Source organism: Lemur catta, chromosome 9 (genome assembly GCF_020740605.2).
Source record: "Lemur catta isolate mLemCat1 chromosome 9, mLemCat1.pri, whole genome shotgun sequence".
In the NCBI taxonomy this organism is placed as follows: Eukaryota; Metazoa; Chordata; class Mammalia; order Primates; family Lemuridae; genus Lemur; species Lemur catta.
The window spans coordinates 77,959,182-78,103,360 of NC_059136.1; the positions used below are offsets into that span (position 1 = coordinate 77,959,182).

Below are 144,179 nucleotides of genomic sequence, written 5' to 3' on the forward strand. Positions count from 1 at the left end.
GGCTTGGCTATTAAATTACTGTGCTTGAGTAACAGCAGGTATAGGGCATCAGAGGATTTCTCACAAGCAAAAAGAACAAAATGGTTCTAGATTAAGGACAGGAAAAGATTAGTGGATTTGAAGACAGGTCATTACAAATCATTCAATACAAGGCGCAAAAAGAATAATGAATTAAAAAAACTGAACATAGCCTAAGGGACTTATGGGACACCAGCAAGTGAAATAATATATACATTATTGGTATCCCAGAAGGAGAAAAGAGAGAGAAAGTAACAGAATATATATTCAAAAATATAATGGCAGAAACTTTCAAAATGTGGTGAAGAAAATAGAAATCCAGATCCAGGAAGTTTGACAGACACCTAATAGGATTAATGCAAAGAGAACCACAGTAAGACACATTATAATTAAATTTTCAAAAGATAGAATATTGAAAGCTACAAAGGAAAAGTGACTTGTTACATACAAGGGGACTTCTATGAGACCATCAGCAGATTTTTCAATGGAAACCCTGCAGGCTAAAAGAGAATGGAATGGTATATTTCAAAAGTTGAAAGAAAAAAACTTTCAAGTATGAATACTATACCCAGAAAACCTACCCTCAAAAATGAAGGGAAAATAAAAACTTTCTAAGACAAAAGCTGAGGGAATTTGTAATTGCTAGACATGCCTTACCAGAAATGCTAAAAGGGTCCTTCAAGCTGAAAAAAATTACTAAGTAGCAACATAAAAATATATGAAAATATAAAACTCACAGATAAAAGTTAAGTATATGGTCAAACTCAAAGCATTCTTATGCTGTAATGGTGGTGTAGAAATCAATTATATCTTTAGCATGAAAGTTAAAAGTCAAAACTATTACAAACAACTATAGCTATTATAATTTGTTAAGAAACACAAACTATAAATGATACAAAATGTGTCAATAGAAACAAATTGTAGGTGGGAACGTAGAAATGTACAGTGCACAAGTTATCAAAACCAAGTCATTATTAGCTCAAAATAGCATGTTATTAGTTTAAAATGTTTTACATGAGCCTCATTAAAACCACAAAGTAAAAACATTTAGTAGCTATACAAAAGGTAAAAAGAAAGGACTAAGAGCATACCGTTACAGAAAATCATCATACTGTAAAAGAAGACAATAAAAGAGAAAAAGAGAAGCAAAGTATCTACAAATTAACTAGAAAACAACATGACAATATTAAGCCCTTACCTATCAACAATTGCTTTGAATGTAAGTGAACCAAATTTTTAAATTCTCCAGTCCAAAAACATCTAGTGGCTGAATGGATAAAAATACGACACCAATCCATATGCTACAAAAGTCTCACTTTACCTCTAATGATAAACATAGATGGAAAATGAAGGCATAGAAAAATATTTTTCATGCAAATAAAACCCAGAAGATACCAAGAATAGCTATATTTATATCAGACAAAATAGACTTTAATTCTGAAATTGTAAAAGGAGACAAAGATGGTCATTATGTAATGATAAGGGAGTTAATTAATTCCTCAAGAAGATAAAACAATTGTAAATATATATGTACATATAGATGCACTCAATATTAGAACACCTTAATATATAAGGAAAATATTAATAGATCTATGGGGAGATTTGGACCACCATACAGCAATATTAGTAGATTTCAATACTCCACTTTCAACATTAGATGAATCATCCAGACATAAAATTAATAAAAGAAATATATTAAGCTTGAGCTATACTTTAGACAAAATGGACCTCACAGATATTCACAGGATATTCCATCCAAGAGCAGCAGGATACACATTCTTTTTAATATACTCCACAATAGATCATATGTTAAACTAAAAAACAAGTCTTAAAAAATTTAATAAGTTTGAAATAATGTCAAATATTTTTTTCTGATCACAATGGCATGAAACTGGAAATCAATAACAGGAGAAATCTTGGAAAATCACAAATATGTAAAAACACTTAAACATGTTCCTAAACAACAAATGGGTCAAAGAAGAAATTAAAACGGAAATTTAAAAATATCTTGAGACAAAGGAAAATGGAAATACAACATATCAAAACTTACAGAATGCAGTAAAAAACAGACCTGAGAAGGAAGTTTATAGCAATGAATATCTATATCAAAAAAGAAGAAAGATCTCAAATAAACAATATAACATTACCCCTCAAGGACTAGATAAATAAAAACAAAGTAAGTTCAAATAAATGTACTAGAAAGAAGGAAATAACAAAAATCAAAGCAGAAATAAAATAGAGCCTAGAAAAACAATAGAAAATATCAATGAAATAAAAGTTGTTTTTTTAAAAGACTAAAAAATTGACAAACCTTTAGCTAGACTAAGAAAAAAAGAGAAAGGACTCAAATAAACAAAATCAGAGATGAAAGAGAAGACATTATAACTGAAATATTGAAATACAAAGGATCACAAGAGACTACTATGACCAACTATACACCAAAAAATTGGATAGCCTAGAAAAAAAGTGAATAAATATTTAGAAACATTAAACCTGCCAACACTAAATCAGACAGAAATAGAAAATCTGAACAGAACAGTAACAAGTAATGAGATTGAATGGATAATAACAAGCCTCCCATCAAAGAACCTGGGACCTAAAGATTTCATTGATGAATTATATCAAACAATTAAAGAACTAATAGCAATCCTGCTCAAACTCTTTTGAAAAATTGAAGAAAAGAGACTACTTCCAAACTCATTTTATAATAAAAAAGGCCAATATCATTCTTATGGCAAAGCCAGACAAGGACACTACAAGAAAAGAAAACTATAGGCCAATATTCCTGATGAACACAGATACATAATCCTCAAGAAAATAATAGTAAATCAAATTTAACAGCAAATTAAAAAGATTTTCTACTGTGATCAAGATTTTTCTCAAGGATGCAAGGATAATTTAACATACATAAATCAATAAATGTGTTATACAACATTAACTAAATGAAATACAAAAACCCCATGATCATCTCAATAGATACAAATAAAGTACTTGACAAAATTCAACATCCATTCTTGTAAAAAAAAAAAAAACTCTCAAAAAAATAGATATAAAGGGAATGCACTTTAACAAAATAAAGGCCATATATGACAAGCCCATAGCTAACATCATACTCTATGGTGAAAAGTTTAAAGCTTTTCCTCTAAGATCAGCAATAAGACAAAAATGCCAACTCTTACCACTGCTATCCAACAGAGTACTGGAAGTCCTAGCCAGAGCAAGTAGACAAGAAAATGAAATAAAATGTTGCCATATGGAAAAGAAATATGTATAATTATCTCTATTTGCTGCTGACATTATCTAATATATAGAAAATCCTGAAGAATTAACATATGAATATTAGCAGTATTTCTATACACTAATAATGAACTATCTGAAAAAGAAATTAAGACAAGAGTCTCCTTTACAATAGCATCAAAAAGTAAAATACTGGGAGGCAGAGGCGGGTGGATCGTTCGAGGTCGGGAGTTTGAGACCAGCCTGAGTGAGACTCCGTCTCTACTAAAAATAGAAATAAATTATCTGGACAACTAAAAATATACATATAGAAAAAATTAGCCGGGCATGGTGGCGCATGCCTGTAGTCCCAGCTACTCGGGAGGCTGAGGCAGTAGGATCGCTTCAGCCCTGGAGTTTGAGGTTGCTGTGAGCTAGGCTGACGCCATGGCACTCACTCTAGCCCAGGCAACAAAGTGAGACTCTGTCTAAAAAAAAAAAAAGTAAAATAAAATACTTAGAGGTAAATTTAACCAAGGAGAAAGATCTGTATACTGAAAGGTATAAAACATTGATGAAAGAAATTGAAGAAGACACAAATAAATGGAAAGATGTCCTATGTTCATGTATTAAAAGAATTAATATTGTCAAACTGTTCATTCTACACAAAGTGATCTATAGATCCAATGCAATTCCTATCAAAATTCCAATGTCATTTTTCAAAGAAATTTTTAAAATCTTAAAACTCTTATGGAACCAGAAAAGACCCTAAGTAGCACAAGCAATCTTAAGCAAAAAGACCAAAGCTGTAGGCATCACATTTCCTGATTTCAAAATATATTATAAAACTATTATAATCAAAGTAGCATGGTACTGGCATAAAAGCAGATACATCCACCAATGAAACAAGATAAAAAGCCCAGAAATAACCCCAAGTATTTACGGTTTTGACAAAGGTGTCAAGAACACATAATGGGGAAAAACAGTCTCTTTTATACATAATATTGGGAAAACTGGATATTCATATGCAGAAAAATAAAATCGGACCATTACCTCATATCATATCCAAAAATCAACTCAAAATGGGCAAAAGACTTAAATGTAAGTCCTGAAACTATGAAGCTATTAGAAGAAAAGAGGGAAAACTCCATGACATTGGTCTGGACATGATTTTTTTGATGGGATTCCAAAACCATAGGCAACAAAAGTAAACATGGACAATTGGGATTGCATCCAACTGAAAAATCTATGCAGCAAAAGACACAGTTAAAAGAGTGAAGATACAACCCATAGGTTTCAAGAAAATATTTGCAACCATACATCTGATAAGGGGCTAATATTAAAAATATACAAGAAACTCAAGTCAATGGCAAAAAATCAAATAACCCAATTTAAAAAATGGACAAAGGATCTCAACAGACGTTTCTCAAAAGAAGAGATGTAAATGGAAAATAGGTATGTAAAAAATGCTCAACATCACTAATCCTAAAGAAAATGCAAATCAAAATCACAAGGAGATATCATATTACCCCCAGTTAGAATGGTTATCATCAATAAGATAAAAAATAACAAATAACAAATGCTGGCAAGGATGTAGAGAATAGGGAACTCTTTTATACTGTTGATAGGAATGCAAGTTAGTACAGTCACTATGTAAAAGTATAGAGGTTCCTCAAAAAAGTACAAATAGAACTACCATATGATCCATCATTTCCACTACTCGAATTGAAATCAGTATGTCAAACAGATATCTGTACTCCCATATTCATGTCAGCATTATTTATAATAGCCAAGATATGGAAGCAACCTATGTGTCCATGAACAAATGAATGGCTAAAGAAAAAGTGTAATATATATACACAATGCAATACTACACAGCCTTAAAAAAAGAAGAAAATTCTGTCATTCACAACATGAATGAAAGTGGACCAAATCTAGCTAAGTGAAATAAACCAGTCGTATAATGCCATAGAAATACTGTATGATCTCATGTATATGTGGAATCTAAAAGAGTTTATCTTATAGAAACAGAAAGTAGAAAGGTGGTTACCAGAGGCAGGGGGAGGGCAGGGGAAGGACTGAGAAAAGGGAAGATGTTGATCAAGAGGTACAAAATCTTAGACTGGAGAAATAAGATTTAGGGATCTATTGCATTTTATGGTGATCACAGTAATAATGTATCATATATTTCAAAATTGCTTAAAGAATATATTTTTATTATTCCCATCACAAAAATAAAAGTTGGTGAGCTGATGTATATGTGAATTAGCTTGGTTGAATCTTTGTATAAAGAACACATAAATCAAAACATGACGGTTGTATTCCATAAATATAAATATTTATTATTTGTCAGTTAAAATAAATTTTCAGAAAAAGAAGGATCTTAGAAGCATGATGATAGTGTCAGGAAAACCTTAAGATATTAGCAGAAAACAATTAAATGTATTTTAATTTCTTAAGAGAGCCAAGAATTGCAAAATCCTGAGGAAATGGGGGTAAAAAAAAAAGAATAGCTGCATGCTTACTGTGCTATTTTAGGCACTTTAAACTTATTAACTAGACAATTTCTTCACTAGAATTTGAGGGATGTGTGCAGCAAACCACTTCATTTAAAGAGCATAGTTTTTGGATTTTTGTTTATATAGCAACTATAACATACATTTTAGCTTTTTTCTCATTATCATGCACACAGTTCCAGCTCTTAAAACTCAAACAAGAATTCTTGTCAGTATGCAACATTACAGCTGCAAACCTCTGTTTGCTGAAATGCTCTGCGAGGGGCGGTGGGTAATTGTGCCAGAGAGTTGCCACCAGGGACAGTAGATTCCTCCCAGAAGAGACAAGCAGCTTTGTGAGAGGACTGCTAGCCCTACCCTCCCTCAAAGGGAAAGGAATGAGCCCCACACTCCATGGAAGCCTGATTGTGGTAGGTACTCTGTCAGAGATGGGGCAGCTGCTCCCAAATGCCCTGGCTTAATTGTTCCCTGTGTAGCCCTCACCAGCTCCAAGCAAAAACAGCCATGGCTGCCTTGCCAGTAGTGGGCAGAGGAGTAGAGGAGAAGGAGAAGTCCCCAAATAAGGGGAAGCTAGCCTTCTGGCCCCCTTTGTCCTAATGGATCTTCTGGCATGCTGCCAGTCTCCTCTCAGCTGGAAGTGGCCTGAATTCTCAAGCTTCAGGGGACCTACAGTTCTCCCAAGGACCCACCAGTCCCCCAAGACTGCTGTGGTCCGAGTAGGTGCTGGAGAGCATTGGGTTCGTGTCTAGTGATATAGAGACCTAAGGGCTGAGATTCCCTGGTCGTGACATCTACAAAAAAAGCTGCCTATCCATGAGGGAGGGAAATGACCCAACCCTCTGTGCAAAACATGGGCATGGTGAGCAGAGTACTAGAACTGGCCTAGAAGCCTAGCAAGCCTAGAACTGGCAATTCTGTGGCACACCCACTCTAATGGCTCATGCTATTAGAGGAGAGGCAGCTCTGTCTGCAGCATTGGGTGGTTGGAACAAGGGAATCTCCATGTTCCTACCCGGGCTCCTGTGCTGCTGCTTCTCTGGAGTGGAGACACTTCTACTCTGTGGACTCCACTCTGCACCATGTCTGCACTGGAAAGAGTACAGACATCATCCGGTCAAGAGACAGAGGGGCTCTCAGGTGCAGAAGAGTGTGCTTTCCACTTTCCTTTGTCCTAAAAAGCATTCATGAAACTTCCCAGACCCTTTAGGGGCAGCCTGCCCTATGGGTCAGACTCTGGAAATACTGCTGCTCTTCTGTGTTTCCCTGTTCCTTTGTGGTTGTCACAGTCCAAGTGGGTGCTGGGGAATGTTCATGTGGGATCAAGTGACAAGGAGACCGAGGGACTTTGACTTCCCAGGCAGGATAGAGATACCCAGTGGATGCACAGGCAATATGGCACCCACCACCTCGGCTTGGGTCTATGGTGGGGAAAGCGACCCTGCATAGACCCACAGCCAGGTGCTCTACCCTCAAGAAGCTCTGAGTTCACCCATGGCAGAAACACCTGCATTCCTGAGGGTAAAAAGGCTCTCTGAAGGATTAGGAGCTGGAAGACTACCATAGGTGTGAGCGGAGGAAAAGTAAACACTCCCATCTACCCTTTCTGTTGAACTCCAAATCCCTCAGTAGTCAGTAGGTCTCTGCCAGTATCTTGCTCCTCTTTGTTCTGCTCCACAACTTCTTCCTGTGGGATCACCCATAAGGGTAAGTTCTGGCACCTTTCCCTCAGTATTCCACCTAGGCTATGTTTTTTCACCTGAAACTTTTTCCTCTTTTTGGGACAATCTGGTAACTGATCTCTAGTCAGCCATCTTGCCCCCTGCCTCCGCTTTCTGATCTATTTTTTTTTTCTGCATAAAGAATGTTTTTTAACATCTTTTTTTTTTTTTTAACAATAAAGCTCTGTTGGCAATGAAATGAATTCCTTCAGTTTTGTTTGTCTGAGGATACCTCTATTTCTGCTTCTGAAGAATAATTTCACTGAATATAGAATTCTAGATTGGTGGGGCTTCTGTGGTTTTTGATGAGAATTCTACTGTAATTCTTATCCATTTTCACATAGAGGTAAGATTTTTATTCCACTTTGGGCTTTCTACAAGATTTTCTCTTCATCTTTGGTTTTTTGCTGTTTGAATATGCTATGCCAAGCTATGATTTTGGGGGATATTTATCTGGCTTGGGGTTCTCTGAGCTTTCTGATCTGTGCTTTGATTTTGAAAAGTTCTCAACCATTATTACTTCAAGCATTTCTTCTGATCTGTTCTTTCATTCTGTTATTCTAATTATAAATATGTTTCATATTTTGATATTTTCCCATGGTTCTTAGACATTTTTTTCTTTTTCTTATCTTTCTTTTTGCATTTCAGTTTGGAAAGTTTCTGTTGACCTATCTTAAAGTTCATTGATTCTTTCCCTGTCTGTGTTGAGGCTACTGATGGGCTGTCAAAGACATTCTTCATTTTTGTTACTTTGTTTTTTATTTCTAGCCTTTTATTTGATTATTCACTAGAGTTTCTATCTCTCTGCTGGCATTATCCAGCAGCTCTTGCATGTTTTTTACTTTTTTCATTACAGCCTTTAACATATTAATCAGTTATTTTAAATTCCCAATCTGAGAATTACATTATGTGTGTCTGAGTCTGATTCAGATAATTGCTTTTTCTAGATGTTTTCTTCTTTGTTGTTTTTGGTATTCCTTGTAATTTTTTATTGAAAGCTAGGCACATTGCATTAGATAATAGAAACTGAGGCAAATAAATATTTAGTGTGGGGACTTACATTAATCTTACTAAAGTTGGGCTGTGTTTAATGTTTGTTTTAGCTAAGACTGCCAGAGTCACAAATTATTCTAGAGTTCATATTTTATCTTCTTTCTTGACTTTTGTGGTTCAATAGATATTGCTACCCAGAGAGACTCTAACTTTTCCAGCTCCTTCAGCCATGTATCCACTGTTACTATACTGGAGCTGCCTTGGTGTGGTGGAGGAGTGTGGATGAGGGTGAACATTCTATAATCTTCTGATTAAGTCTCATTCTCTAATTGGGACTGTGTCTCAGACTTGTGGGCCTCACAAGTTTCTGTCCTGTACTGGTATAGCTTTTTCCTCTGCCCCTTATTTCCTTCTCTGGCTGCAGCATTCCCAATCTTTTGTTTTCTGTTTTTGAAGATCTGTCCTCTGTTGAATATGTTTCTTCCTTCGTATTTGAGGCATGAAGATTTTAGAGGGCTGGAGTGGGAAGAACTCCCTTTTCTGAGGTAGAATAAGGTTTCAGAATTATGCCCTGGCAATGTCCTTTCCCAGAAGGTAGGCCTTTGTTATAGAGAAGGTTATGAGCAGGTTTCCCAAAGTTTACTCTTCCCCTCTCCATGCAAGGACTATAAGAATATCATTCTTGGATCCTTGCCATGAGAACCTGGTAGGGTTCTGGAGAGAAAGTCCATGAAAGTATAGGGGACTTCTGCAAAACCATTGTCTCCAGAAATGTTTCTCTATCATGCTAATCTATACTCACATTCCAGCAATGCATCAAAATTACCATTCTAGTATTTCTACCAGTGTATGGCTCCAGCAGTTTCTACTCCATGTAAGTCCATCTGAGTTGCTGTATCTCTCTGGATGAGCTTGTCTCTCTTGGTTTCAACATGTCAGTTTTCTATGTGGCTTCCATTCTCTGATAAATACAAGAAAATTTGTAGTATTTCAGTCTGTAAAGATTTTTCTTGTTGTCAGAATGGGAATAATGACTTCTAAGCTCTTTTTATATATCAGAGATGAAACTGGAAGTCCTCCTGCTTATGTTTTAAATTTTGCTATAAGATAGTATTATTGGATGAAATTAACATGAATGGGGTTTTGTTTTAAACAAGTCTGGATTCAAAGCCTGGCTCTCCACTTAATGAGTGAGTGGCGTTAGACAAATTAGTCTTACTGAAGAGTTTCAATTTTTGGCAATAAATAGTGCACTAGGTATTTTCAAAACAAATCTTGCATTGAGAAAAGCTAAAAAAAAAAAAGAGAGAGAGAGAAAATATTTAAAAATATTTCTTTGAAGCCATTAGGGTAGTGAGGAATTATTTGACTACAAACTAGGAGAAAAAGGAAGCCCAGAGAGCCTACTTTTCCCCTGAAGGTAATTACTAATACCTAAAGTGGTGGCTGAGAAGCTAAGAAGAGTTTTTGTTAGAGTCACAGACTATGGAGGCCAAAAATTGAGTTCAGGGCCCCATAAGCAACAACAGCACAGAGAAATACTCCAGGATTACAGTTGAGACCTTAAAAGCCTTCAATCTAGGAGGAAGAGTAAAGTGGATAGACTAGTCCACTTTTCAATTGGTTTTAATCTATGATTGGATTAAGGTTATTGAGGAATGGTAGGGTCTTGAGCCTAGCTCCTAATAAAAGCAAAAGTAAATTCTCTCTGGAGGAGGAGAACATCATTCAATGCCGCAAATTAACTCTGTAATTTTTATATATAACACCTAGTACCCAATCAAAAATAATCAAGCATATAAAAACACAGTATATAACTGGAAAGAAAGAAAACAAGACAGTAGGAATGAATCACAGGTGACCAAGGTATTAAAGTCGTAAAACATAGAACTCACAGTACTTGGCTTAATATGTTCAAGGAAATGAAGTACAAGATGTAACATTTCAGCAAAAAAGTCAAAATTATTTTTAGAAAACCCAAATGGATATTCTTTATTTGAAAAACAAGGTAAATTAAATTATGAGTTTAAGAGATGGATTTAACTTCAGATTAGTCACATCTGAAGGGAGAAGTAGGGAATCGGATGATAGAGCTGAAGGAATATCCTGAATGAATCATGCAGAACAAAAGGGTGGAAGATAACATTTAAATGCATTATATATACAATGTATTACATTATATTATATATATACAGTAAAAAGTTCTATAAAGATCTATGTAATTGGAACCCTAAAAGTATACAAAAGACAGAATGGAATCAGAAGCAATAATTTATGACATCATGGCAAATATAATGGCAGAGAATTACACAAATGTGATAATCCTCAAAAAAAAAAAAAAAACCAAAAAGCTCAAAAATTCAAGGAGCACTAACCACCCCAAAGAGAACAAATGAAACTATCACAGTAAAACTGGTAGGAGAAAAAGAAAGATAAAAAAGATAATTTTGAAAGCAGCTAAAAAATGTCATATTACCTTCAAATCAGCAACAATAAAAATGACAGCTGAGTTTTCAATGAAAATATCTTCAAAATATGGAAAACAAATACCTGCCAACCTAAAATCTTACTTTTAAAAAAACTGCAAAGTGTAGATAAAATAAAAATATTTCTAGGAAGTGAAATCCAAGAGACTTTATTACCAGCACACCAACATTAGGAAAATACTAAAAGATGATCACTTATAAGAAAAAAATTATATCAGATAAAAGCTCAGAGATACAGTACGGATTAAGGAATAATTAAAATGACATATATGCAAAAATATAACTCAACATGTAATGTATTAAAATGTCTTGTGGGGCTCAACATGTATATGAGTCAAAATACAAAACAACAAGAACAAATAAGAATCAAGTAAGTGAAGCTAAAGTGTTCTAAGTTCTTTGTATCATATGTGGCATGTTAAAAGTATAAATTTATAGTATCTTTTAATAAATCAAGGTAGCCATGAAAATAGTAAAAAGAGAATATATTAGTAAGCTCATAGAGATAAAACTTAAATTATATTTAATGAAATCAAAAGAAAGCAAATTTTAGAGGAAAAGAAATATAAAATAGCTGGGTCAAGTAGAAGGCAGAGACTAAAAAGGTGAATTATGTATCAATATATCAACAATTACATTAAATATGTGGATAAAATATCCCAAATAAAAGCTATTTTTTGTTCAACTGGATAAAATAGCAAAATCAAACTATATGCTGCTAATGATACACAGCATCAAAAGTAAAAATCTTAGGCCCTTTAAATTCAAACAAAATAGACTTCAAAGCAACAAACATTAAGAGAAGTAAAAAGGAATATTCTCTAATGACTTAAAGTTTGCTAACCCAGGAAAGATATAAAAATTATTAGTGTATATGCACCTAATAAATCTGTGTAACAGTATAAAAAGCAAAAATATCAGAACTAAAAGATCTGTCGGAAAGCACATTGAAATTTTGAATAATGCTATCCATGTGGTATTATTTTTACAATAATTTGCTTCAGTGAATAATTTTCTTTTTACAAAATGGGTTGTATATGGGAAGTTTCATTTTTCATAAACTTACAATTTTTAGTTTTTGAATTCATATAACAATATAAAACAGCATTTATTTATCTGTTTGGTTTTAAGTTGATAGGCTGCTTCTGTCTATTCTTGCTGGAAGGATGCAAAATCAAATGATTGTTAAAGTAATTGTTAGGAAGCCAATAATAGAGCAGGTACATTACCACAGTGATGGGCAATCTCACAAAGTTGTAATACAGCCATGATTTTTTTTTTTTTTTTTTTTGAGACAGAGTCTCGCTCTGTTGCCCGGGCTAGAGTTCCATGGCATCAGCCTAGCTCACAGCAACCTCAAACTCCTTGGGCTTAAGCAATCCTTCTGCCTCAGCCTCCCAAGTAGCTCGGACTACAGGTATGTGCCACCATGCCCGGCTAATTTTTTTTTTCTATATATATTTTTAGCTGTCCAAATCATTTGTTTATATTTTTTAGAAGAGATGGGGTCTCACTCTTGCTCAGGCTGGTCTCGAACTCCTGACCTTGAGCGATCCTCCCACCTCCACCTCCCAGAGTGCTAGGATTACAGGTGTGAGCCACCGTGCCCAGCCCATAATTTATTTTTGATACACAAAAATAGAAAAAGTTTCATCACACTGTGATTTTGAAAGTATGAATACTATGCAGCTGGTTTATTTTGTACTCTGCTTTCACTCTTATCCTCCCTTATATAACTCAAAGAAACAGAATTATGCAAAACACTGGTACAAAGCTTAAAGATTAACTATGTCGCAGGATTTTATTAGTGGGATCTAACTGCTTCACAGGGTTTATGGATGAAAATGTTAGAAAGTTGAATTTGATAAATCCTAGTCTCTATTTAGAGATCATTTCTACTCCATATGCTCTCTCCCTTTATTCCACACTATCTAGAACCTGGCTTCAATTCTCATTTTCTTTGCTTTTAATGTATGCACATTACTTCAGAATTTGGAGCACTGCCTGTACAGTTATATAAATAATCATATGGATATGGTTATATAAAATATTTATAAAATTATTAAACAATAATATAAATACATGATTATTTCTATAATGATATGTTCGGATTATAGCTATCACAGATATTTATTGTTGTAAGTATAACCTTACCTTAACTGAACTCTGTGTAAGCCAAAGATTTCATGACTGCATACTCCCAAGCCCAAAGTCCAAGTCAGAGAAATGAGTCACAACTTAACACCAAGTAATATCACTGGAAGGTTGTGTATAAAAAAGTTAGTGCTCCTATGTTTATTCTTAAGTATAATACTAAATTCACTTGCAAAGAAGATTATGTCTATATATTAAATAAACTATGGCAAGTATCTAGCTAACAAAGAAAACAATCTTTTCAATGTATATATGTAAATATTTTCAACAAATTCAATTATGAGATGAATTGCTACATTGATTGTCTTAGCTTTATAATTTAATTAATTAGTTCTCTATTTAGCTATCCAATCTCTACTGCAGGGACTTTCCCACCTGTCTCAGATCATTTTCCTTCCTGTTTGTGGTTCCTACTATACTTATATTTTTACTCCCCAGATTGAAAATCTCCTTTGGGGAATTAGGTTCTGATAGGAATTCTTTCAGCTCTAAGTATTTTAAGAACAAACATTGGCAATTTGTTTGATTACACTATTGTTATGAAAAGTTTAGCCTCGAGGCATATTCATATATATATACATATATATGTGTGTGTGTGTGTATATATATATATATACATATATATATATAACTTGCAATGTTGTAAAGTTTCTCATTTAAGAGCTTGGAAATATCTCTCTTGAGCTACAGAAGATCTAGAGTATATGTTAACAGTCAATATCCCAGTTTATAACTCTGGGATTTTATCCCAGTGTATTTCATTCACTGACGAAATTACAAGATAAATCTGAAAGTGAAAACTAGTCATCAGTAAATGAGAGAGATTTGGACAAACCTAAGAAATAGACATGGAAAAAGAAAAGGATATTAAACAAATTCTTTTTTTTAAATTTCTTTCTAGTACTTTATTTTTTCCTTATTTTTTTAATTTCAGAATATTACAGGGGTACAAATGTTTAGGTTACATATATTGCCCTTGTTCTGCCCTAGTCAGAGCTTCAAGCGTGTCCATCCCCCAGACAATGTGCACCACACCCATTAGGTATGAATATACCCATCCCCTCCCTCTGTCTCCCATCTGCCCGACACCTGATGAATGTTACCACTATATGTGCACATAAGTGTTGATCAGTTAATACCAATTGAATGGTGAGTACATGTGGTGCTTATTTTTCCATTTTTGTGATACTTTACTTAGTACAATGGGTTCCAGCTCAATCAAGGATAATACAAGAGGTGCTAGATCACCATTGTTTTTTATGGTTGAGAGAACTCCATGGTATACATATACCACATTTTATTAATCCACTGATGTATTGATGGCCACTTGGGTTGTTTCCACATCTTTGCAATTGTGAATTGTGCTACTATAAACATTCAAGTGCAGATGTCCTTTTTTATAGAATGTATTTTGTTCTTTTGGGTAGATGCCTAGTAATGGGATTGCTGGATGAAATGGTAGATCTACTTGTATCTCTTTAAGGTATCTCCATATTGCTTTCCACAGAGGTTGCACTAGTTTGCAGTCCCACCAGTGATGCATGAGTGTTGCTATCTCTCTGCATCCACATCAACATTCATTGTTTTGGGACTTTTTGATAAAGGCCATTCTCACTGGAGTTAAGTGATATCTCACTGTGGTTTTGATTTGTATTTCCCTGATGATAAGAGATGTTGAACATTTTTTCATGTGTTTGTTAGCCATTAGTCTGTTTTCTTTTGAAAAGTTTCTGTTCATGTCCTTTGCCCACTTTTTGATAGGGTTGTTTGCTTTTTCTTGCTGATTTTCCTGAGTTCTATATAGATTCTACTTCTCAGCCCTTTGTTGGATGTGTAGCATACGAATATTTTCTCCCATTCTGTAGGCTGTCTATTCACTCTAATGATAGTATCCTTGGCTATGCAGGAGCTTTTTAATTTGATCAGGTCCTATTTATTTATTTATTTTTGTTGCTGTGATTGCCTTTAGGTCTTCTTCATAAATTCTTTCCCTAGGCCAGTGTCTGTAAGAGTTTTTCCAACATTTTCTTTTAGGATTCTTATATTTTCATGCCTTAGGTTTAAGTCTGTTATCCACTGTGAATTGATTTTTGTGAGAGGTGAGATGTCTGGGTTCTGTTTCAGTCTTCTGCATTTGCCTATCCAATTTCAGAAAAGAAAGGACTCTAATAAGCTTAATCAGGAATGAAAAAGGAGATATTACAACTGATACCATGCAAATATAAAATATCATCTATGAATACTGTAAAAATCTCTATGCACATAAACTGGAAAATGTGGAGGAAGTGGACAAATTCTTAGAAACACATGGCCTCCCTAGGCTCAGTCAGGAAGATATAGAATTCCTGAAAAGACCAGTACCAAGTACCAAAATTGAAGCAGCAATAGAAACCTTCTTAAAAAGAAAGTCCTGGACCAGATGGTTTCACATCTGAATTTTACCAGACCTACAAAGAAGAACTGGTGCCTGTCCTGCAGAAATTATTTCACAATGTTGAGGAGTAAGAACCCTCCCCAATACATTTTATGAAGCCAAAATCACCCTGATACCAAACCCAGGAAAGGACACAACAGCAAAAAAGGAAAACGACAGACCAATATCTCTTATAAATATAGATGCCAAAATTCTCAAAAAAAATCCTAACAAACCAAATTCAGGTGCTTATCAAAAAAATAATTCATCACGACCAAGTGGGCTTCATTTCAGAGATGCAGGGATGGTTCAACATACGCAAGTCTACAAATGTAATTCAACACATAAATAGAAGTAAAAATAAAGACCATGTGATTCTCTCAATAGACGCAGAAAAAGCATTCGACAAAATTTAGCACCTTTTTATGATAAGAATGCTTAACAAAATAGGCATAGATGGGACTTTCCTAAAAATGATAAAAGCCATATATAACAAACCCACAGCCAAGGTCATACTGAACAGGGAAAAACTGAAAGCATTCCCACTTAGAACTGAAACCAGACAAGGTTGCTTTCTATTTGGCACTTCTGTTCAACATAGTGCTGGAAGTTCTAGCCAGAGCAATTAGACAAGAGAAGGAAATCAACAGCATCCAAACGGGGGCAGAAGAGGTCACACTATTGCTCTTTGCTGACAATATGATCTTATATATAGAAAACCCCAAAGATTCTGCCATGAGACTACTGGAATTGATAAGCAAATTCAGCAAAGTCTCAGGTTACAAAATCAGTGTACAGAAATCAGTAGCATTCCTAATATGCCAACAATAATCAAACTGAGAACCAAATCAAAGACTCGATACCTTTCACAATAGCAACAAAGAAAATAAAATAACTAGGTATATATTTAACTAAGGAGGTAAAAGACTTCTACAGGTTGAACTACAAAACACTGAGGAAGGAAATAGCAGAGGATATAAACAGGTGGAAAACCATACCATGCTCATGGGTTGGCAAAAGCAACATTGTTAAAATGTCTATACTACCCAAAGTGATCTACAGATTCAATGCAATCTCTATTAAAATACCAACATCATTTTTCACAGATCTAGAAAAAATAATTGTATGCTTTTTATGGAACCAGAGAAGGTGCTGTATAGCAAAAGCAATATTAAGCAAAAAGAACAAATCAGGAGGTATCAATTTACTAGACTTCAAGCTGTCCTACAAGGCTATATTAATTAAAACAGCATGATGCTGGCACAAGAACAGAGATGTAGAACAATGGAACAGAACTGAGAACCCATATACAAAACCATTCTCATATAGCCATCTAATCTTTGACAAAGCAAAGAAACATGTACACTGGGGAAAAGAATCCTTACTCAGTAATTGGTGCTGGGAAAATTGGATAGCAAATTCTTAATTAAAGAACTTCTGCTAGCTAAGAACTTCAGAAATTATATGTTAGAATACACTATTACAATTAATTTTCCTTTCTTCATTGTACATCCCTAATTTTACCATTTAGATATGATTTAAACTACTTTAAAGTTTGGGTTATTTCACACATTGTGGTGTCATTGTTTCCTAATTTCATTTTACATTACTGCCTACCATTCAGTAACACATAGAATTTGGAGGTGCACTTTCAAATTGAAAGACTGCAAATTCAGACTATAGTTTTGTTTGTTTATTTGTTTTCTTTATGCTTAAGAGCCAATTTTATTGTACTTTTTAGATGCTTTCAGGATTTTAATAGTTGGAGTGATTGCCTCCAAGATTCTTGGTGCAACTTCCATGGCTGCCAACATTAAAATAGTGTTATGAGCACATTGGTCATATGGGATGAAACTGCTTAAAATGAAAGGTGATCTGATATGCTATTTTGAGAATTATGCTTCTTTAAGGTATGAAATATATTCATTTGAGAAATATAATTCTATTCCAGAAAAGGACTAAATAATTATTAATGCAATTCTTGGAAAATCAGAGCTACATTTACTAGTATAATACATTCACAGATTCCTTACAGTGCCTTTTCCATGCAATTAATACAAAAGCAAGATTCATGAAATGTTACTCTGATTTCCAATGTCTATCTTCATCAGTTTTATTTAAGAGGTTTCTGAAATTTTTACATTTAAAATAACAAGATTTATTGTTTATGTGTATATAATAAAACAAATGAGTGTATATTTTTAAAATTAAATGCAAATGAATGCCAATAAATTTAGTATTTACATCAAAATAGACATCAGAAGGGTGAAGAGACTCATAATGTCAAAGTTATGTTGTCACATATTTAAAAGCAGAATTTTTTTTGGAAAAATTTGACAAAATGACAGTATTTTAAAATTAATATCAACAAATAAACTTTTAAAACTTCCATTTTTATCATCACACGTTAACATAAATGATGTAGACCACGTAATTGAATATGATTTTATGTCTAGTTAATTTTCTTTAAAACTAGGTTATCAGTAATAACACATAAAATATAGAGAATGCAAATCAAAGTATAATTAGAAATATAATGGAAATGAAGATAGTGACTTACTGTGGTCTTGAGCTGAGTTTTGAAAGTATATTGGCAGAAAAATTAGCCAAACCTTTTTATGTGAATATGTTGTAATGGAAACCACTACTATTAAACATATTTTAAAGATTTTATTTTATTTTAAAGCAGGATTAAAAGAACATTATTTTTTAGAAATGTTTTAGGTTCACAGAAAAATTGAACATAAAGCACAGAGTTCCCATATATCCCTTCCCCGTATAAACTCACTATCTCACTGGCTATACACATCTCCACCACAGTGATAATATTTGTTACAATCAATGAACCTTCCTTGATAGATCATTATCATTCAAAGTGCATAATTTAGATGAAGGTTAACTCTTGGTGTGGTACATCCTAGGTTTTCACAAATGTGTGACATGTATCCACAACTATAGTATTATACAGAATAGTTTCACTGCCCTAAAAATCTACTGTACTCTCCTTGTTCATCATTTTCTCCCACCTAACCTCTGGCAACCACTGATCTTTCTACTGTCTCCACAGTTTTGCCTTTCCCAGAATGCCATATAATTGGAATCATACAGTATTTAGCCTTTTCAGATTGACTTCTTTCACTTAGTAATATGCATTAAAGGTTCTTCCATGTCTTTTCATGGTTTGATTGCTCATTTCTTTTTAGTGCCAATTAATATTCCACTGTCTGAATGTAACACAGTTTATTTATCCCTTCACACACTGAGAGACATCTTGGTTGCTTCCAAGTTTTAGGAATTATGAATAAAGCTTCTATTAACACCAGCATTTTTGTATGGACATAAGTTTTTAATTCATTTTGGGTAAATAGCAAGAAGTGCCATCATTGTATAATAAGGTAGAAATGTATTTAATTTTGTATGGAACTGCCAAATTGTCTTCCAAAGTGGCTGTACCATTTGACATTTCCCACCAGCAATCAATGAGAGTCATTGGTCAACATCCTCACCAGCATGTGGTGTTTTAACTGTGTTCGATTTTGGCCATTCTACTTGGAGTGTAGTGGAATTTCATTGTTTTGTTTTCCCTTTCCCTAATGAAACATGATGTGGAGCATCTTTTCATATGCTTTTCCTATATGAATAATCATGTCATCCATGAACAAAAACAGTTTTGTTCCTTTCTTACCCATTTGTAACTTTTAACTTCCTTTTCTTGTGTTATTGCACTAGCTGGAATTTTCAATATGATATTCTTCTGACCTTAGCAGAGAAGCTTCTAGTTATTTGCCACTAAGTATGAGATTAGTTGCAAGTTTTTGTAAATGTTCTTTATTAAGTGAAAGAAATTTTCTTCTCTCCTAGTTTGATTAGGGTTTTTAATGATGAATAGGTGTTGTATTTTGCCAAATGCTTTTTTGTATCTACTGATATGATCATGTGCTTTTTCTTCTTTAGTCTGTTGAGGTGATGGATTACATAAATTGATTGTCAAAAGTTGAACCAGTACTATATATTTGGGATAAATTCCACTTGGCTGTAATACATAATTTTTTGTATATTATTAGATTTGAGTAGCTAATAATTTCTTGAGAATATTTGCGTCTATGTTTATGAGAGATATTGGTCTGTAGTTTTTTGAGAGCAGACATTACAAAATTTTCATTTATTTTAATTTGTTCAGGTGCATATTTTGTGTTAACTACATGAACAGTATTATGAGTAGAGAAAATAGCATGGTCAAATCCCTAAGTTCACTAACAAAAATAATAATGAGCAAAACGATGATGATCATTATGAGAGTCTAGCACAGTGAGTGAAGGGGGGTCTAATGGAAATGATTAGGTCGGAGAGATAGAATGTATACAACAGTGGTCCCCAACCTTTTTGACACCAGGGACCTGTTTCATGGAAGACAATTTTTCCACAGACTGGCGTAGGAGATGCAGGGGGATGGCTTTAGGATGACTCAAGTGCATTACATATATTGCGCATTTTATTTCTATTATTATTACATTGTCACTTGCCACTCATTGGTAGGGTTTTGATGTGATTCTGCAGGCAATTGATTTATTATGGTCTCTGTGCAGTCAAACCTCTCTGCTAATGATAATGCATATTTGCAGTCTCTCCCCAGAGATAGCATCAGCGCCTGAGCTCCACCTCAGATCATCAGGCATTAGATTCTCATAAGGAACCGGCAACCTAGATCCCTCGCATGCGCAGTTTACAGTAGGGTTTGTGCTCCTATGAGAATTTAAAGCTGCCGCTGATCATGTTAGGTAAATAGCTAGGATCTCCAGCTCTTCTAGGGATAAAGGTGCCCTGCTTTGGTGCTGCCTCAAGCAATTGCCCCACCTGGGAAGAAGGATAAGGGTGGGCACTCCATTTTGGTGTTGCCCCACCCTTAATCCCATCCTGAGCAACTGCTACACCTGGAGAAGGAGGGCCCACTTTACTAATCCGGGAATTCCTCATCCTATGCATAACAGGATTTGGAAAGTGACCTATAGTCACCTAAGGCTAATTATTATGTTATTAGCTTAAATCTACATTGTGGTACCTCCCCTCCCCCAGGTAGGGCTTTTAGAGAAAGAGCTTGAATATGCAGATACAATCTCGAGAACACCTGTTAATCATTTGGCAATAGCCCACACCTCCCGAAAGCCCTTCCCTGATATACGGCACTGAAAGGAAACAACTGGAGAATTCCCAGAGAGAGAGAGAGTCAGTTAATCAATAAGTCAGTGAGTTAGTCTGTCTCTCTCCACTCATGGAGATGGACCCGTTTCGTTTTGTAATAAAAACCTCCTCATGTGAAACTGCTTCCTGCTTGTCACTCCATCACTTGGGATATTTTTCCAAGCAAGGAGCCAAAGAACAAGGATAACAGTCCACTGAACCTGACGCTTTGGTGTGTCTAGTCATTCTTGAGCCAAGAGCACACCAAGAACCGAGAGCAGACTGCCACTCTGACAACCTGACAGGAGGTGGAGCTCAGGCAGTGGTGCCAGGGATGGGGACAACCTGTAAATGCAGATGAAGCTTAGCTCTCTAGCCTGCTGCTTAGCTCCTGCTGTGTGGCCCATTTCCTAACAGGCCACAGACCGGTATCAGTCCGCAGCCCAGGGTGTTGGGGACTGAAGTTATATAGGGCTTTGTGGGGCTTGTTATGGAATTTACATTTTACTCTAAGCATAATGGGAAACCATTAAAGAGCTTTAAAAAGGGGAATGCCATGACCATTTATGTTTAATTGTGACATACAAATCCACATTTCTAATAGAACACCAATTCTAATTCTACCTGAACGTCTTAGTTCAATTTTGTAAGTTTGCCACAGCATCTTGCTGTGCTAAATAAAGAAAAAAGCAATTACCTCTTTGAAAATACACTGCAAACAAACCAAATATTTTCACTTTTATGAATTGTAAGTAAAAATGTAAGTTTAAGCAAATATTTCCCTTTTATATTTATTGCTACTAAAATTTCATGACCTTTTAGCTGTTGAAATACACACATTAAGGAAATCATTTTGCTGTTTTTCAAGTAGTTTCCTAGGAAGGCCATTCTCTGTATCTGATCTTATCTGAATCTACCAGAGTCAGGAGACAGTTCTGGCCCCAGAGTGAATTGCTGTGAATACTTGGCCAGATCTCAAAATCCATGTGAGACGAGCACTTTGAGCTTTCTGTATGTAACAACAGAAAATTCTCAGCCTATAGGAATTAGAGTGATTCTCATTTACGGCACTCTTGGAATTGCACCTGTGTAATTATTTACAGCACATAGAGCAGCAACAGTACAAATTGTGTCACTCAGGCTGTCTGGATCTTAAGTGTTGCCATATTAAACTTGAACCCCTGGATTGTGACCTCGAGGTCATTCAAGCTACCCATTTTAGATACACCACCAGTTCCTGGAGAAGGATTAACCGACTACTTTATTGCATCTCTACCATTCCCTTTCCAGCCAGGCATTTCTTATGTTATTAAAAAATACACAGAAATAGATATTGCATATCCTTTTTAAATTATTATTGATAAGTTCAAAAAGCTTTATGCTACACAATGTACAGCTACTTGTTTTTCATTTCATAGTTCAATAGTTAAAATGTTTCTAGTTATGTTTATAAGCTATTCTTCAGTAGGTCCTTGGGTAGTTTATGTAACTATCGCAATGCTTAACCAGACTAAGAAAATTGCATTGTCATATTAGAGTTCCATATAAAAAAAAAATATGCAATATGTTTGAGGATTCCTTGTATCTATTCAAGTTATGATCAATACCTGAGTTTATGGATCACTTTTTAAACAAAAACTATAGTTTGAGAATTTAACTGGTTAAAAAAATGGGTTTATTTATCTAAGCTTGTAAAACTCACCTGACAGCATTATTAAGATGATTTACCATAAATAGCTTGAAAAGAACTGCATTATTTTTCAAAATGTTATTTTAAAGAGAAATTTCTCTAAAATATGATTTAAGGAACTAGTGGAAAGATGTGTAGAAATTAAAATACACTTAAGACAAATATCTAATATCTGCATTAGATCATGATTTCAAAACCATAATTTAATCAAATATAGTCATAAAGATAATCCTAACCATGAAATAATAAAAGAAATTTTAAGGAATTATTCCTACATCTTTCAGATTTTCAAAATTGGAAATTAATTTCAGCATCTTGCTGGATTCTTTCTTAAATGAAATCATCTTCCCATTTGTGATCTGTATCCCTAACTATCTCAGCTCCATTCTCTTGATTTTGCAACTTGCCTCTTAGCTGATGTTTTATTTTCAAATATATTCTCCCCCATGATTTGATGGCAATGGCCTATTTATAATTTTCCTCAAATTTCATGTTCTCCATATCTTTGATCATTGTGTTCCCTCAGCCAAAAATATACCTCGCAATACTTTCCCATATTGTTTATATCCAAATTCTGCTTACAAGCTCATCTCAAATATTATGTCCTCTATTAAACATCCCCAGTATTCATAATTAGAAACAATTGATCTTTATCTATGCTGTCAGGCCTCATTGTACCTTCAATAATAGTGCTAACATTTATTTTTTTCAGTGCTTACTGATTCCAAGATTCCATTATAAACACTTTTTTCAAACTTTCACAATTTACCCTAAAAATAGTGTAACTGGTGTTAGTACTATAATCATTATTTTATTTGTTTTGTTTTATTTTTTCGCTTTGTAACTTAATGCTCAGGAAGAACTTACAGATAATTTTACAGCTATCACACCCTAGAGCTCATATTTGAATCTAGGCTGAATCTAAATGCTCCACAGTGAATTGTATTCAAATGCTTCTTGCATTCTCTATCATAAACATGAATAACTTTTCAGTCTTCCTCACTAGATTTCAAACTCCTTGACAACAAAAATATATGTCATTCATCTTTGTGTTTCACACCACGTCCTTCTTAGTTCATTTCTTTGTCCTGGTATGCACAAAATAATTACTTGTGGAGTGTTAAATATGCTTATATTAAAATTCCTCTTAATGTCATTTTTATTCTAGATTCACCAGGATATCTTTTATAGGAAGAATCTTTGCTGTATAGTAGTAGAGAAATGTTGAAATAATTCTATGCCAATTCAGCAGCACAATACTTTATTAATACTGCTGAAATATCAAGTTGTGTGTCTTATGATGCCTCTAGAAGAGTCACTTTTGAATTTCCTTCTTTAGACAAAGCAGTCCAACTCTAGACCAAGATCAATGTTTTCTAAACAAACACCACTACAGATTTTGATTTGCACTTCTGATCTTATTTATGTGGCAGCTAACTGCTCGTTATATCTACATTTATATTTAGATTGAATTATTATATAGTACCAGAGCAATGATGATTTATAAATAAAATTATTAATAATATAACCTTACTTCATTTCTGTCTTTTACTGCTGGTATCTTAGGGTGAATCGGCTTTACAATTTTTTTCTAAATTACTAGTTACATGTTACTCTATACATACATACATACATATATACATGTTATTCCACGGCTAAAAAAAACAAACAGCAATTTGTAAATATATCTACTAACCTACCTGTGACCTAATGTCTAATGTAAGCAGGAGATTTATGTGAATAATAACGCAGATTAAATGAACACAAAAAGCCTAATCTATTATAAGGAAAAAAATCTTGGAATGTTGATACCATATTTGCCATATGAAAATATGATACATTTTGTTTTGCAAAATATCTTTTTACAAAGCCTATATTTTAAAATAAAGAATATAAGTTGAAATCTGTTTTAAAAACATCTACAAGAAAAAATTATAAATTAATAATGTAGACAGGGATTAAATAACGTTTCACTTACTAAAAAGTTGAATCGGCCGGCCCGAGAGCGGGGCCGCCGGAGCGGGTGGCCGAGGCAAAGGCGACGGAACGGTGGGGTGAACCCACGGAGAATCACCGTGGGACACAGGGAACAGGAAAAAACAGAGGCGAGTGGGACATCAGACCGAGATAATTTGGAGAGTGCGGGACGGAAAACAGACAGCGGAGTGCGGGACGGCCGTACCTGCCTCACCGACGAGTGGGGCGGGTTCAGCCCCACAGCAAAGAGGCTTGATCTCCCCACTGACCCCCACATCCACTCGGTCAGGGATCTGACTGAAATTGGTGCAGAATCACCGCGGGAGACGTGGAGCTCTGAGGGCAAGTGACATAGGCGGGAGAGAGCTTGGACTCGGGCGGGTCTCCGGTGCCCTATCTCTTAAAGGGACAGACTCGGACCTGCGCCGAGGCGAGGGGCCGCGAGTGTGAAATATTAAAGCGGGACTTTTTTTGCTCTTTTCTCCCCCTACGGCGGCTTTCCGGCCGGGGAGCCGCTGTGGGCCCTGGCGCCTGCCGAGCTCTGAACGCTCTCCCCCGGCGCCTGCGACCGGCGGACGCGCCGTCGCCATCTTGGTTCCCACAGCTAAGCGGAAAGGACCTTGGACTCTGGCGGGTTTCCGCGGTGCCCTATCTCTTAAAGGGACAGACGCGGATCTGCACCGAGGCAAGGGGCCGCGAGCATGAAATATTAAAGCGGGACTTTTTTGCTCTTTTCTTCCCCTAATATTATAGTGGGACTTTTTTTGCTCGTTTCTTCCCCTACGGTGGCTCTCCGGCCGGGGAGCCGCTGTGGGCCCTGGCGCCTGCCGAGCTCTGAACGCTCTCCCCCGGCGCCTGCTACCGGTGGACGCGCCGTCGCCATCTTGGTTCCCACAGCTAAGCGGAAAGGACCTTGGACTCTGGCGGGTCTCCGCGGTGCTGGTGCCTGGTCTCTTAAAGGGACAGACGCGGACCTGCACCGAGGCGAGGGGCCACGAGCGTGAAATATTAAAGCGGGATTTTTTTTTTTTTAATCTCTCTCTTTCTTTCTTTCTTTCTCTTTTCTTTCTTGTCTTCTCTTTCTTCTTCTTGTTATTCATATTGTTTCTCTCTTTTTTTTTTCTTTTTTCTTTTTTCCTTTCTTTTTCTTTTCTCCTTTCCGGTGGCCCTCCAGTCCAGGAGCTACTGTATACTCCTGAGTGCTCCAGACCCCCAGCTCTGACTCCTATCGAACCCTGAATATTGCCCCCCAGTACCAGTGATTCGCGGGTGGGCAGCAGCAATTGTGCGGGCCAAGGTCTAATTGCTGCAGAGCCATAGGGTGCCAGGCGGCTCCCCAGGAGGCTCCATCCCCTGATCCATAGACCCTCTCCAGGTCCCCTTCCCAGGTGTGAACACTGAGTGCTTCCGCAGACGCAAGAGTGTGGAGCCCGGACCTTGGGAACACTGGGACAGTGTAGACCTTTGCCCGTGGGAGCTGCAGCAGCTGGGGCACAGAGTGAGTGAGGGCACCGCCTCCTCCACCTAGCCAGTGTCTTTCCTGCAGAAAGAGACAGAAACCACACATCCAGAGGAAGAACCAAAAGTCAGGGGGAAAAAAAAAAAAGAAAAAGAGAGGGAGAAGAGGCTTTCTGCTTGCAAATCGTGTGAATCCTGCCTACTAACTGAAAGTCCACAACACAGTGATTTAACTTGCCAAACTGGTCTTAGGTCAAGCCAACCCTCTGGGGGTGGACCCATCAGAAGCAGTCCCCCAACTGAGATAGAAAAAAAACTCTAAACAACACACAACAGTCTCCCCGTCTAGATAAAGGAAGCAACATACCTAGACTGTTTCACAGCCTAAGAACAGAGTACAAGATGTGCTGTTAACTAGACTAAAGCTGTGAGAAAAGATCTAACGATAGAGCCAGATGGGAAGGGCTCAGCGGAAAAATATGGGGAGCACAAAAAAACCAAATGGAAACCTTGCCCCCAAAGAGAAATACCAACTCTCCTCCAATTGGCACAAGCCAGTTTCAGAATACCAACATGTTACCAGAATTTCAGTCTTGGGTTATAAATAAGCTGAATGATATACAAGAAAAAATTGATATCCAACGCAAAGAAACCGCAAAAAAATTCCAGGATTTGGAAGAAAAATTCACTAAAGAAATAGAAATATTGAAGAAAAACCAAACTGAACTCCTAGAAATGAGGGATTTATTCAGGGAGCTACAAAACACAGTGGAAAGTCTCAAGAACAGGGTAGATCAAATAGAAGACAGAATCTCAGAGATCGAAGATAACTCTTTCCAATTAAATAAGACAGTCACAGAGATAGAGCAAAGAAATAAGAAAAAAGATCAGAGTCTTCAAGAAATGTGGGATTATGTGAAGAAACCTAACGTGAGAGTTATAGGCATCCCTGAAGGTGAAGAAGATAATAAGCAAGGGCTGGATAAACTATTTGAAGACAGAATACAAGAAAATTTCCCAGGCCTTGCTAAAATTTTAGATATACAGGTTCAAGAAGCTCAAAGAACCCCTCCTGGTAGATTCATAGCAAATAGGAAAACACCACGCCACGTAGTTGTCAGACTGACCAAAATATCCACTAAAGAGACCCTTCTTCGAGCTGTAAGGAGAAAGAAATAAGTAACATACAAAGGGAGACCCATTAGAATTACGCCAGATTTCTCAACTGAAACTTTACAAGCAAGAAGAAGTTGGGGCCCCATTCTCACTCTTCTGAAACAGAATAATGCCCAGCCTAGAATCTTGTACCCAGCTAAGCTAAGCTTTCTATATGAAGGAGAAATTAAGACATTCTCAGATAAACAAGGACTGAGGGAATTCACCCAGACAACACCACCCCTCCAAGAAGTACTCAAAAGAGAGTTACACACGGATCATCACAACAAAGACCCACGAATGTAAAACCACCCAAGAGCTAAAGATCAAATTCTAGCCACCACAATGGCTCAAGAGAGAAAACATAGCAAAGAAGTTCTACCCAATAAGATAAACAGAAATCTGTCCCCATTATCAGTTCTCTCACTAAATGTCAATGGCCTGAATTCCCCACTCAAGAGACATAGACTGGGCCAATGGATAAAAAAACACAAACCAAGTATCTGCTGCCTTCAGGAAACTCACTTAACCAGCAAAGATGCATTTAGACTGAAAATAAAAGGATGGAACTTGATATTTCAAGCAAATGGTAGCCAAAAGAAAGCTGGTGTGGCAGTTTTAATTTCCAATAACTTAGTCTTTAAACCAACAAAAGTAATAAAAGACAAAGACGGTTACTACATACTGGTGAAAGGCACAATTCAACAAGAAGACATAACCATACTTAATATATATGCACCCAATCTAGGCACACCCAGATTCATAAAGCAAATCCTACTCGATCTAAACCAAATGATAGACAACAACACTTTAATAGTTGGAGACTTTAACACCCCACTAACAGCACAGAACAGATCCTCCAAGCAGAAAATAAGCAAAGACATAGTAGACTTAAACAGAATGCTAGAACAAATGGGCCTGACTGACATCTACAGGACATTCTACCTGAAATCCACTGAATATACATTCTTCTCATCAGCTCACGGGACATTCTCTAAGATTGACCATATCCTAGGTCATAAAGCAAGTCTTAAAAAAATTAAAAAAATAGAAATCATACCCTGCATCTTCTCAGATCACAATGGAATAAAAGTAATAATGAACCCTAACAGGAACTCTCATTCCTACTCAAAGTCATGGAAGCTAAACAACCTTCCTCTGAATAACAATTTTGTAAAGCAAGAAATTAAGTCAGAAATCAAAACATTCTTTGAATTAATGACAAAGGTGACACAACTTATCAAAATCTATGGGATGCAGCTAAAGCAGTCCTGAGAGGAAAATTCATTTCCATAAATGACTATTTCAAAAAGACAGACAACTTACAAATAGACAACTTAATGAATAGACTCAAAGAGCTGGAGAAAGAAGAACAGACTGACCCCAAACCCAGCAGAAGGCGAGAAATTATTAAGATCAAATCAGAATTAAATGAAAAAGACAACAAAAATACTATAAGGGAAATTAATAAAACAAAAAGTTGGTTCTTTGAAAAGATAAATAAAATAGACACACCACTGGCTAGACTAACCAATAGCAGAAAAGAAAAATCTTTAATAACTTCCATCAGGAACATGAAAGGAGAAATCACAACCGAAGCCACAGAGATACATGACATTATCTATGAATATTACAAAAATCTTTATGCACACAAATTGGAAAATGAGGAGGAAATGGACAAATTTTTAGAAATACACAGCCTTCCCAAGCTCAATCAGGAAGAAATAGAATTCCTGAATAGACCAATATCAAGAACTGAAATTGAAACAGCAATAAAAAACCTTCCCAAAAAGAAAAGCCCTGGTCCAGATGGGTTCACACCTGAATTTTACCATACATACAAAGATGAACTGGTGCCCACCCTACATAAACTATTCTTCAATATTGAGAAGGATGGAATTCTCCCCAACACATTCTACCAAGCCAATATAACATTGATACCAAAACCAGGAAAGGATGCAACAAAAAAAGAAAACTGCAGACCAATTTCTCTCATGAATGTAGATGCTAAAATTCTCAATAAAATCCTAGCAAATCGTATCCAAGTGCTGATTAAAAAAATAATTCATCACGACCAAGTAGGCTTCATCCCAGAGATGCAGGGGTGGTTCAACATATGAAAATCTATAAATGTAATTAACCACGTAAATAGAAGCAAAAATAAAGACCATATGATCCTCTCAATAGATGCAGAAAAAGCATTTGACAAAATTCAACACCCTTTTATGATAAAAACACTTAACAACATAGGCATAAATGGGACCTACCTAAAAATAATACAAGCCATATATGACAAACCCACAGCCAACATCATACTGAACGGGGAAAAATTGAAAGCATTCCCACTCAGAACTGGAACCAGACCAGGCTGCCCACTGTCCCCATTACTTTTCAACATAGTATTGGAAGTCCTTGCGAGAGCTATCAGACAAGAGAGCAGAATCAAAGGTGTCCAAATAGGGACAGAAGAGATCAAACACTCACTCTTCGCTGATGACATGATGTTGTATCTGGAAAACCCCAAGGACTCAACCAAGAGACTCCTGGAATTAATTAACGAATTCAGTAATGTCTCAGGTTACAAAGTCAATACACACAAATCAGAGGCATTCATATATGCCAATACCATTCAACCGGAGAACCAAATTAAGGACTCAATACCTTTCAAAATAGCAACCAAGAAAATAACATATCTAGGAATATATTTAACTAAGGAGGTAAAGGACCTCTATAAAGAGAACTATGAAACGCTAAGGAAGGAAATTGCAGAACATGTAAATAAGTGGAAATCCATACCATGCTCATGGATTGGAAGAATTAACATCGTTAAAATGTCTATACTACCCAAAGTAATCTATAGATTCAATGCAATTCCTATTAAATTACCAACATCATTTTTCACAGATTTAGAAAAAATAATTATACACTTTGTATGGAATCAGAGAAGACCCTGTATAGCAAAAGCAATCTTAAGCAATAAAAACAAAATGGGAGGTATTGATTTCAAACTATACTACAAAGCTGTGGTTCTTAAAACTGCTTGGTATTGGCACAAGCGCAGGGACACAGACCAGTGGAACAGAACAGAAAACCCAAATATAAAACCGTCCTCATATAACCATCTAATCTTTGACAAAATAGACAAAAACATACTCTGGGGACAACAGTCCCTATTCAGTAAATGGTGCTGGGAAAACTGGATAGCCACATGTGGAAGACTGAAACAGGACCCACAGATTTCACCTCTCACAAAAATCAAATCACAGTGGATAACAGATTTAAACCTTAAATGGGAAACGATTAGAATTCTAGAAGAAAATGTAGGAAAGACTCTTACAGACATTGGTCTAGGCAAAGAATTTATGAAGAAAACCCCTAAGGCAATCGCAGCAACAACAAAAATAAATGAATGGGACCTGATTAAATTAAAAAGCTTCTGCACAGCCAAAGAAACAGTCATGAAAATAAACAGACAGCCTACAGAATGGGAAAAAATTTTCGCATACTACACATCAGATAAAAGACTGATAACAATAATCTATTTAGAACTCAGGAAAATCAGCAAGAAAAAATCAAACAATCCTATCAAAAAATGGGCAGAGGACATGAATAGAAATTTTTCAAAAGAAGACATAAGAATGGCCAAAAAACGTATCAAAAAATGCTCAACATCCCTAATCATCAGGGAAATGCAAATCAAAACCACAATGAGATACCACTTAACTCTGGTGAGAATGGCCTTTATCAAAAAATCCCAAAACAACACATGTTGGCGTGGATGCGGAGAGACAGGAACACTCATACACTGCTGGTGGGAATGCAAACTAGTGCAACCCCTATGGAAAGCAATATGGAGATACCTTAAACAGATTCAAGTAGACCTACCATTTGATCCAGCAATCCCGTTATTGAGCATATACCCAGAAGAACAAAAGTCATTCTTTAACAAAGACACCTGTACCCGAATGTTTATAGCAGCACAATTCACAATCGCAAAGATGTGGAAACAACCCAAGTGCCCATCAATCCACGAATGGATTAGTAAACTGTGGTATATGTATACCATGGAGTACTACTCAGCTATAAGAAATAACGATGATACGACATCTCTTTGGTTCTCCTGGAGAGAGCTGGAACCCATTATACTAAGTGAAGTATCCAAAGAATGGAAAAACAAGCATCACATGTACTCACCAGAAAACTGGTTTCCCTGATCATCACCTAAATGTACATCAGGGAAGGATAGCAATTGGATATCAGACTGGGATGGGGGGTGGGGGGAGAGGATGGATGTATGCCTACATGACGAGTGCGTTGCACACCCTCTGGGGAATGGTCATGCTTGAAGGTGCAGACCCGGGGAGGTGGGGGGGGAGGGGATGGAGGTATGACTACATGATGAGTGCCAGGTGCACTGTCTGGAGAATGAGAACGGATGCGCTTGGGACTCTGACTCGGGGGGATGGGCAGGACATGGACAATGTATATGACCTAAACTTATGTACCCCCATGATGAGCTGAAATAAAAAAAAAATAAATAAATAAAAAGTTGAATCACTTTTTACTATTTTTATTTTCATTTTCAAAAGCTAATGACAAATGGATTGTCTCATTACAATAGTTATAATTTTCTGAATTGAATAAGTATATGTATTATTTTTTCTTCAGCACATTTCTTTCCTAAATTTTTTACTAAGAAAAAATAATTAATAGTTGTGACTAATCTTTTGTCTAATTTAAGAATCACTATTAATCACCTCAGAATTGTTGAGAATTCTGTTGAATCTTGGAAATCCCAAAATATAGCCAACATAGTCCCTGCTCTTCTGGTATTCACTGTTATTGACAATGAACAACAATTAAAATATTGAAATAAATGCTATAAATTGAAGGATATATAACAAATGGGGAAACACATGAGGGAATTCCTTAATTTTACCTGAAAAATGTTGGAAAATATTTCCTGAAGGGGTGGGAATAATATGCTAACTGAATCTTTGAAGACAATTAGGAACAAGCCAGGAGATCAAAGAAAAGAAAACATCACTCGAAGAAATAGCCTATGGAAAGGGTAAAGCTAGACATTTGTCTCCTGGAACTCTTCCACTATGAAGTCTTTATCTACACTATCTTTTCATAACCAAAACTCAGATATCACCAGCCTTTACATTTTATTTGCTATTTCTAAACATCTGTAGTTTAATCTCATACACAGTTTTTAATATCTCCCTTTTCTCCCAATCCAGCAGTCTTTGATGGACTAATTTACCTGGAAATGAATTAGATAATAATTATTTCATAATTTTTAGTGCTTCAGTATAAATATTTTCTATTCAATTATTTTATAAATTTGATTTTTGATGATATTATAAGCTATACTGTGGTTAATTTATTTTGTAATTGTCTGTTGATAGTATATAAATATAAATGAATTTTATATGTTGTTTCAGGTTGGTTTCCCTAGGAATAAGACTCTGAGATTAGTATCTAGGACATTTATAAGGAAATACTCTAATGATCCACAACCAAAAGGGAAAATGGAGGCAAACTTTGGTAAAGGAAGAAGTTAAGCTGTGATATAAAGTCAATGAAGGGGTCAATTCATCCTACAGTGAGATGTGAAACCTTGTGGCTCTTCAGAGTTTTTCTGAGTTGTGGTAAGAGATCCAGGTCTGGTTCTTCAGATGTACTTTCAAGAGGCCATTTCTTTTAAGTCAACAGCTTCTGACTGAATAGGAAACAATATGATGTTCTGTAACATGTCAAAATGATCATCTAGGTATCTTCAAACTAGATTACAGCAAAAGGTAGGGGAGTCAACAATAGCCTTGGATCAAGGCTGTAAATGTATACTGCTGTCTGTTTCCAATGAAAGTAAACTGTTTCTGATCCTTCTGTCTCATAAGAATGGAAAAGAAGACATTCATTAATCACGAGCCACATACTTCATACCTGCAGTCATGTTAATCCATACAACTGGAGCTGCTATTTGGTTCAAGTTTGTGGGAGTCTAGAATCATTCTTCAGAATCTGTCTGCCTTTTTAGGGTCCATTTTGATAAATCAAATGGAGATATAAGAAATACTACTACTCACATTCTATAGATCTTTAAGGGATCATAATATTTTCTCCCTCCCACACACCCAGATTGTGACATTCTTTTAATTTCTTATCTTGAATGGGAAGTAGGAGCATTTCATTATCTCTCTCTAAGCATTAGTTGCCCCCAGAAATAGCTGTCTAATTTCCTTGTTCTTACAATTATCATTTCCCTTATTTTGCTTAGTACTTGGTTTGTTGCACCCACTGGTACATTTTCTTCCACCTGTATACAATTACAGTTCACAATAGGTGGAAATTTAAATAATTTCTCTTCTTCTTTATGCCAGGGGATATCCATTCTTCACCTATTACCAGCAACAGGTTTCCCATGGGAGCTGGCTGTTTGGGTAATCCTGTTTCAGAATCCCATAAAGTATCTTCTTTCTTGAAACACTCCTTCTACAAGATAGCAGGTTGGATTCCCTGGGAAGCAGACTATGAGATTGAGATTAGCATGCAGGACGTTTATCAAGGAGTGATCTTGAGATCAACACATGTAGGGGAAACGGAAGGATGTAGGACCAGATTAAGGGAGATACTGGGTTGCACTGCATTCTTAACAAAGAATTCAGCCAACTCCACAGGAGAACCTAAAGCTAGATGGCTTGTCAAAATTTGTGGGAGCTGGGCCTAGAAGAAAGGATGGATGATGGATGGAAAGAATGTGAGCAGGGTGAGTGAAGGGACAGGCGAAAATGCCTGCCCGAAGCTGCTTGTTTGCTGTGTGCAAAGGTCAGCTGAAAACAGCTGACCTGTATGGATGTTGTTAAAGAAATTAGCAAATGGCCCTGACCTTTTGCACATATCCTTGGAAATAAATACAGGAAGGAACTTAGCTGCGGAGGTCATTTTCTCCTTCAGACTTTGGTCTCTTCCCTTCTCTCTAAACACTATGTGTTTCGAGTAATAATTCCTTCACTACCGAGCACCGCAGCAAAAAGATGCCACTATAAAAATTATCTCAACTTGAGGTAACAAAGCCAGTCCTGTATAGTCTTGTATCATTAGATGCAAGATGCCCATGTGAAGAGAGTTTGACCTTATATAAGTAATCTTTTTATAGTCAAGGGCCATTCCCAGAAGGCTAATGAGGACCTTCATCTGTAAGTACTTCTAGCAGCTAAAGAAATGAGTTCTTGAGTCCTTCAGTCCATCACAATATTCACTACATATGTTGGCCTTGTATACAGTGCTCTTGTTAAATTCACTTATGAATTCTAATACATTGTTTATAGATTCAAAATATTTGTATGTATAAAATTGTTAAATCTGTAAAAATTAACAATATTCATTAATTATTTTCAGTATGTATACCTTTGATATTTTTTTCCTGCCTTATAGCATTGGCTAGAACTCCCAGTACAGTATTATTAGAAGTGGAGCGTATTTTTGTCTCCTGACTTAAGAGGAAAAATGTTTAATACCACACCAGTAAGTATGATGTCAATTTGTAGAATTGGAGGAAGTTTTCTTCTATTTCTAGTTTGCTGAGAATTATCTTTTTTATTGATGTTATATTTTATCAAGATTAGGTGCTTCTATCAAATTTTTTTCTGCATCTATATTGAGAAAATCATATGACATTGATCCTTCTATTAATGTGACAGATTACACTAATTGATTTTAAATGTGAAATCAATCTTGCATTTCTGGAATAAAGTCCAGATGTGTATGTTATATTATCCTTTTGACATAGCACTGAATTTAACTTATAATATTTTGCTTAGATATTTGACGTTTGTATTCATGAGTTATTAGCCTGTAATTTTTTGTGCTGCTTCCATTTTTCTTGAGTTTAATCAAATATTTCATCCAGTTTATTTTTCATTTCAGAGTACTAATAACTGAAATTATTACAAATATACGTTTTTCTATTTCCTAAATATATTTGTTTTTGTTTTCCCGTTTATATATTTGTACTGCTTTATTTGGGTTAATTTCTTCTTTTTATAGTTTCTTTAATTATTAGTTTATGTTTATGTGAAAATTATTGAGATATAATTTATATACAGTAAAATATCACCATTTATAAATAGAGTCTTTACAATACATACAACCATGTAATCACACCAAAATCAAGATGTAAAATATTTCTATGACCCCAAACATTCCCTCTTGTCCCCTTGAAGTCAGATTCTATCCCAAGCAATAATTGATTTTTCTATCACTAAAGCCTTGTGGTCCCCAACCACCAGGCAGTGGCCTGGTGCCTGTCAGTGGCCTATTAGGAACTGGGCCACACAGCAAGGTGAGCAGCTGGTAAACAGTGAAGCTTCATCTGTATTTATAGCTGCTCCCCATCAGTGGCATCACCACATAAGCTCTGCCTCCTGTCAGATCAGCTGTGGCAATAGATTCTAGCGGGAGTGCGAACACTACTATAAACTGCGCATACGAGGGATCTAGGTTGCAAGCTGCTTATGAGAATCTAATGCCTGATGATCTGAGGTGGAGATGAGGCGGTGATGCTAGTACTGGGGAGCAGCTGCAAATACAGATTATCATTTGCCCACAGGTCTGACTGCACAATAAATGTAATGCACCTGAATCATTCCAAAACCATCTCCGCCCCTGTCCATTGAAAAATTGTCTCCCATAAAACCAGTCCCTGGTGCCAAAAAGGTTGGGGACCACTGCTTTAGACTAGTTTTGTATTTTTTAGGATTTCATGTAAATGGAATTATACTATATACTCATATCTGGCTTCTTTTGTTCATCATGTTTTTGCTATTCATCCATTTTGTAGTGTGAATCAGTAGTTCATTTAATTACTGAATTAATTTAATCAATTTGTTTAGTCACTGACAGCTACCTGTTAGGCATTTGGGTGGGTTGTTTGTATTTTTCAGCTATTATGAATAAAATTTTTGCACAGGTCTTTATGTGATATCCTGCATTTGGACAAATGTTTACAAGTGCTTTTTCTGGTTCATATGGTAATTGTATATTTAACCCTTATAAAAAACTACCAGATTCTTTTCAAAGCATTTTATATACACAACAGCAATGTGATAGCTCCATTCTTTTCCTGTCCTCACCAAGAATGGGGAATAAAAGACAAGAACCATAAAAGACAAAAGGGATATATTGGACTTCATCAATATATGTCTTTGCTCTTTGAAAGACATCGTTAAGAAAATGAAAAGACAAGCAAGCCATAGCCTGGGAGAAAATTTCATTTTTAGTTTTCAGTTTTTTAATAGACACATAATAATTGCTCATATTCATGGGGTACATAGTGATGTTTGAATACATACAATGTATAGTGATCAGATCAGGGTAATTAGCATGTCAATTGTTTCAAACATTTATCATGTGTTTGTACTGAGAACATTCAATACTATTTCTTTTTGCTATTTGAAAGTATATTATATATTATTGTTAACTATAGTCTCTTTCAGTGCTATAAAACACTAGAACTTACTCCTCCATCTGTCTGCAATTTTGTGTCCTTTAGCAAATCTCTCCCTATCCTCCTTCCCTCATCCTTCTCAGCCTCTAGTAATCTCTGTTCTACTCTTTACCTCTATGAGATCAACATTTTTATCTTCTGCATAGAATGTGAGGAAATATTTTTAATTCACTTATCTGACAAAGGAAGACTGTGTAAACAATTCATACAAGTCACTAACAAAAAAAAGACAAACATTCCAATTTTGAAACTGGGTAAAGTATTTAAGTAGAAACTTGACAAAAAATATTTACTAATGTCAATCAGCTCATGAAAACATTTAACATTATTCAACATTCAGCATTATTAGTCATCAGGGGAATTAAATAAAAGCCCAAATGATATAACACTACATGCCCACTAGAATAACTAAACTTTTAAAAGACTGCTCATTCCAACATATTTATTTTCATTCTTGTTTAAGACTTTTGAAGTTATGAACATTCTTATGTGTATTCTTTTGACTTTGTCCCTAAGATTTAAATGTAGTGTTTTCATAGACCAATGAAACAGAATAGAGAACCCAGAACTAAATCCGTGAATTTACAGCCAACTGATTTACCACAAAGGCACTAAGAACACACACTGGGGAAGAAAGAACAGTCTCTTCAATAAATGGCACTGGTAAAACTGGATATCACATGCAGAAAAATGCAATCAGATCCCTATTTCTCTTATTGGATCACTTTATGAAGCATCATGTACTGTAACAAAACATAGATGAATTTTGTATTCTGATCTGATCTAAAAAAGTCACTAGGTGACATTTTTTTGGCCTGTAAAACATAGTGACATTTCTAAAATTAGTCTTATATCTCCCATATTATTATTTTTTGTTTATGAGTTCTTGATCTTTTTATTAAAGACAACTTTTTCACTGGACTGCTCAATTTTTCCTATTCTTTTATAGAATTTTATATTTTTCTCCACTAATGATCACCTAGAAATTATTTTTAAATTATAATTTCTTATGAAACATCAAGAAGAAATTAGGATGTATAGTTGCACCTATTATTTATACCCTGTGTAAAATTAGTTTTAGTATACAATTTCTTCTTTCTTCTTCCCTCCCACATGACTCCAGCTACCCTCTGAGTGCCTACTGTTTTTTGTCTCATACAGCAAACTTTGTATTTTCTAAAGAATTACTTTTCCAGATAAGGGATCAAATGGGCTGTAAAAAATATGGCACTAGCTGACTTTGAAAGGCGGTCATGGTAGGAAAGTTTACTTATTCGTTCAGCATTTATTTGCAGTTTCCATGTCTGGGTAGGTTGGCACAATGACCCTTGTCATTCATCCTGTCCGACAGCATCATTTCCACCCAAAGTACTGCCTACTACTTAGATATGCCCACCATCATCTCACAATTCTGATTATCTGTGGCCAGTAAGGAAGACTCTCCAGGGGAGGACAAAGTGTAGGAAGGAAGTTCACTTTGGCTTGGGTCTCTTCTCCACGTGATTGCTATGGTGTTCTGAAGTTAGAAGCTCTGTGTCCCTTCTGTAACTGAATGCAACTCTCCAAATTTGGAAATTGTTTGGCCCTGCCCACCCCCTTTCACTTAGCCTGTCTTCCTCAAGGAAAACCAAGTGAATCTCACTATGAGTTCTCTATATTGGGTCACTGCCGTATCCTTGTCTTTGTTTTGACCGTTAACTCTCCCCTGCTTACCCATGCTCTTAGCCTCTTGTGTTACAACGTTGAAGTTTTGGGGGCTCTACTTGAGGAATTTCATATTACTTTTCCAGCAGCACCATTTGCTTGTGCTTAATCACAGGCTTGTCTGTATTTTCCGCACTCTGATGTTATCTGCCCTATATTCTGAAGAAAAAAAATGTAAAAATCAAAGTTTTAGTACATGTGTAGATTTTACTTATTTTTAAAAGATCTTTCTCTGGGTTTAGTGAGAGTTTGGAAGAAGGAAGGGAAATTTATTAAAACCATCAGCTCCCTGGGTGCAGTGGCTCCTGCCTGCAATCCTAGCATTCAGGGAGGCTAAAGAGGGAGGATTGCTTGAGCTCGGGAGATCAAGCCCAGTCTGAACAAGAGTGAGACCCCTTCTCTATTAAAAAAATAGAAAAATTAGCTGGGCATTTTGGCACATGCCTGTAGTCCCAGCTACTCAGGAGGCTGAGGCAGGAAGATCACTTGAGCCCATGAGTTTGAGGTTGCAGTGAGCTATGATGACACCACTGCACTCTAAGCAGGGAGACAGTCAGACCGTCTCAAAAAAAAAAAAAAAAAAAAGAAAGAAAGAAAGAAAAAAGAAAAGAAAGGAAAAAAAGAAGAAAAAGAAACCATCAGCTCAAATAGGCAAGGTAAAATGGATGTCTAATTGCTGTCAATTACCGTGTCACAATAAACCATATTACTAATACTGTCTATGTGTGTTTTTTTTAATTCTAAGATACATTCCTCCTGTGATTCCAGAGCAAGGACTTCCTCTTCTCACTTTCTCTATAAAATTAGGGTATATCTCTTCCACTTTCCACTGAGATATAAAAAGTGCCTGTTTTATATTTTAAAACATGATTTCAAATTACTTAAATGATAACTACTAATGTAAATAAAAATATTGACTCATTAAGGAATTGGGAAAATGTGGTGTTAGTTACCTGTATAGAGGTAAATGTGCTAAAAAATGTGCTTCTTTCATAGTAGGAAGACAACAGATAATGTCTAAGACAAAAAAAAAACACACAGAAAAACTAAAACAAAGGCTAAAGTATGATTTAAATATGTTTTCAAATGGTGGAGAAAACAGCTGTAGGATTTGGATGTCGTTGCTGCAGAGTAGAACTTGCGGCAGAGGGAGTAGCAGGAGGGAGAGCTACAGGTTTTCATTATAAACCTGAAATGTAATTTCTTTCTTTAAGTGATCTACACATATTACCTTAAGTACCTAAAATAAATTGTATTCATAGAATTCAATAAAAATAAGATTTACTGGGCCTTATATCTTAAGAAATTTTACATAGAAGCTTTAAATATGAACAGAGGATACCAGCAATTGAAACATCTAGGTTACAAATTTATATGCCAAAGGATACTCATACCATGTTTAAACCAGCTTAGGGGATATATTTAAGTTATTGTGACAACACTAAAAAGCAAGAAAAACTATGTAAGTAAAGTATAAATGTGAGGATTATCCCTCCAGTCAGTGCCCAATTCTATGATTATATGAAGATGTGCTAATTAATTTTGCTCTGGCCTCTAAAGGCAAGTGTTAACAGGCAGTCCATAAATTTAAGTAAATGACTATATAAAAGATGTTATCAGTATCTCTAAAATTATGAAATCATTTTAGAACACTAATAAAGCACCCCAATTGTTATTTTTTTCTCAGCTTTTATTTAGAAAGTTCAGTGAAACAACATGGCATCACAGTTTAGACATATTTTAATCTCACTATAATTTAACATTTAAAAAATCTACTAATTTTTGATTTTCAACAATGAAATTTATAAAAATAATTTTACATTTATAAAATGAATTATTTCACAATAAATTATTCATTTCTATTATCTGAAAAAAGTCATATACCATATAAAAGCAATAACTTTCCTTACCAATATTTTGAAAACATGCTGAAAACATCAGTTCCTCTTTATTCAGCATTTTTGGCAGTTCAGTATATAAAACTATTATATTACAAATTCCCTGACCATAGTTATTAAAGCAAAATCATTAGTAATAATTTCTAAGACATAGCTGTTTAGTAAATATATGTGGCTAAGTTGGAGGGTTAACAAAAATGAATTTTATGTTTTACATTTTTAAGGCATTTGCTATGGTTTGAATGTTTGTGTCCCCCCAAATTTATATGTTGAAACCTAGTCCCCAGTGCTACAACACTGGGAGATAACTAGGTCATGAGAATTAATGCCTTTGTAAAAGAGGCCCCCAAAAGCTGCCTTGCCCCTTCCACATTTCAGGACACAGCAAAAAGGCACTAACTATGGACCAGAAAACAAATCTGCTGACATCTTGATATTGGACTTCCCGGCCTTGAGAATTGTAAGAAATAAATTTCTGTTTATAAGCTGTCAAGTTTATGGTATTTTGTTATAGCAGCCCAAATGGACTAAGAGAGTATTTTTTAATATCGTCTAAGAAAAAACCCCAAGAAAGTAAACAAAAACCTACAAAAGATATTTGTATTTATAAAAATCAAAAACATTCTTATTCATGAAATAGACACTACAGCAAATTTTCAAAAAATAAGAGTTAAAAAACTCCCCTTCACACAACGATATATTTTACAGTTTCACAAGGGTACTAGCTCTTGAAGGAATTTTATTGATTCTATTAAATCATGATAGTTTTTAAGTAATCATTTTTCTATTCCAAGAGTTCAATTTCACTTTAAGAGCCAATAAGTTAATTAACATTAACAAAACCTTTTTATTTGTAGGGTTATGTGGGAGTTATGAAATCATAATCTTAGCAATTTTGAAAAGTTCTGAAAAAATATTTTGATTCAATCTCTTGCAGCTTTGGATACTTTTTAAAAAATATTATTGATAATTACTCAACCAGTTTTCCCAGTTTTCCTTCTCTTCAACCAGAGACGAGTCATTGATTCATGAGGTAGCCCATCACTAACTGCTTTAAAATAAGCTCCAGCTTTGGATGGTGTCAAATAGTTTAGGGCTCCAATGCACTCCTCAGTCTAGAATTAGACATTTGGTACATCCTTGGGCTGCTGGATTTTTGAAAATCTGCTAAGTTAGTTATCTGAATTTGTTTTCTGTTTTCATCAAAATCTATCTGATTAACTTTTTATTTTCTTTAATGTTTTTAGAGGAAGATGCCTGCTACAAGTACAAAAGTGTTTTCTTATTTAAGCTGCAACAATTTTGCACTCATTGCTTACATGTGAATAGACACCATAGGCAACATGATGGATAGTATTCAATCATCACTCAGCTGCATCTATTTAAAAGTCACACGGGAAGAAGCTCGCATTTTTCATTTCATATCAAGGATTTATCCTCATTACAGTCAACCAGACCTGGGTTTAAATGTGGCTCTCTTCCTGTGTAGATTTATGAACTTTGGTTATATTCCTTAAACCCTTAGGCTGAAGGTTTCTTTGTTTATAAAAGAGAGATAATAATACCTCTCATACAGGGTTGCTGTGAGGACTAAATAAGGCACATTTGTGGTAGATGGCTAATTTGTCCCAAGGACTGGCTCTATTGGAGTAGAATGGCTTTAGCTGACAGAGGCTTTCTACCTAAAGATGACTCTCTTGGCTGCCCTGGGAACGAGGTGTGCTAATTTCTAATCCATGGATGACTACTTTTAGATTGTTTCAGGAGAAAGAAATAAATGTCTGTCTTGGTTGAGCCACTGTTTTAGGGGTTTTTATGTTACAGTTTAGCCTGTATCCTAACTGATGACACTAACAACATGTTTTATCTTAACATACATCCTCAAACACAGATTTCAAAGAATATCCAGTCATCCTTGGCATGGGTTTTTATAATTTTCTAAACTTAAGATAGGAATATTTAACAGTGGACCAAAGTGATGCTACTTTGCCACAGAATGCCCGTAAGTGATTCTTCTTCAAAGAAATGCACCCTATTCTACAGCAACTGCTTTATTTTCCTAATCTGCAAGTTTATAATTTATAAAAAACTTAGTTCATTTTATATTAACCTCAGATTTCTCATCTACTATTCTCAGTCAAAAAAGAACAAAAGATGTGTTCTGCATCATATCAACATAAAACAATTATGTATAGATTTAAATTAATATTAAGAAAACAAATGACAGCAGTACATAAGATTCAACTGGTCGAGGCACAAGGCAGGGGCAGTTGGAAAAAATATACTCTATAAACATATTCAAACTCAGACATACATTAGTTGATGTGAAAGTTTTACACAGTAGCAACAACAAACAAAATGGACATATAAACAATAAAATAGGATACCATCTTATAACAGCACCATGACGAAGCCCTGGCTAAGAGTTTGTCAGAAGTACTATCCTGAGATATTTTGAGACCAACAGCTTTTCACATTTATGCAGTGCCGTTCAAAAGTAAACATATTTTCATAATTGCTTTTGTTTGGAGAGAGGCTGATGAGAAATAACCGAAGCTTGGTTTGCAGCTATTTTGTAGTGTTCTTGTCCAGAGCCTTGCGGTGGGGAAGGGAGTGGGGTTTCAGGAGTTGCTGAAAAAGAACCAGAGAATTGTATGTGATGATGGCAGTTAACCTGCCTTACCCCATTAAACCCTACACAACCTTAATATATGTTCGTATATTTTCAAAACATTTTTAAAAGATCTTATACAAAGTAGAAATTTGTAGGTTGCAATATTGGCCCACTGACATACTATCGGACAGCACCCTCACCCTACCTCTCCAAATAGTAATTAAATAGGAATAGGTCACACTAAAAAATCTTCATAGTCACTTTAAGATGTTTTGTGCCTTTCTTAATAGCATTTGTAAGCATTTGATTCTCTAACAAACCCAGCAGAAAAAAAGATAGTGAAAAGAATTAACAGAATGCCAGTTTTTTCAAATATTAGAAAATATTTATCATTTTGCAATCAAAATTCACATAAAGTAAAAATATGTTTGGCTCGGATTCCACTAATTCAGATGTATTAGATGACATAAAAAATTAGGGTTACAATACTTTATAAATGTTTTGAAATACAAGTTGTAGTCAAAAGCATCTGAAAATACTGGCTTTCTTGCTTCAAAAATTATTCTATTACAATTGAGCTTGCCTGTCCCTTCCCCTTTGATACAAAGAGCAAACCTGAGTAATTGAATAGAAAGTAATTGAATATAAAAAAATTGAATCGATATAAGAAAGTTATAGTTTGAATACTTCATTGTCTAGAATAGTATTTATTCCTATTGTAAAATTTCACCATATTATAAAATAATCTAGGAGTTATTCTGTAATTCTATAAAACTTGAAATATTTCAGACCTCACAATTTTACTGCATTATTCTATGTATTTGACAGAATGAATAGGAAATGTTTGATTATTAGACTGATACAATGTTAACTTTATAGGTTTTTTTTCTGAATAGTTTTTTAAAATTCTATACAAAAGAGCAATCTCCTTTTGCTTGATATTCTTTAATACATTAACTTTATATTATTGTTAAGTATGACTTAGCAATTGCTTAGAAACATTTTAAAATGCAGTTTAGTTGACAAAACAATATGCAAATCTGCCTTTACAGTTATTTCTGGATATTCAGAATGAATCTAAAACTGCAGTGGCCCTCTCTAAATAACCAAGAAAATATGCATGAACTTAAGGTTTTTATTGTTTGTGTTTAATCTTGCTTTCCATGATATATAAACTATTCCAAATGAGCACAGCAAAGCCAAGTTTTTCTTTCCAAATGATTCTCATAAATATTATATTGAAAGAGGAAGAATAAAAATAAAAAGTGTGATGATGTCACTCTTACAAGATTAGGGTCAGTGAACACGTCTTTAAAATACTAGAGCACTACCCTTTAAAAAGTAAAGAATTCAACCACCAGCAGAATTGTCAAACTAACTCTCTTGCCAATTGATTCCTATACTGCTTAATGTGTTGTCAGTGTGTTTTATTTTCTGAGTTTATGAATAACTGATCTTTAAAAGACACAACTCCACAGACCTAGTATGGTATTGAGCTTGCCCCTCTCTCTGATCTTGACTATCTATTTAATAAAAATGGTAACATCTACTCCACAAGAACGGTCCCAAATAATGTCTTTCAATTTGTGACCCACAAATTTGATATGCCATATTATTTCCACAATTTATATTTTCTCCTAACAATTTCATTTCTGCCTCTCTCATATACTTCAAGAATTCTGTGTTTCAGATACACAAAGGTCTACCAGGGCTGTGTCTAAAGGACAGCGTGGTAACATGCAGTTCTGTGGCCTCTACTCTCCCCACTACTATGGAGCAGTCAGGGGGTGCTCACTAAATTGTAGCCGCAGTGCATTGAACATTTGGATAAAACAACATTGTGACTAATTACTAAAGACTATTGTAAATTCAGCACGCAATGAAGGTATGCATAATAAATACATCACCATAACTCAAGTCATCTCAGTGAGTTGGCTGGTTTGGTGTTCAGAGTCAATAGAACAAAGGTAAAGCTGGGATTAATAAAATTCAGAAGCAATTAATTAATTCTAGATATTTTGTCAAATAATTAGAGATTTTTATTACCGGAGTAGCCTAGAAAAATAGAATTTGCATTAAGGCTGCAATAATATCAGATTAATTCAGCTATGAACAACCCCAAGTATTTACATAGTCATCTGAGTTCCAAAGCATTTTCATAAGTAGCCCTCGCTCTGCACGACCCTGATATGCACAAATTCCAGTTGCCATGGCTTACTTAAATAGCACCAGCCTGGCAACAACATAGTTCCAATTTCAGCTGTCATGGTAACTCACAATTAACTTTGAGTAATTACATAAATACAAACTTCACTGACAACTCTTCAGCCTACAAACAACTACTTAAAAAATAAATGCACTTTGTGGTAAGTGACTGATCACATCACAACTTTTAGTCTATCTGTGGTTGGTCATTGAACATCTTTTATTCAGTTCACGCATGGGCAACAAATAGCATACAATAGTTGAGTTGCCTCCTTGTGTTCTAGTGATAAATCCGCATAACATTTCACAAAAATGGATAATTGAACGAGAATTGACCAACAAAGATGAAAGTGCAGAAAGGAAACAAAAAGTGATAATTCAAATAGAACATCAGTGGAGTCACAGAAGAAGTAGCTGACCATGGCAATGTTGATGCTGCTATTGTTTAAGTTTCTAAACATGCAGCCAGGAACTTAGCGAAGGAAAACATGTCCATATAAATGAGGAAACTCTATGTAACTAAGAGGAAGAATTTATCCCAAAAGATGAGAAACTGGCAAAAAAATTCACATTAAATGAATTCTCAGGGAAATTTCAGGGGGTTCAAAGTGCAAAGAATAAAATGTTGGAAGTTGATCCAAACTTCTACAGAAATGAAACTCATCAGAGCATGGAAAAGATGCTCATTTCCTACTGGAAGTTATAGAAGAAGGTGGCAAACACTGTTCCAACTGCTTATCACAATTTTTTTTTTACAAAGAAATAAAACACTTTAATTCTCAACGTTCCTAATGTTTTAAATTACAGCGTGCTAGATGTGATGTTTTAAATTACAGTCTACTAAAAAAAAACTAGGATTATCATTTTTAAAAAATTTCTCTATATATTTACAATCTAGGGTTAAGAGAGTTGTTAATGTTTTGACAAACGTTTTCAAAGGTCACAGGCAGAAAATAATTTTCCCATTGATTATTGTGATCCTTTTGCGTTGTTTCAGTTTGCATTGCCATTTTTATGGTCCCACACGACCATGCAAAGCTAGGGCTACCCATACACTCTTTTTGTTCCCCCAACCTATGAAGTAGAAAGATTTAAGTTCTCACATCTTCATTTTAGGAAGCATGCTCATGCCTGAGGAGGATAAATGACTAGCCAAATTATTACAATCTCCCACAGTTGTGTCTTGGAGAAGAAATTCTACCTAATTTTTGCTATTTCTGGGTACTAATAAATTCCTCCCCCCAATTCTACTTTTTCTCAGGTCATTAAGAACTATTACAGTGGAAAAGTAGCCCAGACACTTACAAATCTGGTCTGTATGAACCAATGTTGACATAGGACCTAAAAGTATAGTTTGTCCAGTTAATGGATCTTGAGACAAATGTGGGTGCATTGGATGATGGAAATGACTACCATCATTGGAAGCACCTACAGAAAAGAAAAACATGCTTGTGTTAGTGATATTTAATCAGAGATGGCAAGTTTACATTGGAAAAAAATGTTTGGATTGACAGCTTAAATATTGCTATTTTTGCAAAGTGCTTCTTGGGAATTCAAAAATAAATTGATAGAACCACTGCCATATTAAGGACAATGTCAGCTTTCACTTTACCTTGGCTAGATTAATGCTGTATCATATTATGTTGTATATTAATAATGGACCTTGTGCGCCATTTCCTGGAATCATTAGGTTTGCTGCCTGTTGTTAAGGCAATTCCAAGAATCACTTACCTCAAGTTGATGGTATTTGGGATCACCCTAAGAGCATGAACAACTTTTATCTCAGAAAGATATCATTAGGAACACATTATGAACCAGAAAATGAAAAATAAATATGGTGATTTTACAAGGAAATTTAATCTAGATCAGAGCACAAAATAAATGATTTCTTAACTTATTCCTGACATAAATTGCAGCAATGAAATCTCATTTTTCTCTTCTACTGTTTTGTGTAAATTAATTATTTCAGGAGCACAATGTTCATTTTTAAGCTATGTACTATATATATTTTTAGATTATGTTGCAATTCCAGTATCCCTGAGGTCTTAAAGGAGTCAGTGCATAAAAATACATAATATACTTCAAGAGGCACTAAAAACAGGAAATATATTTCTATTCACCATATTTGAAATGTTCTGACAATTGAAATCAGAGGGACTGTGGGGAGGAAAGATGGTAGAGGCTAAAAAGAATGAGGATTTTATTTTATTTTATTTCATTATTATTTTTTTAATCTGTAAAATTGAAGACAACTTAAAAATGCTGAAGGATTAAATGAAATTGTGTCTATAACATGCTTCAGATATCGGCAATCACTATGCAACTATTGCTGTGCTGGAGTTAAATAATTAAAATAAATACAAGAAACATCGTGCAGACAAAAAAAAAAAAAGAATGTGGATTTTAATTTATCCAAGTATTTTTATCTCCCTCCAACAGGTTTTGCATACATTTTAAATGAAAGAAATGGAGTTCATTTTGTCATGGCAGAAGGAAAAAAAGGCAGGAACATAAAACAACTTTGAAAGTTGATAAATATGGCCAAAAAATGAATAGGTCAAACTTCTTCTAAAGTACATAGTGTGAGGCTAATCAATAAAATAGAAATTCTTACATGTACTCACCACCCAGTAACATCTCCTGAAGTAGGTTGTCAATTTTAACCATCCCAAAAAGTTTAACAAACTGTATTTGCTCGATCATTTGCCAAGTGATGCTCTGTAGCGTGGGCAAAAGCAGAAGCAACTCTCCAAACCTCCCCCGGGAGTCGTACTGCCTGTCATTGATGTAGTCCTCCAAGCTGATCTGCACTTGGAACCGCATGTTCTTAATTTTTACTGGATCGCTTAGCCCTTTTGCATCTAATGAAGGAATAAAAAGGAAAATCTGAAGATTTCATCTAATTAGAGTGTGGAAATAAATATTCCCATACTAAAAAGTAGTTTAATTTTCATTACATTCATTGTTTAATAAAATTTTGAAAACTGACCTGAGTCAAAAAATACAATTGCCTTCAAACAAGCATACTCATTGTCATCAATCTGGATTTCTTGAAAGGGTCGAACCAGCTCATCCAGAACCCGATTGGCCACACGGCTAATCTCAACTTCACAGCTGTTTCGGTGAATAACATAGTTGTTTCCTGGACAGAAAGAAAAATTAAACATCTCCCCCCAAAACTGTCAGACAATGTTTCAAATTTTGCAAGATATATTTAAAATGGTCTACCCTTGAAGGAATAGTGATAGTACTTTGTCAGTGGCGTTAATTATGTTAGAAACATGTAAGAATACTTAAAGGGTCAATAACTTTGATAACGTGATCACATGCATTTTAACAGCCTCAGTCACTGGTTGATAACACAAAAGTACAGACTAATGACAAGCTAATAATTGACAGGGGAAAATCAAAATATAATCATCAGTTTTCCTCTATGTCAGTCTCTATTAGAGTCTTATTCATTCACGAGCATAACACAAACCCTACAGAATCTTTTTTGTTTAGAGTGTATTGAAAACAGCACTCCTTTGATGCTCTAGGCATATGAAAGAGTAAAAATTGTTGAGACAGTTTTAACAAGCCTAAGTAAAGAAGGTTGTTTTTAAAAGTTAGCACATATATTCTCAAGAGTTGCCTCTGACAGTATATTCCCTCTTCCCAGGTTTCTTTAAACAGAGGTGAAATGACCACTTCGTGGGGCTGAATTCAAGAGAGTTCAGAAATTGGATAAGGAGCTAGACCACCTAACCCCTAAAGATCTTTCTAACTTACAAGTTCTCTGGTTATAATATAATGAATATTTATCATAGCATCTAAAATAACAGCTAAATTGCTATTTTCTGTTTTTATAAAAAAGAAGAATATTCTGGATTCTTTCACTGTAGGCAAAGACAATCTTCAAGGTAACAACATGTGTAAATGTAGCCTCACTCTTTTCTCCATTTTCCTCCAGCTTTATTGAGGTATCACGGACAAAAAAAATTGTATATATTTAAGGTGTACATGGTGATGTTTCAATATACATATACATTGTGAAATGGTTACCATGGTCAAGCTAATTAACATATCCATCACATTACAGTTATCATTTTTTTTTTTAGCCTCAGCCTCACTCTTTCTTATGAAAAGTTAGCTTACCTAATCATTCAGGGTAAAACAATTTCAAACTATATAGTAGACATTTTATTTTCTAGGTATATTGGACTCAATTCTATAATGAGAAGAGTCTTCTAGGTATTTTCTAGAAATGCAAGAGAAGTGTTTAATAGCATTTCAGAACATGTGGTCACATTACGTGGTTTAGAATCCTGGCTCTATCCTTTACTGGCTTTGTCACCTTTGCCAAACTCTGCCTCCATTTCTTCACCTGCAAATGGACTGAAAATAATAGTACTTAGCCCTTAGGGTTATTTCAAGGATTAAGTGAGAGAGTGTGTATGTACATGTAACTCACTTAGAACAGTACATTTACATAATAAGCCCTCAACAGATATTAACTATTGTTATATTATGTCCAATACATTTATATTTAGGGCCAAAACATCTAACACAAAAATTAAATAATCCAGTCATCATTTCACACAAGCCAGAGAGAGGGAGAGCTAGTATTAGAAGGATCTCAACTCTCAAAACCTAATTTTATGAGTTATGTAAGGTGAGGAGATTGGAGCAATCACTTAAGACAAAAGCTTTTCCTTTGTGTCCCCTCCCCACCCTCCGCCACCTGTCACCCTCTTTTCCCTCTTCAAGCACTTCTATCAGAAATTTTCAGATATTGCCACCAATTATTTTTACTTGATTATTTTGTAGCATATCATAGGCAATGAGATCATAAGAGATAAACATGTTTCTTAAAAGTGTATAAAATAATTATTAAGAAGACACTGAAGGAGTGTGAAAAAAAGCATCGGAACTCCTTGAGACAGTCATAAAAATCACGAATTCTTTGTCCTGACACGATTTAAACATACCTCAATAATATGTTTATTGAGCAACATCTCTTTTTTATTTTTAAATCTTAATGCTCTCTGATCATCTCATGCACTCTGAACTTACATGCAATCAAGGCAAGGAAAAATCAGGCCGAGTGAGAATACAATTAAATCCAATCTGTGAAGCGAGAGCACCATTTGATGGTGTCTGTAAATGCTTTGTACATACAAAATAGATCCTGCATATTATTGTAAGGATAAAATATGCATAATTTCTTCTTAAATTAAAAAAAACCTTACCCAAAAGCAAAATATCTTTATACATCATGGATCTCTTTGCAGCTCCAAGCAATAAGTGTTCCCCTGCGTGAGCTCTCAACAGTGCCACCTTAATGAAAAATTCCAAGTTTAACAATTAATTATAAAATATAATGATTAAAAGATGGCATAATAGGAGTCTGATTAACTTGCAGTGTTCTTAAGCCTGGAACATTTTTTCTGTTTTAACAAACTATAATATTCATAGATCTTGCCATGATCAAGGCTTCATCATCCAGCCTTCTAGTTTTCCACCTTAGCATATCAATAGAGTTTACTTTTCAAAATTTCTGAAACTATCTAACAGGTCAATACAATGGCAGCAGGAAACAGGAGTCAGTTAATTGTTTTGAAGGGAAACAAAATCAAACAGACCAGAAAGAGTTAAAATCCCAGTTTGGCCACTTGCTATCTGTTTAACCTTGGGTAAGTTAAACTCCATGCCAGAGACTCATTTGTTTTCATCTATAAAATGGGGTTAGTAATATAAAAAAATCTGAGTGTACTATATAAAGACTAAATGATAGAATATATGTAAAACATAATCTCCAGCATATAATAAACGGAAAAGTGAGTTCTGTCACGTCCTAGATTGAATCACTAACTCTTTGCAGTAAAGTCTCCATGCATCTACCCAATTACCTGCTGGACATCACCACTAGGAAGTATAGGAAGCATTACAAATTTCACATATACCAAAGTAATGCTTCTCTGATATTTTCATCATTTTAGTAAACGGTACTGTCATTTAAAGTGTGTGTTCACATGACAACAAAAGTCTAGCCAGCTAATCCAAGTGCTGCTTCTCAAAATATGAGCCAAATCAATCCACTTCTTTCCATCTCCCTCACTACTACTCCAGTTCTGGTCCATGTCATTTACTACTGGATACTGCAATGGACCCAACAGGTCATCCTGCTTCCTTTCCGGGTCCTCCATCTTAAATCCTTCCTCACAGAGCTTCCAATGTGATATTTATAAAAGAGTAAGCACTTACTATCACTCCTCTGCTCAAAACTCTTCCATGGTTTCCTAGCGTCCTTAGAACAAAATCCTGGCCTCACAGGCGGTGGGAGAGGCAGGGGAGGCTCAGTGCTCTGCCTCCAGCTCCCATGTCTCTGACAGCATCTTGCAACACCCCTTGTTCACATTGTTCCTGCCTGACTCAGAACCTCGGCAGGAACGTGCCGTTCCTGTGACTTAGGGCTTCCTCCTCAGATCTTGGGGCGCCTGGCCTCTTGTCATTCTGGTCTCGGGGAATATCTTCTCTGATAACCAATTTAAAGTATCTGTTAACATCCCACCCCCAGTCATTCTCCAACAAGTCATCCTATTCTGTTTTATAGAACTTATCCCCGCCTAGAATTACCTTACTCATAATTTATATATTTTTTTATTGTCTGTCTCTCCCAAATAGAATGCAAACTTTATGAGAATAGTGAGGCAATCTGTGTTTTTACATGAAATATCCATAGTTCCTTAAACTGAAAAGTAGTCTCCTGATAAGTATTTGTTTGATGAATTTACTGGCTGAATTTAACTGATCTAGGGTTCAGTTTTAGAAACTGTAAAATGGAGTAGATAACACCTATGCCACAGGGCTCCTGAGAAAATTAAATAAAATAATAACAAATAAAAAGTAATTTATAGTGCACCTGAAAGCTACTTTACCACAGCTTTATCCATAACAGACATTCACTAATGCATGGATATTAATGTTATACTGTTAATAATATGGTGTCATTTAGCAAATAAAAATAATTTTTGACCGTTTACTGGATTTTGATTTCCCAATTTTTAAATCAATATATGCATACATAAATCAGCTATTTCTAAAGAGGAGTGATAATAAAAATATAAAACTGATAAATAACATAACCCTACTTATATTGCTTGGGGTGAGACTGGTAGGTTTTAGCAATTTAGCATTATTCACTGTGGCATAACCTTCCGAGCCAAGCTATCTTTATGATATGTCAATAACTGTGACTCATACCAGGAAGGTAGTTTAAGAACATGTTAAGAATGATTTCAGATTTCACAGTATTTTTTTTTTCTGTCACCAGGTGAAATGCTCCCTTAGAAATATAGCTGCAAACTTCCTATGGTTATTTTTTTTCTTGGTCATGTAACTATACTGCCCTTCTTTGATTTTTCCAAAATTATGTCCTATCACCTTTGATTGTTTCTTTGTTTTTGTGTATCAACAATAGAGAACACTGATCAGACGGTGTTTAAATACACACTGGGTATAACACTTATCATGGTTAATTCAATGTGAAAGAAATGGAAACTTTCAAATTATTTTCTTCTACAAAAAATTATACACTACTTAGTAAGAATATTTCTAAATGTCTGCGAAACAATCTAGTCTTTATAAACTAATTAGGAAACTCAAACTCCTAACTATGAATTAAAATGTCTTAAGGTACATATGACAAATTATGAAGATTTAAGTATCAGAAAAAGATGGCTATATCTAAATTTTCTATTTCTCTATAAATTTCAGATCATGACTCTACAGACTTTTTTTCCAGACCTGTAATTTGTATACAGTAAGTGTTAGAATAAAATTGATAGCATGAAAGGCAAAACTTTACATGTTAATTGCATTAAGTTCCACAAAGACATCACCAACACATCCTGTGTGGTTTCTGTCTAGGAATGGCCTGGTATTTCTGAGGAATTGTATATGGCACCTTCAGTAATAACCAAGACACAACAGTGCACCATTTCCCTCACAGACCCTCATTTTTCCAATATTTTATCTCACAGTGGTAGTTATGTGCTGTCTGCCTTTCTCCCTCACATAAGCTTTTTAAACTCCAAGAGGACTGAAGAATGTTTTGTTCAACTCTTGTCCAATCAGTAAGTTTTCTAGACCCCTAAAATAGAAGTCAAACAGTTGTGCCTCTTGATAAAAGAAAAAGATGAATGGATAAGAACACCCAATCCTTTCCTCATAAGATAATCAATCCTTTGTCAAATACAGTAATGTAGTATAGGCATTACAAATAGAATTGATAGAATACAAAAACTCAGCAAAGTTCAAAAAGCATTTTTAAAGCATTCATAATTTTTTAAAACTTATACCTGATCATCCAATGGTAACTCACAGAAGGCAGGAATATATTTAGCCCATTCCACCAAGACTAAGAGCTGCTGTTTCATAGATTCACACACATCACTAATACTTGCAATTTTCTTAACGTTTATATCAGTGCTTCCTCCAGGGCTTGGGACTGAGATCTGGCATTAAGAAGAATGTTATATTAATTTATCATTGAAAATAACACATGGCCAATATTTCTCTTTTTTCTTGTGACTGAAATAAGAAAACAATATTGAAGCAAGTGCTATCATTGTCACAGTATCTTAAAATATACCAAACATTTTTTAATTGAGAAATAAGTTAGACTGAAAACTTCCAATACATAGTATAATGCTCTGGGAGCACTGTCTTATTTTACTGGCCAAAGCTGTAAACTAAGTTACCACAACTTTTGGGAAGTTTCACAATTCCAAATGGCTACATAAGGAGATTGGTAGTATCCACATAAAATATGCTCTATGACTTTATTTTTAATTAAAAATGATATTTTCATTAAGAAAGTCCATCTTCAATTTGTTGAAATTTATGGAGAAAATGTTTGCAAGGGACAAAATTTACCAAACTGGGGAGAAAAGATTTAGACGAGAAGCCAGAACTATTTATGTTGCTGCGTTAAATGGAAGCTGATCAAAATAATATTAAAAAACAAAGGCTTCACTCAGCAATGTTAAAAAGCTTAATATATAATGATACATTTTTAAAACTGTATATAATTTTTAGCTATATAAAATACAATTGGTATTAAAAAACACTGAAAGAAACACTGTCTCAAAGTTTCTATACAGTTAGTTTTTGAATGTGCATGTGTGTATCTTTATGGGTATCTGGATACTTCCTCACAGCCCCCTTTAAGGCAGTCTCTAAATGCTTTATTGGACCATCAAGTAATCTTCAAGTAATGATAATGATAATGGTGATTAACATCATCATATTACCCTCGTGTTATCAAAAACTAAAGCAATCGTCACACTGACTCATTACAGGATCTGATTAACTACATAGCTATTTCATAATTTGCTTTATAATGGAAAAATATAATTAACATTTCTAATAGGGGAAATGCTAAAATAAACCTGTTTTTAAAGGATTTCTTTTAAAGGATCTGACTCTAAACTTTTTGTTAAACTTTAGAACTGATATTCTTATGCTAGAAGTTTAAAGTAATAGAATTTTTCCTCCTGTGTTTTCTAAATTCTGGCTCTTCATTTAAAAAATCTGTTTCTAAAACAGGTGCCAAGGTGACTTCCTGAGTTCAGAAGTCATTTTCAAGGAAAGAAACTCTGATGACAGGTCTCAACCAAATTCCTCAAAAGTTGTGGTAGCTGATTTTACAGATCAACCAATAAAATAAAATGTTGCTCCCAGAGCCTTGTGCTACGCATTAAGTACTTTTAATCAATTTTATAAACAAACTGTTTTTTAACAATCTTAGGTAGAAATTAATTTCACTTTTTCATTTCAAAAGTAGTCTTGTCTGGGAAAAGTGAAAATTAATTCAGCAGTCCCATTAATAGTTTCAAAGTAAAACTCTCGAATTTGTGTAGATGTGATTTATTTCAGTAATGAGCACATTTGAATGAACTATGATTATTTTAGCGTTATGCTTAAATAGTCATTTGATTCTTTGAAACAGGGCTGAATGCTGGTGTGTAGCAGTTACCTGGCGAGACCGAACTTCAGCTTGTGCCAGTGTGTTAATGGAGGGGATGTTGCTGCCATCAAATGTGCTTCTTCTGGTGCTTATTCTATCACGTTCATTTTGCACAGCTAGGGGAGAAAATCACAGTATTTATCGGTCAGTCTCATACACACACACACACACACACACACACACGTATGTCAGGATGTATGAGAAAGGGTCTTTCTAAAAGACCTTGGTGGGGAAAGGAAGACTGAATATATTTTCATTCTGTCCCACTCTTAACAGTAGGAATAGTCAAGCCGGTCACTAGACCTTATAAAATATTGCTGTTTGGGATTTCATGATGGCATGCATGTTAGAAATGTTGAGTCAGCCAGTTCTACCATGCTGTACTTTTAATAGGATGGTTTTCCATTCTCTCAAAGTTAATAAAACTATGAGATAGCTAGGGAAAGAGTATTGCCTGTGAGATTGACCAGGTCAAAGATAAGAGTGTATTCACTGTCAGAAAATATGAGTCATAGATTTTGAAGCTTCTATTTTCTTTTTCCTGTAAAACACTAGCAAAAATGGAAAGTAAATTTATTTTAGTTAAGATGATTTTAAGATTGTAGTATCATGATATCTTATGAAACACCATCCTTCAGACAGTTTACAAACATTAATAAAGCAAAAGTTGCACCAGGTAGGTCTCTCCTGAGAAGATTAAAGTTTGAATATCAGCATTTCGGAAAGGTGACAAAATCCTACATATTATATAAAAAGTGTCTAAGGGAGATACGTATCTGCTTTTTTATTTCACAAAGGGAAAAAAGAATAATGTGTATTCCCAAATCTCTTATTGAAAACTACATTTTTAAATATAAGGAAAAATGAGAGGGGGAATAGTAACTTGTATTAATATTAACTCTGTCATATAGAAAATAAAATAAATCAGATATCAAATCTGAATTTCAAAACCTAGGAGGTAAAAATTATCCTCCATTAATCCCTCCCCCAAAAGAAAAGAAAAACAAGGCCTACCGGCCTTATATGATTTAAGTTAATGCTGTAATCTGTTCTGCTAGAAAGATAAGGCATTAAACTATCTTACTTGTTTTCTGCAATTATTCTTTTATTAAATAAATTGACCAATTTCTACACCAAAATCTAGCAACAGAGACCTAAAACTTTCTATTGACTCTCAACTCTGTTAAATTGGAAGATAAAATAGTGACTTTTTGCCTTTAAAAAAGAATGAGTGGTCTTTAAGCTAGAATGAATCATTAATATTTTGTTTGAAAATCATTCTTACCGGTATCTTACACTTTTTTTTTTTAACAGAAATTGTTATCAATTTTCAACCTAAGCTGACTCATTTGGTAAAGCATATGCTGAGATAAAAAAAAAAATAAGATGTTAGCTATGCTTTTATGAATTTCATTTACATGATCTTTCTTTAGAAAAATGCCAAAAGATATTGTGAACATTTCTATTCTGAGTGCTATCATTGTTTACATAAAACCATGTTTATAGTTATTTCTATCTAATTAATCTTCCTACTATTCTATGACTGTAAAGAAGAGAAATACATCAACTTTGAAATTCAAAAGTTACTTTCTAATCTATTTAAGAAAATGAATGCATTACTTCATAAAGAAGGCATAATTTCACTATTTTTAAAATAAATTGTATTTCACAAATTGTAAAACTCATAAAGAAAATGTGGGCTTGTGATTTGCTTGCACTTTTGTAGGGGCAAATATAGGTTTCAAGTGGAAATGAATGAAGACAATTGACAAAGTATGTAATTAATCCCATAAGCTGCTAAATAGAGCTTTTTATGACATTAGAAATAAGTCACTTTTGAAATAGGAAAGTATTTTTCCTTTAATTTTGTGAACTTTATTTTTTGTTGTCTTCTTTGAGACGACCAACCAAAGTAAAAATAATGCTATTTCTGTATCTTTAAAATACCGAATGACAAAGAAAAAAACTATGTTCAAGGTGAGTTTGATATATTTTATACTTCTGTAATTTATTCATTTGATTTAATTTGATTTTTAATAGTTTGTGAAATAGTTGTGAAAAATCTCTCTTTGTACATGATAGGCATGGTCTTGCTGCAAACTGACAGACCTAAATCTTGTAGCTGCTATATCCTGCCAAATGTTTAGATTGTGTTGCACACATTTGTCTCTAAATTAACCATATTTAGAATGTCAGAGAATATAATCAGATCATTTAATATGCTCAACATAAAATTAGTACGCACTAAAATAGCACATCTAGTCTACTGTCTCTGTCCCTCAATAGACTATAAAGTGGATTATTTTGTCTATTATATTCACTATTGAAACTTCAGCACCTAGAACAGTGTTTGGAAAGTAGCAGTGTTCAATAAATATTTGTTAAATTAATGAATGTATGAAAAGAAGATGTTCAGTTAATGTTCATGAAATGAGTAAAGATATCTAATTGTTATTAAGAATAAAAGTGTGTTTAAAATATATTTATAATTTCAACCTATTAATAGATTTTGCCATTTATATTTTGAACAGGACATTGGAATGTTATTTAGACAGTAAGTTTGTTGCCAGGGATAGCAGTGGTGGAGAGAATGGGCCGTAATCAAACAGTCACCTGATAAAGATTGGCTCCACCACTTACTAGCTGGATGTTCTTGGGCTAAATTCTTTACCGTAGAATCTTCATTAATATATTGAGGAAGATTAGAACTCATGGGAAAAGGTTATTGTAATTAATGAGACTGTGTGTGTATGTTTATCATTTTTCATCAATAACATTATTATTATTATTACTATTACCTTCTTTTTTCATTCCTGCTCTAAAACACTTTCTTAGTCGACAATATCTGCATTGATTCCTTTTGTCCTTGTCAACAACACATTGCCGACTGAACCTATAATATCAAACAAAGATATATTAGTTTGAAGAAAACCATTATTTATCAAAAAACCAGAAAAATGAACTTTAAATAAATATGATGAAATATGATTCAACAGAAAGAATGAGTAAGAACAATTAACTATGACCTTCTAGTCTCATGACCAGCGTGTACATGGAAGCCTCACCTCTCATGCAGTCTTTATATGGGATGCCTATCTCATTTTTGGCCAGGGTGCATAACCGTTTCTATCATGAGTCATGAAAGCCAAACCTAGCTTTAAAACTATTTGGCATATAAATTCTTGTTGCTTATTGTGAAATGATTTCAGTGTGATGGAGAATATATCAGAACTTCATTCCCATGCACTTTCACGTGTTTCTCTCTTCAGTTATTCTATTAATTTTAAGTGTACCTCATATCCAACTAAAGTTTACTCTACATGCTAAATTACATATCAAGAGGCCATTGAGAATGGTGTTGAGAGTACAGTCTCTGCACAATGAGGTATCACTTCACAACCATTAGAATGGCTGTAATTGAAAACACAGACAAACATGAGTGTTGGTGAAGATGTAGAAAAATTTTAGCTCTCATACGTTGCTGGTTAGAATATTAAATGATGCAGCTGCTTTGGAAAAAAGTCTGGAGGTTTATTGAAAAGACTGGGTCTACCCAAGGACAGTCTCAAAAAGACAGTATCTGTAGAGTTACCATATGATCTGGCAATTCCATACTAGGTCCATACTTCAGTGACATGAAAACATATGTCCACACAAAAACTTGTACCCAAATGTCCACAGCAGCATTATTCATAATAGCTAGAAAGTGGAGACAGCCCAAATGCCTATCAACTGATGAAAAGATAAACAGAATGTGATACCCACATAATGAAATATTATTGTCAATAAATAGAAATGAAATACCGATAAATGCTACAATATGGATGAACTTTGAGAATACTATTCTACTCTAAATGAAGGAAGTCAGACACCAAAGGCCACATATTGCATGATTTTATTTACGTGAAATATCCAGAAAAGGCAAATCTATACAAACAAAAAGTAGATTCTCAGTTGCTTCACATTGTTGGGAAAGGAGTTGGGGGGAAATAGGAAGTAACTGTTTAAGGTTTTTTTGTAGGGTGATAAAAATATTCTAAATTAATTGTACTGATGGTTGCACAACTCTGTGAATACACTAAAAAACTGAATGTACACCTAAACAAAGAGTGCAATCTCTGAACTTAGATCTGAGCTTGATTCCCAGATCCACCATTCATTCTCAGTAGAACTTGGGGATGTTAAATAACATTAATAATGAGGACTTGCTGCAATGGTTGTTGTGTGAATGCACTTTAAACATTTTGGGGTATTTAGGAATATAGTAAACAATGACATTTCTTTAGAATTCTGGCATAAAATTACTCATATGTACTGATATGTCCCTGATTAGTTTTAGTTAATTATTAATTATAAGAATAAAGAAATATATTTTGTGACCTAGCAAAATATTGCTTCTAAAAAATATGGGTGCCCACTTAAATAGAATGAGAAGAAGTAAGCCTCCTGTAAATAAATTGAGCTAGAAGAGGAGTATGCTTTTGGCGTGAGAAAAAAGGCATTGTTCATTTGTGAATGCATGGCCAAGGAGACTCAGGAGAGGGGACCAGATTACCAAGAAAAATAACTAAGGAAAATGAATTCAATTAACATTAAAATAATAACAAAAATTGAATAAACATATTATTCAGCACCTTCAGTGTACAAGATCCTGGTGTAGGGATTAAATAGGTAGAATACTACCTGTCTCCTCCATTAAAGGACATTACAATTTGATAGAGCACATATACAAATTTAAAAATAGTCATTATAAAAAGTATAATGTGAAAAGTATTGAAACAGTAATTAAAAGTGTTTTGGGAGGGAAAGCCCAACTTCTGTGTGATGGAGCAGTTAGAGTGGAAATGCAATTTGTAAAGATAAGGAAATGGATAAATTTGAGACCAGAAAAACCTGAGCTTAAAAAAACCTTGATGCTCCTAAACTTGCATCAATATAATAACTATTTTCCAAATGGAAAATCATACCATTTGCTTAATACCAAAATATATATTTAAAAAAGCTAGGTTGGCAGCAGCATTCATGATGGTGCAAGGAGGTAAATAGCACATGTTGCTAGAACATTTTTTTTAACTTCTAAAAGCTGCTGTGGGAGCACTGGTTTTCAACTCCTCCTATGCAGAAGAGTGGCAATGCTGATAGCAAATATTCTCTGATTCTGACAAATTATTGCATTTAGTTCTTTGAATCGCCTTTTTTTAATTCCAGAAAGCTCTGTTTGCATGTTATTTTGTATTCATTTTAGTTGCTACTTGGTAGGAGCACTCAGTATGTAATGCTATCACAGAGAAAATAACTTTTAATGAAGAAAATTGATCTATTTTTTACCTCTAGAGTTTTGATGTCTATGAAAGCAACACTCATCTATAAACTCTTTTTTGTTTACCAAGAAGTTTTAAAGTGGGTGATTTACATTTCTTTTAACCTACTTCAAACTATCCTGGAAAAATTGTTAGAGAACACTAGGTAGATATTTGGGGAGTTATATATTAACTTTTATTACACCCTGAGAAATCAAATGACAAGGTTTTGAGAGAGTTAACTTCTCAAATGTCCAACTTGTTCTTAAAACATAATCTTACACATACTTTTCATTGATAAAGAAAACACAGATTTTTTTTGTTAAAACCAGTGATTTTTGTGAATAGCCTGTATTCCAGTTAGATGTAATCTTCATTCAAGAACTGTCATACTGAGCAATTGAGGTTCAATATTTATACTTAAATTGTGCTATGATGTTGACTAGACATTAATTTAAAAAAAAAAACACCTACTAGAAATGTGTGACATAAAATAGCTAAAAAAACTTTAGACAAAACATTTAAATTCAATGGCAAAAAATGTGGCAGGAGAAATACATTTTTAATTTTAGGACTGAAAATTGAATTTCACTCATTGACATCAACAATCTGCCAAAATCATCTGTAGTTTTACAATTTAGTTTTAAAAGACTCAGGATGTAGTGGCGCTAAAAAAAGAAATCAACATGCAGAAAAATAGACTTATTGTAAAACCATTTAAATTCAGATTTTAAAATGTTTAGAAGTATATGAACATGTGGTAAAACAATAAAGAAACACAAGGAAAACATCAACACCAAATCCCTGATGGTAGTTACCTCTAGGAGGCAAGGAAGAAAGAGAAAATGACAGGGGAGGTGTCTACTACGGCTTCAACTATATTGATCTAAGGTGGGTGGTAGGCAGGTGGATTTTTTATATACCTTTTATAAGTCTCCAATGTTTCATAAAAAAGAACCACTTATGTGAATACAACCTGCATATATACCCACACATCCTCATTTGTATTGCAGCTAGGAGATTTTGTTCATTGAGTTACAGATAAAGTCTCTGAATGTTCTTTCCTTACTCCTTGCATGCCATTTTGAAACACCTCTAAAGATAACTTTCCCAAAAGTAGCCTTTCAGAGTACCTGCAGGAATAAACATGACTCTTGCGTATGCTGCGTCTGAAGAAGCCCTTGCACCCGTCACAGCTCGAGGCCCCATAGTGTTTTCCTGTTGCTCTGTCCCCACATATAGCACATAGACAGTTGACCCCATTGTCTGTGGTATTCATACTTGTCGTCTCTGGGGCAGAACTCTCTGTGAAAGAGAAAGGAAGAGTAGAGTTAGAGTTAGCACTGAGTGCTTCCTGATTAAATTGTCCTACCAATTATTTACAGCTTGAAACAGCCCATTCCTAGACTTCTTGGAGACCTCACACCATTGCTTTCCTTTTAGCCACTGGCTGCTTTCATTCCAAGCTCCCCTTTCATATTTATGAGTATTTAACTTTAGCACATCATCAGGCTCAGGCCCCCAACTGTACTCTTTCCCAAGGGAAGTTCATCCAGTCCCATGACATTAAATATCATCTGTATGATGATAAATCCAGTATTTTGCCTCTAGCCTTGATGTCTCCCATGGGAATCAGTCTGAAATGACCAAGTACCTATTGAAGAACTTCACTTTGAAATCTAATAAGAGTTGCAAATTCACGTATCATAAACAGAACTCTTTGATTTTTTCCCCTAGTACTTGTTCTTCCCTCAGCCTCCCCTACATCAGTCAATGGTCCCATCCAGTGCCCAGGGCCAATAACCTGGAAGCCTTCCTTGTATTCTCACTTTTGTCCTTCATTTCCAATCTGTGAGTTAGTCCACATTTCAAATACATATTTAATATGTATTTAACCCTTTCACCATGAACACCCTTATTCGGTTGACCATAATGTTCCCCCTGAATAACTGCAATAGCCTCCTCTCTAATTTCTTTACTTCCACCTTTGCTCCCCTATTGTTTATTACCTCAAAGTTACCAAAGTGATCTTGGTATAAGAAATTCACATCATGTCACCCTTCTGCATCCAACCCCGCCACGACTTGCCACTGGATACAGAATAAAGTCTACACACCTTACTACGGCCTGTAAACCCCTGCATGATGAAGCTCTCCCCACCCCTCCGTCTCTCTGATCCCTGTATCTGGTGCCACTTTTCAACCAGTTCACTGTTCTCCAGCAATACTGTTTTTTTTCTCCATCGAAGCCTGTTTACATCTCAGCACTTGTACACTGGCTATTCCTTTTGCCTGAGGAAGCTTCTTCTCCAAATTTTTCTTTGAGCTAGCTATCAGGTTTCCCTTCAATCTCAAATTTTGTATGAAACTTTCTCTGAACACACATCTAAAAAAGTCACCTCTCATCTGCCCCTCAAGTAGAACCTAGAGCCCTACTTATTTTAATAACTTCATTACATAAAATTATATTATTATTGGATTGCTCATTTATTACCCATCTTTACACACAGAATATAAACTTCATGATGTCAGAGAATTTATCTGCTTTATTTACTCCCTCTCTTTTCCAGCTCTTAGAATTTTGTCCAGCAAATAGTGGACATCTAATAGATAGTTATGAAGGAAGGGTCATTGAAAAAAAACTACATACTTATACTAAATAAATACTTCTTCAATGAGTTAATACTATTGATTACGCCTTAAAAATTTGCATGTTCTCTAAAGATATTGAATATACAACAAAATATATTAAAATTCAATTATCATATAGTTGTATAAGGATATAAATGTAACTCATTATTATATCTCCAATAGAACAAAAGAAGAAAACTAAAGGTTGTCATGTTCCGATTACATTATGTAATGTTACTTATATTCTATTTACTAACACTTCTGAGTAGACAAATATTGTTACATATAGTTTCACAAATTTGGAATAAAAGTTTAATGACAAAATGTGTAAGGTTAGTCATGTGGCATTATAGAATTTAGATGCTACAAATTTTTATTTGGGTAACATTAACAAAATAGATATTAGCAATATGGATAGTAGAGGTGTTGGGAATTGATTGTTTTCTGGGAAATTAGATGGAAATATGAACAATTCAACTGTTGCTTCAAGTTAAATGCCATAATGACATAATATTGACAGCACCATTACAGGCAAACAAGTTAAACACTTTGGAAATAGCCATACCAAGTAGTTGTTTTAGTATATTTTGGTAAATACTTTTAAGTATTTGTGGTAAATCTGCCCCTACCATTTATTAATCATGAGTCTTTCTTTTTAAAGCCATGATTACAATGAAATAAATATTAAATATCTCTAGTCAAACTAGACATAAGGAATCAACATAGTGACTTCCTATTGCACTACAGGTTCATTTTAACTCTGTGCTAAAATTTCAGAATTCATCTTTTAGCAATTTTTAAAATCTCCCCACTAATAAGCTATTGTTTATTGGAGATATAACAAGAACATCAATCATACAAACTCTACAGTACAGGAGAATACTAAGATGTCCTCAGTATAAGACACATTCTCAACTAAACACAGACACACACACACACACACATTTTCCAAAGCATATATAATTACTATATGTTAGAAGTTCTAACACTTATATTTGGGGCAAGATTTTTACTTAGAAAAAAAATCTAAATTCAAAGTCAATAGTAAACTGTATTACATAAAGATACAAAACCTGAACAACTCATGTCTTATTTAAAGTTAAAATGTTACAGTAGATAAATACCAAGAGCGTTGTGAGGCTAAACATTAGCCTGTCAAGTGAGGTTATAATATAAACCTTATTTCCTTTCATATTTATGTTCAGTGCAAAAACTCCATAGTAGTTTTAAATGCCAGTTTTTCATGAGCAGCAACTGCAAACTGGACTAATGAAAGGAGTAGGCAATCAAGAAAACTCCCTAGTGTTCTATAGAAACTTTGTTCCATAAGTCATTTTAAATCTTGCATAGAAAATATACTTTCACAGCCAATCTGCCAATATTACTTATTCCTGTGATTTACAGCAAATAAAATGACTGCTGAAACTACTCCTTTTACTTCCCTACCTGGCCCATGACAGAATTCTGAGGTTACTTTATAACACAAAACCAGGCTTTTTCTATCGCTGACATAAAATATCTGTAGCACTGTTAATTTAAATTTTATGATGAAGCGCGAAAGGCTCAGATTTGTGGCCTTAGAAAGCAAGCCCTGAATTCTTTAGCAATAAAACTAGGAGCCACCACCACCTTGGGAAGCTCAGTTTTACTTCTCCCATTATACTTAATTTTCTCTACATCTATAAGCAGATGAGAACTCACCATTTGAATTATACAGAATCTGCATGGTTTCAAACTCCAAAGTTGTATAAGTTGGGTCCAAAACTTCACTGTAATTTGCCATGTCCATTTCCAGTATTGGTTCCGATACCCTCATCATTGATTTAGAAACACACATACAAGTCACACCACAAGCCCAGAGTTTGTGATGACTGTTTTGCTTTCAATCTCTGAGTGACAATCCAAAGTTAACTGTAACTGAGTGACTTAAGTGCTGCAGTGGGAGGGGCTGTAAAACTGTAACCTTCCTCAGCAGGCCATATTCTGCTTATTTCTTCTTGTTTTATGACATACGAAAGCAATTCCTTGTGATAATCTTGGAATGCTTCATAGAATCACCTTATCTAAAGTGCTTAGTGGACTAAAATGATTTCTTAAATTGGTTTTCCAGTAGACAATAAGTGATGTCATTAGGAGAAGGATTAAAAATGGAACAGAGAACCTCTCAGGTTTTAAACTGTAATTATAATGTCAGGTATCCCACTGAAGGGGCTGAAGTCACATACCAGATATTCTGAAGAATAGGACTCAGTTTACCATGATAAATTTGATAAGTCAAGACTATAAGTTAACACTGAACACTTACCATAAGCATTTAACAATTTCAAGTTTTCTTATATGTACAACGAAGCTACTTTTGTTTACTTCGAAATAAAATAAATTTATAATTTGGAATGTGGGGATTTATGATATATTCTAGTAACACCCTGGGTATCACCCTAATATGGCCTGTATCATATTCTTTTTAACTATTAATTTATGGGTCTGTATTCCTTCCATGTATGTAAACTTTTCAAGGACAGAACAGGTAGAGTTGCTAGCATATCCTAGGCATTCAATTAATAATTATTACATGAATAAAGTTTCATTTATTTTGACTGCTGATGTCTATTACTTTCTAGGCATTAAACTGAGATAAAATTATCCCTAATATGTGTAGATCTAAACACCCTAGGATCATCAACCATCATCTATAGAGCACAGTATATCTTTTATATGTATTAATATTAATATATATGATGACAAACATTTAGAGTTTGGGAATATTTAGATGATAATATTCAATGAGTATATTTTACTTCTGAGAATATGTTTATTGATTTTATCTTCCAAGAAAATTCCAGCCCCACTTACATTAAAAATTCAGAAGTTCATTTTCCACATTTTTTAAAGATAATAGCAAAGCAATATTTCTTAATCAATTTCTTAATACCATAAAACTTGTGAATACTCTGTCTTAGAAATTATTGTATTTTCCACCTGGGAAAGTGGGCCTCTTAAAATACTTTAAATACTTTACTTGACAAATTGTAAAAAAAAATAGCAGAGTCATTTTGGCACCCAGATTTCCTAAATCAAACAGTGCTCATTGCACTAGTCCTCTTGCCCTCATATTCTGTAGACTCAATTGTGAGGATAATATTTTGGGATAAATTTTCTTTCTTGACTGATTTTCTTTAACAAAAGGCTAACAAAGTTATTCAGTTTTGGAGAAGTAGACAGCAAGTAAATTCTGTGGTTTTCATTTGCATAAAGTCGTTCTCATTTGAACTGAAGCAACAAAGATGTGTTTTCTATGGGAAACAAAGGGGTGAATTGTGCGTAGCCCACAGTCCTCATCTATCCGGTAACTAACTAATGCTAAGGGATGTCAACGATGAGAGTATCCCAACAGAAGGAAAAACAGAAAAGAAAAAGACAGGGAACTGTTCATTTATAGGTCTGCAAAACACTAAAAGAAACGTGGATATAGTGCAGGAGAACAATGCTGTCATGGTTTTACTGTTCTACCCCACTTTGTTCAGCAGCTGACATCACTATTCAATCAGGGCCTTTTGCTCTAAGGTGAAAAGGGGCTACAGATTCATCTCAGCACAGAGCTTCAAGTTGCCATTAGCAATTAATCAGAGCTGGCTTTCAAGATGAAACCTGTTTCCTGTCCAGGTTACTGTGAATTATTTTGTTCATTTTACAGAAAAAGGACTTGAGAATTCCAGAAGATATGGTAGATTCAAATAGCAGGCATGTCTCCTCAAGTGGGCAGTTAGTCTTCCTAATGATATTCAGATGTGGAAACACCCACAGAATTCAATCAGCCTCAGACTAGCAAAGGAATGATTCTCTAGCTTTTTTTCAAAGAGATCACAAAGTACAGTGGGAGCCCTCTTTTCTTAAATTCTAGGACTTATAATTTACTGAACTGATTAAGCAAATACAATAAAACAGAGAATCATAAAAATGGTATATGCTTACTTAATAGCTTATTTGACTTAAGTAGATATAAATACTACTGTTTTGTTGTAAAACCAAGACCTTTTCTTTGAGCAAGAACTCCCAGATTGGGATAGTTTACTAATTTTTTTTTACATAAACCTCATTCACTGGCTTTGATTTCTAGTATTTTTTTTAATGGAGAAAAAAGTCAAAGCTGCCTATAAAGTGATCTGAATGCAGAAGCATTCTAGAATTTTATAATTTTTCAAAATATTTTATATATTTTAGTTGACTTGCTTTTGTCTACTTCCAATGTATTCCCCTTGGTTTTTATAGGAGAGAAAAAAATAAACTCTTTTTAACACTTATGCTGCATTAGATTGCACAATATTTAACTAAATTGTGAAATGAAATAACAAGAACAAATGGCAATAACATGCTAGATAACAAATCCAAGTGACTTTTAATAGGTGTATAAAGTTGGTGAGATGTGCCTACCCTGGAAACTAATTAGTATGATCCACAAAGGAAACTGAGAACCTGAGTTAGTCCTAGGAGTTGGCTAAATGGAGATTAGAGTTTCTCTTGTATTGATTTTAACTTGAGATAACTTGTATCTATAAATTAACTTATATTCCTCTTTATGGCCAATCCATCCTCTCTACTTCTGAAACCAATTCAATTATATTCAGAATATTTTTATTTGTTTTAATAGAAGAAGAAAATGAAGAGGATAGAAAGAGGAAGAAAAGAAAGAGAGGGGGTGAAAAAAAAGAAAACACGTCACATTGAAAAAAATTTGAGTTATAGTTAATTTTGGACTTTTAGTTATGCATCATAATCAAAGCAAGTAGCAAGTCTTTAGCATTCCTTGTGTTTTCCATTAAGTAGTGAGTGTGGGACAGGCGTGGTGGCTCACGCCTGTAATCCTAGCACTCTGGGAAGCTGAGGCAGGTGGATCATTTGAGCTTAGGAGTTCAAGACCCGCCTGAGCAAGAGCGAGATCCCGTCTCTACTAAAAAAAATAGAAAGAAATTGTATGGACAACTAAAAATATTAATAGAAAAATTAGCCGGGCATGGTGGCACAAGCCTGTAGTCCCAGCTACTCTGGAGCCTGAGGCAGTAGGATTGCTCGAGCCCAGGAGTTTGAGGTTGCTGTGAGCTAGGCTGATGCCAGGGTACTCTAGCCTGAGCAACAGAGTGAGACTCTGTCTCAAAAAAAAAAAAAAAAAAAATAGTGTGGAGTTTTCACAATTCAGGAAATATGTCTCTGGCACAGTTGAACAAAATAAAATTATAAAATTAAATTGCATAAACCTTGGATACATGAAACAGTTGTGGTGGGGTTTTTTATGTTATTTATTTATTTTTGAGACAGAGTCTCACTCTGTTGCCCAGGCTAGAGTGCCGTAGTGTCAGGCTAGCTCACAGCAACCTCAAACTCCTGGGCTCAAGCAATCCTCCTGCCTCAGCCTCCCAAGTAGCTGGGACTACATGCATGTGCCACCATGCCTGGCTAATTTTTTCTATATATATTTTTAGTTGTCCAGCTAATTTCTTTCCATTTTTAGTAAAGATGGGGTCTCGCTCTTGCTGAGGCTGGTCTCGAACTCCTGAGCTCAAATGATTCACCTGCCTCGGCCTTCCAGAGTGCTAGGATTACAGGTGTGAGCCACCTCGTCTGGCCTATGGTGTCTGCTTATATACTTCTGCATTAAAATTCAGTTATTTTCAGGAAGGGGACAGATAGATATCAGCCTTTCATTATAGCTTCAAGTACTTCTGATGGGTAAACTCATTAAAGCTACATTAGATTAAGAGTTTAAGTAGTAAAAAGAAACACTATATTAATTTTATGCCCAGGTGATATAGAAACAATTATCCTTAAATAAACGGAACATATGTTACTAATCCCTACATTCAGCATAAATTTATGAATACTTTTACGTTTACTTCTAAAGGTTTAATTGGGAAAAACATCAAAAATACATGCTAATACTTAAAATAATAATTTATAATAAGTAGTACACATTTTCTAAAGTAAAATATATAAAATAATCTTTATCCAAAAACATAAATATATGAGATAAACTATGATCTGCTAAAAATCTCTTAACAGACATCACTTGCCAGCATGTCTTCTCTAAGCTGAACAAAATATTGCTGTTATTTAGTGTAATCTCATGTTTTGTAGGCTAAGATGTACAATTTTAGCCTTACTCAGATCAAATACTCCAGAGAGAATGATAACATTATTTGTAGATAAAAGGTAAATTTTTAAAGTACAACTAATGATCTTGAAAAATGTTTCTCTCAGAACAATCGTTCTCTAAACTGGAATGTGAAATATGATATTTAAATTTCTTTAGAGCAACATAACAAGAAAACAGCATAGTGTTTAAAGAAGACAACAACTCAATTCACTATTGATTATTCAAGGTAATAGCAGAAACATTTCTATCTTATCTGTAAGACTATTAAGCTTGTTAAATTGTGCTATACTATATATTTGATTTAATCATTCCTTCATAGCGTGATTTAAAATAGAAAACAGGCTAATAAAAATCAAGGTTATTTTCGTAAAAGAATTTTCATGAAAATAATTTGGAATGCTAATACCGATATAAAAACATCTTATTTTAAAGCATAGTTAATAAAATTTGTCCTCTAAACTTATTCCTTTGAGATTATTTCATTACCAAAAGTACTGTGTATTAATTCCAAAAGCATATCTGTAGTTTTTGTTTCCATATTCCATTTTTCAAGTATGAAGATTATATAAATATGATTATTAAAAGCTAAATGAAGGAGAGTGACAATCCAAATCAACCTAGTGTATTTTTCAGTATAAACAAGAAACCATTAAGTGAAGAACTCTACCTAACAAAATGATTTATAAATTCAAAGCAAAGCCACCTTCCGTTTCTCAAAAAATATCTCAATTAAAAATAAAATAAAACATTGCATTTCCTTGCCCTAACCTAACCATCATTTCTCTTTTGAAATAGAAATCTTGTCTTTTATTCTTCCTAATTTTGATGAGAAAACAAGTAACTTAAAAAATTACAAGCAAAGGTAGACATTTAATTCTTCAAAACAAGTCACTATCACTGACATTTAAAGAAGTTTGAAATTGCCTGAAATGATGGATTCTATTTTCAAAGAGTTTCATAAATCTCTTAGTAAAGTCCATATTATATATAATTTTATATAAATAAAAATAATTTTTTTCTTATCTTTTTTTCCTTGTTCTTCAATCTGGATCTATGGAATTGCCAGCAGAATCACATTAACTCATTAAGAAATTTAAACCAAAATCAGTCCCAACATTAAAAAATTTCCATTTTTAATACTATTTCTGAACATACTTCTGTTCTAGAATTGGTGAAAATTTAAATTTAAACTGAATTTCTATGACTTTGCTTACACAGTTTTATAACTCTCCCTTAAAGAATTATAGTTACTCCATAGCTCATTTCTCAATTCATATTTTTTTCAATTCATAAAACTCATCCAAGGAACCAATTTTAAATCCTTATCACATACTAGCAGAAAATGTCATTTGATAATAAAATTTAAATAAAGTGAACAGAGATACACAAGCACCTTGTGAAATAGCTGAACTAATTTAGAAAGATGCTACTATTCTTTCTAATATTTATTATTTACTTTAACTATTCGTATTTATTTTATTTGCTGATTAACACAGTAGATTATTATTTAGAACTACTTATACAAATAAATGTAAAATCCAAAACTAAAGAAAAGTAAAAACTGCATCCTAATTAAATCAGTTACTGTTAGGGTAGACAAAATGAGGACTGCACAGCTGAGAGCTAAATGTAACCAAGAAAATAATCCGAGCAAAAGCTTAGAGGTAATATAAGAAATCTGCATATATTAAACCTACCTTCAAGGTCAGTTGCCTTGTGATTCAAAACAGACTCTCCTTTCAAAAGATAAGGAGCCGATTTGTACTAAATTATTAACTGAAATATAGATTATACTGGTAAGAAAAATAAAAAAGTGTGGATATAAGGAGCATATTAGGATTTGACAGTCACTATTTCTGCATTTCCTTTTTACAATGGGTATTATCATTGTTGCTAGTGCAAACTCAGCAAAACTAGTCAGAGTATTTAAGATTGTGGTGGCATTTTGATACCAAAGTTGCTGCATTATGCAAAATGAAGGGAAGGAAGTTATCAGTTTGGGCCAGTACCTATTTCCAATATGTTCTGAAAAGGTATAATGTTTAAGAAAAATAGCAGCAGTTTTGCTATGCTGAGTACAATTTAGACTCAAACATTTTAAACAGATATACTGTAATGAACATAAACTTTAGCATCTGGAAGACAAATAAATAAATAAACACCTAAATAACAGTTAAAGTTTCTCCATTTAAAAATGTAATAATAGATCATATGTACACTCATTCAGTCACATATTGCTTAACATTCCTCCTTGAAGCTTTTTTAGACATATAGGGAGGACAACATTTTAATATGATACTTGATTTGGATAAAAATAAACAATATTTGCATCTCCATTTAATAAAGGTATATGGTGGGCACAACTGAAATGATAAATATTTCCTTTTGATAAACAGTTTTTCAAAAACAGTATTGATTGGGTTTTTGACAATATTGTAATGAAATATAGGACATGATTAAAATAATATTGATAGTAAATATATGAATATAAGACGAACTAAACATCATGGGTAAAGCTGTAGCTTTTGTAACACAAGCCAGCATCACTCTCAGGTAAGTAATTTGGAATTGCTTATTGCCTAACTTACATATTCGACCAGTGATTCACAAATTCTGCTGCATGTTAGAATCATCTGGGGAATTTTAAAGGTTACCAAGGTGCAACATGCATCAGATACCAGTTAAGTCTAAAGGGAGGAGCCAGGTTTCGTTTTAAAAAGTCTTTAGGTGATTCCAATGTGCAGCAATCACTGCTAGGAACCACTGCTTTAAGGTGTAAGTTCTATGAGGGCAAAGACCTTCTATTTTCTATTTATTATTATGTTTCTAGTGCCTACAACACTGGCTATAAACACTACACAAATAATTATTGAAAATGTAAATAAAATACATATGCAAATAATAAACTGTGACAGAATAGAGCATTTATACTGATTACCTAAGTACATTTTATGTGTCAAGCACTTTGCTAGTCACTGGGTATTTTTCTACATGAACAAATAGAGAAAATCCTTGCTCTCATAGATCTTACAATCAAGTAATCATCATAAAAAATATATAAAAGCTCATGTTATCCATCCTCCGAGTCTTGTATGTTTGTATGTTTTCCTTTATGATTACCATCTCTTTGCAGTCTGGCTCTTGTTCAGATATTTATTCTGGACCACTAATTTAGATCTCCATAGGGACCATATTCTCACTGAATTCTTCTAAATCTTTAAACTCAAAATCATACATTTTAGTCTTAGACCATCTATGGTCATACCACCCAGAATGTGCCCAATCTTGTTTGACCTTGGAAGCTAAGCAGGGTTGGGCCTGGTGAGTACCTAGATGGGAGAAAATGATTTAAATCTAAAGTTGTCTTTAAATATTCATTATTTTTGTTCTAATTATCATCCACCAGCTGCAGAATTTCTGCCTAAATGCAAGTTGCCTGTTCTACATGTTCTACGTATCTTTCCTTTCTCTGGCTGCTGGGTTTCCTTAGGTGCATTGTTTTTTTGTTTTGTTTTGATTACTCGTAGCTCTATTCACATTCAGGTGCCATATTTGCCTACTGGAGTACGGCAAATGGATGAGTCACACAGAAATGGAAGGCCCAGTAGCCCTGTAGGTGACAGATCAGGTACAAAGTTGACAGTTCCATTGCAAGGTGACAGGTAGAGCCTCTCTGCTACGAAGTCTAGTGTTCTGAGGATCAGGGATAGGGGAACTCGGCTTACTATAATAGCTCTCCTATTTTCCACAGAGCTCTAGAACACCGGAAGCTCTTCTAATGACAACTCATTTAGGCTAGCACAACTTTTCCTTGAGGGCAATGAGTTGGTCTAGATATCTCAACTGGACTCTGGTTCTTGCTCCAGGGCCCTCTTACACAGGTGTTCAGGGTCACATGTATAATAAAACAGAGGAATAACAGCCCCTACCCGCTCACGCTGTTCTGTTTTGTTCACACCTTCCTGGCCTTACTGCAAGCTGACCCCTGAGAAAGGTAGATGGTGGTTGGATTAAAGTTGGGAGGGGAGGGCAACAAAATTAAATATTTGAAAATTAAATGTTAAAAAATAGTAAAAGAAGATAAATATTGTGAAGAGAAAGGTGATCCAAACTCAGAAATATTAAAAAAACAATGGAGGCCGGGCGCGGTGGCTCACGCCTGTAATCCTAGCTCTGGGAGGCTGAGGCGGGTGGATTGCTCGAGGTCAGGAGTTCGAGACCAGCCTGAGCAACAGTGAGACCCCGTCTCTACTAAAAATAGAAAGAAATTATCTGGCCAACTAAAAATATATATACAAAAAAAAAATTAGCCGGGCATGGTGGCTCATGCCTGTAGTCCCAGCTACTCGGGAGGCTGAGGCAGTAGGATCGATTAAGCCCAGGAGTCTGAGGTTGCTGTGAGCTAGGCTGATGCCACGGCACTCACTCTAGCCCGGGCAACAAAGTGAGACTCTGTCTCAAAAAAAAAAAAAAAAAAAAATGGAAATTCTGAGTATGCCTAAACAGATTCTAGTAAAAATTAATGAAAAGAAATCCACATCTAATTTCAAATGGATCTCCCTTGTAGTTCTTTCTCACAGCATCCTTTCCTTTTTCTTTACAGTCCAATTTGTAGTTATGTAATTAATTTTGTTTACATGATTATTGTCTGTTTCCTACAGTAGACTAATAGGACAAATAAGCAACCCCCATCTCCACTACAGTAGAGAATGGTACCTGACCTCCACTCTGGAGGATGACATTTCCATAAATAAAGTACCAGAAGAAGAATATATCTGTACGTAGTGTTACTGACACTCCTGCTTTTGCCTACTGCTGAGAGAAACATGCAGAAAGTAGAGGAAGACGTTTAGGCCCCTCAAGCTCCAGGCATCACTGGAGCAACATTCAAATCCAAACTTAGAGGTAACAAAATTCCTTACGACTTGTCCCGGGCAGACCCATCTGAACTCATTTTATGGCATCTGAGCTGGATCATTTTAAGACAAATTCATGTAATATATTCTAACTTAGAATTAAAAGAGTCCTTTCACAATACTGGCCTTACTCCACGAAGGACTCCATTTTTTAAACATAGAGAAACTAAAGAAAAAATATTTTACAGAAGAAAATACAGACGGCTAAAAGTGTCTTCTGTTCATTTGATGAACACAGTAATGATGTTAGAGTTAGATCAGGTGTTAGTGACTTGCATTTAAAATCAGAGGAAATATGTTTCATTGAGATTTTACATGAAGTTTAAGGCTGCAAATAGCTAGGCTTGAATGGAACCATTCTTACACTTTCCTACGCCATAGTTTCTCCTATATCTTAGTCTCACCTTATCTTTTGTATCTGACAAAGTACCTTAAAGCTGCAAAAATGGTCTGAGAGCCTTGGTAGGCCCGTACTACGACATGCTAATAGTACCAAGGTATAAATAAGATACCCATGGACCGCTCGCATTTCTCACTTACTATGTGTGCCACTCATATACTATCCTTCTTCCCAGCTTTAGGAGTGAGCAGATAAACCCTACACAAAAGAACAAGTTAGACAAGGAAATTGCAAAATGCACAATTATGCCCTCTCACATGAACAGGATTACACGTTGTTATTGACATCAGGTTTAAAGCCTTTATTCAAGATTTCACAATGAAAAAAAGTGTTTAAGTAGAAGAGTTGATTTCTCTGAACTACTAAATTCCCACCAAATAACAGAGAGCTCTAGAAGCATTTTCAAAATAAAGTTAGAAGAGGAAGTATTGAATTTTACCTATTTTACCAAAAAAAGCAGAAATTCTAATATAAGGTCACTCAAAATACATTTTATAAATAAGAGTCAATCACAATAACTGAAAGATCTTATATACCAATATTTGTAAAATTTGCTTAATGTCTGCTTATAAAACAAATGTTTATGTTACCAAAATAGCTAAACAGTGTGCCAGTTTCAGAAGTAAATATTAAACAAAATTATTGAATTCAGACTGTGAATGGTATAATAAAACACAGTTACCATTTAATTAATTTCCTAATGGTCAAAATATGTTTTTATAGTTGTATTTTTGGAAACTATTAACTAGTACTGCTATATTATAATTTTATATTTTAACTTCTTAAACACAAAACAGATATATATTTATCTGTGTGTATATATATGTGTGTATGTCCATTCTCATTATCCATGGTAATTATTTTCTATACAGTCACTGTGAACACTGAATTAGCAAATGCTGAATCTCTGCTCCTAGGGAAACTAAGGGTTATGTTCCTGTGAGCCTCTGGTCACAACATTTTCACAGACCAGTCAATATATAATCTTCCTTTTGTGAGTGTTTCTATTTAAAGACACCTATTTAATACATATTAACATTAACATTGAATTCATAGGCAACAGCACTATTAGAACTCACCCCTGAATGAAGCTTATATAACACACATATTTTCTCTATAAAGCACATTGTAGCACTCTTGCTCTGATGAACACTAGACAGTATTATGCTTGGGGACCATTTTGAACAACAAAATCACCAAAAAACCCCACAACAATGAGGAAAAGGTGGCACTAAATATATCACGAAAAGGACACTTTTTTATTCTGAGAACTGAAACAAGAAAGGAGGGCACTGCCTTGTTTGACTTCAGCCAGGCATCTTCGCATTGAATAACTCAAACTTTTCACCACTCTGGACATGCCCAGGAATGGCTACAAAAGGGCCCCAAGTATTGATTTTGAGGTTAAAAGTCAATTCGAGCAAGTAGGCAAATTCACAAATTTGGAATCTGCAAATAATGAAGATTGACTCTATTTACATATATACATTATTACTAAGGTTTTAGACATGCAATAAAAAGAAAGGTATTCATTGGGCTGTGTAACATATTAATTACATTTAGAGTCAAAGAAAACTTTATGAGAATTGCAAAGGCCTTTTAAATACACATAATTTTTTTTAATTTGTTGAGATATTAGGACCCTTAAAAAAGTTATGTGAATATATCTTTGTGAGTAGTACTTGGATTTTAAATGTAAAGAAAACTTGGTATATATTAACAAATTCATTTCCTTTTAGGTTTGTCCATTTTTTATTGAACTAACCTTCAAAAGTGTACAAGTTATTTGGTTTGATACAAATAAGGACTTTTCACTTTCAGGACCCTCAAAGTTAAAACTCTATTTCTCAATCTGTAATTAAAAATAAACAAAAAACCTCAGACAGTAATATCACTGTGATATGGGGTTGTGACGGTAAATGGAATGTGAGTTCAGCCAAACAGTTACACCCACATTCATTAGGGCAATTTAATTTTTCAATGATAAATATACATTTTGATAGCAGGTATCATATTCTTTTAACTGTTTTCTCTTCGGTTATGGTAGAAAGGAAGAAACAAAGAGAGTAGGGGAGAAGGAGGGAAGAAGGGGGAAGGAGGAAATAAAGGGAGAGAAAGAGAAAAAAAGCAACTTAGGTCATAAATATGTGGATTTCTGGAAAAGTATAAGTAAGCCATAAATATGTAGAATTTAAATAAATTCAATATGCATTTGTATCAAAATGTTATTGGTAAAAAATAGTTATATGTTCTGCTTAAGTGTTAAGAGCACACCAGAATAATTTTCATGATATTACTACTATTTTTGAAATAAAGATGAGTAAAAATTAATACCAAGAGGAGAAAGCTGCTTGCAGTTGTTTATCTAGTTTTTGTAAGGTCTGACACTCATGAAATTTTGAGGGGCCTCTTGAAAAGAAAAGAATTATGAGAAACACATTGTTGACCTGAGACTTAGAAGGGGCTTATGTACCTGATGGCCCTGAAATTTCAGAGTCATAGCTTCATTTGAAATCTCTCTTCAATCTACCAAATACAATAACTGTAAATAACAATAAAATATTATTTTACTTAAAATAATATTATCCTGATTCATCTTCTACCTCTGTGGCAACTCCCTTTTTTCCTACTTCCTCATACACTTCATAAACACAGACATTCTCCAATGTTCATTGATGTGTTTGCTGCTATTCTCTTTTCCTACGGAATTCCAGGCATTTAAATTTACCATCACTACTTAGAAATACGATTTCAAATTTTTATTACAGAGATGACACCATTGCAAAATATAATTTTATATCCTCAGTTGTTGATGAATCTTCTTTTCCCTAGAATGTTTTTCTGTCACCTACAGTAAAACTTGGTCACAATAATTTAAGTGCAGATCAAAAAATTCAATCTTGTTACTATGAGGTTTATAAAATATCACAGGTGAGCCTATGGAACCAGCTGGCTGAGAGGTGAGTTGTCAGGTGGCGAAATCCAACTCTTTCCAGGTCCCAGAGGTGGTTTGGACAGGGTAACGATTGCTCATTAAAGCTGAAATATTAATGGAAAGGATTCTGGAAGGTGTGATTGGTTAGAACTGTCAAGACAGTGACAATTGTTTGTCTCATTATTTTCCAGGGTTAACTGCAATGACCTCACGTGTCCTCTCATCTTCCTTTACACTTTGAGAATGGGGGCTACAGGAAGGATGGGAGCCAACTGCCCAAAACTGTCATTGCGCCCAAACTATAAAACATGTTATTACAAGTTCTATTATACATACACACACACATTTATAACCACCCCCCCACACACATGTATAAACTGGAACTCATTTACCCACTGTAAATGCAAAAGCTTTTCTTTCTGCTTCCCTAATTTTACCTTACTGTAATTATTATTCTAATAACCCACATATTGTATATGCACGTGTCATCTTAACAAATACAGCAAATTCTGTTTACTTTAATCTTCTCATCAATTCAATAACCAAGTCATGTTGACTCATCTAGATAACTTTTTACTTATTTAACTCTATTCATTCCTATAGTTTTCCTAAGTCAAGATGAAGTTACTTCTTGTGTAGGGTATTGCAACAGCCTTTCAATATATTCACTTCTGTCCTCTCCTTCATCCATTTCATCCTGTGTACTATATACAGGATATTATTGTTAATATATTTATTTACTTTACAAGGTCATCATTCTGATAAAAAAATTAATGACTACTACAATATCAAAAGCATGTAACATATGGGCACAAAAATGCAAGGTAGGTTTTCAAAACTATTATTATAGAATATTCAATGATGGAATATTTCTCAAGACATTTAATTTTTTTTTTTTTTTGGTCAGACCTCTGGCTGATCTCAAAACGAGGATAAGCAAACAATTGTAGAATGTTTTGAACTGCTGGCTAAAGTTTTCTTTTATATGTCTCCCAAAGTCACAGCCATTCCTTCCAGAGCTATAACTTTGCACAGCCATTCATATAGCTAGTAGGATACTACGCATATAATATTTATATCATACATTTTTATTTAATGAATATATTAATAAGAAGTCAAACCACATGAAATGTATGTCCAGTATAGGCCTTTAAAAAGGTTCTTATATCTCTGTGCTGAAATCCAAATCTGTGAACACATACACATTTACAGTTATAAAACTTTATCAAGTTACATGCTGATGACGTATGCACGTTTCTGTATCTATATCGTACCTCAATAATACTTCAATAAATAGCTTAAAAAATTTATCTGCTGTGAGACTGTATCTTAAGGAAGTGTCACTATTTCTAGCAATTTAAGGTAGCCCCATATGAAATGTCTTTTATTAAATGTTTTCATTCTACTGCACATGTTATTACACTGTGTATATTCTTTGATAAAGAAGTAACAATTATTGATACTTCTATGAAAAGTATAGAAGACCAAATATACAGAATTATTTGTTTCTGGTCAGTTATAATCAGTAAGTATTAATGTAATGCCTTGGTCTTTTTTATAAATTTAATGTTCTCTTTAGTTTTATGGGCTTTGGAGAAGTTTTTTAAAACTTCATTGTATCTCTTTACCTTAAAATATGTTCCATAGTTCATTCACTAGTCACACCTGAATGCTTAGATAACACTATTGTACATACCAGTTTCCCCCCACATTAAACATACTCACACTAGGAAGACTCACATAGCTACCTGTCTTCTTTATTTATTGTTCATCACTAGGGTCCAAAATATTGGAACAATTAGTTTATTATGTATCTAGGACTGTTTTGTGTGTGTGACTAGGGAAAGCAGAAAATGAAATAAGTGATCAGAATTTTTTCTTTAAGAAGAAGCCACTGCAGTAATGGAACCCAAGGGCTACATAGGACCCTATGAAATGAATAGAAATCTGTTGTTCAAATTATTTGATTTTAGAAGGATGAATAGTACCTGAGAGAAGGATTAGGAAGAAGAAAGTCATCATTCTGTGTATTTGAGGATGTTACTATTTTTTGCATCATTTACGTAGAGTTGGGATTCAAAAGAGGTCTTTCTGATTGCAAAGGCTGTGCTTTCTAAATGCCATCTGTTTTGAGGTATGCTTCAATTCACCTTGTCAAACTATTTAAAGTAATCAGTCTCCAGTGGAAGCATTTCCATTATGTAGATATGCTATAATTCCAGCTTTATATTGATTTATGTACAATATCTACCACGCTACCAAAATTTAGGTATTAGAGAAATCATCAGGCTACATCAGTGGTTCTAGCAGTGGGGAGACAGTTTTGGCTGTGATAACTGAGGGAGAGGGATGCCACTGCATCTAGGGTGTACAGGCCAGGGATGGCGCGAACGTCTTACAATGACAGAGTAGTTACCCACAACAAAAAATGACCTAGGTCAAATGTCAATAATGTTTAGATGGAGAGACCTTGATTTACAGTGTAGTAGAACCACTCGTGTGTCCTTGGGCAAGATATATAACATATTTTAAATGAGATGGGAATGATGTGTTTCAGTGTTTGAAAATTACAAGAATGGACTGTGATAATATACTTCAGCCTTTTGAATATTATAAAGAATTGTTTAATTTATCATGTTATTACCATTATAAAATAAATATTTATGTAAATATATTCTGGTATATTCCAAGCTTTATAGATACTGACACTTTTATATATATATATACACACACACACATATATATACACACACATATATGTACATATCTCCTAATAATCCCAGTATCTTCACAGTCAGACAGTAGTATGCATATGAACAATGTTTGTTTAATGAATGAACTAATGCACTAGCATAACAATTATGATTCCTGGGCAGAATCTTCCACATAGAAGTTTAACGAATATAGCTTTTTTCTTTTATTGAAGAAAGTTTTGTAGCCTCCAAAGTTAATTTTAATAACTTAGTACAGATGCTCATTGACTTACCATGGAGTTATGTCCCCATAAACCCATCATAAGTTAAAAACATTGTAAATCAAAAGCACGTTTTGAATGTAACCCCATCCCATCATAGGCTTCGACAGGCTAAAACTTTCAGAACCAGAGTTCAAGACTATTAGAACATTAACATACATCTAAATCCTAGAACAAGTAATAAAATTACTCACTAAATTGGAGCAATGACCACCATTACCTAATGACTGGAGGGAAAATTAATCATTCATTTACTCTTCCTTCTTATTATACCTAAAGTAAATAAATATTGATATTATAAATATTATCAATAGATTTTCAGATGTATTATTAATATATATACACATAGTCCTGCACAGCTGTTACCAAGCAAATAATTTACTTTTGCTGCTCTTTAAAATATCTATTTCCTTCATTTTTCCTCAAAAAATATATCCCACTGTCTTCTCTTAACTAGGGAATTTTAGCTGTAAGCTCTACTACTTCAGCTTATTCATTTTCCTCTGAGTCTATCCATGAAAACTTAAGAAATATTTGTTATTTTAACAGTTTTAAGCCTGAGCTTATAATCTACAAATATTTATTCTTTTATTTATCCTAATATTATTTAAGGTTTGTTCTTTTGCTATTTTTCATTAAAAAATATCCAAGTGTAAAATACTTTATTTATATTACATCCTGATGGAAATAATACTTTATTAAGAACAGGACAACAGGCCAGGTGTGGTGGCTCACAACTGCAATCCTAGCACTCTGGAAGGATGAGGGCAGAGGATTGCTTGAGTTCAGGAGCTCAAGATCATCCTGAGCAATAGCAAGACTCCCTCTCTACTAAAAACAGAAAAATTAGCCAGGTGTCGTGGCTCATGCCTGTAGTCACAGCTACTTGGGAGGCTGAGGCAGGAGGATCACTTTAGCCCAGGAGTTTGAGGTTGCAGGGAGCTATGATGAAACCACTGCACTCTACCCAGGGCAACAGAGAAAGACACTTTGTCTCAAAAAAAAAAAAATTATTTTCTTATTGAGTTGAAATTCTATGTTTAGTGTATTAGTTAAAAAAGTTAAAAATTTACCTAGTTTAATAAGTAAAACAATATTTATGTACAGAAAAAGGCTAAAAAATGGGATCAGGATGAATGGGAAGGTGACCAATCAATAAGAAGGCAGGGAATAATTTGAAAAGAAGAATAACTAAACAAATCACAAAATAAAATGGCATACATATTAGCAATCATTGTAAATTGTCACTTGCCATTAAAAAAAATTGATAAATTTTCTAAAACAACAGAAAGAACAGTAACAAAACCCTGCTTTATACTGTGTAAAAAAATGAAACCCTATCATAAAAAAAATTGAAAGTAAAATGATAGAAAAAATATAGTATGCCAAAACATACAGAAAAGAGAATTGTGTTAATATCAGACAAAGAGAATTTGAGACAATAAAAAAGCACTATGAAAGAGAAAAAGAATCACTATGTAATGGTAAAATACAACTAGTAGGAAGATGTAAAACTACTAAGCTTATTTATAGCTAATGGTATAGATGAGAAATATATAAAGCAAAAATAAGTAAAACTATTAATAGAAAAAATGACAATTCTTTAATTGAAATATATTATGCATATGTTTGTAATTGATAGATAAGAGAGGAAAAAATAACAGACTAATAGAATGGACATACACAGAAGCCATCATCCAACAAATATGAAGTAATTTTTTGTCAATCGTTCATGAACATTGACAAAAATTGACCATACAGAAGGTTTCCACATAATAATGAAAAAAGGTATTATCTAGGTCATATTCTCTGAACAAAATGTAATAAAATCAGAAGTCAAAAACATAAAAATAATTGTAAAAAGACTACTTGTTTTCAAAAATTAGAAACGATTCCAAACTCATGAATTGAATTAGCTATTTTAAAGCAAAGTAAGAAAAAAAATCTACTTGGGCATGAAACTATGCTACAGTCAGAGGAAAATTTAGAGCCTCAAATCCAATTTAAAAAGTGAGAGAACAAGCAACAGGGAAAAATAAAATAGGTGTAAAATAGTGGAAAGAAGTATCAATTATTGAAATTAAAAAGCAAAGATTAAATAAAAAGGTTCAACAAAATCAAATTTGTTGTTTGAGAAGATAATAAATTGGAAACAAGCAACTGGCAAGTCTTACCAAAAAAAAAAAAAAAAAGAGAAATGACACAAAGGATATTAGAAATTTAAAAGAAAACATAGAAATGATAGCAGATATTTAAATAATACTACATAAACATTATGAACAATTTTATGACAATGAATAGAAAACCTAGACAATATGAGCATTTTTCTAAACCTAGGAGGTCTGTCCGGAAAGTATCCATCCATGTAATATGACAATAGAGACATTTATTGAAGAAGATACAAGACACAAGAAAGAAACACTGTACATAGGACAATGATGCCTCAGTCGCTTTCAAAGTAGGCACCTTGGGACCTCACACAGTTCTCCCAGCATCTCTTAACCCAACCTGTACTTGTTCAACATTCTCAGGTGTTCTGCTTGTTGCAGGCCTTCCAGAATGTGGATCATTTTCAACAGATTCTTGACCATCTTTGAAGCATTTCTGCCACACTTTTGAGTTATACTCATTGCATCATCCCTAAAAGCCTTCTGAATCTTCCGAACAATTTCTGCAGAGAAAGCCCTCTGAATCATCTGTATAGTTTCCACGCAGAAGAATGTTCAAGCTTAACGCAAAATTTGATGCAGATTCGTTGCTCTACTCGCTCAGTCATTTTGAGTGCCAGGGCCACACAGTGCACATGCTCACTCAAGGGTGTCTAGCACCCCACTGACTAGCACAATGTAGTCGTCATTGTTCACGCATGCGCATTACACTCCACTCGCCTTGGCTACTAGGTTATGTTGATGCTGCACAAACTGTCCTTGTTCCGTTAACAATGGCTGGATACTTTCTGGACAGATCTTGTATTGAACACACTTGATCAGAAGAAATAGAAAATCTGAATGAAGCCATCACTACGTTAAAAACTATGTCTATTCATTAACATCTACCCAATAACAAAACTCCAGGCTCAAGAAGTTTTATAAGTAAACTATGTCAGATATTCAAAAAACACATAAACTCATATACACTCTTTTAGAATATAAACCAAACTTCTATACTAGGATATTCTTAATGCCAATATCAAGCAATGACAATCTAGAACAGGGGACCCCGACATATAGTGAGTTGTATAATTATTTCATTATATATTACAATGTAATAATAATGGAAATAAAGTGCACAATAAATATGTGCTTGAATAATCCCCAAACCATCTCCACCCCCACCCACGCTCCATGGAAAAATTGTCTTCCATGAAAATGGTTGCTAGTGCCAAAAAGGTTGGTGACTGCTGATATGAAAGATACAAATTCTTAAATAAAAATTAGTAAATTAAATCCAGCAATGTATAAAAATATAATACAACATGACGAAGTGGGATATATTGTAGGAATGTTACAATAGCTTAATGTTTGGAAATCTATTCATGCAATTCACTACATTAAAATATTAAAATAATAAAGATGTTAAGCTAAAGTCATGTGTCAATATTTAGTATCCACTCACAATAAAACTTTTTTGCAAACTACAAGTAAAACTGAACTTCTTTAATATGAACTTACACCAAACATTATTCTTTATAGTTAGGCATTGGCAGCATTGCCTTTAATGTCATGAAAGAGACATGATGGCTACAATCTTTGCTTTTATTTAAAATTTTGCTAGAGGCCCTAATCAAGAGTGGAATATAAAAACAAATAAATTCTTAAAAACACAAAGATTGGAAAAGAAGAAAACCATCCTTATCTTCAATGTAATTGTCTAATAGAAAACACAAAAGAACTTACAAATATATTATTAGTATTAACAAAATCATTCAACAAATTCACTGGATATGAACTCAAAGAACAATTATCAATTATATTCCTCTGCACTGACAATAACCTAACAACAAAATAATGATATTTGTAAGGAAAAAAAAAAAACCTTCCAAGCACAAAAGGAAGAAAAATGGTAGAGTACTTAGGAATAATGAAGAACATTACAAAACTTTATTGAAATTTAAAGTCAGTCTAAATACATGGAGACATACACCATGTGCTTGGATGTCAGCACAGCTCAAGTTAATCTACAACTTTAGTTCAACTTTGACCCACAATCAGTGGTGTTTTAATCGTATTTTAACAGGTGATTCTATGATAGATGTAAAGAGAAAAAAAGACTAAGAAAGCCATGAAAATTCTAAAGTTGGAAGGACTTCTCAATTAGATATTAAAGCATATGTGCGTGTTATAAAAGGAGTGTGGCATTGTTACAAGGATATAAGTAGAACAGAATAAAGAGCTCAAAATAGAGCTATGTCTGGACAAAAAGTTGCTATCTGGATGGCATTCCAGACCAATGGGTAAATGATGAACTATTTATTCCTGATTGATTATACATATAGAAATCATATAAAATCCCAAAAACAAATATACCTAACTTGATGACTTAAGTGTAAAAAGCAAAGCTTTTAGAAAGAATAATAATCAGTAATATTAAATATATGTATTGTCTCAGAACAGGAAAAGGAATCATCATAAAAGATGCAAAAAGCACAAGCTATACAGAAAATATTGACACATCTGATTATATTAAATAAAAAAAACTTTTGTGCATCAAAATACACCATAAGCAAAATAAAAAAGACAATATGATAACTGGATGAAATTTGACATGATTGAGAAATACGGAAAAATACCATGACAAAAAATTGATTTTTAATTACAGAAAATTCAGCTATACAAAAAGTATGTATATAGATATATACATATGTACAGTCATGAGTCTCTTACCAAAAGGGATACATTCTGAGAAATGTATCATTAGCTGACTTAATTGCTGTGCAGACACCGTAGACAGTGTACACACCTAGGTTATATGGTATAGCCTATTGTTCCTAGGCTACAAACCTGTACAGCATGTTACCATACTGAGTACTATAGCTAATAATAAATAACACAGTAGATAAGCATTTGTGTATCTAAACATATTTAAATATAGAAAAAGTACAGTAAAACTACAGTATAAAAATTTAAAAATGGCAGAGTTGTATAGGGCACTTACCATGAATGGAGGTTGCAAGAACTGGGCTCTGAGTGAGTGTTGAATGAATGTAAAGTCCCAGTACATTACTATACACTACTGCAGGCTTTATAAATACTGTACACTTAGGTTACAATTAATTTTTTTTTAATTTTTCTTCAAAAATAAATTAACCTTAATTACTGTACCTTTTTAACTTGATAGACTGTTTAAATTTTTAAAATTTCAACTCTTACAATAACACAGCTTAAAACACAAACACATTGTGCAGCTGTAAAAAATTTTTTTTCTTTACATCCTTATTCTATAAGTTTCTTTCTATTTATAAAATTTATTTTAAATTTTTTTTACTTGCTTAACGTGTTTGTTAAGAATTGAAACACAAAAACACACGTTATCCTAAGCCTACACAGGGTCACGATTGGAAGGTTTTCCAGGGCAATAACACATGAAGCTGTCATCTCCTATAATAACAATGCCTTCTTCTGGATTAACTCCTGAAGAGACCTGCTTGAGGCTGTTTTACAGTTAACTATTTTTTTAATAAGTAGAGGGAGTATACACTAAAATAATAATAAAAAATATAGCATAGTATATACATTAGTAACATAGTCATTTATTATCATTACCAAGTGTTAAGTACTGTACATAATTGTATGTGCTATACATTTATGTGATGGGTAGCACAGTAAGTTTGTTTACACTAACATCACTACAAAGTGAGTAATATATTGCTCTATGAAATTATAATGGCTATGAGTCAATAGGAATTTTTTTTTTGATACAGGATCTCACTCTGTTGTCCAGGCTAGAGTGTTGTGGTTTCATTTTAGCCTACTGCAATCTCAAACTCCTTGCCTCAAGCAATCCTCTGCCTCACCTTGCCAGGTAGCTGGGACTACAGGTGTGCACTATTATGCCCTGCTAATTTATTTTATTTTATTGCAGAAATGGGGGTCTTACTATGTTGCTCAGGCTGGTCTCTAACTCCTAGCCTCAAGGGATCATCCCACTTTGGCCTCCCAAAGTGCTAGGATTACCGGCATGAGCCACCATGCCCACCTGTCAATAGGAATTTTTTAGTTCCATTATACTCTTATGGCACCATCATCCTATATTGTTGACCTAAATGTCATTATGCAGTACATGACTGTGTAATATGTGTGTGTGTGTGTATACATATACATGCTTATATGTAGAGAGAGAAAGAGAGGATAAAGTTCCATTGATGAGCCCTATCTAGAAGTCTTAGCCACAATTTCCAAATGAATCAAGACAATGGCTATCGAAATATATCAGTGTCCCATAATGCACCATATGATAGGTATTAGAATGTTCAGGCTTCTCACATCCAACCCCAGTTGCTGAATTCCTGTTAGTCTGCCCAATCTTTACATATACCTCCTCTTAACATCGGGTCTCTTGGCCAAATCTTAACTCCAGGATACCAAATATGGGTCTCTGTGATTCCCAAACTTCTGCAACATTCCACTTTGTCACACTGGCTCAGTGCTTGGCTCTTTGCAATGAAGACTGCCTCATTACACTGTCTAGCCATCTAGAACTCACCAGAACTGGGAATATGACCCTAAGCCCAGCTACAAATATCTCCCCCTACTCCATCCAATCCTCTTTTTATTTCTCTACTTACAGACCTCTGCTAACTTACACATGAGCAAAGTCCTACTCACCCTCTTAGCACGTATGTTTCTGGAATTTTCTATTTAATTGTGTGTCTTCTCAGCTGGAGTCTCAGCCCTACAGTCACTTCTATTCAGTCTTATAAGTTCATCAAACTGAATTTTCTAAAATTCAATTCACATGATATTACTCACTCAAAATTTTTTAGTAGCTTTCCACTGCTCTTAAGGCAGAGCTCAAATTCCTCAGTATGGATTAGGAGACACTTCAAACTGAGTTCTGGCCTTCCTCTTCAGCTCTATCTGTTGTCACTGCTCTCTTCTCCTCTAAGCATCAGTATAAATGAACTTCCTCGGCTCATGCTCTCTCTGGGCTCTGGGTCTATATGCATGGTTACAGCTGCCCTCTTTCCCCTCTTATCATACTCTGTTTTCCTCCCAGTATAAAGATCAACATTTATTGATGTTGTTACTGCTAATTGTTATTACTTGAGTTGTGTTTTCAGTTAGACTCTAAGCTGTTTGAAAATCGGTACTTTTGTCTTCCTAAAGCTGTATACCTACCAGCTGAAAAAAATGAGGTTTCAATAAATACTTTTTGAATACATGAATGATTTTAAACCTAGAAATTCCTCTTTAAGAGATGTAATAAATTTTCTTATAGTTATTAAGGCATAGTTTTTCATTTAACTCTTTAATATATTTAGAATTATTTGAGGCCATGGTATGATGAAGATCTAATTTCCTTTTATTTTTTTAAAAATACTTTTGTACTGACATTAATTTTTATACAGATATATAGTAAATACCCATAAAAACGTATTTTATTGGGATATTATAAGATTAGCAAATAGCTCAACTCTTTCTGCCCAGCCCCTCCTTCTCAAATAGGGTGAGGGAAAGTGCTTGGCGGGGGCAGGGAGCGGAGGAGAGGAGCTCCAGCAAAATCTCCCTCCCTGTCTGGGAAGGATGGTTTTTCCTGCATATAGAAAAGGGTCTCCATCTAGTCTCTATTTGTTACAATATTCTGTCTATGAATGCCCCAACACCATCACTATATCCTTATAATATTGTTTAATATGTGATATGGTTAGTCTCCCTTCTCTCTTATCCTTTTTCAAATTTACTACTTTCATCTGTTTATCATGTTAAAATTAAACTTTAGAATCCTCTTGATAAGTTTTCCTCTTGATAAGTTTTGTTTAAACTATAAATAAATTTTGAAACTTCTAAGTCCTCTACACATTTTAGTTTTCTTACCCAAGGACCTAGTAATTCTAAATCTTTTTTATGTTTTCTTTTAAATTACTTAGTAAGTGTAAAATTCTCTTAAACTTGGCACATCTCTTTTTACAATTATTTCCAAACATCACATAGTTTTAAAACACATAACTAGTTAAATTTTGATGGAATTAGGTAATACTTGTTGACCTAGGTTTCTAATTTTATTATATATTAAATAGTTTTATAAAATACATTATTTTAAAAAAGAATAACAATGCTCATCATTACCTTTTCCCTTATGTCTTTAATTACAGAAGACACATAAGCTTGATTGTAAATCAAAAATAATAGCAAACTTTACAACATAGGTAAATTAAAATTTAAAACTCAATAGTTCTCCTTCCAATGCCACTTCTTGTAGAGATATAGAGATTGTAATAAAATAGGTAGAAATGTAAGTATATAGATTTTATGTAGAAGTAGAGAACTATGTATAAGTCCTATAATCTATATAGAAAATACAAAACATATTTCATAAACATACATAAACATAAATATATACATATGTAAATTTATATAGATATATATTCTTTTCATATACCTATAGAATTTTTAGCCCAAATAAAATTGTAGTGCTCAACCATCAAAACATGAATATCATTCTACATTAATACATGAAATCTTATCTTAGTTTTTAGCCACTGCATAAAAACCATTTCACCCACCAAGGCCATAGGAATTTGTCTTGGATCCTATCACAAAGTTGTCTGAAACGGGAAAATAATCCCTAAAGGTTACCTTTAGGTATTGTATGAGAGGAGAAAAATGGAATTTAGGAAAAAGCAGTACATAAGCAGCATGTTCAGAAAATATTTAGGAACTATAATCAAATGCTATTGAGCCAGTTCAATCATGAATCTATTAAGCTTTGAATCAGAAAGGAGGTCAAAGGGAATGATACTGTGGTAATAAAAATATATGCTTCCTTGTAGGAATGAAGGGATATGAGAATGAGGTGGCTTGTTAATTATTTTCTCTGATTAGGTTACCTATTTCTCCCATGCACATTTAAATATTAATCAGAGATTCACTTTAGTACAGTATTATTCAAAGAGGATGAAATGAGGGAAGAGGTCAAGTATAACATAAACAGCCACAGAAAATGAGGATGAGAGTTTCCTGCTTATTAAACCTAACATTTAATAATTACTAAAGCTGCTTGTAAATTTTAGGATAGATTTTATTCTTGCTATTTTATAAACTGAACTTTTATGTTTATAAAATTAGTTTAGTATTTGTTGACTGAATTTTCAAACTCAGATCCTTAAAATCACAAAATCTTCTACTTTTCAGACCTATTATTTAACTTTCAGGCTATATAGTTTCTAATGCACTAGAAGATTGGTTTGAAGTGATAGAAAGATAAGATACAATTCCCTATAATATAGGCCTGATCTTAAATTACTTACATACATAATCACTTTAAAAAGTATGCCCAGATTTTTAAAATGCGCGTTTTATTTTCATTACGAAAGAAAAATTCACTAAACTAAGCAATTTTAAAAGTTCAATTTTGCCCCCTAAATTCTAGAGTTGTCTTTTCCTAATTAAAATAAATGAGTTAAAATGCACTGTGTTAGTTATTACAAACAGACTGTCAAAGGTCATTCCACTTAAAATTATTGAGTAGTAAACAGAGTTAATTATTCATAGTTCATGTCTCTACAAAATATTTAAAATGCAACTGACAGTTAAATAGATTCACTACATTCTTCCTCAGATGATTTTTAAACTAGATTAAAAAATGGCAAGAGTTCCCAAATATGTATATTTGCCACACTTGTATTATGTACTTTTTTGGGAACTCTTCTATTATGGAGTATACAATATAACTCTATTGTAAGGCACATTTATATTTGTTTATGAATGACAAGACAGTAAATTTGAAGCAAAAGGATTGGAAGATAAAGCAATGTTTTCACATATTTTGCTTTAACTTTGTCCATATTTTAGTAAATGAGTACAATTTTAAAATACTCTGGTTCTGAGTTCCAAACTTTTGAAACCTTGTACTGTTCATCTTGTGATGGATAAAGGGTTAAAGAACGGGGTAGAGAGAGAAGCTTACTTATGGTGAACCATTAACTATTCCAAATTTATTTGCATATTCCAAAGATGTACTGAGAGGCAAGAAATTCATAGTACATATGAATCAGGAAGGCATAGCTAGCAAAGAGCTTAGAGATATCTCAGATTAATGCTTCATTTTGCAGTTGTGGAAACAAAGAGGTTTAAGTGACTTGTCAAAAGTCTACCACCAAGTTAGCAGAAGAATCAAGTTTAGAAATGAGTAACTATCAAACATTCAGTGTGTAAAACCAGTACCTGCACTCAAAAACTAACACATTCTTAGAAAAGGTTGTCATAGAAAAACTGAGACCTTTTTCTCTCAAAACCCTAATAAATTATCCAAAAACCCTCTGAAAAGAAAATTTCTCAGTGATAGTCAAAATGAGTAATAGTTGAGTGTATCCCAGATTCTGGTAAAATTTCTATACTCACCTGCATTTATGAGTGAAATTAAGAAATATATATCCTCCTTTCCACTCTTGCAACATCCAACACAATAGGTGTAATTCAAAAGTACAATATTACAGAGTCAGACAGATAAGAGATTCACACTGGCTTAACAAGTCACTGCATAAAATCCCATGGTTACCTATATATAAGCAATGAGAGATCATTTTAATCTGTAATAAAACATCAAAACTAATTTTAAAAACTGTCATCAGCAGAATAAAATATAAATAGAAAACCAACACAAGGAGAAATGTTCAAATTTGGTAATAAATGCAACACATTAACCTCAAAATATAATTTTATTCCTAAAAATTAGTTTAAATAACATCATGTGCTGCAGATAACTGCTATCACTAATACAGCACTAATAACGTAAATTGTAGTCCACCCAAACATATATACAGGTATATATATATATGTGTGTGTGTGTGTGTGTGTGTGTGTGTGTGTGTATGTGTGTATATTATATATGTATATATCAAGAGCTATTAAAATGCTCCTAACTTTTGGCCTAGTAATCCCAGCTCTAAGATCACATCTTTCTTGAGATTTAATAACCAGAACTGCACTTGATAATTTAACAGCAAAAACACTGTGGTTATTGTATAGCATAAGGTTATATTTTCTGTTTTCTTTCCTGACCATGCCCAGAGTTTTACTGGCTTTTAGGATTATGGAGACAACTTAGACTCCTATATTCTGAAAATAGTCTACAATGAGTCCTAGGCCTTGACTGACCCAGAACTTCCTGTTTGCTAACATTAAATTGATTCCCAAAAGATTATAGCTTGTGACCATGTGATTTTACCATACATGATACACTCCCACTGGCACACCCTGAAGTGTCATCAACTCTCAGAACTATGACTGTAAGTAACTCCACTTCTTTCTCTCCCATTCAAACAAATCATTTCATAATGCCAGAAAGTAAGAGAGTTTTTATGGGTACAACACTGATTCAGAACTAACATAGAACAATCCCCAAATTTCAGTAAAGTTTTATAAGTAACAAATTACTCACAACACAAACAACAATGATTGTGACACATTAGCTTGTCATGGCACCATGGATAAGAAGCTCTGATCTAGACCAGCAGCTATCATAAGAATATCTTGACATCTGTCCTGGGAAGTCAAAAACACTATACATATAACTATCTTGCACTATCACAGTTACTATTAGTAATAAAAAGAATATATAATTAAATGATCAATATATGCCAGGTCTTGTTAGTTTACGTTTTTATCTTATTTAATACAATAGCTCTGCAGGTGACCACCATTTTTTGTCTTTATTTTACAGAGGGTAAACTGAGGCTTAGAGAGTTTAATAATTACCCAAGATATAGTTAGCAACAAAACCAAACGTAAGTACAGGGCATTAAGCATGTCCTTTTTGTGTGTTGTGTGTTGATACAGGGATTCTACGGTGGAACTTAAAAATTCTCCTTGGTTCTCAAATGTCCTAGCATTTCCCTGCAGTGTGAATACTTTAAATTCCTTTTTAAATTTCCAGTGTGGTCTCTATTAATAAGTATACTATATTACTGATATTACAATGTATTTTAAGAAATGTCTGTATTATTTTTTTGAAAAGTTTTATATCTTAAAATAAAAAACATCAGGACAATATTAAATGCAATTTAAGTTTAGTTTCTAAATTGACTTAGCATAGTGTAGCACAAGAATCTTCCTTTAATTAAAACAAAATCCAAGAAGTCCTATAAAGAAACTCTTTTCTAGAGTAACAAAAGCTAGAAACACAGAAGTATCTGGATAGAATATTTCAGTACTGCAAAGAAATCCAAGATATCCAGGAAAGACCAGGAAGAAAGATATTTGATAGTACAGATTAAGGTGAAATAGTTTCTGCCCTAAAGTTATGACGATTTGCTCCTCTTCAATAGATATATGAAATAATGTTATCTTTTCCTCAGTGAGCTGTTTAGTACATGTAGTATTTACTAAGCTTTTACACTTCCTTTTATTATGCCTCACCTTCTCCTGGTCTCTTTTCCATCCAGGAGTTAGGACTTCCTTCTACAAGGAATCAGAAATGGTATCCTCTGCCTGATAAAGTTAAATATGTTTTAATGACACACAAACACAAACTTATGTTTTTCTGCCCATAGAGAGAATAGACTTTGCTTTCAAATAGCTATTCTATGAGCCTCAGGACTTTGGATAGCTTTAAGATGATTCAAATACAAATATGCCATCCTATTTGGTTCTGAGCCATTAAATGCTTCTCATCTAACAGCATTTACCCACCCAGGCAAATCTAGGGAGGATCAAGCAAAGGCCTATGGACCCTACCCAATCAGGTTTCTGAATTATCGGGCACTGTAACTGAGAAAGCGCCATTTCTGCAACAAAATTTGCACTTGGTTGATAATGTTTCTAAATCTAGTAGACACTAGTTTTAGTTTTGCCTAAAACTGCAATTCTCATAATTACAAAAGTTTATACTAGTCATCTTCGACATAACAAAACTTTACTTATTTTAATGCCTATACATATAGTAATGTATTTGCTGCTGTTCCATTATAATATAATTTCTACATGTGACATTGCTTCTGTGTTTTCCATATCTTTTTCTCTCCTTTCTGGCTGAAGCAACATTACTCCTGTTGATTTTCATGGAATAAAAACCAAAAGTGATACAAGCTCTTTCATGACAACCAATTATGTATTTTTGAGCTTTGCTGGAAGATTATCTTGTGAGCTATTGTATTATATTTATGACTGTGTACTAATAATTAATAATTGAAAGACATAAAATATCCATGGGAAAAATAACAGTATCAAAACTAATATCTAAAATATGTTACTTCTTCAAAAGTAATTTTATATTTAAATTAAATTTTAATATCAAATTAACCAATTAATATGCAAAAATTGGGAGATACATGTAGAAAATTATCCTGTAACAAGATAAAACAAAATTTACGGTAAAATGTCCTTTCTAAGGAATTTTTTAAAAATACTCTTCTGGTCACTGTTATTTTTTATTCTCTTCTTGTAATAAACTCTACCTGACACCTACTGGCAGGGTTCTGGTAGCTTCCTAAATATATCTAAATATTCTAATTTCTTTTCAACTCAGTTGATGTTCCATTAACTTCACAACACTGGGATATTTTTGTTTATGTTTCCTATGGCCTTCAACTTTCAACTACTCACAGAAAAGTTTGATGTTACTACCGTTTTTCTCAGGGCGTTTTTGACCTCCTAGTTATTTTAGATGGTTTGCACCAGAATTCCCCATCTCTTAACACTGAGAGAGAATGTACTCTCCAACGTTAGAATTCTTAAGGAATCTGGCATCTGTTCTTACCACTTAATGTGTAAAAAACAAGTTCCAAAATTCACAGCATACACAGGCAGACACTTACATCTCAGGGTCCCGCCAACTCCTGAGCACAGTGAATTGTGAGGCCTACAGTAACATTACCGGTTAGTACCTATTTAATAATAACCTCCCATCCTTAATAACGGTAATAAAAGTGATAATAGTGAATACCATCACATGGAACTATTACACATGGAGACTTCAGAGATGTTACAACTGTATTAAAGTTTTCAGTATGACTTTGCATGTATGAAATATTATTGCTGGTAATTTTGAAGAAGAGAACATGATGAAAGGGATAGGAAGACACTAGTCTTTAAATCTTAAAAACATAATTTGTGAATCGGTTGCAAAAGTATAAATAGAATAAGCATAAATTCATTTTGTTCCAGAATCACTGCCATTATTCCTTTTTTATGACATTCATTTCATTCAGTCTTCAATTTTGTTACTGGGTGATGTACACTAGCTTATTACTGGCATAATTACTTATTGATGGAGACCAAACTACATAGTTTCCTTAAGACCAAACACATTACCTTGCACATAGCTGGCAGGTCATAATTGCCAGCCAATTTAAATAAAAACTGCTATCATTACCTGTTTAAAGTAGATGTTTATTGTTAAAATGAAATATATTTTTCCATGATTTTGAGTTTTAGTGTATATTTATTTCTACATATGCTGTGTTAATGGCATTATCTAAAATTCAATTCTTTCAAACATTACATTTGACCACCATTCATTCATCCAAAAAAACAATGACCATTTATTATGTCCAAGGCACTAATCTAGGTAATAACTTCAAGAATTAATAAACCACAGTACCTGCACTTGATAAGATTGTTTCTAAATGCACATGATTCATAATATTTTAATGTGTAATCATTATTTATTACATTCAATAAAAACAAATTTAATTTCTAGTCAGGAGCAGTATCCTCAATGGTCACAAATTAAAGCCCAATTTATGCAGCTATAATAAAAGATCTTATTAATGTTCACCTAATTATTTCAGACAACAAAAATGACTTAAATTTTCACTTATCTACCACATGATTTTTCTTTAATCTCCTTCTGCATTATCAGCCCAATGTATGTGTGTGTTGGAGAGGAGGGAGACTGCTTTTCACCCACTCTCTGCAAAAACAACATTTTGCCTAACTTTGTTATGTGATTTATTTCTTGCTGCCTGCTAATTTACAGAATACATGTTTATAACCCCATTACACCCTCTTCTTTTTGGAGGAAGGCTCAATGTTTTAGACAACTCAGATTCTTCCACAATTTTTCAACAAAGTATGGACTCAATAAATTTCATGAATGAATTCTAACTTTAGTGTTCCTAGTATATATACATTTTTATTTAAATACCAATACAATGCTACTCAGAGATCTCATATTTGAAAAATATTGATATAGAGAGAGATTAATAGAGATTCTATTATTTAGCATTGATGTCTATGTCTGCAAATTTGCTTGTAGTGGGAAATGTAGCAACAGAGAAAATCAAAGAAAATATACCCCCAATTGCTTGGGACAAATTTTCAATTATTTTTTTTAAAAGAATCACAATAAAAACATTATCAGATTTAATGAAATTAATAGGTACTGGAAAGAAATTTTATAATTCTTGTATATAATCAATGGAAATCATATATACGCATCAGATGTTGATTAAACAGGTAAAAGACACTATGAAGCTTAAGTTGATTTAAAACATTGTTGTCAAAATAAACAGAAAAGAATATAACATTTTAAAAAAAGAAAGTGCAATTAGTGAAGAAATATATGGAAAATATTCATGCTAAATTGAACATTATAAAGAGTATTTTTTTTTCCATTTCAAACTAGCATTTTATTTTTCAATTACATTACTCAATATTGATAAGGATGCAGGAGAATGGATAATATCTTACACATTTTTTGGAAATACTTACAGTACAAACATTGTGCAAAGCTATTTGCAACATATGCCTTTAAAACTTTTCCTTCAATGATTCAATTTATAAGAAAGGGGGACTTTTCCTAGGAACTCTTCAGGATGGAGAAGTCTGTGTTCAACCATCCTCCATATCATCTCAGGACATAAAACTCAATCTTCTTGGTATAGCTCAATCTAATAGTTCCTTTCCCCATTGTACCATGTTTTCTCCTCTAAAACTATTTAACATTAATTTGGTTCATTCCAGTTCTGAGATTTCCCCTTCCATCCTAAATTTCACAGAATGTATATAAATAGAGATAGGCATACATGTTTTCGATACATATTTTTCACATATATTTTAATACTGTATGATTCATATATACATATATTTGTGTGTGTATATACATATCTTTTTAAAAAATCATGTTCCAGCTCTGTTCCTTCATGCATCTCTTGCAGACAGTTGTCTGCAGACTCCCACTTGTTTTCTTATGTCAAACTAATTTTATTGTTCAAAGAACTGCACTCTATCTGCCCCCCAAAAGGGAGTAGGCAAAGACTGCCTGGATGAGTGGTTCTTCTTCTCTCACTTTTTCTCAAGAGAAATCAGCCTTGTTGCTTATAAATCAAAACTAAAAGCTTTCTGGCTTCCTCATGCGGTTCTGGCGAGGTGAGGCACTGTGTGAGGTCAGCTGGGGTGGATAGGAAAGAAAAGTAATGGACTTCAGTGTGACGCAGGACAAGTCACTGTAACCTGTAGAGGCTTTGATTCTTCTCTACCAATGAGGGTAATAAGGCTCATCTCATAGATAACTGCTCTGAGGAATAAATGAGATAAACTACGTGAAAGTTTTATGTAATCTACAAAGTAGTGTGGTAAAGGCAGTTATTATTAGAATGGGGCACATGAGTAAAATATGCACAAACATTAGAGCTCTTATCTGGGGCTAGAACATGCATTTTATCTGCAAATACTCTGCTTTAACCAGCCTTTGGCTTCTCCCTTACTCTTTCATTATGTTGCTCCTGAAAAGACAGTGAAAGACTCTTCCCTGCCCTACGTGCTTCTAGCTGGATAGGTAATTTTACATTAAGTAATTATTAAACCAGATAGCACTGTATCTAATCTCAGATACTAGGTAGGGTAATTCACACTATCAATGCTGAAAGAATTTAGGAGTGGGGTAGAAATAGGTGGTAACAATAAAAACAGACCAGGTGGGGGAGGTGGCACTTGAGCTGGGCCTTAAAACTTGGAATAATGTTAAGACTCAAGCATTTCAAGCAGGAGTGGAGTGGGAAAATAGGTGTAGAAAACTCATATTAAAGGCGATGGCCTTTAGTATGCAGGGAACGAATGAAGTGAGATCATAACAATACACTCTGGCACAAAGCAGTGGACAAGAAAACCAGCACTGCACTGGAACAAACCTTGCCTGGAGAGGATATCAGTAAAACAGCCTTGAAGCTTACGGCCATAAGGGGCTCATGGCCTAAATCCACTGGCTTATTTCCAGCTTGGCTCTTCCTGTGCTCATCTCTCACCCCTAAGGGCCTGTCTAGAAATAGCTGACTTCCTCTGTTTATAAATCTTTGTGATCTGATTCTTTTTCCTCTAATAGATTTGCATTCCCCATTTCAGTGATCTTAGAAGGGTGTTTTTATACTCCTCAAGCTCCTACAATTAAAAAAATGCCTATAAGATGCTACAATCTTAATGTGTAATTACTAACTGCATTTTTATTGTCAGCAAGTATCTATTGGCATTATATAAAAATATAATTATCATAAATTTGAATTCTAAGTAAAACATTAGATATCAGTAACATGTTGTAACCGTCACTGACCCTTAATATATGTCTGTGCTAAGGCTCCAAATATATTGTCATTTATTCTTCCAATAATCTTTTGGGTAGATATTATTATTATTATTACCATTATTTTATTATATAGTAAAAAAAAACTGATGTTTACAAGGGCTGAGTTACTTGCCTAAAGACACAGAGCTCATAAATGGCAGAGATGGGATTGAAAAGCCTAGATTGCTTCAAAAATAATCAAATGAATTTTAAGGGAGGGATGAGAAGTGTAGCTTATTGGATTTCTAAACTGTAAAGGGCACTAACATAACTCTGGACCAAATTCACCAAATTTCTACTTGACCTGAGTCTACTAATTTAGGAAGCTAGGAGAGGGGAAGAGAAAAATGCAAATTATTAAACACAGACCTTTTCCTATTGAGTATTCTTGTATGTGTGTGTGTAATTTCAGTTCGCTAAAAGTAGGCCATTACAATCTGCTCAAATTGCTGTGCTCATTGGACATAAAAATGTATATGTATTTTTAATATAAAATTATAAACATTAAAAAAATTCTCGTTCAGAAAATTGCAAAAGAAAACATAAATGAGAAGAAAATATTAATAATTCAGAAGAGAGAGAAAGCATTTACGATTTTTTTTTCAGATCATTGACTCTATCAGTGCAAGTAAATTAAATACGTGCATTTGCTCTGGTAAACCATTTTTATTAATATAAACTTTTTCCCCATCATTAAATAAGTATTCTTCAAATACTGTAAACTTTTTAGTTTGAAAATGTGCTAAATAATTGCCTAGTGCTGGGCTCCAAATTGCCAGCCAGTCCGGTGCTCAATCTGACACATAAGCATATAAACATTTGCAATCTTTTGTAAGCAATACATCAGAAATAAGAACCGGTGACAAAAGGCATCATAACATTACAGGCTGGGCAAATCACTTTGCAACATAAGCTCGGAAGGAAAGGATTCCGTAAGGCGGCTGTGGTCAGCATAACACTTTGAGACCTTTCAATACCTATGACCCGGGAAAGCACAAGCAAGTCAGACAAGAAAAGAGATCTTTACAAGGTGTCCAAGTAATAAATAATTTACAAAGCAATTTAGCAACCTCAGCAGGCACCACTTACAAGGTTGTGGTAGGGAACGGAGTCTATATTTGTAGAGAAGAGTAGAATCAATACAAGGAGTAAGCTGTCAGTTTTTTCTACAGTGTCAATATCTCAGACTGGCTGCTTTCACGGGTGCTCCTGTGGAAACAATTTCCAAAAGTATACTATTGAGTGACATGCTACATGAATTAAATGATTTACTTTAATCCCCTAACTGCATGTTGAAAGACTAATAGCCCAAAAGGAATACTAGAGAGCCTGAGGACAAAGCAACCTACAACAACGGTGTGATTTTTGAATGGTTTGTACTTAAGAAAACTCTATTGCCATAGCAAGTAACATACAGAACAAGTCACAATGAGAAGGGGTCATGATAGACTTATAATATCTGGTTACTAGAAGGACCGTTCAAACTATTGAGAGATCTCACTAAATAAATTTATTGATCAACTTTTCCATTTGTAAGCCATTAGATAAAATGGTGACTTGATTTTGGAACAGCAATGAGCAATGCGAACTCCCTTTTAGCTTGTACTTATGTGTATATATCCATGTAAAAATTTTTTAGTGTGTTATAAAACTCAGACATGGTCTTAGCACTAAATAATTAGGTATAACAAATCCTTATATCATTAAATCAGAAAGTTGTAGAATTAAATTAAATGGAAGTATACTTATCTCTGAACCTGCCAACTGCTTTATAACAGGAAAACACTTCATTTTAGCCATGGAAGTAGGTTTAAAAGTTGGCTCTCCAATGCCATCGCTATGTGACTTCAACCTTTTAAGTGGGAAGATAGGGTTCAATTTACCTCTACTCCCTTGAAGCACTAACCATTCTATTACTATAAACATTAATTCAGTGTTAGAATGGATTGATAATTTGTGAGTTATTGAGGTGTGTGGCCACATTTGCCCTTAAATCGAAAGGCACCAAACCACTGAGATAAAAATTAAGTTGCAAATACATATAAGAATTGGTTTTCTTTCCAGTACAGATTCTGCCATTTAGGGGCACTCACACAAAATTTAGGAGGTGAATAAATGCTTGGGCTCTCCCAAATAAGAGATTCTATAGTGGCCTCTAGTTATTTTCCTAGAACTCAGCCACCTGGATGTTGGAGGTTGTTGGATCAGTGCTGGCAGCTCCTTGACTTGTCGGCTAGTGGTGAACCTGAAAGCTAACAGGGTCTTTCCTGACTTTGGCTTCTCCAGGCCGTCCAGTGGTTTTGTGGGCACTTTGTTCCTTGAACTAAATCCCTTCTACTTCAAATTCCTGAAGTGTTTTCTGCTTTTCTGACCGAACCATGGATGAGACAGTGTCTTTTCATATTTTTTAATAGACAGAAAACATCACACCACTGATAGTCCATTTTTAAAAGGATATCAAAGATAGTGAGATAAAAGCTATAAAGAATGACTGATCCATGCTGCCCCCATTTAACCCTGAGGTTTCTCATCTGTCAAATGAAGAATCTGTCACAATCTCTAAAGTCTGGGATGCTTTAAAATCTTAAGATTGTATGATTCTAAGATTATTGTTCAAAATGTCCAAATGTCAAATGTTGTCAAATTGTGCTTAACAGCAGCAATTTCTAAACTTCCTATTAAGTGGTCTTAAGTACTGGAGTCAGAACATAAAGAAAACTATTAACATAAAACATAGTTCCTACCCTTAAAAAGTCAATCTCTTTGTAGAGAGAAATATTGGTAAGATTAATGAGCGTGAACAAGTGGGAAATTAGAAATTATTCTAATTCTAGTTACTCCTGGAATTCAGAAGAAAATTCATAATTGAGAACTGGAGTGATTAAAAGATTGGATCTAAGCGGGGCTTTACAGAATGGGCAGACTTTGATTAGCGGGCAAAAGTAAAGATGACTTTTGGGGTGAAGGAAAGCAAATAAATGGTGTTTGAAAGTGTGATTGGACAGTAAAAGTGGCACTATTTCGTAGAGGGTTTAGAGAGAAGTAGGCAGAAAATTTCAGATTTGTTTATAGGAATGATTAGAAGTCATTAAAGGTTTTTGAGCAGGTAAGTGATCCAATGTGTCCAAACTCAATAACAAATACAAAAGATCAAATATGTATCCATCCTGAAAGTTTTAAATGTGGCAGGTTCCAGAGAAAAGGGCATTTTATATGTTTTCCAAATATAATAAAATAAATAAAAAGGGAAAAAAAGAACCACTGATCCACACATACAATTACATGCAAAAGAACAACCTGTCTGCAAGTTGGCAAAAGGAGACTGTCCCAAAGTAAATATTATCATAATAAAAATTAAAGATTGTGAAAATTTGTTTGAAATCATCTATATTATTCAGAAAAGAGCAAACAAATAACTAGAGTTTTCCAGTTTCACCATTTTTTAAATTATTTAGATGTTAAGTGGGATTTTTACTATCAACCAGTTTTTGAATTCACTTTTGAAGAGTGAATTTCCAAAATTAACTTTAAATTTTTAGGCCTACAAAAAGGCTTTTTTAAAAAAATTTTGTTTGGTTGTTCACTTTAATTTGACCAACTTCTAACTACAAAGGTACAGATGAGCTAGAACTGATTTATGCAAATGAACCACAATAAATTATTACTAATTTTAACCAAAGTATGAAATACCGTTAGGCAAGGACTATTGTTTATAGATATTCTGTCTTACCCCTAAGAGCTTAGCTCACTACTTTGCACATTACATAGGTTCAATATGCATATGATTGTGAAGGAAGAAAAGATGGCCATGTCTGGTTACTTAAATCTGGTTATTAAAATATAATAAAAGATACTGTAGAGGTTCAAGCAGAAAACATGCTGGAGTCTTTGCAAGAAGGAAAATGACATACAGAGGATTTAAGGGAAAATAATTTGGCTAAGGCTAGACCTAGGGACAATGTGTAAAGGAAGGACAGCCAAGTTCATTTGTGAGGTCAAGGCCAAGTCCAATGTGGTGGTCAAGAAAGAACAACTAGAAATTAAGAATTCAGGTAAGGAAGATGTCATTCACTCCTTCCTTCATAAGCTTGGCATTAAGCCATGAATAAAAATAGGCCCTATATACTCACTCAGGGTTCACATCTGATGCTCTGGATGGAGGATATGGTTGGACATGGGGGGCTGGTATCTATGACTACCATGATAATCTGAGTGTGGGCAGCATGACTTGTCTCCAAAGACTGTCAAATATGGTATCTCAAGATACATGTCCATGCCCTGTCAAAAATATCTAACAAACTATGAAGGTCTGAGCCCAGAGTTTTTTAGGGTCCCTGCTCCTTTCTATCTACTTCAAGAGCAGGGACAATGAAGGCAGTGATCACAGGAGGGAAAACCAAAAGCAAAAGTATATGATAAAAACTATAGAGATGAATTTTAAATTATGTTACCTTGGTAAGTTTCAGGAACAAAATTAACTTCTAAAGGCAAGTTCATCTTAAATACTGGTGTTTACAATAAATAAAACAGGTATTTTTAAAACTGAATGATATAAATCTGATTGTTAGCCAGTGTCTGGTAGAATATATGTATTTAATATATATATATATATAATAAAAAGTATATATGGAAAGAAATATGTTCAACCAGCTTAAAACTTTAATTAAAAATTTCTATGGTATAGATTTAATTAGGCTTCCTATTCTGCAGTCTTTTAATTAGATTTTGCATAGAATTTTACATAAAAATATTAAAAAATATTTTAGAGATAGACTTTAAACTCTCCAGAATAATTAATTATAAATTGTATGCCAATTCACAAGATTGTTATCAACTTTACAACATATAGAACTCTGATTTTTCTCTTTCTAAGCTCTATTTATTCAATGAAAACTCTTTGGAATTTGCTATCAAAAGATTTGGACTTGAGAACTATTTTCACCATATTGAGGTGAATAGAATTTAATAGTTTTCTTCCTTTTTACAGAAAATGATAAAGATTTGGCATGAAAAATTTGAGGAATGTAGAATTGTATGCAAAAAATAAAAGCCACCACAATTCTACCACTATTTTCATTTTTGTAAGTTTCTTCAGAATTTAACATGCTTATAAATTCATTATTATCAATAAATGATTAATACAAAGTTTGTGATATTTCTGAATATTTAACATGAACATTTAATATAGTTCAACAAGATATCATTGTTGTATTAGTCACATTCAGTACAACTGTTAGGTAGATAGTGAGGGATTGTGGGTCTCTCAGTGACGAAAGTGGGTGCTGTTGTGGTTCACTGCACCCTACCATGGGCTTTCAGAGAGGCTCATGGGAGATCCATAATCCCAGTAAGATTCAGGTCATAGAACTCCCAACTGTCCAAAGTGGTTCCATGGTGATGTCTGAGCCATGAGGGAGGTCCCAATCTGGACATTATAAAACAAGACCCAGATAATAAGCAAGACTTTTTTTTTGCTTTCCCTATTGCTAAGGCAATGGGTCTAGCTGTCATCTGTGTCGTATGTATCTTGCTTCATAAACCTACATCTTGCTCTTGCTCTATAATCCTATCTTTCTCTCCTCAATAAACCTCATTTTCCTGCTTGCCTTACTTTCGGTGTGTCTAGTCATTCTTCAGCTGAGCACACCAAGAACCGACATGTCAGACTGTGACCCGACACAACCACTTACATAATTGGTGGCTACAAGCCTAGGCGCTACATTCAGAGACATCAGGTTTAAATTTGAGCTATGTTGAGTTGCAGTATAACTTTGAACAATTTCCTTTCTTTAAGATTTAGTTTCCTTAACCATAAAATGTGATAAATATGGTTTCTACTTCATAAGCTTTTTGTGGAGTCTCAATGAGATTACATAAAAAGTGCTCAGGGAGTGCCTTGCATTTATTTATTTGTTCATTTATTCAGCAGATGTTTGCTGCATTCATTCTATGTCCCAGTCACTGTGACAGGCACTGAGCAAACAAGGACACAGTCATTGCTCCAGTGAAGTTTATAGACGTTAAACAGATAGCATAAGATGATTAATTATAATCATAATAAATATCATGAAAAAAAGCTAAGGTGTTATGAGAACATATAGCTGGGGGACACAACCTGGTCTGAAGTGACCCGGCAGATAAGCGAAGGCTTTCCTTACAAAGTAACATTTAAGCTGGAACCTGAAGGAGAAGTAGTCAGGCAAAGAGGTGGCCCAAACTTCCCAGCAGAGAATTCTAGGGAGGGCCCTGAGATGGATAGAAGCTTTTACTGGAGTACTCAGGCTCAGGACTCGGAAATACGCCTCCATAATCACAATCATACACACTATGTATTTTTATATCCTGTTCTTCTCATTTATCATTAACCTGGGAGCATTTTTTCATGTTACTAAAAATCATCACATGTCATGACTGTATGAATGACTGTATGAAGCTGTATCATAATATATGTAACTATTCCCTATTTGGTCATTTGGTTTGTTTCTAGTAATTTCTATTTTAAGAAATGTTGAGATAAATATTCAGATTTACTTAAGATTAATTCTTCATAATGATATAATGGGTCAAAAGGAAAAATATTGTCAATTTTGTCAAATTTCATGTCATTAAAGGAGTAAAAATTTACATTGTGAAAAGCAGCCATCCACTTGTCCTTCTTAATTTGAATTTTCCTTAACTTTATTTTTGAATCTGTAATAATAATAATACCAATGAGGTATTTCATGTGAAAGTGTCCACGTGTACAGAAAATTATATTAAAAGGTCAATTATTTTTATCAATGCTGTTTGTTATTGACCAAAAACATATTAACACAGGGATAATATTTCTGAGCAACTATAATTAGTAATACTTACTAAGATATAAACCTATTTAATCCTGTAATGGGCATTATTACAGTACATTTTTTTCTAAAGGCCTGCACGGTTTCTTTCATATTATTATATAATACATTTTTAAAAGAATATCTGGTACATACTTAATTTAAAAAATATTATATACAATCTTTTTAAGTACATAATTTCCCTTAGTTTTAGAGAGAGTAATCTCATCATTACATAAGCCCAGTTTTAGATAAAGGAGATTAAACTTCAAGGAAAAGTTGCATAGATGATACACTTTTTAGGGAGGAAAAAAGGATGAGTAACCTGAACAATGCGGACTGCAAGGCCACTAGGTGAGACGTAGGGGGCAGTGTAACAAAGGCTGAGAAAATAAATGGCTGAACTGCAGGATTCGGTGCAGGGAGGGGCTAGGTACCAGCGGGAACTTCCTTGGGTATGGGTGAATTGTTCTTGTTTAACAAGAGAACACCTCTGCTGGCTTTGTGTTAATAGCCCTGTTAAAGAGAAAAGGCGCCGAGAAGTACAGACAAGCTTGGGGCTATCAAAACACTTAAGGGATTACATTTGTGTTGAAAAGACAAAGTGACCACCTCTTGACTGACTTATTAAGATAAAACTAGGGAAAAATGTATCTGATTTATTTGAAGTAAATGAATAAACATTTTAATATATCAATATTCATTATTATAAATTATATGATCAATTTTCTATTTATTTTAGTAAAACGTAACATGTAAACTATTATCTATTTCTTCATAATTGAAGAACTATTGTTTTACCATAAACAAATCATTCCAAATTTTATTTTGTGATGCCTGTGCATGTTCACTTCACATGTCATTGAGTTTAGAAGTGTTCAGTCGTTCCTCTTACTGTCCAATCACTACTGAATACTCTTGTTATTGAGTGATAAGCAGAATAAGGGTTTGGATTAAAATGTTAACCAGAATGTGAAAAGTTAACTAGGAATTACTCCAAACAGTCAACAATGAGAACATGATAGTGTAAATAGGTCATAAACACTACCACTGTTATATATAGAGTCAAGATATGCCTGCTTCAAATTTTGTTTGTACAGTTTCACTCAACATTCAAACATGTTCTTAGGGAAAAAGGAAGCATGACATGGCCAGCACAGCAAAACTTAAAAGAATACAAACTTTGTGTTCTAGTGACAAACACCTAAAGATGCTCAGGCAAAGCATCTAAAAGTAAACCAGACTTTAATACAAACTATCTCTTTCAAGATCAACACAAGGAGGTACTATGAAAATCCTCCCAAATTTCCCGATGAAATTTTTTATTTCTTCTAGGTGACTAGCTAATCTAACTGCTGTTTACATAACTGTAGTTAAACTGTGAAATGTTCTTTAACCTTATTCTCATTCTGGAAGGCTTTTATATTATATTGCAAAGGCTCACATAGGAAACACTCTGAGGTTAAGAACAAAAGATTTTACCTTTGAAGAGGAGTCACTTAACAGATCCACTTAACAATTTGATCTTGAGGACATTGTCACATTGCTCTTGACAGTCAAGTTTGCACTAGTGTTTTTTTAATCAATATCATCATTGGGCCAGGCAGGGTGGCTCACGCCTGTAATCCTAACGCTCTGGGAGGCCGAGGTGGTAGGATCGCTCAAGGTCAGGCGTTCGAGACCAGCCTGAGCAAGAGCGAGAACCCGTCTCTACTAAAAATAGAAAGAAATTATCTGGCCAACTAAAAATATATATGGAAAAAATTAGCCGGGCATGGTGGCGCATGCCTGTAGTCCCAGCTACTCAGGAGGCTGAGGCAATAAGATGGCTTGAGTCCAGGAGTTTGAGGTTGCTGTGAGCTAGGCTGACACCACGGCACTCTAGCCAAGGCAACAGAGTGAGATTTTTCTCAAAAAAAAAAAAAAAAATCAATATCATTATTTTATTCAAGACGACGAACAAAATCTGAATACTAAATTTTGCTGAACAAAGGTGTAAGCAAATAACATTCATGTTAAAAGGCAAAGACACATACTGCATATTCAGTTTAGAGGTGTGTATACAAGTGGCCATTGCCTATCTTTTTTTTGTTTTGGTAGTTTATGGTTCTTATTTTTAAATGAATTTTCAAACATTAAAAATTGCACTAAAATTTGGATGTACAATTATTATTGAAATAGAATTTGGCCATGTCATTCTTAAATATCCCCATGGACAGTCTTCAGGAATCCCACCAAGGCTGAGACACCCACTCTTGATGCAATATGTGTACTCCAGGGAGTACCCCAGCATCCCACCCTTCTCTTCTATTTATCTCCTTACTCTTGCTTATGTGATGTGCCAAGATCCTGCAGGAATGAGAGCTGGCAACTCTTCAAATATAAGACAACCAGGATAGAATGAAGAACAGGTTAAGTGCCTCACAAACAATAATAATACTGTTATCAAAATTCTAGGGAAGAAAAGTTTTTCCTTGCTGATAATTCTATTCATGTTAGAGATGGTCCCAGAGTCTCACCTTGAAAAACAAGTAGAATTTCGACTAGTAAAAATGGGCAGATGGGTATTCCATGAAAAGTCTGAAGGGTAAAGCAGTTCTATATATGGAAAAACACAAAATTTATATGATTCCTGTGTCTGACTCAAGCATAGGAATTAGAAAAGAAGGAGTAAATCATAAAATGTTAAAAGTGAAGGAATTTCAAATGTAATGTATCCCAGGGCTTTTCAGACCTTTACTGTATGGAAATATCTTCTAAATAAATTTCAAGCAGACAACCAATAGGTAAAATACAAAGTCAAAATTGTATGGGAGACTAAAGCATTCCCTATCTGTAGGACTCATAAGAAAGCAATGTTTGAAAATCAAGGTCATTACTAGGATTAAAAATGAAGAGGCCTTTACTTCTCTGCAGAAATACGTATAAAGCTATAATTACCACAGCTATATTTTCTGGCAAGGTTCAGGGAAAATAATGTAAACTATTATTCAGGTATCACACTTCAGTAAGAAAAAATTAATAATGTTGGACTTTTTACAACCTCCACTTGAATTTTGTTTTCGCTGTTACCTTTATTATTTACTCTTCGTTCTACTGATACAAATTATTTTTAATATAAAACTAAAAGTCAGAAAGAAGACTTGTAGTCACTTATCAGCGTGTAGCCCTGCTGCAGGCTTCAGTCTAAACTGCCAGCTTTGCTCTCTTTGGCACTTTGACATTCAGTATATGGGACTCCATTATGGCTACAAAAGTGTACAATCAAACAATGTTGTGTCTTGCTCAAAGAAATGAAAATGACTTCTGTCAAATTTGGATTTAATTTTACTGCACATGTTACATAATTTCCAGTTAGCCTTATTAAAGTTTTGTCTTATTAACTTTTTTTTATTATTTAGAATAACAAACTAAAAGATACCTTATATACCACATCAATAGCAAAAATATTACCTATTATGCAATTAAGCAAGCATTCAATAAGAATTGCGTTGTTCCTAAATTGCATGGGATTTTTCCAAAAACAAAACTCTGAACCTAAACACCACAAAATCTAAAAATTAGAGATTTTTTTCCTGTTATAGAAATCATGAACCTTTGTAATATGCTTTTCCTCTTTCAGGCAATATGGTATATTCTAATCAATTAAAAGCAGCATGAAGACTATTTTCCTCGAACACATGCAAATAAATTTGGATACAATGTTTTCCTGTATATTTCTAGTATACAAGAAATGTATTTCTTCTAGAAATATATTGTTTATCAAAATTAATTACAGAAGATACAGAAATTTAAAAGAATATTTTTCAGCTTATTGCACAATCTTCCTTCATGTCCATGATAGTTAAATAAACACAGAACATTTGTCATATTCCCTCTTGTTATCCAATATCTAATAAACAAAATGTTTGCTCAATAAATAAGCAGTCATACACAGCATAGCTATTCTTTGTATTAATACAAGAAAAATAGACATAGCAAAAAAAAAATTCAAATCAAGGGACAGAATGTTGTTACTGACATAGCTCTGATATTAATTTCTAGATGGTCTTTATCTCTGATTATTTACTGTGTCCTGAATAAGTGTATGGCTCTAAAGACAGTCTCCCAGAGTTTGAATCCTGGTTCTGCTGAACAGTCTCCACAGAGATCACTAAAAATCAATCCTCTCTTAAAGATCAAGCACTTGATTACATACGATCTACATTTGAAGATTGCATTATCAGCAAAATATGCAAGAAATAAAAGCATTGATGTGTACCACATGCAGGTCATTTTTTAGATGCATGAATCCACTGACTGTTCAAGGGCAATCGTTTCTATTCCTTTAGATAAAACAATTACTTGCCTTCATTCATGAGCAAAGCTAAGCGATATAATCTAAGAGGTCAATCTGTCTCTTAATAATAAGGGTGGTAGGTTGGTCAGGGACGATTTAGAGAGTTCCATTTGAATGGAGAATACTGTACTTAATAGATACCCAGCGTCAATTCTGTACCAGGCATTTTGCAAGGCCCTTTTTATATCCCTTTTCTCATTTAATCCAGATTTTATAAAGTATGTGTTATTTACTTCAGTTTTATAGGTGAAAAAACTAACACTCAAAAAGTATCAGTAACCTGAGAAAGATACATACTGTTGACAAAGCCAAGATTCTATTCTAACCTAAATTTACTTTATACCAAAGTATGCATTCTCAGTCACCACATCACACTTAGGAAGTCCAGAGACGAAGGAGACACTTCCTTTTACAGCTCACAGTAGCCACGAACTCCTGGGCTCAGAGATCATCCTGCCTCAGTCTCCCTTGTAGCAAGGACACTATAAGAATGCACCACCACACCCAGCTAATACAAAGAAATGCAAGGTCTAGAAGAATAATGGACCTTGAATTTTTGATTTTATTTAACTTAAATATGGATCTTATTTTAAATATTTACATCCTCAGAAAACAGGTGTTTGCCTCTTGCATGTGCATTGCCCGTCTGCTCGCTGTACATGTGTTTCCAAATTTGATCACCTATAAATTAACTGTTCTTCAACTTCTGTACATACACAGAGACTTGATGGATTTGATCCCAAATATAGAGGGTACAAGAGACAAGGGTATCGATAAAGTCAATACTTCCTCATTCTCCATAGTGTGATTTTAATAAATATTTTAGTACTAAAGTCCATGGTTTAAAAAATTAACCTAAGAATCTTTTCAAAATTTAATGGTAGGTTCTCACCTTAGGGAACACATGTATATAAGTCAAATGGTTTCCTTTTTAATTCCAGACTAATCTATCAATAGAAAACCAAAATATTTAAGATTCTTGAGGCAAAACTAACAAATGCTTCTTCTGTTTCACCATGACAAACTCTACTAAAAGTGCTACCAATTAAAATTGACAAGATGTTGGCCGGGTATGGTAGCTCATACCTGTAATCCTAGCACTCTCGGAGGTTGAAGTGGGAGGATCTCTTGAGCTCACGAGTTCGAGACCAGCCTGAGCAAGAGTGAGACCCTGTCTCTACTAAAAATAGAAAAACTTATCCAGGCATGGTGGCATGCATGCACCTGTAGTCCCAGCTACTCAGGAGGCTGAGGCAGGAGGATCGCTTGAGCCCAGGAGTTTGAGGTTACTGTGAGCTAGGCTGAAACCATGGCACTCTAGCCTGGGCAACAGAGCGAGACTCTGGCTCAAAAAAAATAAATAAATAAAATAAAATTGACAAGATGGTGATAAAACAAGGTGTTTGAGAGGGGCTAATTAATTCTAAAGCTACATATTCAGTCGTTGATTTTACTTTGAAAACAGATAAGTAAGCCAGATTATCAACCACTACATCAAACAAAACCTTCATGCTTAGTTTTCAAACTGAATCTACTCATGGATATTATAAATATTAATATTGGCGAGGGGAGGACCACTTACTCCTGACTCTTTTTTTCTTTTTTTTTATTCTCTTAGAGACAGGGGCCTTGCTATGTTGCCCAGGCTAGATTCAAACTCCTGGGCTCAAGCCATCTTCCCACCTCAGCCTCCCAAGAAGCTGGGATTACAGAGACGTGCCACTGCACCCAGCTGCTCCTCACTCTTGATGTTTCTTTCTGTGGAAGTGGAGCTATCTCCTGACTTCACTCCACCTGTTTTATTCACCTCGCCCTAGAGGAGGTGAAGGAAGTTACCTGGTTGGCAAATCTGGGAAGATTAAACTGGGACGTATAGCCCCTCTCAGCCCCTCTTTCATTAGGAGCAAGCCACATGCAAATTTCCACAGGAAATTGCACAGAAAGGAATTCCTATCATCTGAACTCTCGATAAAATATGATGTGAATATCCAAACTTGGTGTTTGGGGAAAAAAGGAAAAAAATATGATGTGAATAACCTACAGTACATGCAAAAAAACCCACAAACAAATTTTAAAAACTATTCTTGAATTATATTATCTCTTCACAAATGCTAAATGTCATAACATGGTTAACTTCACCAATAAATTCAGCCTAAAAATGTGCAAAAAGAAACATAAGCCTGACGGTGAATAGCTGATATTAAGAATATACTCAAACTCAGAAGTTTAACAATTTGCATTAGAAATTGAAAGCAAATTAGAAAATCACATACAAATCACCAATTAGATACACTCTACATATATTTTAGTTCCTTCTCTATAATAACAATCATACTTCTGGGTTTAATGTAAATGAAAAATAAGACTGGGAACTGGGCATTTTCTTTTTGGCACTTTAAAATGAAAGCAATAAATGAATAAATAAAAAACCTCATTGAAGCTGTAGGTTTTCACTGCTCATCAATATAACTGATCCATGAGCCATTAGTGGGTCATAAAATAAGAAAGCTCAATAAAATAATCATAACCTACATGTTTATTTAGTTCTGAGACTTAAATGATGGACCTTTGTACCTGACTATGCCTGGAGACAGAGTTTCATTACACACACACACACACACAAATATACACACACACATAAACACGCTTAGGCTCATGCTCTCTCTCTCAATTATATAGACTCACATACACACATGTTGATGGTACAACATCTATAATGTTGTCATAGATTTCCTTTAATAAACAACAAAGAGGTTTTATTTGGTTTCCTTTTAAAAATAAATAACTTAAGCCATGGCTTTTTAAAAAATAATAATGATTTATAATGCTTGACCTCTGAATTTCTTCTGAACGTCAGATAAACTTAAACCAAAGGAAAAGCTTAACTTACGTGGACATATTTCAACCCTTCGTAGTTAGACTTCTAGCCTTCTGAACTTGTTTCATCATTATTAAGTTCATTTTAAGTAGTTTTTAAGAACATGAAATCCAAAACTCTCATATAATACTCAATCTTCTTTCTAACTTCCTGACTTACACATAATATGGAGAATGGTCAAAGCTATATAATTTCTCCAGTGACAGTAGTGTATTAAACAAATTTAAGGTGAATAAAGAATGTTTCTTACATAGAAAAGTAAATATTTTTACACAGTTAAAAAATGTCACCTGCTACTAACACAAAAGTAGTACGTCAATGTCTCCTTGTTGATTAAAACTGCTATTCTAGTCAATCTTCAACTTAAAGAAAGAAATGTTGACTACTTAAGTTTCTGTAATCTATACCCAGTATCCCTCCCATCCCCTCTGGTCTTAACTGCTAGATTTTAGAGAAGGGAAATCTCTTTCTCCCAAAGTAATTTTTTTTAACTAGGATCTTGATACCTTCTTTAGAGTCTTTTCTAGTCAATGTCTAGAGACCTCTACTGACTACTCCTCGTTGACCACAAAGATTCTCACCTCATCTTACCAAAACCCTTTTCCTAACTCCTATTGTTTTTCCTAAATGTTTTTTTTCCCCTCAGACAGCAGTTCTAAAAAAAGTGTTTATAACTTGGTCTCTATTATATCAACACCCACTCACTGTTTTTGAACCTCATCTGCCCCAACCATGTCCAAAAAACTAGTTTTCTTTACCAATTGTCACCAGTTAAAGCCACAACCTTCTGACTCTGTCCTGCCTTTTTTGCATAGTTCTCTATCTGGTCTCCCCAGTTTCAATCTAATTCATCCACTTACGACGGATTAATCTTTCTCATCTTCCTAAGATTTGTTAAATCTCCTTAGTGTGCAGGATGGAGACAGTGGGAGGATGAAAGATTCCCAATGATTCTTCAATAGCTAAAAAACCAAATAGATTCGTCTTCCCCTGGATACACTTTAATTTGACTTCACTATTCTCTTTACATCTGATTTAGCAAAACTGTTAAGCTCATTATTTTTCTACAAAACATTCACATGCCTGCCTCAAACTTTAGTATTTGCTTTGTCTAAAACAGTATTTTTCAACATTTTTAACCTCGACTTATAGTGAGACATAGGTTTTAATTTGTGACCAAGTATACACATAAGAATATTGATCCATATGTGTTTTGTTTATGTCTGTATCACATAAAAATCTAAACAATTTTCATGGCATAATGATACTCTGGAAATATTTATATGTAAATCATGACCCACCAAACTTATTTCATTGCCCAATAGTGAACAGCATAAACACTCTGATCTAGATTTTCTAAATCCTCATCCTTTTCCTAAGACTGGTTCAATTATATATCTCATTTAGGCATTCATTAATTTACTTAATTTTTTAAAAATGTATTAACCCCTATTAGAAGCCAGGCACTTTCGTATGTATGGGAATAAAATGACCATGATCAAAAAAGTCCCTGCCTTCATGAAATTTTCAATGTCCCATTACCCAAAATCAATGATCATCCATACTCCTCTCTTCTTGATGTGTTTACCTCTTTCACCAATTTCATGGCTATAGCATGCTATTTTACATTTCCTCATCTTTTATGTTAGTTTCATGTACACAAATAGAATGTAGTAATATCCTTCAAGAGAAGGATCTTACTAAGAATCTTCACTATACATATCTGTACTCTGTATCTTTACTTAGTAAGGAAAACAAGAGAATAAAGGCAAAAACAACTGACTACTAGTTTTAGTTTACCACTTATCAGTTTAGCAACCTTGAGCAAGATGCTCAATTCTCAAATTCAGTTTCTTCATGTGTACAATGAGAGGGTTAGGCTACAGCAGCGGTTTTCAAATTCTACCGCACAGTTTTCAGATGCAACGGAGGTTTCAAAGCATGCCAAGATGGAGGTCTTCTCTCAAAAGCTGGGGAAGAGGGCACCTTGGATCCTCACTTCTGCCTCAACTGAAGCTTGCAATTTTGTTCAAAGAAAAGAAGAATCTCTATGCTAAACCCTTTTTAAATGATTAATATTAAATCCCAAGATTCTGTAATCATACTCCCCACCTTCTCTGCCACACAAAGTAGAGATGGGAGGAAGAAGAAAGGAGGAAGAAAATAGGTAGGAAAAAAGGCATGGTAGGAGGGAGGAAGGAAGAGAAAAACAAAGGAAGATACTTTTAATAGAGCATACTACTATGTGTTAGGAACTAGGCTAGCATCAGTATACAGGTTATGTTCTTTTCAGCAGCTTCAAAGAGTAAATATTATGCCCATTTTATATATAGGAAAATGAAGCTCAGATAGATAACTTGCTCAAGTACTATAACTGAGAAGCAATGAGAAGCAAGGTCTACTCTCTTTCCATTATCCCAAGCTGCCCTTTAAAAAAGTTATTAATAACATGGACATTATACTGGCTTTTTCCATTTTTCACATATTTCACCTGACTTAATCCTCCCAACTTTGGGGAGTATATACTTCAGCATTATCCTTATTTTGCCAGGAAATAAGGTTCAGAGAAGTGAAAGTGAAAGTGATCTCCCCAAAGTAATCAATGGGCAAATATGGAATTAAATACCTGAAGTCACATTCTGTGCTCTTTCCACCACACCAGACTGCCTCCTTTAAAAGACAGAAAAGAGAAATAGGGAAGCAATAAGAGGGAAGGAGGCAGAAAGTATGGGACAGGTTGGAGAATTATAAGAATTCCACTGCTTACTTCAGAGGCCTATTGAGTCAAATGAGGTAATTTGATGGAAAGCACCTTGAAAAATCTGAAACACTCCATCAATGTAAAGCATTGTTATTAACTATTCAAACTGCTTGCACTGAAGATGGCATTTTATTTTTTTTGTAAAATTCCATGTGATAATTACAAATATGAAAGAGCTTTATAATGAATTAATTGCTTAGACAAACTGCAGAAACTCATACAAAAGAAGGGCAATCTGACACTCATGAGATTATGATACCAGAGTTGGTTACAAATGCCTGCTTTCTGTTCATGATATACAGTCCCTACTGGCAGTAGAATAATTCAAATTTTCAATTTTTCTTGGATTTCATCACAAACTCGATCAAATGCATGAAAGTCAGTATTTTAATATCCTTGTGCCATGTGAAAAATAATGGTATGCTCCACTACCTGAACTCTTAAAGCATTTTTTATTTTGATTGTCTCCCCATTATACTGAGAGATTGTCAGGACTTTATCAGGAAGATCATCCAAACAAACTAGAACATTATTAAGGTTCCAGGAGTGCAGTAACTCACTGAATGTATGAGTGATTAAAAGCCATACAGTTGTGACAAGGACCATAAGGAGAGCAGACAAAGGAGTTACATATCTTTAAAAGAAGAAGAAAAAGAAAAAGAATAGAGTATTTTAACCCCTTGGATCTCTTACCAGTGCTAAAGCTGCTGCATTACTTGACCAATATTTAAAGCCTTATGTGACTGAATTCCTTATAGCAAATAATTTTCAAAGGTCAAAACCGTGGAAAATAGAATCAACACGGAATTAGAGAGTAACTATTTCTTTGATACAGTGCCAGGATTCCAAAAATAATATTTAATATAACAAGATGCCCAGACATTAGTAAAATGCTACCTATTTTGTAATTTCGTTGACTACAGTTACACTTTCTTGGTTCATTGAATTATTTTGGACTTAGAAATATATTGCCATTTCATTTAACAATCACAAAACTGTTAATTAAATGCTTCCTATTTGCGAGGCATTGCACCGAGCACTGGAAATAGGGCAGACACTGAGAAAAAGTGTTCCTTCGAGGAATCCACAATCTAGAGAGGGAGAGAAACAGCTCAATTAATTTTTACAATAGAAAATAATTGAAAAAATGCCTACACCATATTGTAAAATGAAATAGTCTTGCCTTAAAAACAAACATAGTTTCAAAATGTTAACAGTATTCTCTTAAGCAGAGGAGAACGGTGATTGCTATAGATTATATTTTCTTCTTTATGCTTTATATGTCATGTGGTTTTCATAAGGATCTCTTAATACTTTTATAATCAAAAGTAAAGAATTTATGTAATAAATTATTTAATGAGTAGTTGGGCAGAATGCACTGAGAACCCCAGGAGAAGACCACTGACTTTGTATGAGAGTCAAGAAAGGTGTAAGAGCAAAAATAACACCTGACTTTGCTCTGGATGATGAATCAGAGTTTACTGAATGGAGAAGACATTGTAGGTGATAGGCAGTTAGTGAGCGAATCGTTGAAAGAATATTAAGTTTTGAAGTTAGCATTCCACATAGTTTGACTGGTGGGCGGTGGTGAAAAGACAAAAGTGGGATGTTCCCCAAGAGACAAAACAATTGTGGATTAGATGCCATCCTACAGATACTTGGATTTCATCTCATAACTAGTAGGAAGCCAGGGGTCCAGCAGTTGAGTCCTCTAAATATGGGACACTCTCAAATTTCTTCTTTATAAGATGTCTCTGGCTCCAAGTTTGTGAGGTACAATTCTTGGTTAAAAATAAAAACCTTTAATGGAATAAGAATTGAGTGAGGGGATTTGAAAGGTACGTTGAGTTGGAAATGACAAGATCTGTTCATGAATTGGGTATAGGAATGAGAAAGAAGAAAAACTGGAGGATAACTTGGGAAGATTGGATGATGTGAAAGCAAAAAGCATGAAAGAATTCATGAAATTACTGGTGCATCGTGAGAATAAGGTATCTGTGGAAAATTCATTAGAATGTTCAAAACACAGGCCTGACACTCAGGAGAGAGGCTGAGGCCCTTTCCTCCCTGATTTCCATCACTACCACAGTAAAGTAACTTATCATAAGACACAAGCATGTAAATGAGTAACCTTTTTAATCTACTAAGTAAAACCCTTTACAAAAACATTTGAGGAAGTTTCAGATAATGGCAAAGCAAACAACCAAAAAATCATGTGTACCAAGTATACTCAACTTTATATTCATATACTTTCCTTCTGATGTAGATTGTCTTGTTGTCCCAATTATTAAGATCCTAGTGCTAGGATTATACATCCACACCCTAGATTATGTAATTTTACAGTGCCTCCCACTGTGGGTGGAGTACGTGCCCCCATTCTACTAATGTTGGGCTTGGCCCTGAAACTGCTTTGACTAATGGAATGTTAGTGAACATGATGTAATTGCTTGCATAGTTTGGCTTGCTCTCTTGTGCACACAAAAAGAACTGTAACACACCACAGAAAGAACTTGTCAATGTCTCTATTGCTCATTCAGTCTCCTCAGACCTGAAACCTAATCAGAAACTTGTAGTCTAGATCATACAGATCACAGCCCTGTGAGCATAAAAATAACTAAAACATCAATAGGCCACTGAAAAGTTTTGTCTTTTTTGTTTTGCAGCATTATTGTAGCAATAGCTGACTAATAAAGCTTTTCCTTTACCTCAGAGTAAAGAAAAGAGAATTGTTTTTTTTTTCTCAAGACTGTAATTACCAAATCATAATCCATTTGTCTTAACTTGCTTTCTAGATGATAGGGAAGTGATAACGAGGTTCTCAAATTAGGGAGTAATTACTGAGTAATTACAGGGAAAGGGTGAGTGACTCTTTGAATTTTTTTTTAGCATTGGAACACTCTAAATAATATATTTTGTATTGATTTCCAGTTCATAAAATGAACATACACTGGGAGATGCAGGTTAAAGCAGGGTTCCTGAGAAATTCTGAAGTCACCTCTTCAGAACTTTAAGTATTGAAAAAAAGACAAAGACTCAAGAAGGAGCCTTCCCTGGGAACATCACCATTTAACTGACCAGTAAGATAGAAGCCAATGAAAAAGGCTGAAAAGAAATGGTCACAGAGCGGTAGATATACAGCCAGGAAAACAATATTATAGAATTAAATGGAGGAAAGAGTACAAGAGATTAGAATAATAGATGGAATATTAAAAGGTTATTTCCTTTTAACTATTGTTTCCCCCCTCAGGCATCTATTGCAAAGTATAATTATCTGTATGCAAAAAAATATATATATATTTTATATATATATATCTTACATGTGTGTGTATATGATGTGTATATATCAGGGGTGGAGAACCTTTGCTTATTGGAAGGCTGCATTAATTTAGCTGTAATCAAATAAGGCTGCATTCAACAAACTTCAATTAGATACACTTAGAAATGTAAGTGTATCTATTTTGTAAAAATCTAACTACTATGTACTTAATAATTTCGAAAAATGAAAACTATTTGTTCATTTTAAAGTTAACTAACATTTTAATGATTTTGTTGTGTCTGCTTTTTGGTGGAAAGCATTTGAATATTTGGTTGCAGCATGGAGGTCCACAGTTTCAGTTGGTCCTCTAGATGGATATCAGTCATTTGTGACCTTAAGGGTGTCTTAATTTCGGTTAGGTAGGAGAATGTAGATTTACAGCAATAAGTGGTTGAAAAGCACGAAAGCATTTTTCAGGCATATTGCTGAAAGGATGGGTATTCTGCTGCATTTTTCCGTGTTTCAATTGGATCTTTCTTAGTATCAAACAATGACTTTAAAATGTCATCTACTGAGAACTCAATCAATTCCAACTGTAGTTCTTTAGGTGCCTTGGTGATTATCAACTAGGTAAGGTTGAAATGCTAATTTGAGTGTGATGTCATGATTCTCAGCGTCAGTGAACCTTTCATTGTATTCTCCAATTAATAGGCCTGTAACAGATACTTATTGTTGAAATGATTCCCATATACCATCCTGTTCATCAGTGAACTTTGCTAATTGGGGAAACTGTTCACCTGAAATTTCCTTTTGAAGAAGCGTTTTGAAAAAAGATAGCTTTAAAAAAAAATGCTTGCATTTTTTTTGCCTCATATCATATACAGGCTTAGTTTTACTTTGCAAAGAAATATTCAAGTCATTTTGATTTGACATATCACACAGAAATGCTACATTCTTATAGAAATCTTTTTCAATAATTCACATTGCTGATTCTGTTCTTCATAAAATTTAACTATTTGTGCTCATAGAGATAGAATGTGAACTAACACCTGTCCCTGAGGTGGCCAATGGGCTTTAGAATGATATGCCAAATCCACACGGAATACCTCATCATTCAACTCTACCATGTTACAAAACTGGCCATGCAGTGTTGCATTTGCAAGAATATTCTTAACAATACTTATAATTTGTTGCAGAGTGTCACTTAAAATAGTAGCACAGAGATTTTGCTGAGGCGAGATACAATGAAAAGAAATGAGAACAGCTGGATCTGTTAATACTTTTTTTTATATATACAATAAACCATCCTGTTTTCCTGTCATGGAAGGTGCACTGTCTGTACATACACTCACTAAATTTACCAAATTCAGTCCAACTTGACTGTATTTATTTTGAAAGTTGGCAAAGATATCTATTGTCTGTGTTCTGTTTGCAAGAGTGCCCAAAGTGAGTAACTGTTCATAGCAAAGAAAATTTTCTGTCATAACCCGAATGAAGTATAAAACCTGTGCTGAGTCAGTAGTATCAGTTGGTTCATCCAAAGCAACTGAAGAATATATATTTTCCTTTTGAAGTATCACATGAATTTGTTCTGTTAAGTTGATGGCTAATTCATGCTGCTGATCAGTTATCATTCTCCTTGAAAGAGGTGGTTGAAAGAGCATCCTACAACTTTGACAATGCATTCTTTCACAACTTCTACATCACTGAATGGCTTCCCTTTTTTCCCCGAGTATATAAGCTACTTTATAAATTGCTTCAGTGGCATTATTTCCAGTCTTATTATTGCTTGAAAGAATTATCTTCACTTTTGCTTTTCATATTTTAATTTCTGCAGTACAAACTCTCATGTCTCTCCCTCTAATTTAAAATATTTGTGGTTCTTATGAGGGTTATAATGCTGATGAGCATTGAATTTCTTTAATGTTGATATTGCAGCATCACAAAGCAAGCAAATCATCCTGTCTTTAGCAGAAACACGATAATATTGCAATTCCCAATCCTCACTAAAAAATCTGTTTTCTTTCTTCAGTGTTCTCTTGGTCTTCTTTGACATGATGGGCTGTTAAGCAGACAGAATTTAAAAATACCATCGAGCTGTGCAACTATTGACAAATTCCACTTCAAGCAGAAACACAGTGCACCATTGTCAAAAGTTGATAACAGACTGGCATATTCCACCCTCATAAACTCTCGCCAACCAGCCTCGTGTGGTAGTGTCACCAGTCAGTCACGGGAAGTCAGAATTAAATCATGAGCATAGCAGCTGTCAATTTGGCCCTTATGGCTTACTGATGTTCTAATTGTGCCAGGCGATCTGGGAGGGTTATTTTGTTGAAACTTATTTTATTCTTTAGTATTTTAAATATGTTCATTTTAAAAATAAAATAAAAGTATAAGAGACAAACAAAAATATATTAATAAAAATAAAAGGATTTGTTCTGCAAAATTTGGATTCAGTCAAAAGGCCACACTTAGGAACCTAGAGGGCCATATGTGGCCTTAAGGACGTAGGTTCCCCACCCCGGCGTGTGTGTGTATGTGTGTGTGTGTGTGTGTGTGTGTGTGTGTGTGATATATGATGCCATTATTTAAAATAACAATAAGAAAAATAACTAACCTATAGCAAGGGTTCTTAAAATTTAATGTGACTACAAATCATCTAGAACTTTTGCTATTAACGCAGATTCCACATGTCCACCCCGGTAACTTAGTGTCTGTGGTCTGGATCAGGACTCAAGATTCTCAGTTTTAACAGTACAGAGAGGTACATCTGAAGAAAGTGATCTAGGAATGACATTTCAAAGAATAATGATTTTTTTGATGTCTAAAAGAAGGAAATGAAAAATGTGGCTAGATAAAAATTTGTGATCTCAATACCTTGTTTTCTCCTTTAAAATTTCTGAGGTGACCCAGTGATTACTGGTTGGTAACAGGTTCAGGACGTGGCCATTCCAATGAAATGGAGCACAAGCAAAGGACAGTGATGAGAGAATGTTCTGGTGAAATGCTTAGTTCATAATGAGCACTCACACATCTCTTGAATGAATAAATGAATGCTATACTAGAGGTTTCTTGAGGAGATATGTGAGCTGGTCATAGACCTAGGAATCATCTTGTCAAGAAAACAAATGGGAATGTACCAGAAGATTATGTAAGACCAAAAATATTCTAAGAAACTATTTAGGAAAAAGTGAAGAGAAAAAGAATGCACCCTCCAATTGAAAAAAAAAAAAGACAAAGAAAGAATGGTCAACAAAGTCAAGCAAAATCAAGGACGTAGATTTTCACAGAAAGAATGCCATGCAAGGTAAAGTTCAGCAGAGCACTCTAATAAAATTAAGTGGATGAATAAAATCCATAAAAATAGACTTGATAATTAAGTAGTCATTGGTAATTTGAGAAAACGCTGTTTCAGAAAAAAAGTTCGAGGACAGAGAAGCAGTAATTGCTTGGTGGCAGACATGAGGATAGAAGAATGTATTAACAAAATAATCCTTCATAAAAAAAAATTTTGGAATAAGGAACAGAAGTCTAGCCAGGTAATTTGGTATTTAAAGTCACAGAAACGTATTTGAGATTTGGAATATAATGAACCTCCAATTCAGATTGCTTTACACTGAATAAACAACAGATATTAAAAACTAACAGTAAAGAAAAAATAAGCTAACAAATGCTGGCCATTTTCCAATTTTCATACAAATTCATTTTGTGTACATTATTTCATCAGATGCACACACACCCACCATGAGTAGGAAGGAACAAGGACATAAAGTGAACTATCTCATTCTGTCATCCCAGGCTGCTTCCTTTGTTTACAATAGGATGAGGATTCCAGAAACGGTTAGAAGGGGAGTAAGTGAATAAAGATTTGAGTTAGGAGAGAAAGTTGAATTTTGAATCTATGTCCTGCTTTAGTCTGGGGATATTTTCTAGTTTTTTTTCCTTTGATGTTTTCTTCTTTCCTAGTTTTTTGTTCACTTTCTGGTTTTTATTTCTAACTCTTAGATTCATTTTCTTTGTTTCTTGTTTTTTATTTCAAGTTTTTGTTGTCCTTCTACTTTTGTTCTTTGTACAAATATTTTCATTGCTTATTTTTTAGGCTTCTAGTGCATTTTACATTTGTTTTATTATATATTTAATCTCTAAAACTCTTTCTAGTTCTATAATTATTTCTATTTATTTTAATTTTTAAACTTATAAAATATACCCATAAATGCATAAAAGCAGATACAACATTGTCTTTAATATTTTCTTGGCTATTTTTATCCCTTTGATTAGCATAGAGATGTTTAGAATGAGGTTATTAATAGTTAAAAAAACTTATGCTAGGACTTTTATTGAAAATGGTATAAATTTATTGACTAATTTGCAAAGAGTTGGCAACCTTAATTTATTGAGTCATCTAATTCATGAACACAATATATCCCTCTATTTAGTTGCATCATCTTCAACTTTGGAATTCTCTGTATGGAGGCTATATGAGGTTATCTGTAGGATCTGTAAGATCCTATATGAGGCTATCTGTAGACTCTCATGATACCATACGACTGCTTATTGTCATCTTTGGAAGTCAACCAAATACCAGAGTTCCAGTTAGTTCAGACAAGGTGACTACCGCCTCTAGTCACAGAGACCATGGGAAATTCAGCGAGACTCTGTGAGACTCTGCTGTGCCTCTAATTCTATCCTAATCCACCCAGGTTTATCACACTTGTGTCATACCTCATTCCTTTTCCTTTCCAAACATGTTCTCTTGTGCTTTTCCACCCTATTAATGAATCCCCCCGCCACATTTGGATAATACCTTTTGAACCTAGCAGTCATGAGTCTAGAATATTTGTTCCCTGCTATTTTCCCAAACACACCTTCAGGCACAAAAGCAGCCTTATCTTCCATAATTGAAATAGGAGGAGTTGGAGAGTAGTCAGGGGTGGAAGACAAACCAACGGCTAATAGCTCAAATTACTAATATAAATTAAAATACAATCTGATGGAGACTCCAGAAAATTAAAATAATAAATAGACAGAATTACATGGAATCAAAGACACTTAGGATCTTATCTAAGAAACAGAATGAAGGGATCTGTAGAATGGCAGCTGCACAGCAGGACTAGAGAGGCTACGGATTCTGACTGAAGCAGGAAAAATATACAGAGATCCCCAAGGGAAATTTTCAGAGGGAAAAAAATCTGAGACAATATAAGACTTTAAAAGGTATAAAAAATTGAGGATAAGGTAAAGGTAAATTTAATGCAAGAAACAAAAAGAAGGACAAATTTGAAATTTCAAGATAAAAAGAAATCTGTTTGAAAATGTCAAGACCAAATAAAGCAAACAAAAAGTTTGGATTGGTTTTATATAAAGCAAATATCAATTTAAAGCAAATATAAATTTGAAATGATTTCAAACAATTGAGGTAAAACAAAACAAAGCAAAACAAAAAAAAGAGCATGGTGAACTTTTTCCAATGCATGTATAGTTTTCCTGAAAGTGAACCCATAACAGAATATAGAACAGTATATGACTCACCTTTGAACAATATTTGTGGTGCCAGCATTGTTTATACATCTCCAACTTTAGAGGCAACATATTTTTTTTAAAAGGAGTTGGTCGTGATTATATAAAAAAATGGAAGCATAAACAAGCTTGACAATATAAGAGGTTAGCTGACCAAAATAAGCCACAGGAGAAAGGAAAAGTTGAGCAAATGAGTAGGAGCATTAATATCTGACCTTAGACAGTAAAGAGTATAGTCTCTGTTGAAAAAAAGAAATGGACCTTTATATTATTTGAAGTTGTAAAAGTAATCAGTAGAAGAACAAAACCAAAAATATAAATGTCAAATATTAAAAGGAAGGGCAGGGAAAGATGAGGTAAAGTGGGGCAGAGCCTGGACTTTCATATCAGGAATCAATGACAGTTTTAATATTGACATGCATGTGATCAAGAATTATGCAGTAACCTCCCAAAGGGAAAGAATTAAAAACCAACAGGAGTTTCTTCTGAGAATGAGATCAGAGTAAGGGAAAGATGAGTCAGAGATCGTACTTTGTACCATAACTTTCTTATGAGACCGTCATTTATTGTAAAACATGATTTTTAAAAGGCTGATGCTAAATTCACTTCCCATAAAACTACTAGTTGTACACTTATACTAGCAAAAAACAATAAAGAAAACTATATCTTAAAACATTAAGTACATAAAATGGAATGAGAAGAAGCCATAATCGGGCTAACAAATTAATTCAAATGCCTAAATGTAAAAGACATTATAGAAAAAAAAAGAAGACATTCAATACCAGAAGAGAAAAAAGAAAAAGAATATTAGGCAGCAGAATATTCTTTGTTACATAAAAATAAGGCCTACAAAATGTTTAACATATTTAGACAGTAAACTGTTTTTGCAATTTTAATTATTATTGGATTATTGGACATTACTTACAACATTTGAGTACTGTATTACTTTTTTCTGCTTTTTCTAACTTTATTATTTTCTAAAAATGAAGAAGAAAGTACAAGTATTTGTAGAACACCCATCAGCTAAGTGTTTAAATATGTTTCCATTTGTTCTGAGGAATAAAATTCATGGTAGCTTGCCCCCATATCAACTCTAAAGTGATGGCACTAATAGATTTATCTGAAGTTACAATTAGTAAATGATGGAGCAAGAATTTTTCTGGATTCAAAGCTGTTTATATTATACTGCCATAATCATTTCTGTGACCATTAATCTCAGTGATTATATTTTTGGTCTACTCAATTATAATACCTAAATATTAATATTAAAATACAGTGGTTCTCCTTTATCCATGGTTTCATTTTCCAGGGTTTCAGGAACCCATGGTCAACTGCAAATAGTCAATGGAAAATTCCAGAAATAAACAATTTATAAGTTTCAAATTGGGTGCCATTCTGAATAGTTTAATAAAATCTCACACCTTCCTGCTTCCTCCCACCTGGGATGTGAAACATCCCCTCATCCATCATCTCCACACTGTGTCCATTAGTCACTTAATAACCCTCTTGGTTATCAGATCAACTGTGGTGGTATCACAGTGCTTGTATTCAAGTAACCTTTTACTTACCAATAGCCCCAAAGTCCAAGAGTAGTGATGCTGGCAATTTGGATATGCCAAGGAAGAAGAAAAAGAAAGGTCAATACAGTACAAGATATTTTGAGAGAGAGAAAGACCACATTCACATAACTTTTATTATACTATATTGTTATAATTGTTCTATTTTATTATATGTTATTGTTGTTAATCTCTTACTTTGCCCAATTTATAAATTAAACCTTATCCTAGGTATGTATGTATAGGGAAAAAATGGAGTATAGTTCTGTACTATCCGAGATTTCAGGCATCCACTGGGGGTCTGGGAACATTTGCCCTGCGGATAAAGGACAACTGCTATATACACTGATCTACACTATACTTACCCAGATCTTCTTTGGCTTCTGTGCTAGGCGGTATAATAGCCTCCCAAAGATGTCCTAATGTTGGCCAGGTGTGGTGGCTCACACCTGTAATCCTAACACTCTGGGAGGCCAAGGAGGGAGGATCCTTTGAGGGCAGGAGTTTGAGACCCCCATCTCTACTAAAAATAGAAAGAATTAGCTGGGTGTGGTGGCATTCGCCTGTAGTCCCAGCTACTCAGGAGGCTGAGGCAGGTGGATCGAGTGACGGAACCGTTGACTTTGAAGATGGAAAATGGAAGGGGCCAAGCAATGGAGAAAGACCCTGTAAAAGGCAAGGATTCTCTCCCAGAGTCTCCAGAGAATGTAGCCCTGCTGACACCTTGATTTAAGCCTACTAGGACCTCTTTTGCACTTCTGACCTCCAGAGCTATAAAATAATAAATTGATGTTGTTTCAAGACCATTTGTGACAATTTGTTACAGCAGAAATAGGAAACTAAGAAGGACCTAGGCTTACCTCTTGTTTCTGCTGTGTGATTTTGGGCAAGATTCTTAACCTCTGTAAACCTGTTTCTTTATCTACAAAGCTGAAATGATAAAAATACCTATTTGAACAAGTGTGGTGATCATTAACTTACAGTAACAGGCAGATATCACTAAAGGGTAGATATTATTAAGCACTAATTATGGAGGAAAAATAAAATAAAATTTGTAAGAAAAAAATGGTGAAGATTGCTTTTCACTTCCAAATCCTCAAAGTCAGATAGCCAGTGATTCTTCGTAACATATTGGCTACAAGTTGAAATATGAAGGAGGAAAACTGCTCCAATATTGAAACCACTTCATGATTCAAGCTCATTCACTCCACTCCTTTAATATCTAGCCTCTTTGGGGAAGAGGCAATATCCTTGACTGTCTATAAATTTATGAGTGTAGTTGCTTTTATGGCTCTGAATGTAATAGAACCTAAGTAAATACTGATAAGTCCTCTATTCTTCTGAGAAGTTTCCACCCACATAATATTGTCCTATCATTGGAAATCCCCATAGTTTTGATAAGAATGAAGGCAAGAACTCTTTTATATATAACACTTGTCAATTAGAATCAGAACAACATTCATCATTTGAGTTGGAAAGGCTATAGATTTTTTTTAAAAAACCCACTTGAAGTCTGTATAATGAAATTTTACCCTTATTGTCTTTTGAGCATCTTCAGCTAGTTGGGGGGGGTTAATGTTGGCTTTCAAGTTTTTTTTTTCCCCCAAGCATCGTTTAACATGGTTTGCATTTATAGATTAAACGATAAACTGAATTAAAAGAAATAAGTATTTTCTGTCACCACAGTCTTCCCCCATAAATAGACCTGAAATAGACCTGAAAATCACATACATTTTTTCAATGTAGGGATAGGTACAGTCTTCTTTTATTAGGCCTGCAGGGAACTATATTAATTCTTTCAAACAACTTAGTTACTGGTCATTTTCAGAAACTCTTTGTCTACACTGTATTTAAAGAGTCTTTTTTTTTTTTCTTCAGAAAGCTATGTAAGCTTTCTGTATACAGGATCGTAAGATGACAGGAGTTAATTAGCATCCATGAAGCCTCACAGGTAGGTAAATTCTCATGGAAAACCATGATGATTCTAAAAAGTTTAAACTATGACTAAAGAAAAATGATACACATAACTCCCTCTATTCTACAGTGTATGGTTTTTCATTGGAATGTGAATCACTTCAAGACACAACTTATGTTATTTGAAAAACAACTGTTTTGGACTCTGTGCCCAGTCCTGGGGGGCTTTTCCAGACCGCTGGCATTCTCAAGACAAGTGCCTGTCGGTGCTGTCATGGACCATCAGTGTCTGGATCACGTCACTGGACAGGAAGTAAGGATAAACATGGATATGACTAAATGCGTAAATGAACAAACAGTTCTGGAATGAAAATATATATGAGTTAGTTCCTGGATTTCAAATGAGGATATAGCAGAGTTTACTTCTCTTTGCTAATATGAAGTCAAAGTACACAGGTCATTTATGAACACTACTACACAAACCAGTATGAAGTCAAGACTTATGACAAAACGACTAGAAGAAATCTTTTATTATCCAGAATTTTATCACCCCCAAAATCAATTTTTTTACATTCCTATTGATTTACTGATCATATTTTATATAGTTTATTTGTTTAGCACAGAAAAATCAGAGTTTTTTTTCCTACCTTATGAGAAAAATTCAGGCACAAGTTTAAAATTCTGCACATACGTTAGGCTTCATATCCTGACAAGACACAGTGATCTGTTCTTCCTAAGAACTCATGACCCTTTATGAATATTATGCTGACTAAGGATGCAGTCACATACTGCTAGTAGACACATTGGGGATTATTATTTAGCCTGCATTCTATTCAATTTTATAAATGTGTTATTAACCCAGCTAATGGAAAGCTCTCTCCTACTAGAGAATAGCAACTGCATCTCTTTACATAATCCCTCTCTGCCTAGAGGGGTGAGAAAGATGATAGGCAGATAGATGATAAAAAGATAGATAGATAATTTGCTGAATGAATGTGGTCATTGTAAGTGAATAAAAAGTGAATGCAAAAAAATTTAAATACCTATTATTTTATATTGTTTTATTTTGGATATAATTATAATATCTTTTTTCATAGTCTCTATCATCTGAGATAAAGACCATCACTGACTCTTAATAATATCCATTGCTAAGAATAATCAGCATGTTTTCATTAATATCATATCCATTAAGTAGTAGTTAAAATATCAAAAGTCATTAGAAACATAAAATAGAGCAAGAGGAATTATCATTATTCTCTTTAGTTTTCACTTTTGATTTAAAAACCATACATGAGATGAAAAATGTGTTCTTATCTTTGACCCAGTTACGATGTTGAAGCAACATGAACTATGCCCTTGAATGCAACCTGTAAGTGGAGGTTATTGCTTCTTCCCACGAGGGTGTAAATTCAACCCAATAAATGCACCACATGTACCACACATTCAGGAAACAAAGAAATTAAGAAGACACAATTCCCGTCTTCAAGGAGTTACAGGATATCAAGAACATTTTTGCATTTCTTTTTTTGAATGGTCAACTTTGTCTTCGATTATATAGCATGTAAGAGATGAGGTTCTTTATTATGAAAACCAATGTACATGGGTTCTTTTCACAACTGGACTGAAGAACTATCCATGACTATAATATAAAGCCTTAGAATCTGTTCTGAATACTTTAGATGCTTGGTAAATGACTGAATTAATTAATTAGTCAATGGATCTGTTCTGGATATTATAGAGACTTGGTAAATATTTAACCAAATTAATTAGTTAAAATATTCCTTTTATGCTTTTTATTATATATAGAATGTTAATTTTATCATTTTCTGAAGACTAAGAATAGATTTGGGATACCATCCCAGAAAAATGATCATTTTTACATTTTCTAAGGAAATATTTCTGACTCTATTCTTTATGCCCCATTTTAAAGTAAAAGAATGTGTATCTAAATATGGCCCAGACAAGATACAACATTAAATATAAACTTGAAATGAAAACTAAGTAACCCAATAACACAGAAACAGTCATACTTTTCGGAGGACTGTGCTTTCAGGGAAATAGAAAAGGGATTTTCTAAAACAATATCTCAAATATATAAATCTTGAAATGCTTGTAATATTCCCATAAATCTCTTCTTGAATTGTGATATATCTCAGGCCCCATACCACCTTCATATACTTTTATTTTCATTCTTAGTAGGTACTCAATGCATTTGAGATTAATCCTCTACTTTTCTGTTTATTTCTTCAGTAAAAATATAAACATCATGTTGAACTTCAAATAAACCAATTAAAATCTTATACAGAGAATAAGATCTCAGACATGTAGAAAATTAGCCTTACTAGATATATGAGGCTCTGGACAGGTTTATAAAATTCTGTGTACTTCTGAACAAAGAAGTCCCCAGCTATACCCAGATAAGTGTATTTTATACTTCATGTTAGGTTTGGCAGAGAGTAAACAGGTGGCAAGGAAGTGGCTAAGGACAGAGAGTGGTAACCAAATTATAGCTAGGAACCAAATTGCTGCTAGGAACTGTTCCTGGTGGGACATACACCATAAGGAGCTTTGTGACCTTTGACCTTGAGCTCATTATCCTGGTAAGACATATGTGTAGTAAGGAAACTGTTATATAACCTAACCTGTTATATAACCCCAACCTGTCAATCACCCCAAAGGCAGGAAACAGCAACCAATCCTGCCAAGAGAAAGGCGGGACAAACTAGTGAGCATATAAAAGACAGGGTGTGCTCAGACTTCAGTGTCTTTCTCCACTCATGGAGACTGACCCATTCGTTCCTCTCTCTCTGGAATGTATTTTCACTTTGTGTCATTTTGTGTGGCTCACTTCTTCACTTTCACTTCTTATGGCTTCATTCTTTTTCCTGTAATAAACTGTGTGGGATTGTTTTGTATCTGTGATCATTGCATCATCGGCTCAACTCCCTACCAGTACTTATTCTTGACACTGGGAACCAGGGACCAGGGAACACCCAGACAGATCTAACAGTTTTTATAACCACTTAGTCAATTATATTCATAAGATGGAAAACAACATACAACTTGTTGCAACCATTTCTAACTTAAAATACTTAATTCCATAGAAAAAGTAATAATTCCATTAATTTATTCAATTAAGACTATTTTGTTTTTTAATGAGATCAAGAGATGAGATCAAATCAGTTTCTCCACAGAAAGTATGCAAACATTGCAACTGCTAGTATTTTAAAAGCAGCAAAGTAACTTCTTAGAAGAAATTATGTTCACAGTGCACTATGGTTATTTTAACATCCTATTGGAAAATATAGAGGCAATTATCACTTCATGAGCTTTTGCAGAGTTACCATATTTTATTAATTCACCGATATGGATGTGTCTGTAAAATCAAACATAGTACAGAAATAAGTTATCAAGGTAAATGTTAACATAAGAACATTTTATTTAACTACTTCCATATTTCATTTTGCTTTACTTTTAAGTTGAATTATCCAGAAAATTGTAGTTCTCCTAGTTTATGCATAACAGGAAACACTAGGTTGTAGCAATTGATTTAATTGTTCTCTGGAGCATAAATTACCTAAACATTACTCACTGCATTGATTGTCATTGTTGGATATGTGTGTAACTAAAGGGGATGCCAACACTTTATCAAACTTAATTTTTAATTATTAATCACTTCCTGTCCATCTAAAAGCAATATGATTAAATAAAAATAAAATCTCTCTGGATAAAGACAATTGGAAGAGCTATATGGAATATAACACTTAGATTAAGAAAAAATTTCATAAATTTTATGTTTCAGAAACTACATTGTGTTTTCTCAAAAAGAATATAGTAATCTGGTATTAATTTCTCCAGAAGTCTGTCTCCAAAAACTTACAATTAATGTGTTATTGGTTTGAAGGTTGATATCCTTAATTTGGAATGTGAGTTATTTGTTTGGTTTTTGATGGGATAGAAAAATACATTTAAGGAATGCATTACTTACACAAAAGGGATAGATGTGAGAACAATAGGAAAGGAAAGACCCAAAACCTATATCTCATTTTTTATACATAAATTCAACCATTCCTTCAACAATGCCAACATTTATGGTGATATACATATAAACACATGTTCCTATATAGTTTGATTCTTACTAGCAGCATTTTCTTATACAACTCTTTTCATCCAGTCAGTCAAATACAGGTTTAATGATGCTATCAGCGAGGTACTCTTCGCAGCATTGGGGATAGTTTCTGCCCTCATGGGCCTTATTCTTGTGAGCAAGGGGAGCACTATGAAAATAATTAAACATATATCAAAATGTCAGTGACTGCTAAGTTAAATGAAGAGAAATGAAGTGAGATGAGATGATAGGGCAATCAGGGCTATTTTTGATAGGTTGCTTAGAGAAGACCTCCACAAGATCACCTAACATTTAAGAAGAGACCTGAGCAAATAACTAAGGAGAAGAAAGTTTCTATGCAGAACACAGAAAATTCAATACTGATGCAGCAACAATTTCTGTGTCTTCTGGAAACTTCAAGTAGGACAATGTGTTTAGAGAGCAAGAGGGTGGTAAGCAGTTGGAGATGAGGTAGAAGGGTAACAAGTGGCCTACTGTGTGCTCACTATTAGTGGGGACCTACCATGTGCCAGGCAGTCCATTAGATGCCCAGGATAATAAGAATTGCATGTATTGAGTCCTTATAATTTACTGGGAAACATACTAAACACTATATATTTATCTTACTTAAACTTCAGTACCACCTGTCTTAGTTAGCTTTAGCTATTTTAACAAAATGCCAGAGACTGAGTTGCTTGAACAACAGAAATTTGTTTCTCACAGATCTCGAGGCTAAACATCTGAGGTCAGGGCATTAGCAAGGGTAAGTTCTGCTGAGAGCTCTCTTCCATGGCTTGCTGATGCCAACCTTGTCCCTGTGTCCTCATATGGCCTTTCCTCTGTCTGTGTGTGGAAATAGAGAGTGAGGGAGACAGAGACAGAGAGCCCAAAACGAGGGCTCAACCCTGATTATCTAATAGATCCTAAATACCTCTTAAATATCTAATCTCCAGATACCATCATTCTGGGGGTTAGGGCTTTAACATATGAACTTGGGAGGAGCATGTACATTCAGTCCATAACACCAACCCTGTGTGATATATATTATTTTTCTCATTTTATAAAACAAAGCAAAAAACATTAGGATCAGAGATATAAAATAACTTTCCTATGATGGAGGCAGATCTAGGACCTAATCTCAAGAGGCCCAAATCAATGTTATTATTATAATATTAATCTCTGTGCTATCCTGATTCCAGCAAGGAACAACACAGACACAACCCTACAGCCCTGAAATAAGGAGTCTGGTTCCAGATATCAGACCAGCCTAAGGTAGGAAATAGAAAGCTGAAGTTGAGGGTGGTGGCTCACACCTATAATCCTAGCACTTTGAGAGGCTAAGGCAGAAGGATCACTTGAGCCCAGAAGTTTAAGGTTGCAGGGAGCTATGATAATGCCACTGCATTCTAGCTGGGATGACAGAGTAAGACTTTGTCTCAAAAAAAAAAAAGAAAGCTGAAGTTGAGAAGGCCTGCCATTATTGTTATTTTCTAGGGGAACTTTAGCAATCACTTAACCTCTTAAAATTAAATTTGTGTAATCATTTATTTCTTCACTAATCTATTCTAAACATATCTATTGAAGGCGAAATATAGACCAGGCAATATGCTCAAGAACCAAAATGAATGATAACAGGGTGTGCTTTCAACAATCCTTCATTCAAGTGAAAACCAAACATATCCACTCTGCACAAAAGTGTTCTTATTTTGATTATCCACTAGAGAAGTGCATAGGCTTTAAAACAGGAATGCATGGGTTGGAATCATGGCTCAAACACTTACTAATTGCATATGGTCAATTTAGTTTTTAGTCTTTAAAAACTAAAATATTCACTTGGAAAGTGATGACAATAAGCACACCTAACTCTCAGGGTTGTGTTAGGGATAAAGGAGATAAAGTATATAAATCACTTACCATGATGTTTGAATCATATTAATATTGCAACAATTATTTGTCATTGTAAATATTACTACTGTAACCACTGGTAATGATACAATGCCAACATTGGATATTATAATTTTTGTTCTTTGGAAGTGTTTATTTATATCATTTGTTATAAAATTATAAAGTTATTTTTAATTTATTTGATACCAGTTTGGTAGAGAAACCTGCAGTTTCCTAACATGCTCTCCCTCCTTCCACAGCAAAAGATTTGTAATTAGGCATTTCAGAACTGGAGACCACATTCCCACCTACCCTTGCAGCTCAGTGTAGCTGTGGAACTAAGTTTTCATCAATGGAATATGATCAGATATGCCTAGGCCTTTCAGACATCATGCAAGAAATCCTCCATGCTCACCCCTTCCTATAAGCTGGAATACAGATATGCCTGCAATTAGGCCTCAATTAAGCAAAACAAGACAAGGCCTTAGGGCAACGGTCATAAAACTACAAGGTTGACTGTTTTGTAAATAAAGTTTCATTGGAAAAGCAACAAAGTTGGAAGTATCACAGAACTTGATTTCAAAATCTACTGCAAAGCTACAGTAATCAAAATGGCATGGCACTGGCATAAAAACAAACACACAGACCAATATAACAGGATAGAGAGTCCAGTACTAAATCAATGCATTTAGGATCAATTGATTTTCAACAAAGGTGCTAAGAAAATACAATGAGGAAAGGACAGTTTCTTCAATAAATGGTGCTGGGAAAACTGGACATCCACATGCAGAAGAATGAAATTGGACCCCCATGTCATATCATATACAAAACATGGATTAAAGACTTAAATGTAAGACCTGAAACTGTAAAATGACTAGAAGAAAACATAGGGAAAAAGCTCCATGACATTGGTCTGGGCAATGATTTTTGGGGGGACATGACTCCAAAAGCAAAAGTAACAAAAGCAAAAATAGACAAATGGATTACATCAAATGAAAAAGCTTCTGCATACCCAAGGATACAACCAACAGAGTAAAGAAATAACCTAAAGAATGGGAGGGAATATTTGGAAATCATACATCTGACAAGGGGTTAATATCCAAAATATACAAGGAACTCAACTCAAAAGCAAAAAAGCAACCCAATTAAAAAATGGGCAAAGGATCAAAACAGCCATTTCTCAAAAAAAGACATACATATGGCCAACAGGTGTATAAAAAAATGTTCAATATCACTAGTTGTCTTAGTACATTTTGTGTTACTATAACAGAATAGCACAGACTGGGTAATTTATAAAGAAATTTTTCTCACAATGCTGGAGACTGGAAAGTCCAATATAAGACACCTGCATCTGGCCAGGGCCTTCTTGCTGTGTCATCCATGGCAAAGAGTGGAAGGACAAGAGAGTATGCAAGAGAAAGCAAGAGAGGGCCAGACTCAAACTTTTGTAACAAACCCACTCTGAGGATGATAAACCCATTCCTGTGAGAGTGAAATTAATCCATTCATGAAGGCTCTGCCTCTTCCTCTAATAGCCTCTTAGAGGTTCCACCTGTTAACATTGTTACACTGAGGATTAAGTTTCCAACACATGAACTTTGGGGAGGCACATTCAAACCATATCAGGAAAATGCAAATTAAAGCCACAATGAGATATCACCTTACACCTGTCAGAATGGCTATCATCAATAACAGCAAGACAAAAGATAGTAAGTGTTGCAGAGGATGTGGAGAAAAAGGAGCCCTTGTACACTTGGTGGGAATGTAAATTAGTACAGCCATTATGGAAAACAGTATGAAGGTTTCTCAAAACACTAAAAATGGAACTGCCATATGATCCAGCAATCCCACCACTAGGTATATATCCAAAAGAAAGGAAATCAGCATATCAAAAAGATATCTGCACACCTATGTTTATTGCAGTGCTATTCACAATAGCCAAGGTTTGGAGTCAACTTAAGTGACCGTCAATGGATGAATGGATAAGAAAATACAGTACATATACATAATGGAATATAATTCAGCCATAAAAAAAATGAAATCCTATCATTTGCAATAACATGGATGGAACTAGATGGATGTTAAGTGAAATAAGTCAGGCACAGAAAGATAAACACCACAAGATCTCATTTATATGTGGAATCTAAAAAAGTTGAACTCATAAAAACAGAGAGTAAAATAGTGGTTATCACAGGCTGGGTTAGTCAGGGGAAAGGATTGGGGGGAAGTTGGTCAAAGGTCACAAAATTTTAGTTACACTGGAGGAATAAGTTCAAGAGATCTATTGTACATCAAGGTAATTAGAGATAACAATATATTATATACTTGAAAATTGCTGAGAGTAGATTTTATGTGTTCTCACTACAAAAGAAAAATGATAAATGTGAGGCAATATACAAGTGAAGCAGCTAGATTTAGCCATTCCACAGTGTATACATATATCAAAATATGTTGTATACAATTTTTTACTTGTCAATTAAAAATAAATTTTAAAAAAAGTTTATTGGACCATAGCCATACTCATTTCTTTATGTGTTGTCTATAGCTACTGTCACTCAACAATTGCAGAGTTGAGTAATTGTGACAGAAAGCACATAGCCCCCAAATTCTATAATAATTACTATCTGGACTTTTACAGAAAAAAAAATGCCAACTGCTGCTCTTGGAGATGGCAAAGCAAAAATATAAAAGCAGTTCTGAGTCCCCAAGTAAAAATGTAATATTTTTAAGATTAGATTGGTAACTGTAATTAAAAAGTAGATAAAATATGAATATATATACATTTTTATAAATATCTGTGTAATCTTTTAATTTATAATTAAGCCTACTTTTAAAATTTACAATTTAACATTTAGCTAAGTTAGGGTAGTAAAATTTGTGTATTTATTTTTAATGACTAATTTATTGATAGCAATATAAGCTTTACTGGATTTTCCTGGATTTTCTTTTTTCTTTTCTATTTTTAAATTTTATTTTTGGGGGGAATCAGGACAAGATTTACCTTTTCAGAATGTAGTGATAGCACTAAACAAAATAATTCCAAAGAAATAGTTTCAAAGAAATGAAGATTAGCTGGCCATTAAGTTTTACCCAGAATATTATCTCTCATACATTTGATTTAGTTTTTCAGCTATAATTGTTGGTAATATGTGAAACTATACATATTCAATAAACACTTCACAGACCTTTTTAAAAAAGACTAAAAATCCATAAATAATTGCTGAGACATTAGTGAAAGACTGCATCAAAAGTGTCTGCTTAGAAACAATAGGTGCATCATGCTGCAAAGAAGGTAGCTCAAGTACCACTTTTCAATTAACAACAGAGTTCAACACTTTATGGAATCACTGAACAAATACAGCTAGGAACTTGATGAATGCAAAGATATCACTAACTTGGCAACTATTTTAATACATGTGCAAACTGTACACAGTGGTGATACAAAGAAATATTTTTTCAACTACTGATCACAACCAACCAACTATAGATTTGTAAAACTATACAGGATTACACTGACAAAACAATAGTTTGTAGTTCAAGTTTCATTAAGAATATGTTCTGATGGCACAGTTGCAATAAGAAGAAAATAATCTGGAAAAGTTACGCAGAATAAGGAGCTTTCACTAGAATATAAATCAACATTTTGATTTTTTTCACTGAAAAAGACTTGCTATGGAAAACAAAGTCTTAGTGATGTAGGAAAAATTGTGAATTCTCCAAAGAATAGAGATTTAAATGAGAGATTATCTTCTTTATTATGATATAGTAGTAGTATGTAAGCTTATTGTTTAAAACTCTTATTTCATGTGGAGATATAATGTTTACCAAGAGAAATTTTTCTGTAGAGAATGTTTAAAGTTCCCTATATAAATTTCATATATATTAACATGAATTCTTAATGTCTCTGCAATTTATTAAACCATACTAATACCAATCATTTAAAGATGTGATTGGGACTGCCAGATTTGCTACATTGTCTTTATCTTTGGTATATTTAATACTGTTTTTATTTCTATGTAAGAATGGAATGAAGTATGGTTTTTCAATGTCAAATAAAAAACAAAAATGAAAGTTAGAAGCCTAAAAGAGGAAAGCTTTTAAATTATTATGACATGTCCTATAATTTAACAAAATTATCAGTAAAGAAGTGAAGATCCTGATACCATACATCAGCAAAAAATTATCAGTGGGTCTTATGAATTTGACACAATACTTAGGATTTTATTTTTCATCATATAAGAAATTAATCAAAAATCACTTAAATTAAATTATAATATGTCATTGATGGAAGTTTGAAAAGAATTTTGAAAATATTAAGTGAATAGGTTCATTTTGTATAAAAGTTAAAAATAAATATACTTACATTTATCCATTTGATGTTCTAATCCATTACTATGAACTTATCCTGAAGATAAACCTCCAAAAATTTTATATACATATATATACACACACACACATATATACACACACACATGTATATATATATATATATATATATATATATATGTAAACACACACACAATGTTATTCATTATAGAATTATTTTTAAAGGCAAAATATTGAAACTACTTAAGTATCCAAGCCTAGGATACTGGTTGAATATATTACAATACATACACACAATGGAGTACTACACAGCTACAAAAATGAATGAGGAAGTTCTCTATGAATTGATATAATGTTCCAAGACATATGACTGAAAGAAAAATTAAAGTGCAGAGAACATATATAGTAACCCTATCTGTGAAAGAAAGAAAAATAAACTAATGTACATATATCAGCTTATCCTTGCAAAAAAATTTCCAGTGAAATTGGTTACATATGAGGGGGTATAGAATGGAAGGGAGACAGGAGAAAATATGACTTTTTTGTAGTAATCCCTTTTTACATACAGTTTTTACTTTTGAAAGCATAACATACATTTTCAAAAATTTAATTAAATAATTAATAATGGAAGCAAAAGAAAAAAACACTTAAAACTGAAAGCAAGGTAAAACAAACAAAGCTAAATTGTATCCCAAACAAATACCATAACTGTTCAGAAGGAAGGAAGACAGGAGGCAGGGAAGGACGGAGGGTAAGAAGGAAGGTAGGCAGGTAGAACTAACCCAAGTTTCTTATGAACTCCTTGTTTATCTATATCCCCTCAGTCTAGAGAGCAGGGTTGGGTGATGGGGAAGACAAAGTGCAAACATATCTTGAACTTGTTTTAGATTTTATAGTGGTATAGGGGAAACAATTCTGAAACAATTTTAGATGTTAACATAGGACTAAGCAAATGAATAAATGTTTCGAAGTTGTTGGGAGCCAGGGTTCTGGCTGTAGAAAACCAGACAAATAGAGAATGGAGAAAAGCAAGAAAGATCATGTGGGGATGGAGCAGAATTGAAAGCATGGGAGGGAATTCACGATTTCTTAAATGTGCAAATGTTTATGTATATGCATCGTTATACGTATATAATGCAAGAAACAAGCTAATCTGTCACATCAAAACTCTACGTATTGATATATACTATAAATATTAAAATTGGTGCCATAGGCATAAAATATATGGAATTGCTATTTTATTCAACATCTTATTTAGAAATAATTGTGGAATGACAAAAAAATGACAGGTATTATTGTGATCGTTAACCGCTAATAATCACATTTTCAATGAACAACCTTTATGGGTTTTCTAATTATATTTTTATCAATGCTATGTTCCTTTGGATGATTTTTATTAAAATGTAATTTTTTCAGCTTCAACTTTTGTGTTATTAAAAAATGTAACTTTGTGTCTACTGAATCTCATGATTAAAAATAGGTTTATAATTTCTATATCTATTTTTTAATTTATTTTTCCTAGAAATGTATTGTAACATTTCTTTTTTCTAATAATTCATTTTTATCATATTGTATTAAAAAATTTGAAATTTCAAAAAAACTATTCTTCCTTTCTCCGGGATAGTTTGAGAAGCATCCCTGCTCTGAGATATACTTAGCAATGGAAATGTTAGCTCACAGTGTTATTGCTTAACTTTACCATTAATTCTAAATAGGGTTTTGGGGGCTGGGTTTAATGGCTCACACCTGTAATCATAGCACTCTGAGAGGCCAAGGTGGGAGGATTGCTTTAAGCTCAGGAGTTTGAGACCAGCCTGAGCAAGAGTGAGTGAGACCCTGTCTCTATTAAAAACAGACAAAAATCAGCTGGGCACAGTGGAGCAAGCCTATATCCCAGCTACTCGGTAGGCTGAGGTAGGAGGATGGCTTGAGCCCAGGAGTTTGAGGTTGCTGTGAGCTAGGCTGAAACCATGGCACTCTAGGTGGGCGACAGAGTGAGACTCTGTCTCAAAAAATAAATAAATAGACTTCTGAAGGACTGTACAAAGATTCACTTTTGCCTGCAACGTATGCCAGTTCTTGTCACTCACTAATGCTGATATTGTCACCCATTTAATTCCTGTAAATATAATTGTGACATGATAATTGTACTTTAAATGTGCCTTTCCCTTATTACAGATTAGTGCAAGTATGTTTGCAAATAATTCTTGGCTATTTTGATTTCTTTTCTATTAAATGCCTATTCATACATTATCCCCACTTTTCTATTGGTCATTTGTCTTTTTTCTTGACAGACACCAACTTTTTATACATTCTAGATTTTAAACTTTATTGGCCATGGACAGTGCAAACACTTTCTCCCAGTTTTTGCACTGCCATTATAGTTTTTTATAGTGCCTTTTTCCATGGACAAAGTTCTCAATTTGAATGAAGAAAATGTTTCAATCTATCTCTAAAACCACCTTCACAAATTGATAAAGGGGTGTAAAACAAGTACTGTGATAAGGGCCTAGCTAAAAATAATGATAATAATTAGCCACTGTCCCCCTATTTGCCTCTCTATAATTTCCACTCTGGAGCTACATAGCTAGTGGTCATAAAGATTCTTAACTTTCTCCATAGATAACATCACCTTTTTGAAACCTAGGGCTGGTTTCTGAGCTATCTTCCAGGTCCCACATTCCAGTGGAACAGCTGACCCACCCAGACCAACGGCCCCTGGGGCAGAACTGACTCAGCTGGTCTTCTGACCCCCACGCAAGAATCTGGTCACCAAAGAAGACAATTTCTGCAACTCTATGGTTCCACCCCGAACCCAGACAATTAGAAGACTCAATTGCTTATGCCAAACTGTTTTTAAAAACCCTGTCTCCCGGCCAGGTGAGGTGGCTCACGCCTGTAATCCTAGCACTCTGGGAGGCCGAGGCAGGTGGATCATTTGAGCTAAGGAGTTCGGGACCAGCCTCAGCAAGAGCGAGACCCCGTCTCTACTAAAAAAATAGACAGAAATTACATGGACAACTAAAAATATATACAGAAAAAATTAGCCGGGCATGGTGGCGCATGCCTGTAGTCCCAGCTACTGGGGAGGCTGAGGGAGTAGGATCGCTTAAGCCCAGGAGTCTGAGGTTGCTGTGAGCGAGGCTGACGCCACAGCACTCACTCTAGCCTGGGCAACAGAGAGAGACTCTGTCTCAAAAAAAAAAAAAAAAGAAATTTCTCTCATTTCTCCGCTTAGCACTATGCGGATTAAACTCTTTCTCTGCTGCAAACCTTGTTGTATCAGTGCATTGGCTTCCCCCTGGGCAACGGGCAAATAAACCTGGTGGAGTGGCAGCATCTCTTTTCCCCTGTGCTTCTATGTCCCCTTTCAAATTTACTTGATTAATTCAATTGGAATGGAATTTTATGTTAAGTGTGAGGTTTTATTTGTTCTGTATTAATTACCAGTTTTCCCAACACCTTTTGTTCAGGGACAACCTTTCGCCATGATCTGCTATGCTGGCCCAGAGAATGAGTTTGCAGGTATCTGTGGGTTGTTCATGAGCTAAGCATTCTGTTCCAGCAATCTATTCCTGAAACAACACCACACTGTAATAATTATGAAAAGTTTAAAATAGACCTTGATATCCGATAGGGCAAGAAGTCCTTCCTTGTCCTACCTTTTCAGGAGTGAAACAGCAACTCTTGTCCCATTTGATCTATCATATCGATGTTAAAATGAGCTAGTCAGTTTTCATGAAAAGTCTTGGTGAGACTTGGTAGACATTGTATTAAATCATAAACCAATTTGAAGAAAACTGTCATTTTAAAAACAGTGCCTTCCTAACTATAACAAAGTATGATTCTCCATTTATTTAGGTGTCTTCTAATGTTTTTCAATACAATTTTATAATCCAACACATAAAAAACTTGAGGTAACTTATAATTTATGTTTTTATTAGAATAAATTTCATGTTAAAAGATTTAAAACAAAGTATTAATATATAAAAATGCACACAAATTTTGTATTTGGATTTTATAATAAAAAATTACTAAAAATTATCTGTTGATTTTTTTAAATAGGAAATCATATCTTCTATGTAACATTAAAATTTGTTTCTTTCCTCTCAAAGCCTAATAACTTTTATTTTATTCTCTCTTTTTATTGCCCTGGCTACAATCTGCAGTATAATGTTGAATTGGCATGGTGAAAACAGGCATCATGGATTTATTCTGGATTTTAATGTTTCACCATGGAGTGAGTTATTTGCTAAAAACAATTGGTACTACAGCAAAACTAGATTGTTAAATGTTTTAAACAAATACATGAATAGATGCTAAATTTTATAGGTTATTTTTCTTCATTTATACGATGATCATATAGCTTTTACTTTTAATCTATTAATATGGCAAATACATTAATAGATTTCTAATGCTGAATCAACTCTGCATTCTATAATAAACTTATGTTATCTTTTATAAGCATATTTGATTTTGTTTTACTAATATTTTGTATAGGACTTTTGTATATGTGCTCATGATTCAGATCAACCTACTGTTTTGCCCTCTTGTATTATGTGTCTAGGTTATTGGTTATCAAAGTTATGCTAGCCTCGGGAAATAAGCTGTAGAGTGCTCCCAAGTGTTTTCTTTCTTTCTTTTTTTTTTTTTTTTTTTTGAGACAGAGTCTTGCTCTGTTGCCCGGGCTAGAGTGAGTGCCGTGGCGTCAGCCTCGCTCACAGCAACCTCAAACTCCTGGGCTGAAGCGATCCTCCTGCCTCAGCCTCCCGAGTAGCTGGGACTACAGGCATGCACCACAATGCCCGGCTAATTTTTTCTATATATATTTTTAGTTGGCCAGATAATTTCTTTCTATTTTTAGTAAAGACAGGGTCTCGCTCTTGCTGAGGCTGGTCTCGAACTCCTGACCTCAAGCAATCCTCCCGCCTTGGCCTCCCAGAGTGCTAGGATTTACAGGTGTGAGCCACCGCGCCCGGCCCCAAGTGTTTTCTTTATTTAAACAGTTTAATTAAGATTGAAATTATGGGTTCCTTAACTATTAGTAAATGCAACTGTAAAAATATTTATCTGGACTTAATTTTCTTTATGGAGAGATTTTTGACTATGGCTTCAAGTCCTTATTGGCTGCTAGACTACTAGGATTTTTTATTTCTTCATTATATCATTTTAGATAAGTTATACTTTTGTGGCTATAATTACTTTTCTAATGTTTTAAGTGTACGGGTATAAAGCTATATTCATGATGTCCCTGTATTATCATTGTAATCTCTGCTGCATCCTAACTATAGCCCACCTCTATTACCTAATTTGTGTATGTGTGTGTATGTTGGCATTGTTTTTTGTTTTCTTGAATCATTTTGTTAAGAGTTTTCAAATTTCTAGCATTGTTTTTCACTCTCTATTATACATTCTCTATTGTATTATTGTTTCCTCATTCACTAATTTTTTATCATTATGACTTCTTTCCTTCTATTTATTTGGGTTTATTCCATTGTTCTGCTTCTACCTTCTTTAGTTTGAAATCTATCTCAAATATTTTCAGAGTTTGTTGTTTTTTTAATCTATTGTAACCATGTTAAGGCTTTAAATTTCCCTTTTGTTTCTACCTCAGTGGTATTCCAAAGGTTTTGATATGTGACATTTTAATGATAATTCATTTCTAAATAATTTCTACTTTTCATTATGATTTCTTCTTAGAAATATTAGTTATTTAAAATGTATGTTTTTAATTTACAAAATAGGAGGTTCTTATATTTATATTGAATTCTATCTTAAATGTGCTGAAATCAGAGAATATAGTTCTATGACACTAATCTTTTGAAATTTATAAAATCTTCTGTATACTTACTTTTTTGGCTCATTAGTATTAGAATTGTTGATGTAGTTGTGTTAAAGTCTCCCACTGTTATGATATATTAAAATTTCTGCAAATTATAATCTAGTTTATTTTGAAGTTATACTAGCATACATAAAGTTTTAAAATTGTATCTTCTTGGCTAGACGTGGTAGCTCATGCCTATAATCCTAGCACTCTGGGAGGCTGAGGTGGGAGGATTGCTTGAGCTCAGGAGTTCAAGACCAGCCTGAGCAAGAGCAAGACCCTGTCTCTACTAAAAATAGAAAAATTAGCCAGGCATCGTGGCAGGTACCTGTAGTCCCAGCTACTGGGGAGGCTGAGGCAGGAGGATCATTTGAGCCCAGGAGTTTTAGGTTGCTGTGAGCTATGATGCCACCACTGCACTCTACCCTGGGTGACAGACAAAGAGACTCTGTCTCAAAAAAAAAAAAAAAAAAGTTTATCTTCTTATTGAGTTGAAATTCTATATTTAGTGTATTAGTTATCTCTTGTTGAATAACAAATTGCCTCAAGATTTAATGACTTAAAACAATAATAAAAATATATTACCTTATGATTTCTATGAGTCAGGAATTGAGAGCAGTTTAGGGGGGTGGTTCCCAGCATCTCTCATATGGTTACATTTAAGATATCGGCAAGGGTACAGACATTCAAAGACTTGACTGGGGCAGAGGATTTTTTTTGACAATGTCTCACTCAAGTAGCTGGCAAATTGATACTGTCCGTTGGCAAGAGGCTTCAATTTATTAAACATGTCTCTCCATAGAGCTGCCTAAATGTCCACATGGTACTGCAGCTGACATACCCCAGAGCAGTCCTTCAAGAGAATAAGTTCAAGGCTATACTGGTTTTTACAACTCAACCTAAGAAGTCACACGTGGTCATTTCTGGAGTATTTTATTGCTTAAAACTGTCATGCCTTTTCATTATTAGATACGATTTTAAAAAATTCCATGAACACCTGGAGACAAGGATCACTGGGGGAGCCATGTCAGAAGCTAGCTACCACATAGAGCAAT

At 34.3% G+C, this 144,179-nt stretch overlaps 1 protein-coding gene across 1 annotated transcript; it reads right to left on the reverse strand.

Annotated features, from left to right (window-relative positions):
- Positions 1–40,064: 40,064 nt before the first annotated feature.
- HNF4G (hepatocyte nuclear factor 4 gamma) lies at positions 40,065–99,281 on the reverse strand. The gene is made up of 10 exons (XM_045561940.1): positions 99,027–99,281; positions 61,353–61,524; positions 57,718–57,812; positions 54,929–55,035; positions 53,250–53,405; positions 50,139–50,226; positions 47,897–48,049; positions 47,532–47,768; positions 46,213–46,335; positions 40,065–42,719 (listed from the first exon to the last, which is right to left on the reverse strand). Exons 2-10 carry the CDS (start codon positions 61,496–61,498, stop codon positions 42,598–42,600), a joined length of 1,227 nt encoding a protein of 408 aa, XP_045417896.1. The 5' UTR covers positions 61,499–61,524; positions 99,027–99,281; the 3' UTR covers positions 40,065–42,597.
- Positions 99,282–144,179: the final 44,898 nt, after the last annotated feature.

Coding starts and splice junctions, on each gene's coding strand:
- HNF4G (XM_045561940.1), bottom strand. CDS start 61,498: ATGAATACCACAGACAATGGGGTCAACTGTCTATGTGCTATATGTGGG. Junction 53,406..54,928: donor CTGAAGTTCGGTCTCGCCAG/GTAACTGCTACA, acceptor TCTTAATGCCAG/ATCTCAGTCCCAAGCCCTGG. Junction 46,336..47,531: donor TCAGGAGATGTTACTGGGTG/GTGAGTACATGT, acceptor TCTTTTCTGTAG/GTGCTTCCAATGATGGTAGT.